The sequence below is a fragment of the Oncorhynchus mykiss genome, chromosome 18, assembly GCF_057628025.1.
Source record: "Oncorhynchus mykiss isolate SJ-2025 chromosome 18, ASM5762802v1, whole genome shotgun sequence".
NCBI classification, from domain to species: domain Eukaryota; kingdom Metazoa; phylum Chordata; class Actinopteri; order Salmoniformes; family Salmonidae; genus Oncorhynchus; species Oncorhynchus mykiss.
Window position 1 is genome coordinate 58,758,615 of NC_143039.1, and position 135,000 is coordinate 58,893,614.

Sequence of the window (135,000 nt, forward strand, 5' to 3'; positions counted from 1 at the left end):
TTTAGCAAGACAACAGGTCTTACTTTTTCACATTTACATTTTTTTTCACTTTTCACATGCAACTTATTTTGCATTTTTTCATATGCAGGTAACGTACTTGTCTTTCTGTGAGGTCGAGGTTGACTGCTATCTCATATCGCCTAAGTCTCGTCAGGTAGTTGTGGTGCGCAAACTCTGACTCCAGTTCCCGGATCTGTTCCTTGGTGAACGCTGTCCTCTCCTTCCTGGGCTTGCTGTTCACGTCAGACTTATAGCTCCCGTCCTGGGAATCTAAAATGAAAAACAGAACTTTTTCCAGACACAGTTGAGTCGCCAAAAAAGAAAGGAGAATAAAAGGGGTGGGAGAAAAGAAGGGATTGCGTGATAAACTGCTGAAACACAAACCAAGAGCTAAACAATTATCAGTGCCAATCACCTTTTATTATGGGGATATTGGTCATGCACACTATAGTGTCTTCTTGGGGGAGGGGCTGCATGAGAAGAGCCATGCAGGGAGTACTGTCCCAGAGCCCAGCTCACTCAGGCAACCTCCAAATATGCTCTTTCTCCGAAACAGACTCACTCATCTTCGCTCGCTCCTTAGAGCATAGAAACAAACGGACTGATATCTCTCAAATACCATTAAGTTGTAACACATTCTTACTGTATGTGAACATTTCACAGATCAATTTGCCAAAGCCTCATTTCTTTGAAACCTAGGCGACACAGAGAATATGTCCTATAACAATCATTTGTTTAACTGGAAAGCTGGTGAAATTGTCTCAGCCTCTCTCCAGTACTTTATCACTTTTTTGAAATATAAGTTTTATCCAAAGGGAGAGGTAATGTTTGATGCTAGCCAACTCAAGACTGTAGCTCTATTGTTGAAAGACAAAAGTGATTCCAAGAGCTCATCTCTGGTGGATCTGAGGGTAGATGAAGCTGAGGTCCATCAGGGGTGGGGTAATGTGAAGCGGTAATGTACACTACCGTTCAAAAGTTTGGGGTCACTTATACATTTCCTTGTTTTTGAAAGAAAAGCCCATTTTTTGCTTATTAAAATAACATCAAATTGATCAGAAATACAGTGTAGACATTGTTAATGTTGTAAATTACTATTGTTGCTGGAAACGGCACATTTTTTATGGAATATCTACATAGGAGTACAGAGGCCCATTATTAGAAACCATCACTCCTGTGTTCCAATGGCACGTTGTGTTAGCTAATCCAAGTTTATCATTTTAAAAGGCTAATTGATCCTTAGAAAACCCTTTTGCAATTACGTTAGCACAGCTGAAAAATGTTGTGCTGATTGAATAAGCAATAACACTTATTTAGAAGAGTTGAGTATCTGGAGCATCAGCATTTATGGGTTCAATTACAGGCTCAAAATGGTCAGAAATGAAGAACTTTCTTCTGAAACTCGTGTCTATTCTTGTTCTGAGAAATTAAGGCTATTCCATGCGAGAAATTGCCAATGAACTGACCCCATAAAAATTAGGTTCATGCTGCCTCTGCTATGTGGGGTGTGTAGTAGCGTGATAATGTGGTGTGGTAATGTGGGACAGTAGGGTGTGGACCTCCCAGCTATCACCTAGTAGGCTGAACAATAGACCAATAGATACACAGATCATCTGAGCACCAACCATGGGCCTAGACATAAAATGGAAGCATGGTCTGAAAACTTACACCAGCCCACTCTACATGGCTAAAGCAATTCAGACGATGACAGGGAAGAGAGTGTTGTGTGTGTGATTCGTTGTATATTTGATTGAAGTTAAGTAGACTTGAGAAAGACTTTCCAGATTGTAATTCCTTTTGATCCAATTGCCTGTATTTAATCCAGATTGTAATTCCTTTTGATCCAATTGCCTGTATTTAATCCAGATTGTAATTCCTTTTGATCCAATTGCCTGTATTTAATCCAGATTGTAATTCCTTTTGATCCAATTGCCTGTATTTAATCCAGATTGTAATTCCTTTTGATCCAATTGCCTGTATTTAATCCAGATTGTAATTCCTTTTGATCCAATTGCCTGTATTTAATCCAGATTGTAATTCCTTTTGATCCAATTGCCTGTATTTAATCCAGATTGCTCAATTGGGTTCTGAAAAGGGTCCATTAATGAAATCCTTTCAAATATATTTTCCCTTATAGATGTGGCTTAAAATTGGACAAACATCAATGGATTTCTCTACACATCACACTTCAGGGCGTCAAATGCATGGAGTTGTAATTTACGCGCTGTTCTTTAGTCCGCGCCACACAAAACCAGCTGACATTTTCTTAGTTCAACTGTAAATGTTGGATGTGTTGGATATGTTGACAATCCAAATAGTGTCAGGAAAGAGTCTGTGTCTGCCACATCACACAGTCAAAGCACAGCTTGTACCCTCTATTCATGGCACCTCCATTTGTAAAAACAGAATATGGGACAAAGAAGTTTAAACTTTGTTTTGCATTCTTTGTTATTTACCAAGGTGAATTTCACCTATTATTTCACTATTGCCACATCATTGTTATACCATTGCCTCATCAGAAATAGAAACTTAAAAAAAGACCAGGTTGCCTTTTGTAATGTGCCAGGGAAAATAAGGAAATGTGATTTGTGTTAGAGGTGTTCCAAATGTCCATGGCAGCTCCTGGGTTATGCTTCAGACTTCTACTACCTGTCAATCAGAATTGCACCCTGGTGTAAAACTGACCTGAGAGATGGGAAGTGAAGGAGGAAAGTTAACTACTGGACACAATTGCACGTGTGCTTGCTGGGAGAATAACACAGATACATGCAAATCAAATGTGCCCATCCTATCAGTGCCCCAATAAAATGTGTTGTTGCACGACGCCACTGAAAGCAGGTGTCAGTGAAATGGCTTCTGGATACGGAGAGCAGTCCTCTTGTCGTGACCCTACGCTGATATAGAATCATCCCTTGTGTTTGCATACATGTAGCCGCCAGGAAGTACAGCCACTGTGCTAGTACCTTATTAAGGACCTGATGTGTCTAGTCTCTAAATGGATGGGGCTTGCATTATTATGGTGTCTGTCGATAATAATGACGGCTACAGCCATATACAGCCATATTAGGTCTAGTGCTGTGCCCTGAATGACGAGTCCAACGCATTTAGCCATCGGCCATTTTGAGACTCCACCCGGAGTCCAGATCAGTTTGTCCCTTACACCCTCAGCGTTCTCAAAGGCAACACAGTCGTTCAGTGGCCAGGGTGTAAAATTATATCACCGACTTATGTACACACTCACACGTGCCACTGACTGTGCTCATCTCAAAATAGCTGTTTCACAAATGTGGAAATGGGACCTAACATAAACCTTTTTTTATTATGTAACTCTTCACTGCACAAAAATGAGAATGTCTGTCTCTAATGGGCAATAAAGTTATATTCCATTCCGTTCCGTTCCGTTCCGTTGCATTCCATTCCGTTCCATTCCATTCTATCATCCATATTGCAGTGGTATCCAAAAGTAGTATGGATGAATTCTCCACTACCATTATAAGCCTGCTTTTGCGCACAGCTGTTGCGGCTAATGCTATAGGTACATACATTCTACAGCCATAAATACTATGTAGGTTTAAACCTATCAAAAAGCCCAGGTGTGGCCGTTCTAACAGTCACAGAAATAACACCGGTAGGACATTAATACTCTGGAGGAAAATGTCCCTGTTGATTATCCCTGGGAGCCTGAAGAGAGAGACAAAGAAAAACTTGGCTGTCCCGGGCTATAACCTATAACATTGGTTTGAGGGCTGTTGAGATTGAAGAACGTTAAAGGAGAAACAGTTTAATAGTCTAATTAGAATGGTAGATTGAGGTAAAAGTGAGTCAATCCATCTATGTAAACATTGCAAACGACAGAGGTAAATCATCACCCTGATTACAGTACCGCTGAGAGAGTATCTTAATATCTGCTGTTGAGACAAATGGAAAGGCAATGGATCTAATGCTTCACATAACAGAAGATGACTGCAAATCAGTAATGTATCTCACTAGCTCATGTCTTTATATAAGATTGTCAATGGAATAGTATGACTATTGACCTTAGCATTAATAAAGATAATTTAAGCTTTTTTTAGTCCAATGGTTTAATTGAATTTTGATAATTTTGCTTCCCAAAAATATTTCCTTAATAGATTAATTAATTTAATATATGTTGTTCTACTGAAAAGGGAACAAAATGATGGTATGAGAATAATTGTATTAATTGCGCTTGGGTGAAATGAAGTACAAGATCATATTTGATGTTTACGGCCTTGCTGCCTAGGGTTTCACATAATAAGATGTTGTTTCTAAGAAGCGCTTGCCTGCATTTATTTTAAATATGAATTAGCAAATAAAGTTAGCCTACTTCTACCTCGTTAATTTGTAAACACTCATTCCGGAGATAAATTAATGTCAATACAGTATGGAAAACAGTTGAGATAAGCTAATATAAGACAATCAATGTATCAAGATAATAGAAGATACATAAAGAAGCTATAACATAAGGTCTTATAGTGAAATGTCTTCCCGGTATGTTAGTACAGTTAAGTGTTAAATTACAGATAACCTTTGTGCAGTAGCCGGTAATTGAAATGAACAAATTACACTTGCAATTAGACAATTAAGAAAACAAAATGATATTTAACATTAAACTATGAGCATCAAGCAGTCGGTAATCGAATAAGACATCAGTTGTAATCATCAGAACTAAGAACTTTAAGAACTAAAAGGTATGCGCTGGACTCTTCTCCTGAGGTTCTCCAATGTAGGATTACTGACACATACAACTGCAGGGCGTTCAGTGATCATGGAAACATGAGCCAATTAACAAAAAAATGCAACAAATAGGTGTTTTGTTACTGTATCACACACTGTTCTCTGCTGTTTCGACATCTGTGGAACTGTCTGCTGACACAGAGATATGAGAATAGACAAACCAAACACTTCAAATCATTATACTCCCTCGCTAGGTGATGAAAACTCCTCAGTGAGTTTTGAAAGAAACTACCTAAACCTTGAGTCTGAATGTCGCGGTCGTCATAAAGAGGAGACCAAGGTGCTGCGTGGTAAGCGAACAGAACTCTTTAATAAAAGAGAGAACACTGATCAGAACTGAACAAAACAACAAAACCAACCGTGACGCAATATGGCTAGTGCAGAACAGGCAACTAAACATAGAATATAACCCACAAAACCAAAATGGTAAATGGCAACCTAAATAGGATCCCCAATCAGAGACAACGATAAACAGCTGCCTCTGATTGGGAACCAATTCAGGCCACCATAGACCTACATTACCTAGACATACAAAATACAAAAAAAACCATAGATATACAAAAACCATAGACAGGACAAAAACACACATACCCACCCTCGTCACACCCTGACCTGACCAAAATAATACATAAAACATAGATAACTAAGGTCAGGGCGTGACACTGAAGTCAAAGCTAAGAGAAGAGAAGAGGAGAGAATAATGTCCTCATTGTCCTCATCTTACCTGAGCTGTGCAAGTCATCTTTTCCTTTACTGTTCCGTCTCTGTTCCGTCTCGTCCGGGGACATCGTCTGTCGTCCAACGTCCCCAGGAACACACGACACACCTGTAGGGTCACTACTACCTCCTAGACCGGGGTTAGTCTGGAATCCACACAGATTCACGGTCCCTCCACCACACAGTTCTGAGACTTGCCTGTCCGGAGGAGGCAGGCAGAGGCCATGCCTGGTGTTGGGTGAGGGAATCTGGGGGACATGCCAGGGGGTCTGGTGGGCCTGGTGCTGTGAGTGGTGGGGATGCTGCTGATGCTGATGGAGGTGTCCTCCACGATGGTGGTGTTGCTGCCCTCCGTACGCCTCCTCCCCCCCAGGTCCAGGGTACCCCCCACAGGGGGACGAGGAGTCGGGCAGGTTGGAGTAGGAGATGTGGTCGGAGCGTCCGTGCAGCACCAGCGGGGACTGGGTAAAGGCAGGGTGGGGGTGCAGGCCCTGGGCCGGGGCGTGGGGGCTACGGAGGCACCCAAACAGGGAGTGATCCATCACGGTGCTCCACGAGATCCACCCGTGAGACGAACTCCCCTAAGTCCACCACACACACAACCACCAAAACCTCCAGGAACAACCAGACACTAATCGAGACCACAAGACAGAGAGAGAGTAGAGAGGACTGAAGCCAGTTGAGGGAGGTGTGCGGACACGGCGCCTCAAATCAGGGCTCTCCTCCACGGCTCTCTCACCTCGCACCTCCGTGTGCCCCGCGTTAGTTCCCAAGGAGAGAGATCGAAGCAGGAAGGCAGAGCTCACAGTGTTGAAAGGTAAGGCCTCCTGTAATCCTGAGCATGCAGCTTGTTGCCAGGCGCAGCGCTGGTAAACACTGACTATGCTGAGATGGTAGACGGAGAGGAGAGACGGAGGAGAGGAGAGACGGAGGAGAAGAGAGACGGCTGAGGCCAGAGTGGTTCCAGGGAGAAGGTGGTTCCAGGGAAGTTGGGAGAGAGAGAGAGAGAGAGAGAGAGAGGAAGGGAGGGAGGGAGGGTGGGTGGGTGGGAGGAGGCCGAGGAGGGGCGATGTTATATATAGGACGTAACGTGAGAGGGAGGCCGGGTCACTGGCTCACTGCTAGGCTACTGACCACATGTATACGATCTTCCTCCAAAACGCAATGCACAATCAATCTGAACCATTCCAATGGCCTGGCCTCAGGAAAAAATGGGCAATTCATTTTGAAACCACCCGACCCCCGTCTATACACTTTCTTAGACGTGCAGTGTTGCGTCATACTTCAGGGGGTTGGATATGGGGGTTCGGGGGTTCAACACCCCAACATTATCTGCTGTTTGTGTGTTTACTGCAATAGGGGCTGATGCATTAATATTTAGGTGTGTAGGTGGTTTGAAAATACGTTTTCTGTATGTGGCCCTGTACTTGAGTGATAAATATCAACTTTTTTATCAGAATCAACAAATCTGTACCACCTATATATCAGTTCGATTCATGTGATTCTTAGAAATGTTATATATTTCAGTGCCAAGTTATCAGTATTATGCGATTCATAATTTCAAGCAGATTTGTATTTCCTTCTTACCATTTCATCAAATGAATTTCTACATCATGAATACTATAACATAACTAGCACTTTGGATACCATGCGTTGTTAGAGTAGAGTTTTCTCAGCGCTGTATACAAAGATTCTTAGGCTGCACCAGCACATCCGGTGGTCCTGGAGCTAGGGGTCCTGGAGCTAGGGGTCCTGGAGCTAGGGGTCCTGGAGCTAGGGGTCCTGTAGCTAGGGGTCCTGGAGCTAGGGGTCCTGGAGCTAGGGGTCCTGTAGCTAGGGGTCCTGGAGCTAGGGGTCCTGGAGCTAGGGGCCCTGTAGAAAAACACTGTGTTTACAAATTAGGCCAATTAGTAACTGTGTAAAGTGATTTGTGGGTTTAAGCCCTCGTAGAGTATTTATGATTATATGGTTTCGTTTTGATCTGGTGTATGGAGGCCGGCTGTACAGTAGAATGAAGGTAGGTGCCCCCAGGGGTAGATGTTGCTCCCCAGCTCAGCCTGGAACTCCTTTGCAGACCCTCTCACACCACAAAGGAGACCCCTAGCCCTCCGTAACTAACACCCGGTTGGATTTTCAACAGGTGACTCCTTTCACTTTTTTCACACTGCGGGCCGTGGCAGGTGTGTGTCAATGTGTGTGTGAGGGGTTGAGGCGGTGTGTGTATCTGTGTGTGTTTATATAGCCTCTATAGTGAATATGATAGACATTTAACTGCTGCTGTTGGTTCACCCTGCAACCTGGCTTTGTCAATCAGTCTGGGTTGACAGTGTGAGAAGGATAGCCTGTGCATTACCTACAGAGCTCGCATCCCGCTAGCAGACGATGCATTAGAAACAGTAGTCCCTCACTAACCTCAATAGCTCCGTTTGTTGAGATGTAACAGTTACAATTCAAATATACATATGGATCAAAATTGTGCTTGTAATTTGTTGAATCATCTTCAGATTTTAGTCTTAAAATGTTTCATGTTAAAATAAATTGAAATAAACATCAATAATGTGTATAGGCTGCAGTTCCGTTAAATCAGAATGTGTTGACTTAGTTAAATTAATAAATAAATAAATACAGTTTACTTGCGGCCTGTTAGGTTTCTGTCTTTTGTACTGGGATTTCTCTGAACTTCAACTTCAATGCAGTCTGAAGTTTTAAACGGCTACATATTAATTTGATGAGTTTTAAAAGTCAACTTTCCAAAGGAAGAACAGTAATGAAGCCTAACTTTGGTTCTGTTGCTTTATTGTGGTGCTTTTATTGTTGGGCCTCAAAGAAAGTTTCCCTGGATCCTTCCTCACTGAAATACAAACTAACTCTGTTGCTTTGTGATATCAGAAATGGAGTAGGAGTGTGTGTGTGTGTATGTGTTAATGTGTGTGTGTGTGCGTAGGCTTGTGTGTGTGTGTGTGTGTGTGTGTGTGTGTGTGTGTGTGTGTGTGTGTGTGTGTGCGTGTGCGTGTGCGTGTACGTGTGCGTGTGTGTGTGTGTGTGTGTGTGTGTGTGTGCGTGTGCGTGTGTGTGACTGACTGTAAATCCCTCCGTCAGCCACTGTATCAGATAGACTCAACAGCCGTGGCATCTTTCTTCTGTAGATGCCAGCTACTGTTTCACGGAGATAAAACTATTTCAAAGCATGTAAAGACGTTTCAGACTCTTTCTACAACAACGTCATGTTTCATAGTTGTCATGGTGTATTCAATGAATCATAACACAGGGATAATGTTATTTCAACAAATGTAAAAGCAATTCAGACTTTTTAAATATATGACATACAGTATAATTTACAGTGCATTCAGAAAGTATTCAGACTTTTTAAATATATGACATACAGTATAATTTACAGTGCATTCAGAAAGTATTCAGACTTTTTAAATATATGACATACAGTATAATTTACAGGGCATTCAGAAAGTATTCAGACTTTTTAAATATATGACATACAGTATAATTTACAGGGCATTCAGAAAGTATTCAGACTTTTTAAATATATGACATACAGTATAATTTACAGGGCATTCAGAAAGTATTCAGACTTTTTAAATATATGACATACAGTATAATTTACAGGGCATTCAGAAAGTATTCAGACTTTTTAAATATATGACATACAGTATAATTTACAGGGCATTCAGAAAGTATTCAGACTTTTTAAATATATGACATACAGTATAATTTACAGGGCATTCAGAAAGTATTCAGACTTTTTAAATATATGACATACAGTATAATTTACAGGGCATTCAGAAAGTATTCAGACTTTTTAAATATATGACATACAGTATAATTTACAGGGCATTCAGAAAGTATTCAGACTTTTTAAATATATGACATACAGTATAATTTACAGTGCATTCAGAAAGTATTCAGACCCCTTGACTTTTTGCACATTTTGTTACATTACAGCCTTATTCTTAAATTGATTAAATAGTTTTTCCTCGTCAATCTACACACAATAACCCATAATTACAAAGCAAAAACAGGTTTAGAAATGTGTGCAAATTTATTACAAATAAAAAACTGAAATATCACATTTACATAAGTATTCAGACACTTTACTCAGTACTTTGTTGAAGCACCTCTGGCAGCGGTTACAGCCTCGAGTCTTCTTGGGTATGACGCTACAAGCTTGGCACACCTGTGTTTGGGGAGGTTGTCCCATTCTTCTCTGCAGATCCTCTCTAGCTCTGTCAGGTTGGATTGGGAGCGTCGCAACACAGCTATTTTCAGGTCTCTCCAGAGATGCTCAATCGGGTTCAAGTCCGTAATACAGTATGAATCCAGCAGATATTTGACACTGTGCAGAGTGTGTATCTATGTGAGACCATCTGACACAAGTCTGTGACTCAAACTCTCTTCACCACTATCAGGAATAAAGTATTCCATGCTGTATACTCCACACTGTCAAACCTTCTTAAACTGATTGGTTTCTAACAAACACAAAATCCACTGACAGCCAGTCAGCCATGTTGATAAATGAGTTAGTATTTTTGTTTTCTTTGTATGATCTATTATTGTAAATCTTCTTGTCTTTCCAACTTCTCACTCTCTCACTCTTTCTCTCTGCTTCTGACTCTCCCTGTCTCTCTTTCTCCCTCTCTCTCTCTTCTTCAGTCCCAATCTCTCTCTCTCTCTCTCTCTTTCACTCCACTTCCTCTCTCTCCCTTCCCCTCTCTCTCCCCTCTCTCTCACTCTCCTTCCCCCCACCTCTCTCTCTCCTTCCCTCCCTACCTCTCTCATTCTCGTTCTCTCCCCTCCCTCTCACTCTACTTCCCTCCCTGCCTCTCTCATTGTCGTTCTCTCCCCCTCCCTCTCACTCTCCTTTCCTCTCCCTCTCTCTCTCCTTCCTCCCCTCCCTACCTATATCATTCTCATTCTCTCCCCCTCTCTCTCTCCCCTCCCACTCTCTCTCCTTCCCTCCCAAACTCTCTCTCCTTCCCTCCCTACCCCTCTCTCTCTCTCTCTCTCTCTCTCTCTCTCTCCCCTTCCTCTCTCTCTCCCCTCCCTCTCCTTCCCCCCACCTCTCTCTCTCCTGCCCTCCCTACCTCTCTATCTCTCGTTCTCTCCCCCTCTCTCTCTCCCCACCTCTCTCTCTCCTTCCCTCCCTACCTCTCTCATTCTCGTTCTCTCCCCCTCCCTCTCACTCTCCTTCCCCCTCCCTCTCCCTCTCCTTCCCCCTCCCTCTCTCTCTCCTTCCCTCCCCACCGCTCTCATTCTCGTTCTCTCCCCCTTCTCTCTATCCCCTCCCTCTCGCTCTCCTTCCCTCCCTACCTCTCTCTTCTTCCCTCCCTACCTCTCTCTCTCTCTCTCTCTCTCCAATTCCTCTCTCTCTCTCCCCTCCCTCTCCTACCCCCCACCTCTCTCTCTCTCGATCTCTCCCTACCTCTATCATTCTCGTTCTCTCCCCCTCCCTCTCACTCTCCTTCCCCCTCCCTCTCCCTCTCCTACCCCCTCCCTCTCTCTCTCCTTCCCTCCCTACCTCTCTCATTCTCGATCTCTCCCCCCCCTCACTCTCTTCCCTCTCTCTCCTTCCCTCCCTAACTCTCTCTCTCTCCTTCCCTCCCTACCTCTTTCTCTCTCTCTCCCCTCCCTCTCCTTCCCCCCAACCCTCTCTCTCGTTCTCTCCCCCCTCTCTCTCTCCCCCACCTCTCTCTCTCCCTCCTTCCCTACCTCTCTCATTCTCGTTCTCTCCCCCTCCCTCTCACTCTCCTTCCCCCTCCCTCTCTCCCTCCTTCCCCCTCCCTCTATCTCTCCTTCCCTTCCCCCCACCTCTCACTCTTCTTCCCCCTCCCTCTCTCTCTCCTTCCTTCCCTCCCTACCTCTCTCATTCTCATTCTCTCCCCCTCTCTCTCCCCTCCCGCTCTCGCTCCTTCCCTCCCTAACTCTCTCTTCTTCCCTCCATCCCTACCTCTCTCTCTCTCTTCACTTCCCCTCTCTCTCCCCTCCCTCACCTTCCCCCCACTTCTCTCTCCTTCCCTCCCTCTCTCTCTCCCTCGCTCCCTCTCTCTTTCCCCACCTCTCTCTCTCCTTCCCTCCCTCTCTCTCTCTCTCCTTCCCCCTCCCTCTCACTCTCTCCTTCTCCTCCCCCCACCTCTCTCTCCTTCCCTCCTTCTCTCTCTCCTTCCCCCTCCCTCTCTCTCTCCTTCCCTTCCCCCATCTCTCTCTCCTTCCCTCCCTCCCTCTCACTCTCCTTCCCTCTACCCCTCTCTTTCCTTCCCCCTACCTCTCTCTCTCCTTCCCTCCCTCCCTACCTCTCTCTTTCCCCCTCCTTCTCTCTCTCCTTCCATCCCTCCCTCCCTCTCTCATTCTCGTTCTCTCCCCTCCCCCACCTCCCTCCCTCCCTCGCTCCCTCCCTCTCTCATTCTCTCCCCTCCCTCTCTCTCTCATTCCCTCCCTCCCTCTCTCTCTCATTCCCTCCCTCCCTCCCTCTCTCTCTGCTTCCTTCCCCACCTCTTTCTCTCCTTCCCTCCCTCCCTCCCTACCTCACTCCTTTTCGTTCTCTCCCCTCCCTCTAAAGCTGACATGCCATATGGTTGAATGGTTTCCTCTACTTCTCTTCTTAAGGTCTTCAGGCTCTCTGGCCAACTTCCTAACTGCTATTTCATTCTGCAAATGGCTTTGTACTAAGCAACTGCTATTACCCGCATAGATCTAAGTGTATGACTAATGATTTTCAAATGCATGATTTATTCATCTAGCGGTTTTCTTGCCGCCACAGAATATAACAAATGTATTTCTCCTAAATGTGTTGCACGCATTCCCTGCATTTCTGATCATGTCCAATGATTAATATGTTCCAATATATGAACTGTGGTTCAACGTGGGCTGGTGACTATTCAATGCCTATACAGAACATACCAGACCATGTACTCTGAGACTGGATCCCAATTTACTGCAGCGGAGGTGTCATGCCCATAGGAACTGAATGGGCCACATTCAATTTTATCCTTAAAGTGTATTTGATGGCCCGAGGTTTGCATCATCCAGGCTGTGTCACATCCGGCCGTGATTGGGAGTCCCGTAGCGCGGCACACAATTGGCCCAGCATCGTCCAGGTTTGGCCGGGTTAGGCCGTCATTATAAATAAGAATTTGTTCTAAACTGACTTGACTAGTTAAATAAAGGTTAAATATATATTTGTTTAAATAAAACATAAACATAGTCGGCTACTGTATGAACACACTGCCCTCTACTGGTCTGGTGTGATACTACACACTAAGGTCCAGATAATACAGGTATAGGATCGTATTTCGATCACCCTGTTCCAGGAGAACTGTCCTGCAAAGAAGGAAATGTAAAACTTGTAATGTTTTTGAGGTTTAAAAAGGCTTCTGAAGCTGGTCATTTCCACTTTGACATTTCAGACTTGATTCAATTAACCCCTACAAAAATGTCCATGAACTATAATCCACATTTCCTTTGATTTTCCTGCTGTAGCAAACGGTCTCAAATTAAGAACCTATATCTGTACAGTAACATCAGCTGGAGAGTATAAGGTCTGCCTCTGAACTCCATCCAAGGTCCTATAGGCTGCTCCTTATATCAGGGGTGACCAACTGGGCCAACTGTGTATGCAGGCTTTTGCTCCAGTCCTGCTCTAACACAGCTGATTCACCTACCCAGGATCCTGAGACGCAGCTGGTCAAGAACAAAAGCATTGCTTGGTTCACCCCCAAAACCAGCACAGAGCTTTCTCACAGATTGGACACAAAACCTAGAATCCCTTATGTTTATACATGAGGTTTTTCAATCAGCCTGTTTTAAACAAGACACCAGTTGAGGCTAAGTGTTTAATTCTGCCCGTAAATCACCAGCCCACATGTTCACACACACACACACACACACACACACACACACACACACACACACACACACACACACACACACACACACACACACACACACACACACACACACACACACACACACACACAGAGAGAGTCCTAGTTGTTCTCTAATCAGGGGCACAGTTTCAAAAAAATGACCCTAGAACGCCGATCAGAGAGAGAGCGTACACACACAGCATCATGTCTGCCATGTTCGCGTTGTGGTGTGGTCGTAAATACAGCACGTACAGCTCTTAAAAGCCACAATCAAAAAGGCCAGAATGCAGCATTTTCTTAACTAATGGGCCATGTCGCAGTGCTGAGCCATGTTTACATGGAGCCAGATTGACCTCTTTACAGAACTGATTCATCCAAAACACTGTAGGCCCAATTAAGGGAAAACCTTCGATGTTAGATAGCTACCCTCTCTCTACTTCCCTCTGTGTACATAGGTAATACAGACTTGGACACACGCACACACACACACACACACACACACACACACACACACACGGGTATTTATCTGAAAGTTTGATTTAAGAGGAGATCATCCTCTTTATCGTGATGATGGTGATGGTGAAGGGTAAATAGTTGGTAAATCTGTTTCTGTGATCACACTGCCAGTCATAAACACTGTGATAAACAGACGTGTTTAAACCACCACTTGTGGGAGTCTGACAGAGTGCAGAGCCTGTCTCTGTTCTCTCAATTCTGTCTGGAGGACAACACAATACTTTTTATGTTTGATTTTTGAAATGTATTTTCATTTTAAAACAGTCTGCTGGGTGGGATTAGAGGAAACATGACTTTCACCTGCCCCATAGTCTCTGACCTTGGTACAGGACTCCATATAAGGCAGAGTATAAGAATATACAGAGTATATGAAAATAAAATATAAAATGCTGTTACTCACAGTCCAAACCCTCAATCTAGCCTGTATAGGGCCAAACACCGGAAACCCACTTCGCCTGTCTGCCTGTCTGTCTCTTTCTCTCTTTGTTTCCTTCTGTCTTTCTCTCTCACTCACACTATACTGTAAGAACCACTATTGTAAAACAATATTGTAAAACAATATCATAATAATCAGGATCCTAAGGAAAGCTGAAGACATATGGATCTAGAGGTTGACCACGGCTGAATCCTCCACATGTCATCTCTAGTTGAAGACAAGACTAACGTGTCATGAAGGATGAAAGACACAGCTCCTCCCCCTCTCTGGGCGGGAAGTTCAGTACACAGGTAGTTCTCCTCCAGCAAGAAAGTGGTGTTATTTATAGCCAGATGAGGCCCTGTGGACGACCAACCTAAAGATGTCACGTGAGCATACACACACACACACACACACACACCACTGGTAATCCACAGGGCCTCAGATGACTGACTGACCAATGTGCCTATTATCACCTGGAACAGGCTCAGCACGACACACTATAATACAGCCAATGCTAACACAGGTTTGCAATTCGCTACGGTGGCTCATGCCTCCTACCTCATGATTGGCTGTTCAGGAACCCAACCCCAACCCAGTGCTGATGTGTCTGGGCCGGGCCCCAGAATGTCAGTACCGCCGGGCCAACTGGGCTGATCGCAGACTCCTGGTTGCGTGAGCCACACGGTAAATCTAGAGTCCCCACATTAGTTCATGCCTACATCACACAAGTCATTTTGTCAGCATACTGTTTGGGTGACGCTAGCCGCATGCCATCTAAATCACCAAGATGATGTAATTTCCTGTGGGATTCTGGAGAGGGACAGAAGGGGGGCTAGTTCAGGGTGCAGGGTGGAGAGTGGTGGAGGGTGGAGAGGAGGGTTGAAGTTGGTGGAGTGGAGTTAGTCCCAAAACTTTCTCATTAAAGATGTTAGGAAAGAAAAGAGGCCCCTGGAAGGGCATGGTGCCTCCATCTTCCATCTAGGGGCCTACCAACATGAGACAAGAGCTTCTCCAACATGACTCACCACCATCATTTTACCACAAACTGAGAGGCAGCAATGTCTGAGCATGCTAAGTATGGGCGGAGGGGGAAGAGCAGTGGTGTAAAGTACTCAAGTAAAAATACTTCAAAAGTACTACTTAAGTACTTTTTTTGTGGTATCTGTACTTTACTATTCATATTTTTGACAACTTTTACTTCATTACATTCCTAAATAGAATAATGTACTTTTTACTCCATACATTTTCCCTGACACCCAAAAGTCCTCGTTACATGTTGAGTGCTTAGCAGCACATGAAAATGGTCCAATTCACGCTCTTATCAAGAGCACACATGGTCATCCCTACTGCCTCTGATCTGGCAGACTCACTAAACACAAATGTAAATGATGTCTGAGTGTTGGAGTGTACCCCTGGCTATCTGTACATTAACAAAATAAAAAATATGGTGCCATCCACTTTGCTTAATATAAGGAATTTGAAATGATTTAGACTTTAACTTTTGGTACTTAAGCATATTTTGAACTAAATACATTGACTTTTACTCAAGTAGTATTTTACTGGGTGACTTTCACTTTTTACTTGAGTAACTTTCTATTAAGGTTTCTATATTTTTACTCAAGTATGACAATTGGGTACTTTTTCCAGAGAAGGAGAGAAAGAAAGAGAGAGAGACGTAATAAAATATATGAGAGGTATGAGGGGATATGATTCACAGTTTAGTCTATAACCATGGTGAGTAAGCTGCTCTACACCTTGCACTCTACTCTTCTCTCTGTGTTGATCTGTTTATGGTCCTATGGTCTGTGGGAGGGGGGGGGGGGGGGGGAGTCATATAGGAGTATGTGGATTTAAGACATAGGCCTACAGATGTAGGATCTTAACTTGAGCCAGTTTGCTACAGGAAATGTGAAGTATTATGTGGATTGATACATTGATACAGGGAAAAATCTAGTTTGCAATGTCAAAGTCGAATTTACAAACTTCAGAAGCCGTTCTTAACCTCAAATACACTGGACAGTTAACCTGCAAGATCCTACAGCTGTACATGTTATTTCAAACCTTGGGATACTCCATGTCTGATGACTAGATCCTACAGCTGTACATGTTATTTCAAACCTTGGGATACTCCGTGTCTGATGACTAGAGAGTGTAGGTCATTCAGCACAACGCTTTGCTACAGTATAGTTACAGCCAGATGTACACACTGCAAATCCATTTCACAGATATCGTGCTGACAGGGTTTCGACGATGAGTCTCTGGCACTGTGTTTTCCATCTCAAAGAAAACTATTTTTGTCACGGATAGCAAGGAAATTAGGAAACATTTTATCCCTATTTTTTTCCACTTGTGTTTGTGTTGACAAAGGCTGCAGCAGAATCACCACAACGATTGCTCAGTGTATTTTCTGCTCTCTTGTGACCTGTCAGCATAGAAACATTATTATAATACATTCTAGAGCTGTGTAGGTTTATGACATCTGCCACTCTAGTATTATATATCTATGCCTGGCTGCCAATATAGTTTCTTTGTTCAGCCAAGGACCCATCTCACAGTGTGGTAACCTAAACTTGTCACCACATTGGAGGTTTCCATCCTGGGTTGTCTCAATCATATAACTCAGACAACCTGTACCTACTGGAAGTGGAAATGTCTTATATTGCCATGGCTTTAGTTAGGTATAAAGGGTGATGATAATCTGCTGAGGTGTGTAGAGCAGTACATTGAGGTGTGTAGAGCAGTACATTGAGGTGTGTAGAGCAGTACATTGAGGTGTGTAGAGCAGTACATTGAGGTGTGTAGAACAGTACATTGAGGTGTGTAGAGCAGTACATTGAGGTGTGTAGAGCAGTACATTGAGGTGTGTAGAGCAGTACATTGAGGTGTGTAGAGCAGTACATTGAGGAAAACAAGGTCATTCTCCTTCGAGATGAAGGAAAGGACAGCAAAACCAATGTTCAACAAGCCAAATGATGCTGCATAGAGTTATCAATATTCTCCTCCAGAAACATTCACCCCTTCATTCCCACTCGAAATATCAGTTCACATCAATAACTAACAATACAGAGAGTGAACACGCTGCATTTCCATTGGCTGCCAGGAGTGCGGTAAATTGCCGTGGTAATGAGTGATTTCTTGGTCCATTTCACTTTATTTGTCTTGGGTTTGTATATTTTCAGAAAGCAAATAACAGAACTGGCACTGGCATAATGTTTCCTTCAACAGTCAGTCGGTTCCCTTCTCCCTTGTGGCTAAAGGCCTACGTGTGTTTCTCTTCTAACCAGAAAGACCAAAACCACCGGAGTGTTGTGGTGTGGAAGGGCAAGTTTGATGTTTATTCTGTCTTAGACTATGTCTGTCCACAGCTCTGTGGTCTTACTGTAGACACCCAGCCCTGAGATGTGTGACACCCTTTCCTGATCTCTCACCCCTAACCACAAAATAGGCTCTTGTTCAAACAAAAAAACAAGCCTTTCTTATTGGACAAGTTCAGGTATAACCTTAATGCCCAATGAACACCACCCATGTGACTCCCCACTTAATTAAAGCCCTCCTCTCTGCCCTCATCATCTCAATGGAAAAGTATCTCAAGCAGTTTCCATACGGTTAGAATTACTGCCTCACACCACCAGGTGGCACTGTCCTCTCATAATTCAGATTGCGTATTTAAGTATTTTAACTTTTACTTTACTTTTTTTTTTACAATCGCTCTCACACCAAAAGTGGTACTTGAGGCACACTCAGTGAAACCATTAACTCATGTACCTAATCTTCAGACCAAGTCTGCGAAACTGCAAGCACGTTATCTGCTTTACACTCAGTTTGCAATTGTAAAACACACTTTTGGCACAGTTCTCTACATTAGACACGTCATTCAAAATGAACAGGTCTTGTGTTTGGTTTGGAAAACACTGCCATTCAAAATGAACAGGTCTTGTGTTTGGTTTGGAAAACACTGCCATTCAAAATGCCACACTCATTTACAGATTACCTACAGCCAGCGCTCACGTGTGAAAACACTTATAGCTCATTTCTTAACTTAGAAATCAGAGGTTGGGCACGATAAATTTGATTCAGGTTTGCTTTCTTTGTTTGGACAACAATGGAGGACAAATTTGGAGAGCGAGTTAGAGGAAGAGGAGAGAAAGAGGGGGACGAGGACGTGGACAAGGAGGCCTGTGGTGACAGACGAGGGGGCATGTCAGAGCTGGATACTCCACTCCAGACGCTGTTGAGCCAGAGAGAACATGGCTTGTGATGTCGATGAGGTGCTGTGGCCAGACCCAAATAGGAGACAGGATGCACCCTAATTGTTTTTTTCTTTATTGTAACAAGCCTATTTCTTTTGTCTGTTAATGTTCATCCCGAAATCTGGATGAAAATACAATGTTTCGAGAAAGAAATACATTTTATTTTCCCCCCCTTGTATTTCTGTTTATATTGCAAATATGTACTGAATATGCATACATACTGTATATATCTGTGCACATACATGTACGCGTGAGTGCTATGACAAACATGTACGCGTGAGTGCTATGACAAACATGTACGTGTGAGTGCTATGACAAACATGTACGCGTGAGTGCTATGACAAACATGTACGCGTGAGTGCTATAACAAACATGCAAAAGACACAAGATTGTAGTGTTTTACATTTGTTACATCCGTGTGTAGTTGGCGTAGATAAGAGCTAATCATTTTATGGTTTGTATGTTTTGACCCAAAAACACCATTTTGAGAAGAGTTCAAATAGTTTTGAATTAAGTGTTTGGTTTTGCAAGAGATGTGTGACATTTTGCATGTTGTGTGTGTGTGTGTGTTTGTGTGTTTTGGGGTTTTGTGTGTAGAGTCTAGAGAAAAGGGAGCCATAGTTTCAGAAATCATGTGGAAGCAATTGTCAAAAACGGTATAAGGCTCCCCATTAGCTGTTGCCAAGGCAGTATCTACTTCTCCTGGGGTCCAAACATTAGCTGTTGCCAAGGCAGTATCTACTTCTCCTGGGGTCCAAACATTAGCTGTTGCCAAGGCAGTATCTACTTCTCCTGGGGTCCAAACATTAGCTGTTGCCAAGGCAGTATCTACTTCTCCTGGGGTCCAAACATTAGCTGTTGCCAAGGCAGTATCTACTTCTCCTGGGGTCCAAACATTAGCTGTTGCCAAGGCAGTATCTACTTCTCCTGGGGTCCAAACATTAGCTGTTGCCAAGGCAGTATCTACTTCTCCTGGGGTCCAAACATTAGCTGTTGCCAAGGCAGTATCTACTTCTCCTGGGGTCCAAACATTAGCTGTTGCCAAGGCAGTATCTACTTCTCCTGGGGTCCAAACATTAGCTGTTGCCAAGGCAGTATCTACTTCTCCTGGGGTCCAAACATTAGCTGTTGCCAAGGCAGTATCTACTTCTCCTGGGGTCCAAACATTAGCTGTTGCCAAGGCAGTATCTACTTCTCCTGGGGTCCAAACATTAGCTGTTGCCAAGGCAGTATCTACTTCTCCTGGGGTCCAAACATTAGCTGTTGCCAAGGCAGTATCTACTTCTCCTGGGGTCCAAACATTAGCTGTTGCCAAGGCAGTATCTACTTCTCCTGGGGTCCAAACATTAGCTGTTGCCAAGGCAGTATCTACTTCTCCTGGGGTCCAAACATTAGCTGTTGCCAAGGCAGTATCTACTTTTCCTGGGGTCCAAACATTAGCTGTTGCCAAGGCAGTATCTACTTCTCCTGGGGTCCAAACATTAGCTGTTGCCAAGGCAGTATCTACTTCTCCTGGGGTCCAAACATTAGCTGTTGCCAAGGCAGTATCTACTTCTCCTGGGGTCCAAACATTAGCTGTTGCCAAGGCAGTATCTACTTCTCCTGGGGTCCAAACATTAGCTGTTGCCAAGGCAGTATCTACTTCTCCTGGGGTCCAAACATTAGCTGTTGCCAAGGCAGTATCTACTTCTCCTGGGGTCCAAACATAGATACAACATTACATCAAACAAAACATTGTGCATTATACAAATTTACATTGCTCCATTATTACAGTACAATATTACAGTACTACATGACAATACTAGGAATAATGTGTGTGTGTGTGTGCGTGCGTGTGCTTGTGTCTCTTCACAGTCATCATTGTGCCGTGAGGTGTTTAATAAATCAGATTTTACTGCTTGTTTGAGTTACCTGAGGTACTAAGAGAGTTCCATGTAGTCGTGGCTTTATATAGTACTGTGACTTTCCTCACCTTTGTTCTGGACCTGGGGGCTGTGAAGAGACCTCTGGTGGCATGTCTTGTGAGGTATGTATGAGTGTCTGAGCTGTGTGTAAGCTGATTGAACAGACAACCCAGTACTTTTAACATGTCAACACCTCTCACGAAGACCAGTAGTGATGCAGTCAATCTCTCCTCTAGTCTGAGCCAGGAGAGATTCATACTCATGTTGTCGATAGTAGTCCTCTGTGTACACGGACAGCCTTCTCATTATGGTGAAGCGATCTGAGAAAATAGACATCTGTCCAATAAAAACAGAACATAAAACACAGTCTGTCAGGTCATCGTTACAGCGAACGGCCTCCTTTAGACTAGACGTTGTGAAAGTAAAATGAAACAAGGTTTTCATGAGTAAAATGTAGGTTTTCATGAGCCTGACAGAAGCAGTCAAATATAATGAGTGCGTTTCAAACATTTTCCAAAAATTCCCAAAAGCTGGTGAAACGATTTGTAACCAGTCTTAGTCCATTCCTGATGCATTTCATACCTCTCACAGCAAAACCCTTAGTGCTGCTTCACTAGGCCTACTACACAATAGCGTACCCTACAGTAAGACAATACAAACACTGGTGCAGCGGCTGGTCTACCTGCTGTGATAGGACACCTCACGCAATGAAGCTGAAACAAATGTTAAGTTGCTAAGAGACACTATGAATTACATAGCAACCCATTGTATGTCAACAGCTCCCTTTGATACTGTCTAATGTCGCTATGGCTGAATGAACTTGAGTCAAGTAAAATGGTGATCATAGTAATTCTCTCTCATAGTTTTCAAGATAAATGTGTCCAATTTGTCAATAGCGCCAGTAAGATGTGAAGTGGTGGTCCTCCTGCTAGAGGCGTCTCATAGTTATGGAGCTTGGCAACTGAACAGATCACGTCCCCATGGGACAGGAACACCAGTCAGCAGACCATGAGAACACCTAGACCTAACCCTAACACTAACCCTAACCCTAACCCTAACCCTAACCCTTCATAACACAATCTCTTAATCGTGTACAGTATCTCAAGATACACTGATTGTACCAAACATGAGAAACACCTTTCTAATATTGAGTTGCATGTAAATCCTTTGGCGTTTGGGCGGGAAAGCATGCGGGGGCAGAACTTCAGAACCACACATTGAGTCTATAAATGGACAAATCCTTGACAAATGATCCAAAGCGTGTGATTTTTCACTGCTGTAGGTCCTCTCTAGTCTAGAAGGCCTTTTAGCTCCAGTAACACATCTACTCTGGTGTATCCACTTAAAACAAGACATCAGACAACCTTATAACACATTCGTCTTCAGCAGAATCTTACATCCAAAAATCAGACAAAGGACTTGACTTTAGAAAGTAATCCACTATGTCTGTATTTTGCACAGACCTTGTTATTGTTTTATTTTGAACGCTTCGGCCGTGCTTGAGCTTGCCTGGTACAATGGAACCAATGGAATAGTCCCAAAGTGCAAGCCCCTGCACTTATGGCACTCCAAGGCAGGCTCAAACTATTTGAAAGAAAGAAATACTATTAGAACCCAGGTATGTATTCTGCATGGTCCTAATTGGAATCTGATGCTCACCATAAGAGGCCAACTCCGTCAGTGGGGCTCACAATGCTATTCGGCAAAGTAGTAGCACTTCCTCTGTAACTCCAAACAGATTTTTAGGATTCGAAAGCTGCACTTCTAATTTGTCATAGAGAAGTGTTCTTTTCCCAGAATATAACTATTATTCACCATTACAACATATTCCCTTTTTCATTACCCTCCTCTAAACCATCCACACTCCCCACTAAACTATTTTATACACACAGCCTTGGTCTGTGGAGCTTTGTCAATCACCCACAGAGATAATGGGTTGCCATTTGTATGTTTGGTAAACGTTTTACCTTCTATTTGCCCCTGAGGACTTTAGTGTCTGTTCACATCAATAGCATTGGACTAGATCCCAAAACTCAGAAACACAGTGACAAGGACAGATTCCACAGAAGGAAGAAACCTTGAGAGGAGCCCATCTCTCAAGAGGTGAGGCCGTTCTTCCTTCGCTGTACCAGGTTAGCGTACTCTACATTAGAGTGTACATGAGTGCTAACACTCCTTTTCTCTGTCATTTCTGAGCATGGTGCATGGTGCATGGTGCATGGTGCATGGTGCATGGTGCATGGCGTATTCAGTTTGTAAGAGGCAAATATCCATGAAGTCACCCATAGAGGAGCAGTATAATCCGCTGGTTTTTGTGTATTCATCTCCAGTCACACAATACTCAGTTATATGTCTGCAGATGTCCTCCTGGTTTGGGTCAGTCTCAGTTATATGTCTGCAGATGTCCTCCTGGTTTGGGTCAGTCTCAGTTATATGTCTGCAGATATCCTCCTGGTTTGGGTCAGTCTCAGTTATATGTCTGCAGATGTCCTCCTGGTTTGGGTCAGTCTCAGTTATATGTCTGCAGATGTCCTCCTGGTTTGGGTCAGTCTCAGTTATATGTCTGCAGATATCCTCCTGGTTTGGGTCAGTCTCAGTTATATGTCTGCAGATGTCCTCCTGGTTTGGGTCAGTCTCAGTTATATGTCTGCAGATGTCCTCCTGGTTTGGGTCAGTCTCAGTTATATGTCTGCAGATATCCTCCTGGTTTGGGTCAGTCTCAGTTATATGTCTGCAGATGTCCTCCTGGTTTGGGTCAGTCTCAGTTATATGTCTGCAGATGTCCTCCTGGTTTGGGTCAGTCTCAGTTATATGTCTGCAGATGTCCTCCTGGTTTGGGTCAGTCTCAGTTATATGTCTGCAGATATCCTCCTGGTTTGGGTCAGTCTCAGTTATATGTCTGCAGATGTCCTCCTGGTTTGGGTCAGTCTCAGTTATATGTCTGCAGATGTCCTTCTGGTTTGGGTCAGTCTCAGTTATATGTCTGCAGATATCCTCCTGGTTTGGGTCAGTCTCAGTTATATGTCTGCAGATGTCCTCCTGGTTTGGGTCAGTCTCAGTTATATGTCTGCAGATATCCTCCTGGTTTGGGTCAGTCTCAGTTATATGTCTGCAGATATCCTCCTGGTTTGGGTCAGTCTCAGTTATATGTCTGCAGATATCCTCCTGGTTTGGGTCAGTCTCAGTTATATGTCTGCAGATATCCTCCTGGTTTGGGTCAGTCTCAGTTATATGTCTGCAGATATCCTCCTGGTTTGGGTCAGTCTCAGTTATATGTCTGCAGATATCCTCCTGGTTTGGGTCAGTCTCAGTTATATGTCTGCAGATATCCTCCTGGTTTGGGTCAGTCTCAGTTATATGTCTGCAGATATCCTCCTGGTTTAGGTCAGTCTCAGTTATATGTCTGCAGATATCCTCCTGGTTTGGGTCAGTCTCAGTTATATGTCTGCAGGTGTCCTTCTGGTTTGGGTCAGTCTCAGTTATATGTCTGCAGATGTCCTCCTGGTTTGGGTCAGTCTCAGTTATATGTCTGCAGATGTCCTCCTGGTTTGGGTCAGTCTCAGTTATATGTCTGCAGATGTCCTTCTGGTTTGGGTCAGTCTCAGTTATATGTCTGCAGGTGTCCTTCTGGTTTGGGTCAGTCTCAGTTATATGTCTGCAGATGTCCTCCTGGTTTGGGTCAGTCTCAGTTATATGTCTGCAGATGTCCTCCTGGTTTGGGTCAGTCTCAGTTATATGTCTGCAGATGTCCTCCTGGTTTGGGTCAGTCTCAGTTATATGTCTGCAGATGTCCTCCTGGTTTGGGTCAGTCTCAGTTATATGTCTGCAGATGTCCTCCTGGTTTGGGTCAGTCTCAGTTATATGTCTGCAGATGTCCTCCTGGTTTGGGTCAGTCTCAGTTATATGTCTGCAGATATCCTCCTGGTTTGGGTCAGTCTCAGTTATATGTCTGCAGATATCCTCCTGGTTTGGGTCAGTCTCAGTTATATGTCTGCAGATGTCCTCCTGGTGTGGGTCAGTCTCAGTTATATGTCTGCAGATATCCTCCTGGTTTGGGTCAGTCTCAGTTATATGTCTGCAGATGTCCTCCTGGTTTGGGTCAGTCTCAGTTATATGTCTGCAGATGTCCTCCTGGTTTGGGTCAGTCTCAGTTATATGTCTGCAGATGTCCTCCTGGTTTGGGTCAGTCTCAGTTATATGTCTGCAGATGTCCTCCTGGTTTGGGTCAGTCTCAGTTATATGTCTGCAGATGTCCTCCTGGTTTGGGTCAGTCTCAGTTATATGTCTGCAGATATCCTCCTGGTTTGGGTCAGTCTCAGTTATATGTCTGCAGATATCCTCCTGGTTTGGGTCAGTCTCAGTTATATGTCTGCAGATGTCCTCCTGGTTTGGGTCAGTCTCAGTTATATGTCTGCAGGTGTCCTCCTGGTTTGGGTCAGTCTCAGTTATATGTCTGCAGGTGTCCTCCTGGTGTGGGTCAGTCTCAGTTATATGTCTGCAGATGTCCTCCTGGTTTGGGTCAGTCTCAGTTATATGTCTGCAGATGTCCTCCTGGTTTGGGTCAGTCTCAGTTATATGTCTGCAGATGTCCTCCTGGACTAGCTCATTCTCAGTTATGTGACTGCAGATGTCCTCCTGGACTAGCTCATTCTCAGTTATATGACTGCAGATATCCTCCTGGACTAGCTCATTCTCAGTTATGTGACTGCAGATGTCCTCCTGGACTAGCTCATTCTCAGTTATGTGACTGCAGATGTCCTCCTGGACTAGCTCATTCTCAGTTATGTGACTGCAGATGTCCTCCTGGACTAGCTCATTCTCAGTTATGTGACTGCAGATGTCCTCCTGGACTAGCTCATTCTCAGTTGTCTGACTGCAGATGTCCGGAGTATACTCCCCAGCCAGCCCACCCAAGTAGAACCCAGTGATCTCCCCTGGCGATGAGCACTCACCAGGAGGAAGAAATGCTTATCATCGTCATCATCCTGGCAACAAAGCTTGGTGACACAGACAAACTCTTTGCCTTCTACAGTTGATGACATGACAGGCTTAATTTTTATGGCACACCTAGGACAACACAGACCTGGGAAGAGAGAGAGAGATAGAGAGAGAGAGAGAGAGAGAGAGAGAGAGAGAGAGAGAGAGAGAGAGAGAGAGAGAGAGAGAGAGAGAGAGAGAGAGAGAGATAGAGAGAGAGAGAGAGAGAGAGAGAGGCCTTGAAACCTTCCATAACAAATCTATTACCTACAGAGAAATGAACCTGGAGAAGAGCCCCCTAAGCAAGCTGGTCATGGTGTACACACTGCCCGCAAAATGAGGTGGAAACTGAGCAACACTTCCTAACCTTCTGCCAAATGTATGACCATTTAGGCACACATTTCCCTCAGATTACACAGACCCACAAAGAATTAGAAAACAAGCCCATATCCCATATCTACAGGGTGAAATACCACAGTGTGCCATCACAGCAGCAAGATGTGTGACCTGTTGCCACAAGAAAAGGGCAACCAGTGAAGAACAAACACCACTGTAAATACAACCCATATTTATTTATTTTCCCTTTTGTACTTTAACTATTTGCACATCGTTACAGCACTGTATATATGCCATTTGAAATGTCTTTATTCTTTTGGAACCTGTGTGAATGTAATATTTACTGCTCACTTTTTGTTTATTTCACTTTTGTTTCACAAGCCTTGGCAATGTAAACATATGTTTCCAATGCCAATAAATTGATAGAGAGAGAGAGAGAATGAGAGAGAGAGAGAGAGAGAGAGATGGGACCACAGGCTGAGTAAAATGCTGAATCGCTCCTCCAAGTGGGATTTCAACATCATAAATGTATACTACACAAGACACAGTACACAGCACAGCTACCCTACCTCATATAACAAGGTGGCGATGTCTGACAGTGGACTGTTGACTCACATTAATCAACACCAACACTACAGAATGGCAGGATAAACAACATCACATAACATGTCTGTCTGTCTGACTGTCAGGATCTCTTAACAGCATTTTCACCACAATAATCATTATGAATATTGTGTTCACATTTAGGAACTTTATTTATTTACCCATCTGGTGTCTATGTCATGGTGAGGGGCTGAACTATCACTGAACTAGAAATATGACAGAACGTTGACTTGACTGGGAATGTCCATTATAGTAGTCATCCTATTTCTATGGTTACCTATCAACCATCCACTGGGATCATGAGAATGTTACTGTACTCTTTAGCCTTAAATCAGTCTGCCATGCGACCCGATCAGGTGTCTTTTATTCATCCTGTCAGCTCTGACTTGTCAGAGTGTAAGAGCATACTCAGGCTAGAACTACTCAGACCCACTCTCACTTTTGATATGTCTATGTAGACGTCCTGAAGCACTCCCCAAGCTCTCAAGGGGCAGAGATCTCACTCTCTCTGTCAGGTAAGAGGAACAAGCTGAAGATATGGATATGAGTACCCATGAAGGGCCTCTGTGGAAAGTACCCCCTCACGCAGGCACACACACACACAGTGGTGTAAAGTACACATGTAAAACGACTTTACTTTTTGGGGTATTTTACTTTTACTTCATTACATTCCGAAAGAAAATTATATACTTTTTACTCCATACATTTTCCCTGACACCCAAAAGTACTTGTTACATTTTAAATGTTTAGCAGGAAAAAATTATCAAATTCACACACTTATCAAGAGAACATCCTTGGTAATCCCTACTGCCTCTGATCTGATGACTAACTAAACACAGACTTCGTTTGTAAATGATGTCTGAGTGTTGGAGCGTGCCGCTGGCTATTCGTAAATTAAAATAAACAAGAAAATTATGGGAATTTGAAAGGATTTATACTTTTACTTTTACCTTTGGTACTTAAGTATATTTTAGTAATTACGTTTACTTTTGATACTTAAGTATATTTCAATCCAAAAACCTTTAGACTTTTACTCAAGTAGTATTTTACTGGGTGACTTTCTCTTTTGCTTTAGTCATTTTCTATTAAGGTATCTTTTACTTTTACTCAAGGATGCAGGGTTGGGTAGGTTACTTTCTAAATGTAATCCGTTACAGTTACTAGTTACCTGTCCAAAAATGTAATCAGTAACGTAACTTTTGGATGACCTAAACTCAGTAACGTAATCTGATTACATTCCATTACTTTTAGATTACTTTCCCCTTATGAGGCATTAAAAGAAGACAAAAATGTATGTATGTTACCAATTTAACTAAATCTGTTGCAGGATAAATCAATGTTAAAGTTCACATAGCTGGCCATATGTGGATGTTACATTTTACTTTATGGATTGGTTATGTAGGCTTCTTCTAACCCATCGCTTTCTACTACATATAATAATATGATTAAATTAAATCTTTACATTAAAAACCGAGTCTATCAGAATTCCAGTGATTCCAGTAAATGTTATACCCCTTGATCTTCAAGAATAGGACCTGGAAATATGGAAGTGTAGATTAGCCAAATTGTTCTACCTGAGCATGACCCCAAAACTAAGGACTTATTAGCCAGCCCTACTCTGTTGTTTATGATTTTGTTGTCATGGAGGACTGATTGGGCTCATTAATAAATGCTGCGCTCATAGAATGGCATGCTTTGAGCACCACTGAAAAGTGCTATTTACATGTGAGAATTAATAACATATGCTGCATTTTCTATAGGCCTATTGCTTAGCTTTTTGATATGATATCTAAAGTATTGTTTTACCCATGTTAAGAGGCTATACAGTGTTTGTTTACATTTACAATGTTTACAAACGTTTGAGAAAAATATGCTTATATTTTGAGTTCTCCTGGAGTGTGACAGCACATTTATAAGGTATATTCTTCAAGAACCAATGCACACATACATACATACATACATACATACATACATACATATATATATATATATATATATATATATATATATATATATATATATATATATACAGTATACACATACATAACGAATATGTCCAAAAATGGATGTAGCAACTACAGATTGCCCCTTTAAGTCTATCAAAAGTGGACAAGTTTTTATCAGCATGTATTAGATTGAGCAATAAAAGCCCCACTTTTATTCCATAGGCTCTTACCTCCAAGCGTTTATTCAAGTTGGATCATTTTTGGATGCCGAGAGCAGTTGCACCATTGGAAGGCATAGCTTGGACTGTAGCCTACAAAAACCGTTTCCTGCTCTTTTCCCGCCATCCATCAAACACATTTGGTGTGTCATCATAGTGTCTCTGACTTGTGGTCAGACACGCTCAGGTGGAAGAAACTTAAATTTGCACTTTTTTTCAATGTTGATTTGAATGTCATTGAGAAACTAGAGAAGTGTCAAATATTATTTTGCGCAAACATCCTTTCAGAATTTAAAAGTAATCCATGAAGTAATCATCTTCTTTTTTCAAAATTATCTGTAAACTGATTACATAATTTGGGCTGGTAATGTAACAGATTACAGTTACAGTTTTTTAAAAGTAATCCCTTACATGTAATCCGTTACTCCCCAACCTTGCAAGTATGACAATTGAGTACTTTGTCCACCGCTGTACACACATACACACACACTTTCACTCTCATTCAACAATTATAATCGAGCCAAAATAACTCTTGTGACATTTATTTCTCTCAGTATTGCTGCCAGTTACTGTGCCATGTGATTACCAAACTAAAATGGCTGTCTCTTCAGATGAAGTGACAAAACCGACACTTCTCACTAATGAGGGAAAATCCTACAGGTGCCAATGAGGAGAAAAGGAAAAAGGCTAGAAATGAACATCTGTCTAGTGACGTTGTGAGGATAATGATGAAAAATCTTCTTTGTAAGAGAACACTGTTTAATATTTTATAGATTTTGGGTTGAGGATTGAATTTATGAAAATCCCCTGGCCAACTCTGCCAGGTCCTAAATCCAGTCCACAAATAGAGGACATCAATTCATTTTAAGTTGGCCTATATCAATCAACCTCCGACATCTGACTCAATTGCATTTTCCTCATATTTGGCGCCAACCGCCGTTTGCTAATCTTTGCTAAATGTTTAGCTATCATAGTAGCGTTTTCAAGTACGTTCCTACTGCTAATCATGTTCTACAGTTGTTATTCAAAATATCACACTTGAGTAGAAATGTTAACATTGTAGAGGAGTTTCAGGTTACATTGTATCGTCGACCTGAAGGTCCTATGCTAATTGTTCATTGTACATTTCTATTATTTATTTATTGCATTTTTAATTTAACCTTTATTTAACTAGGCAAGTCAGTTAAGAACAAATTCTTATTTACAATAACAGCCTACCAAAGGCCTCATGTAGGGATGGTGGCTGGGATTAAATAAATAAATCAAATATATATATATATATATATATATATATATATATATATATATATAAATATAGGACAAAACACACATCACGACAAGAGAGACAACACACTACATAAAGAGAGACCTAAGACAACAACACAGCATGGTAGCAACACAACATGGTAGCAGCACAAAACATGATACAAACATTATTGGGCACAGACAAATCAAATCAAATCAAATTTTATTTGTCACATACACATGGTCAGCAGATGTTAATGCGAGTGTAGCGAAATGCTTGTGCTTCTAGTTCCGACAATGCAGTAATAACCAACAAGTAATCTAGCTAACAATTCCAAAACTACTACCTTATAGACACAAGTGTAAGGGGATAAAGAATATGTACATAAAGATATATGAATGAGTGATGGTACAGAGCGGCATAGGCAAGATACAGTAGATGGTATTGAGTGCAGTATATACATATGAGATGAGTATGTAAACAAAGTGGCATAGTTAAAGTGGCTAGTGATACATGTATTACATAAAGATGCAGTAGATGATATAGAGTACAGTATATACTTATACATATGAGATGAATAATGTAGGGTATGTAAACATTATATTAGGTAGCATTGTTTAAAGTGGCTAGTGATATATTTTACATCATTTCCCATCAATTCCCATTATTAAAGTGGCTGGAGTTGAGTCAGTGTGTTGGCAGCAGCCACTCAATGTTAGTGGTGGCTGTTTAGCAGTCTGATGGCCTTGAGATAGAAGCTGTTTTTCAGTCTCTCGGTCCCAGCTTTGATGCACCTGTACTGACCTCGCTTTCTGGATGATGGCAGGGTGAACTTGATGATCTTTATGGCCTTCCTGTGACATCGGGTGGTGTAGGTGTCCTGGAGGGCAGGTAGTTTGCCCCCGGTGATGCGTTGTGCAGACCTCACTACCCTCTGGAGAGCCTTACGGTTGTGGGCGGAGCAGTTGCCGTACCAGGTGGTGATACAGCCCGACAGTGGTGATACAGCCCGACAGGATGCTCTCGATTGTGCATCTGTAGAAGTTTGTGAGTGCTTTTGGTGACAAGCCGAATTTCTTCAGCCTCCTGAGGTTGAAGAGGCGCTGCTGCGCCTACTTCACGATGCTGTCTGTGTGGGTGGACCAATTCAGTATAAGGGCAAGAAGGTAGAGACAATAATACATCACACAAAGCAGCCATTGTCAGTAAGTGTCCATGATTGAGTCTTTGATAAAACTGTTCTTAATTAACTGACTTGCCTAGTTAAATTAAATAAAAACACCACAGATTCTTTGTGGACTGATTTTGAGCAGTGAGAAAGAGGCGACGTGAGAGGTTTTACTCCCCCTAAATCAGTCCACGAAAATAAGCCCACGAAGTGAGGAATTTTTGTAAGGAGAACAACGAGAGGGTCGAATTTGGTCAACAAAACATTTAAATGCTAATTTTCTACGTGGGGGTTATTTCATCAAATTAAAGTTTCGTAATGGTTAGGTTGTTACGAATGTACTGATATAAGTGGATGCACATGGCATTTCGGCAACCTTCTTTATGTCGGAGTTGTGCCTGTTTTCATAGATATAGATAGAGGACTCATCATGGATAAAACCTATTTTAGAATGGACATTGCCATTGAGGGCTTCTGCCATTTTAAACGAGTCAACTGGGTGGGAATTCCTATTAGTTGGGAGTAATCAGCCAATGAAGAAGAAAATATACTACTTTAAAATGGAGATAGCATGGGCAGTGAGGCCATTGAGGCTGTCGCAGACGGTATGATGGCACAGACACATATATGAGTCCTCAATCTATCTCTATGGCCTGTTCTGCTAAATTCTAAATTCTGGAAAATGGTCAAATCCCTGAAGGGTTCTACTTCCTCCTCTCTACCACAACAAATTAATTCAGATACTGGCCTCATTACAGAAAAAATGCCATCATTGATGCATTTAATCACCATTTTTATTTCAGCGGGGTATCTCTTTGAAATAACTTCTAAGTCTATTCACAATGATACTGAGCTGGATGCTGATATGGGAAACTCGCTGAGTGATCAGAGAAACGATAGTCAAAGCTTTTCTTTTAGGCTATTTACAGAAAAAAAAAGTCCAGGATGCTTTGCTAGCAATAGACAAGAAATCCACAGGGGCCAACCAATTGGATCCTGGTCTGCTTAAGTGTGCAGCGTCCATCATTATAGGCTCAGTTAACCCACGTTTTTTATTTAACATTATTATCAGGAAATATTCCAAAAGTATAGAAATAAATCAGGTCTTGTGCTGCCACTCCATAACAGTGGGGATCGTAGAGATCTTAATAATTATTGTCCCATTTCAAGGCTTCTTTGTCTAGCTAAGATTTTCAAAAGCCTTGGTAAATGTACCACATTGTTCTTTTTCATCTGAAAAAAAATATTTTGAATGTAAATCAATCAGGGTTTAGGCCGGCGCATAGCTATTTTACAGTAACCACTTTAGTTGATCTTATCAATGCTTTTGACACTAAAATAAAATGTGCTTTGTTTGTGGACCTGTCAAAAGCTTTTGATACTGTTGTTCATACTATTAAATTTAATTAGTTGTCCTCTATAGGCCTGAGCTCCGACGCCTGTTCTTGGTTTCATGATTCTTTTAGAGACAGAAATCAGGCGATTGTGAAATCAGGCCACAGAGGTGTACCACAGGGGTCGATATTGGGACCTGTTCTTTTCACTCTTTATGTAAACACCATTGGTCAATCTGTAGAAAACGGTCAACTTCATCTATATGCAGATGATAGTATTATGTATGCTATTGCCCTGACTGTTGATCTGTCTGTGTCAAAACTACAGTCAAATTTTATAGCTATGCAGAAATCCCTTGCTGATTTAAAACTTGTGCTTAATACGGGCAAAACAAAATATACGTTGTTTTTAAACTCTCTGAAGAATGTTTCAGATAAAATACATGTTCACGCATGTAAATACTTAGGCATTTGGATTTATAAGGACTTCACGTTTAAAAAACATAGATTAGCTGGTTAAGAAGATAAGATTTAAAGTTGGCTTTTTCCACAGAAACAGATTGTGTCTTTCTCTAAGCAGTAGGAAGCAGATTATTCAGTCTTTTTATCTTTTCTTGATTATGGTGATATTATTCATCAAAGTGCAGCTGCAACTACCCTTAAACCTTTGGATGCCATCGACCATAATGCCCTTTGTTTTGTTACTGGTGACAGTTTTGATACTCATCACTGTATCCTGTATCAAAATATTGGCGGGACTTCGCTAAAGACCCGTAGATCTCTACATTACTCAGTTTTTTACAAGGCCCTACTTCATGAAAATTCTGTCTTATCTAACTTTGCTGTTGAAGTATAGACAGCTGAGTTTTCTAACCCCGTTCGCAGGACTGATTAACTCTTGAGGTTTCTAGGGTCTCCACCGAGCTATGTAAATCTGCTTTCAGTTTTAATGCACCGTATTGCTAGAACAAAACTCTAAATACATTTCATCTTGATGCTCTGGTGCCGTTCAGGCAATTTAAAGTATTGATTGGGGATTTATTTGTGGATGAATGTAACTGTTTCTCTGGGTGAGTTGTGATGTTTTTGTATTCTAATGTGTGTGTAGCAATGGAGGCTGCAGAGGGGAGGACAGCTCATATAAATGTCTGGAACAGGGGGAATGGAATGGCATCAAACACATGGCTTCTATGTTTGATACCATTCCACTCATTTCACTCCAGCCATTACCACGAGCCCATCCTCCCCAATTAAGGCACCACCAACCTCCTGTGGTGTGTATATATATTTGTGTTTAAAGTGTATTTTATATTGTATTATACAGGGCACATTTGGAAAAGAGACCTAGATCTCAATATGTCTTCCCTGTCAAAGTCAAATTAAATCTTCACACGCCTTCTGCCCTCTCATTGGCTAGTATAGTTCCACCTGATCTCGCCTCCTCCTACCTGCCTTCCATCTTTGAGGACATGTAGTTCCATTACTAGAGCGGTCACATGACTATCTTGTCAATAAATAGACTATCTTTGTTTGGAGGGCGTGCGCCTGTCATGTGCGTATTAGATATCAAGCAGGTGCTAGCGCTCACCGCTCATTCATTTGTATGTTTTATGTTGATCTGTATTTTCCTAGCATATGTTAATGTTATCTTTTTTCCTGAGATATTCAAATGTGTTATGTACTGACCATTGATTAGCATTGATTATAGAGTGAGATGTCACTTGATGAAATATCTGTTTCGGTGTACTTTGGATAATCCCCGTGTTAGGGGTTGGACTTAAACTCAGATGCTCAAAGGGTTACATTGTATAAGTTGTCCATGTGATCAGGCCAAAGGCAAGAATGAAAGACAGCTGACAGAAAAGATGTCTTTCATAATCCATATGAAACCTGAGAGATAGAGGGAGAAGAGGAGAAAGAGAGGGGGGAGGTATGGAAGTGGAGAGCATGGGATAAAACCAGATATCAGAGCATAGATAAACCACTTATCAGTCAATCAATCAAATGTATTTATAAAGCCCTTTTTACATCAGCCAATGTCACAAAGTGCTATACAGAAACCCAGTCTAAAACCCCAAACAGCAAGCAATGCAGATGTAGAATGGTGGCTAGGAAAAACTCCCAAGAAAGGCAGGAACCTAGGAAGAAACCTAGGAAGAAACCTATAGAGGAACCATGCTCTGAGGGGTGGTCAGTCCTCTTCTGGCTGTGCCAGATGGAGATTATAACAGGACATGGCCAAAATGTTCAAGCGTTCATAGATGACCAGCAGGGTCAAATAATAATAATCACAGTGGTTGTAGAAGGTGCAACAGGTCAGCGCCACAGGAGTAAATGTCAGTTGGCTTTTCATAGCCGAACATTCAGAGTTAGAGACAGCAGCTGCGGTAGAGAGATAGTCGAAAAACAGCAGGTCCGGGACAAGGTAGCACGTCCAGAGAACAGGTCAGGGTTCCATAGCCACAGGCAGAACAGTTGAAACTGGAGCAGCAGCACAACCACGTGGACTGGGGACAGCAAGGAGTCATCAGGCCAGGTAGTCCTAAGGCATGGTCCTAGGGCTCAGGTCCTCCGCGAGGGGAGCGAGAGGGAGAAAGAGAGAATTAGAGGGAGCATACTTGAATTCACACAGGACACCGGATAAGACAGGAGAAATACTCCAGATATAACAGACTGACCCTAGCCCCCCAACACATAAACTACTGCAGCATAAATACTGGAGGCTGAGACAGGAGGGGTCGGGAGACAGTGTGGTCCCGTCCGACGATACCCCCGGACAGGGCCAAACAGGCAGGATATAACCCCACCCAATTTGCCAAAGCACAGCCCCCACACCACTAGAGGGATATCTTCAAACCACCAATTTACTACCCTGAGACAAGGCTGAGTATAGCTCACATGGATCTCCCAACACGGACAGAAGATCGTCAGTGATCTCAAGTGGCGCACCCCTCCTAGGGACCGCATGGAAGAGCACCAGTACGCCAGTGACTCAGCCCGCGTAATAGGGTTAGAAGCAGAGAATCCCAGTAGAGAGAGGGGAACCGGCCAGGCAGAGAAAGCAAGGGCAGTTAGTCGCTCCAGTGTCTTTCCGTTCACCTTCACACCCCTGGGCCAGACTACACTCAATCATAGGACCTACTGACGAGATGAGTCTTCAATAATGACTTAAAGGTCGAGACCGAGCCTGCGTCTCTCATATGGATAGGCAGACCATTCCATAAAAATGGTGCTCTATAGGAGAAAGCCCTTCCTTCAGATGTTTGCTTAGAAATTCAAGGGACAGTAAGGACGCCTGCGTCTTGTGACCGTAGCGTACGTGTAGGTATGTACGGCAGGACCAAATCGTGGGGGATAGGTAGGAGCAAGCCAATGTAATGCTTTGCTGGGTAGCAGTAAAATCGTTAAATCAGCCCCAGCCTTAACAGGAAGCCAGTGTAGAGAGGCTAGCCTTGGAACAATAATGATCACATTTTTTTGCTTCTAGTCAAGATTCTAGCAGCCGTATTTAGCACTAACTGAAGTTTATTTTGTGCTTTATCCGGGTAGCCGGAAAGTAGAGCATTGCAGTTGTCTAATCTAGAATTGACAAAAGCCTGGATTAACTTTTCCGCATAATTTTTGGACAGAAGTGATTTTTGCAATGTTACGTAGATGGAAAAAAGCTGTCCTTGAAATAGTCTTGATATGTTCGTCAAAAGAGAGATCAGGGTCCAGAGTAACGCCGAGGTCCTTCACAGTTTTATTTGAGACGACTGTACAACCATCAAGATTAATTGTCAGATCCTACAGAAGATCGCTTTGTTTCTTGGGACCTAGAACTAGCATCTCTGTTTTGTCCGGGTTTAAAAGGTAAACATTTGCTGCAATCCACTTCCTTATGTCTGAAACACAGGCTTCCAGGGAGGGCAATTTTGGGGCTTCACCATGTTTCACTGAAATGTACAGCTGTGTATCGTCCGCATAGCAATGAAACTTTCATATAATGTAAAACATAGAATCAAATTAATAAAAGCAGCATTTGCACTTCTAAGCTCTGGCTTCAAGTCGATATGGACACTGGCTTTTCTCCTCAATTTACATATGAGCTCAACTGCCACTGTATATTCCACCAATGTCCTCTCCAGCAGAAACAAATGTATAATTGAATCAATTAGAAAAGGAAATCCTGGGACCTCCACTGGGCCTGTCGTAGTCTACCAAGCACAGACTGTCTTTGTCTTGCTTGACAAATTCTGTAAGGTCTGGATGTAACATCCTGCAGGAATGAGAACCAGGTGTGTGTGTGTGTGTGTGTGTGTGTGTGTGTGTGTGTGTGTGTGTGTGTGTGTGTGTGTGTGTGTGTGTGTGTGTGTGTGTGTGTGTGTGTGTGTGTGCATCTTAGAGATTAAACTCCTCTCTCTGAGAATTAGGCAGCCGTCTCCTGACACCCTGGTTATTGGTTCAGAATCAGAACACACACGGAGACCGCCCGGCTCGCCGTCCATCTACAAGGCTCTGGCCAAATGTTACACACTAGCCACTATAAACAGGGGTGCTATTCTGGAAGCAGACAAAAAGTTGAAGTCGGAAGTTTACATACACTTAGGTTGGAGTCATTAAAACTTTATTTTCAATCACTGCACAAATTTCTTGTTAACAAACTATAGTTTTGGCAAGTCAGTTAGGACATTTACTTTCTGCATGACACAAGTCATTTTTCCAACAATTGTTTACAGACAGATTATTTCACTTATAATTAACTGTATCACAATTCCAGTGGGTCAGAAGTGTACATACACTAAGTTGACTGTGCCAAAAAACAGCATGGAACATTCCAGAAAATTATGTCATGGCTTTAGAAGCTTCTGATTGGCTAATTGACATCATTTGAGTCAATTGGAGGTGTACCTGTGGATGTATTTCAAGGCCTACCTTCAAACTCAGTACTTCTTTGCTTGACATGATGGGAAAATCAAAAGAAATCAGCCAGGTCCTCAGAAAAACATTGTAGACCTCCACAAGTCTGGTTCATCCTTGGGAGCAATTTCCAAACGCCTGAAGATACCACGTTCATCTGTACAAACAATAGTATGCAAGTGTAAACACCATGGGACCACGCAGCCGTCATACCGCTCAGGAAGAAGACGCGTTCTGTCTCCTAGAGATGAAAGTACTTTGGTGCGAAAAGTGCAAATCAATCCCAGAACAACAGCAAAGGACCTTGTGAAGATGCTGGAGGAAACAGGTACAAAAGTATCTATATCCACAGGAAAACAAGTCCTATATCGACATAATCTGAAAGTGTGTATTGAGTGTATGTAACTTCTGACCCACTGGAAATGTGATGAAAGAAATTAAATTAAAAGAAATTGTTCTATTGGTAATGGGGAGGATTAGCCCTGTAGTTGCACTGGCTCTGAGAGAGACTCTGGTTTGGCATCCAGCCTGGTAATAGCAGAAAATTTTCTCATGAATTGGGCCTTATTATATTGGATCGATACCAGATGGACCAAGATGGACCTAGCTCAGTTCAGTTCCGACGCCCACCTGCCCAGCACCCCGGCTGGGGTGAGAAGGTCACCACCTACCCCCTCACATCATATCAACCCCCTGGTTGAGTTCAGTAGGGCACACCGTAGAAAAATAATATATATATATGTTTTGAAATGTTTTGAAATGGAAAAAGTCCAAGTAGTCCCTCCCTGATTTAGTCCCTGTTATTTCCGGTACCTAATGAAAATGACCCTGGTTCGTCAGGCATAGGTTCTGCAGGTGGACTGGAGAAAGGTGAGTCACATTTCCTGGGAAAGCATTTAATGCAGTTCAGTGTGAGACATCAGGCTACGACAGGATGTGGAATTCTGTCCAAGTCAACTATTACAAGATTACAAGGCTGAGCCTGAAAAGTGCTTCCATGAGCATGTAATTATGAGATTGTGGGATAATTCATGGTCCTAAAGAGAGCAATGGTTAAACAGAGAGAGAGAGGAGGTGGGGCCAGCAGTGCGGAGATTGAAACACTGGTAGGCTAGGATGTGATGACAGGGTATAAGTAACTAATTGCATGCTTCAAGATGAGAGAAAGACAGGGAGAGAGAAAGACAGGGAGAGAGAAAGACAGGGAGAGAGAAAGACAGGGAGAGAGAAAGACAGGGAGAGAGAAAGACAGGGAGAGAGAAAGACAGGGAGAGAGAGAGACAGGGAGAGAGAAAGACAGGGAGAGAGAAAGACAGGGAGAGAGAAAGACAGGGAGAGAGAGAGACAGGGAGAGAGAAAGACAGGGAGAGAGAAAGACAGGGAGAGAGAAAGACAGGGAGAGCGAAAGAGAAAGAGAGAGAGAGAGATAGGTTTACTGTCTGTCCACTAGGGTACAGGGAGATGGTGGTCCCATCCACCAAATTGAGAAGAGTTACCCAGGGGAGGGATTCAGGGGGAATGCTGATTTGGTTCAGAACACAGCTAACACATAGAACTAATCAAAACAGGAGTCCTTAGGGTGGTGGACCATTCCTGATATGCACAGGAAACTGTTGAGTGTGAAAAACCCAGCAGCATTGCAGTTCTTGACACAAACCAGTGTGCCTTGCACCTGCTGCCATACCCCGTTCAAAGGCATTCAATCTTTTGTCTTTCCCATTCACTCTCTGAATGGCACACATACGTGATCAATGTCTAAACTGTTTCAAGGCTTAACAATCCTTCCTTAACATGTCTCCTCTCCTTCAACTACAATGATTGAAGTGATCTAACAAATAAGGGATCATAGCTTTCACCTGGATTTACCTGGTCAGTCTGTCATGGAAAGAGCATGTGTTCTTAATGTTTTGTATACTCAGTGTATATCCTCACATCAGAATTGACTAACTACAAGGATGAGAGCTTATCCATTCTAGAAGTGGAGATCAATGATTTCCGGGCCCAGGGAAATGTTTTGATCTGTGTTGATCTTAATGCTAGGACTGGAGAAGAACCAGATACCTTTAGCACACAGGGAGACAAACACATAACTACAAACCTCAGCATTCCTCTGGCCTCATATCCCCCCAGGAAGAACTTTGATCAAAACTACCACAGAAACGGGAACCAACTACTGCAGCTCTATCGAACGCTGGGTCTGTATGTAGTCAATGGAAGGCTACAAGGAGACTCTTTTAGGAGGTATGCATACATACAACTCACCTCTTGGCAGTAGTACTGTAGATGATGTCATCACAGACTTAGGTCCAGTACTCACAGTCAGCCCACTAACACCACTATCAGACCATAGACAAATTACAGCATATCTAAACAGGGAGAAGAGCACAGTAAATTACACAAGACCAATCAGTCCTATAGATAGACTAAGAATAGTATGGAAAAGTACCAGAAAGCAATTGGCAATCAAAAAATGTAATCCCTCCTAGACAACTTTATGGCCCACACATATCATTAAAATAATGGCAGTGTAAATTTGGCTGTACAAAACACAAACTTTTATTTTTTTTAATTTTTTTTACAACTTGGCATCCTTATCTAATTAAAAAAGACAAAATGGTTTGATTATGATGGCAAATCTATAACAAGAAAACGTAGGAATCTATCCAACCAAAAACATAGAAAACCAGACAACCAGGATATTAGGCAGTATTAGGCAACCCTAAAATAATCCAAACAGACTCTAGGAACAAAAAATGGACACCACAAGAGACACCATTTTAATGACATTGAGGAATCCATTGATTCAAACAACTTCTGGGAAAATTGGAACTCCCTAAACAAACCCCACAAAGAAGAATGAATTGGCAATCCTAAAGTGACCTATATAACACTCACTTTGAAGAACTGGTGTATATAGAAATATTAAGATGAATTTGGAACAAAAAGAAATATCTGAAAAACTGCAAATTCTTGAATTAGCCAATAAAGACAATGTCCTGAGCAAAATTCAAATTGGATTCCTACCAAATGATCAAACATCAGACCACATTTATACCCTACACACCCTAATTTATAAAACCTTTTTTAATCAAAACTAAAACAAAATCCTGTTTTTTGGATTTCCAAAATGCCTTTGATTCAATTTGACATGAAGGCATTTTTCTCAAATGTGTTGAAAGTGGTGGGGATGGAAAACCATATGATGTCATCAAATGAATGTATACAAATACAAATGTGCAGTCAAAATTGGAAATAAACATACACATTTATTTTCCCAAGGCCGTGGAGTGAAACAGGGGAACAATGTGAGCTCAAGTCTATTTAATATATACATGAATGGATTTTCAAAAACACTAAAACAATCAACATCTACCGGGCTCACTATTAACAACACAGAAATACAATGCCTCCTGTATGCAGACGACCTGGTACTGCTGTCCCACAAAAAAAGAGGGGCTACAGCAACAATGACATCATCTGCAACAGTTCTGTTAGACCTGGGCCCTGCCAATCAATCAAATGAAAAACTAACTTTATTCCAGAAACGATCTCTATGTCAGTGAAACCGAGATACATTTTTACTGGGCTCCACTGACAGAGAACAAACACTTACACATATTTGGGACAAAAAAATCAGCTCCACAGGGAACTCCAACCTGGCTGTGAAGGAACTGAAAGACAAAGCAAGGAGGGCTTTCTAGGCCATTAAAATATCTATCAAATTAGATATACATGATTAATATCCAAAAAAGAGCCACTAAGTTTTATAATAATTTAAAACCACTCTTACCATTACAAAGCCCTCTACTGCCAAGAGGTAACCATAGAGAAGATTCCCCTCAGACAGCTGGTCCTGAGGCTCAATTCACTAACCACTACAAACCCAACAAAGCCTCAGGACAACACTCAGAAAATATGGCCCAACCAAATTTTCACAAAGCAAAAATAAAAATATATCACCTATTGGAAAGACACAACAAAAAATTGAAGTAAACTTGCCAAATGCTATTTGGCTCTTAACAAGGTGACAGGCTATCTGACTACTTTGACTGATACTGACTACTGTATGTATAGACTCATTCTGCCCTCAGGAAGAGTTATAGACAGAGCTGCATTTTCTGTCAAGTTGTGACAGATAGTCTGACATAAGAAATACATTCTTCCCTAAATTATAAAACAATACAAAGAATTTGAAAGCCTAAATTATAAAGATACATTTAAATACATACTTGGTGAAAAAACTAAATGCTGTGTTTTGGCAGCCACATTTGCGGCCTCCTGACAAGACCTGAGGGACAGCTAGAGACAAATACAGTGTGATTATTCAGATTAGCCTATTATTACTAACAGTCTAGTATAGTCCTGTCTTTGACCATGGTTGTTATATGTTTACTTTGACAATGTACGTGTTTTACTTTCCATGTCAAGAAAGTATATGAGAGAGAGACAGATGGGGAGAGAGAGAGAGAGAGAGAGAGAGAGAGAGAGAGAGAGAGAGAGAGAGAGAGAGAGAGAGAGAGAGAGAGAGAGAGAGAGAGAGAGAGAGAGAGAGAGAGAGAGAGAGAGGGAGAGAGAGGGAGAGAGATGGGGAGAGATGGGGAGAGAGAGAGAGAGAGAGAGAGAGAGAGAGAGAGAGAGAGAGAGGGAGAGAGATGGGGAGAGAAAGAGAGAGAGAGAGAGAGAGAGAGAGAGAGAGAGAGAGAGAGAGAGAGATGGGGAGAGAGAGACAGATGGGGAGAGAGAGAGAGAGAGACAGATGGGGAGAGAGAGAGACAGATGGGGAGAGAGAGAGAGAGAGAGAGACAGATGGGGAGAGAGAGAGAGAGAGAGATGGGGAGAGAGAGACAGATGGGGAGAGAGAGAGAGAGAGACAGATGGGGGGAGAGAGAGAGAGAGAGAGAGAGAGAGAGAGAGAGAGAGAGAGAGAGAGAGAGAGAGAGAGAGAGAGAGAGATGGGGAGAGAGAGAGAGAGAGAGAGAGAGAGAGAGAGAGAGAGAGAGAGAGAGAGAGAGAGAGAGAGAGAGGGAGAGAGATGGGGAGAGATGGGAGAGAGAGAGAGAGAGAGAGAGAGAGAGAGAGAGAGAGAGAGAGAGGGAGAGAGATGGGGAGAGATGGGGAGAGAGAGAGAGAGAGAGAGAGAGAGAGAGAGAGAGAGAGAGAGAGAGGGAGAGAGATGGGGAGAGATGGGGAGAGAGAGAGAGAGAGAGAGAGAGAGAGAGAGAGAGAGAGAGAGAGAGAGAGAGAGAGAGGGAGAGATGGGGAGAGATGGGGAGAGAGAGAGAGAGAGAGAGAGAGAGAGAGAGAGAGAGAGAGAAAGAGATGTGATTGCAGATTGCAGATTGACTATGCAAATACGAGTTGAAACGTGGCCCATGACCTGTGGATCACTTTCTGTTTCTTGTAAGGGTGTTTCTTACAGCGTGTTTGTGGTAGTTACGGTAATAAATAAAGCTAGGTGGTCTTACAGCATCACTGCTACTCAGGAGGAGAATATGTAATCAGGGATAATTACAGAGAGGAAGTTTTACAAGCCTTGTATTATTGTGTCAATGACGCAAGCTCCGTTCTGAGATTCACAGACATGATTTCCCTATGCTTCTCCCTCATGGAACGCACCACTCTGTACTACTCTGGTACTGTCAGGTTTAGAACCACTCTGTCCTAATACCAAAATGAGCTGTCATCCCCAAACTACAAATATCAAGCGTTCCCAATGCTCTTTGAGGAAAGCATAACTTCCCCATGGTACTTGCACCACAATTTTAATGACAGCTCATTTTGGTATTAACATGTAGCCGCTGACTGGAACAGACCCAATAGCCTGGAGGAGAGGGGATTCCGGCAGAGAGTAGAGCTTGTATTAGACTCAATATAACATTTTATTACTGGCTAATACATCTGTTGTTACTGACTTCCTGTTTCCTGTGAAGTTATAGCTCCTCTGTCTGTGGCCTTGTGCTCAAAGCATTTAATTACTAATGATTAAAGCACAATTTATTGACAAGTCAAAAACATATTATACTAATTATTAAAGAAAAGTCATTCTTTATATTCAATCAGTGATCTAATCATAGTAGACATGATTTATTTCATTATCCAAGGCAAATAATTTGAGACACAATTTGTCCTGAAAGTGATTACATAGAATCTAGCAAATATATAAAAACATGAACTTATGTATATTTAGTTCAGCTATCCACATACAAAAATATATTACATTGTCATAGTCATCTTTGACATACATTAAAAAGTAACCCAGAGTATAGAATCACTATTTATATACATACTCTGGCTTTTTCTGTTAATCTAAACATTATGATGTGGACAACATATTCATCTGTTGAGAGAACTCCTCATCTTAGCTGTCAAATGCGGTTCTTGTGCGATTTGAACTAGTCTCATTCTATCATACAAAAATGCATACATACACAAACACATCCACAGTGGTCAATATTTGGCAAACCAGTTGCACTGTCTGAGGAATCATTCCATAGCCTTCTCAATATAGCTGCATTAAATACAGCAAACACATTGTTGCCTTCTAAACAAAACTAGTGTCTGTTGGTGTTGTTTCTGAAGTGGAGGCACAGAGACCTTCCAACCCCTCAGAGGTGTACAGAGCCCCCTCCTGACCAGGGGGCTCAGTTCAGTATTTTTTAGGCTGTTCTTCTGCCCAGTCCTCCTGCCCAGAACGTCCATTCTTCCCTTCCTTTCCCTTCCTCCTCTTGGGCCCCTGGAGTGTGGAGCCCTGGCCCTGGGCCTGCCTGACCTCCAGCTCTGACTTCCCATTCCCTGAGTCATTTTTCTGCCTGGAGTAGCGTTTACACTTGCAGGAAGTAACCACAGTGATCTTATAGGTCCTGGACCTTCCGTCCTGACACTGCAGGCTGATACGCTGGGTCCGGGTCCGGTCGATGACGCAGCGCCACTCCTGGGCCTCCCTGCGGCTCCAGAACTTTCCGGTGTAGCCGGGACCGGAGCCGATCCAGTTGGGCAGTAGGTGGGAGGGAAGACACTCCCCGGCACACACCAGCTCCTTGACCGGGTTCAAGCTGGTGCACTGACCATCTGAGATGTACTTGGTGGAACGCAGCTCTCTGCAGCCCACCTGGCTCTGTGCCTGACCCTGCTCTGTGATTGAGAGGGGAGGAGAGAGTGTTACATTCTGTCAGATACATATTGCATGGCATTATCTATATGACATTGCAAATACTTGAATTTGATTTAGTTTGCAGTTTGCGCTTTTGGATTATTCCATTTGCTGCTCATAAAGATTTGTTTTGACAGGAACTTCGGCATGATCAGGGGCATCAAAGCTGGGACCTAGAGACTGAAAAACAGCTTCTATCTCAAGGCCATCAGACTGTTAAACAGCCACCACTAACATTGAGTGGCTGCTGCCAACACACTGACTCAACTCCAGCCACTTTAATAATGGGAATTGATGGGAAATGATGTAAAATATATCACTAGCCACTTTAAACAATGCTACCTAATATAATGTTTACATACCCTATATTATTCATCTCATATGTATACTTATATACTGTACTCTATATCATCTACTGCATCTTTATGTAATACATGTATCACTAGCCACTTTAACTATGCCACTTTGTTTACATACTCATCTCATATGTATATACTGCACTCAATAGCATCTACTGTATCTTGCCTATGCCGCTCTGTACCATCACTCATTCATATATCTTTATGTACATATTCTTTATCCCCTTACACTTGTGTCTATAAGGTAGTAGTTTTGGAATTGTTAGCTAGATTACTTGTTGGTTATTACTGCATTGTCGGAACTAGAAGCACAAGCATTTCGCTACACTCGCATTAACATCTGCTAACCATGTGTATGTGACAAATAAAATTGGATTTGATTTGATTTGAAAGACAGCATGAGTTGACAAGAGGTCCACCACAATTCCAAATTCTTGATTCTTTCTCCCATTCAAACACAAGTCTATGATTTATATTTCATTTTCATTTAGTCCCATTCATGTCTATGGAAAATGTGCCTATATAAGGAATGGAGTAATTTCAAATGTCAGGATCAATGAATCTATATGAATCGTCGAATCAATACATTTGATATGCGCATAAAAATGCAATTCACCTTTCCGCGCAGCGCTGGTCAAACGCCTTCCTCCGTTGCGTGCTTGATTCATTGATACATTACTACTCGGTGTATCCTGGACGGTACTGATCAACTGAGCGTTTAACTTTTCCGTGTCGCTGTTCTTGGCAGCTTGACAGTTACTTATAAGAAGGCAGAAGAGCGCGAGCTGGAACACACTCGTGGTAAGAAGCATCCCTGCAACTCTCCGTAGGCACTCCGCAGTACAGATAGACACAGGTCGGTAGGTAGGTAGTTGTGTCGTTATGATGTTACTTGTCGTTCAGTCGCTTATATACCCGCCCCTTGTCTTGGCACGACACAGCGCGCATGTAGTGCGTACATTTTATGAATCAACTAGGCGTTTTCACGCATAGCTACGCCCACTGAAGCAAAGGGTAATGCGTTTTTTTGTGTGTACTCCTCCAATGTAGAGCCTACCTACCAGTCAGTCAACACAGACAAGTAATATATATTTCTGCCAATATAGTTTGATGAATGTTGCTTTCCCTTATGGATAGGACACTGTCACTGGATAAAACACGATCGAGACCTTTATAACGGCTTGTCATAGACAGTTCATTTTGGTTTGTTGACCAGTTAACTGTGTAAATAATTGATTCATGATTACACTATTGTAAATTATAAGTAGACAATAAAAGAGTTTGCCAAAAAGGTTGTATGCCAGAGGCATATCCTTTGATAGTCTATTTCATGATGATTTGTAAGTTCAAGTTCATATTTTATTCCATGTCTGAACGGATTGATTTGGTTTAGCAAGGGAGGTCAGCTGGAGACTGCATTCACGCCAGCTGAGTGCTTAGCTCTGGTCCAGGGCGATAGTGAGTGATCCCAGAGTGAACTCGCTAATGCCCTGGACCAGAGCTATTGAACACTGTAGATCTCATGTTGTGTTCTCGGATCCAGTGATCTCTGCAGGACAGGTGCTTCAGGTGATCTCACCAACACGATGTATGATGCATTACCCAAATTAGAGAACAATAGAAAGGTTCCAATCTCCTCCTTCATCCCTCCATCTATCCCTTCATCCCTCCATCTATCCCTTCATCCCTCCATCTATCCCTTCATCTATCCCTTCATCCCTCCATCTATCCCTTCATCTATCCCTTCATCTATCCCTTCATCCCTCCATCTATCCCTTCATCTATCCCTTCATCCCTCCATCTATCCATCTATCCCTTCATCTATCCCTTCATCTATCCCTTCATCCCTCCATCGATCCCTTCATCTATCCCTTCATCCCTCCATCTATCCCTTCATCTATCCCTTCATCTATCCCTTCATCCCTCCATCTATCACTTCATCTATCCCTTCATCTATCCCTTCATCCCTCCATCTATCCCTTCATCTATCCCTTCATCTATCCCTTCATCCCTCCATCTATCCCTTCTATCCCTTCATCCCTCTCTATTCCTTCATCTATCCATCTATCCCTTCACCTATCCCTTCATCTATCCCTCCATCCCTCCATCTATCCCTTCATCTATCCCTTCATCTATCCCTTCATCCCTCCATCTATCCCTTCATCTATCCCTTCATCCCTCCATCTATCCCTTCATCCTTCCATCTATCCCTTCATCCCTCCATCTATCCCTTCATCCCTCCATCTACCCCTTCATCCCTCCATCCCTCCATCTATCCCTTCATCCTGCCAACTCTGTGCCCCTAAGAACCAGGGTTCTCTTTCACTCCTTTCACAGGGATCCTTGACAATGAATTCCCACAATGTCTCCTCAGCTATGTTCCCTCCTTTGATAGCAGTGAAAATAAATCCACTGTAAAATTGTCCAGGCTCATTCCATATTGTTAATTAAGCAGGTAGATTTTCTTTGTTGGGATGGTGTGGATGGGGAAACGGTGTATTGGGTGGATGGGGAAACAGGATGATTGGGGTGGATGGATAAACAGAGGGATGGGGTGGATGCAGAAACAGGGGAGATGGGGAAACATATTATGGGGTAGATGGGGAAACAGATTATGGGGTGGATGTGGAAACAGAGTGATGGGGTGGATGCAGAAACAGGAGAGATGGGGTGGATGGGGAAACAGAGGGATGGGGTGGATGCAGAAACAGGGGAGATGGGTGGATGGGGAAACAGAGGGATGGGGTGGATGGGGAAACAGAGAGTTGGGGTGGATGCAGAAACAGGGGAGATGGGGTGGATGGACAAACAGGGAGATGGGGTGGATGCAGAAACAGGGGAGATGGGGTGGATGCCGAAACAGGGGAGATGGGGTGGATGGACAAACAGGGGAGATGGGGTGGATGGGGAAACAGAGGGATGGGGTGGATGGGGAAACAGAGGGATGGGGTGGATGCAGAAACAGAGGGATGGGGTGGATGGACAAACAGGGGAGATGGGGTGGATGCAGAAACAGGGGAGATGGGGAAACGGGAGATGGGGTGGATGGGGAAACAGGGTGGATGGGGTGGATGGGGAAACAGAGGGATGGGGTGGATGCAGAAACAGGGGAGATGGGGTGGATGGGGAAACAGGGTGGATGGGAGCGATGGAGAAACAGAGATATGGGATGGATGCAGAAACAGAGGGATGGGGTGGATGGACAAACAGGGGAGATGGGGTGGATGGGGAAACAGACGGATGGGGTGGATGGGGAAACAGAGGGATGGGGTGGATGGGGAAACAGAGGGATGGGGTGGATGGGGAAACAGAGGGATGGGGTGGATGGACAAACAGGGGAGATGGGGTGGATGGGGAAACAGAGGGATGGGGTGGATGGGGAAACAGATATATGGGGTGGATGGGGAAACAGAGCGATGGGGTGGATGGACAAACAGGGGAGATGGGGTGGATGGGGAAACAGAAGGATGGGGTGGATGGGGAAACAGAAGGATGGGGTGGATGGGGAAACAGAGGGATGGGGTGGATGGGGAAACAGGGTGGATGGGGTGGATGGGGAAACAGAGGGATGGGGTGGATGCAGAAACAGGGGAGATGGCGTGGATGGGGAAACAGAGGGATGGGGTGGATGGGGAAACAGAGGGATGGGAGCGATGGAGAAACAGAGATATGGGATGGATGCAGAAACAGAGGGATGGGGTGGATGGACAAACAGGGGAGATGGGGTGGATGGGGAAACAGACGGATGGGGTGGATGGGGAAACAGAGGGATGGGGTGGATGGGGAAACAGAGGAATGGGGTGGATGGACAAACAGGGGAGATGGGGTGGATGGGGAAACAGATATGGGGTGGATGGGGAAACAGAGGGATGGGGTGGATGGACAAACAGGGGAGATGGGGTGGATGGGGAAACAGAGGGATGGGGTGGATGGGGAAACAGGGAGATTGGGGTGGATGGGGAAACAGAGGGATGGGGTGGATGGACAAACAGGGGAGATGGGGTGGATGGGGAAACAGAGGGATGGGGTGGATGGGGAAACAGAGGGATGGGGTGGATGGACAAACAGGGGGGATGGGGTGGATGGGGAAACAGAAGGATGGGGTGGATGGGGAAACAGAAGGATGGGGTGGTTGGGGAAACAGAGGGATGGGGGGGGATGTGGAAACAGTGTTATTACATAGGTGGTGCTAAAGACAGTCTGGAAGATGTGCATAGCAACGAAGAGGAGGCCGCCAACAAAAAAGGTAAACAATGGAGTAATTGAGAGATGTAGCCGTATTTGTTTATCAAGGACTTTTGTCTTCATGACTGGCTGATACATGAATAAGAATTGAAGGTCACTGCATACACTGTGAGAATTTGTCATTAGAATGAGCTCTGTTTCATGCTCACTCTCTGTAGAGAAAAAGTCTGACTGCATATTGTATAGAACTATCGCTGTAGCAAAAAGACCATCATGCTTCAGTACCCTTTGAACATTGCCAACAGAGTGCAGTAGCTATATTACCAGTCATCATCAATGCATGGTAGTAAAGGGGAAAGCTGCCATCTAGTGTCCAAACAAATATGGGCATATCCCCATAACAACAATGGACAATGAAGGAGAATTTTTAAGGCACTCTTTATTGACGTAATTGAAAATGTAAAACTGTCAACCAACACAAAAGCCACTTAGGTGTAAAGGGTTTGCCAGAGTTAAAGTCAGATCATTATTGGATCATCATTCTACTCTGTGACATGGAATGGTATTGATACATCACTGGTAAGACATCTGTGTCAACAAAGGGAACATAGAAATAATGATAATATGTTCAAATTATAGCAGGAATACACAACTTAACAATAACGCATAAAGAAGCCCTTAATATTGTGTTTTCTACCCATGGCCATACCTAAATAACATGAGATGTATTGTTCAATAAGGTGGTCCCATTTCAACATGAGCGCATTTTTAAAATGACTACAGTGAGGGATGAAATTGTTATTTCAAGACATTAAAGAATATTCAAGGCTTACATTTTAAATAAGAGAAGGAATTGCTCAAACGACATACAAAGAACAAAAAAAAGAAAACACCACAGCTAATCCAAATACAACTCAATGGCTGCATTTACACAGGCAGCCCAATAGTGATCATTTGCACAATTATTGGCCAAAGATCTGATCTGACTTGTTAAAAGACCCGTTATTGGCAAAATATCAGAATTGGTCTGCCTGTATAAACACAGCCAATAGACTGTACATCATATGCACACCCTGTATACTTCAGCCTCCCCTAGACAAATAGACCTCATTGGGTCCATAGTAACAATCCTTCCTTAGACTCCAGTCCAGCTGCCTGTTGGGTAAAGCATTCATCCCCACTAACCCCTTTCTCTCTAATCTGGACATCATGGCCAATCAGTAGTACTGCTGATTTAAAAAAAAATCATTCTCCTTTAACCAGGGACTGATTCAGACCTCAGACATCAGGTGAATGTAATCAATTCAGTTTAATATTCAATAAAACTTTATTATTAATATCACTGAACTCTGGCCAATCAGTAACATTCATCAATGAATCAATACTACCCAGTAGAAAAGAACACCAGCAGTCCATCTCATTCCTGGTTGCAGGATGGTGGTCCCTCTGAGGATGTGGAGGGACAGTTCAGCTGGTCTGGCGCTGAGGGACCGGGACACCCTGATGACACCATGCGCTCCTCTGCCTTCAAACACAGCTCTGCCAGGAAGCTGGCTGTCTCCTTCACCATGTCACTCTCCTCATCTGGGCCCAGGATAAAGAGGAGAGGGGTAAAACAGTCTAAAGTTGACCTTAGAGGGCGAAACAAAGCCACAAGTACGTAACAAGCTACAGTAGTAAAGTAGACTATAGAGGCCGGTATACCGAATCCAGATTAAGCCAATTCCTTGGTTAAAAAGCATGTCTGAAGCACTATAGTACACTGTAGTATAGCTGCAGTATGTACAGTGGGGAGAACAAGTATTTGATACACTGCCGATTTTGCAGATTTTCCTACTTACAAAGCATGTAGGGGTCTGTAATTTTAAACATAGGTACACTTCAACTGTGAGAGATGGAATCTAAAACAAAAATCCAGAAAATCACATTGTATGTTTTTTAAGTAATTATTTTTCATTTTATTGCATGACATAAGTATTTGATACATCAGAAAAGCAAAATGTAATATTTGGTACAGAAAACTTTGTTTGCAATTACAGAGATCATACGTTTCCTGTAGTTCTTGACCAGGTTTGCACACACTGCAGCAGGGATTTTGGCCCACTCCTCCATACAGACCTTCTCCAGATCCTTCAGGTTTCGGGGCTGTCGCTGGGCAATACGGACTTTCAGCTCCCTCCAAAGATATTCTATTGGGTTCAGGTCTGGCTGGCTAGGCCACACCAGGACCTTGAGATGCTTCTTACGGAGCCACTCCTTAGTTGCCCTGGCTGTGTGTTTCGGGTCGTAGTGATGCTGGAAGACCCAGCCACGGCCCATATTCAATGCTCTTACTGAGGGAAGGAGGTTGTTGGCCAAGATCTCGTGATACATGGCCCCATCCATCCTCCCCTCAATACGGTGCAGTTGTCCTGTCCCCTTTGCAGAAAAGCTTCCCCAAAGAATGATGTTTCCACCTCCATGCTTCACAGTTGGGATGATGTTCTTGGGGTTGTACTCATCCTTCTTCTTCCTCCAAACACAGCGAGTGGAGTTTAAACCAAAAGCTCTATTTTTGTCTCATCAGACCACATGACCTTCTCCCATTCCTCCTCTGGATCATCCAGATGGTCATTGGCAAACTTCAGACGGGCCTGGACATGCGCTGGCTTGAGCAGGGGGACCTTACGTGTGCTGCAGGATTTTAATCCATGACGGCGTAGTGTGTTACTAATGGTTTTCTTTGAGACTGGTCTCTTCAGGTCATTGACCAGGTCCTGCCGTGTAGTTCTGGGCTGATCCCTCACCTTCCTCATGATCATTGATGCCCCACGAGGTGAGATCTTGCATGGAGCCCCAGACCGAGGGTGATTGACCGTCATCTTGAAACTTCTTCCATTTTCTAATAATTGCGCCAAGAGTTGTTGCCTTCTCACCAAGCTGCTTGCCTATTGTCCTGTAGCCCATCCCAGCCTTGTGCAGGTCTACAATTTTAGCCCGGATGTCCTTACACAGCTCTCTGGTCTTGGCCATTGTGGACAGGTTGGAGTCTGTTTGATTGAGTGTGTGGACAGGTGTCTTTTATACAGGTAACGAGTTCAAACAGGTGCAGTTAATATAGGTAATGAGTCGAGAACAGGAGGGCTTCTTAAAGAAAAACTAACAGGTCTGTGAGAGCCGGAATTCTTACTGGTTGGTAGGTGATCAAATACTTATGTCATGCAATAAAATGCAAATTAATTACTTAAAAATCATACAATGTGATTTTCTGGATTTTTGTTTTAGATTCCGTCTCTCACAGTTGAAGTGTACCTATGATAAAAATGACAGACCTCTACATGCTTGTAAGTAGGAAAACCTGCAAAATCGGCAGTGTATCCAATACTTGTTCTCCCCACTGTATATTGTATGTGTTTTCAACAGTGTGTAGTTTACCATTGAGCTCCCTCAGCCTCGGGGCATCCTTCTCCTGCAGTCCTTTACAGATCTTCTTATGGGTGAACCAGTGGAGTCGCTGACACATCAGGCCACAGTACGTCACCTGTAGTAGTAGTAGTAATAGGAAGCATTTATTAATCATTTTATAGGCATTCATAATGGTGTATTCATGAGCGTTATCATTAAGTAATAAAGAGGGAAATGATTGAGAGAAGCACTGTGCTTGTGGTCGGAGGTGGTTTTCGTACCATTTTGCAGAGGGAGCATCGCTTCTCGGCCCCCCTCTCTCCACACGTAGCACAGAACTCAGCGTCTATGAAGGCCATCTTACCCGTGAGAGCCTGGGTTAGCACCGAGAATGCTGTCGGGTCGTTACCCTGGAGACAAGAGAAGCAGTGGAACATTGAACAGTAAACATTCCCTTACGAACATCAATTGTCAAAAAAGTCTGAATTCATTGAACATGATCATGAACTCCTTAAAAAGGTACAATGCAGCCATTTTTATCTCAATACCAAATCATTTCTGGGTAACAATTACAACCTTACTGTGATTGTTTTAAATTAAAAATCAAAAAGAAACAAAAATAGTTTCTTATCAAAAATCGATTTCTCAAGCGATAATTTTGCTAGGATTGTTTAGGAGTTTTTTGCAATAACTTTTGTTATTGACCAAATACTTATTTTCCACCATAATTTGCAAATAAATTCATTAAAAATCCTACATTTTTTTTTCTTTTTTTTTCCTGTCATAGTTGTAGTGTACCTATGATGAAAATTACAGGCCTCTCTCATCTTTTTAAGTGGGAGAACTTGCACAATTGGTGGCTGACTAAATACTTTTTTGCTCCAGTGTACATAAGTATTCAGACCCTTTGCTATGAGACTCAAATTGAGCTCAGGTGCATCCTGTTTCCATTGATCATCCTTGAGATGTTTCTACAACTTGATTGGAGTCCCCCTGTGGTAAATTCAATTGATTGGACATGATTTGGAAAGGCAAACACCTGTCTATATAAGGTCCCACAGTTGACAGTGGATGTCAGAGCAAAAACCAAGCCATGAGGTCGAAGGAACTGTCCGTAGAGCTCCGAGGCAGGATTGTGTCGAGGCACAGATCTGGGGAAGGGTACCAAAACATTTCTGCAGCATTGAAGGTCCCCAAGAACACATTTGCTTCCATCATTCTTAAATGGAAGAAGTTTGGAACCACCAATGTTTGGAACCGCCAGGCCAAACTGAGCAATCGGGAGAGAAGGGCCATGGTCATGGAGGTGACCAAGAACCTGATGGTCACTCTGATAGAGCTCTAAAGTTCCTCTGTGGAGATGGGAGAACCTTCCAGAAGGACAACCAACTTTGCAGCATTCCACCAATCAGGCATTTATGGTAGAGTGGCCAGACGGCAGCCACTCCTTAGTAAAAATCAAATGACAGCCTGCTTGGAGTTTGCCTAAAGGCACCTAAAGACTCTCAGACCATGAAAAACATGATTCTCTGGTCTGATGAAACCAAGATTGAACTCCTTGGCCTGAATTCCAAGTGTCACGTCTGGAGGAAACCTGGCACCATCCATACGGTGAAGCATGGTGGTGGCAGCATCATGCTGTGGGGATGTTTTTCAGCTCATGGACTGGGAGACTAGTCAGGATCGAGGCAAAGATGAATGGAGCAAAGTACAGAGAGATCCTTGATGAAAACCTGCTCTATAGGTCCCAGCACCTCAGACTGTGACAAAGGTTGACCTTACAACAGGACAACAATCCTAAGCACACAGCCAAGACAACGCAGGAGTGGCTTCGGGACACATCTCTTTAAGGTCCTTGAGTGGCACAACCAGAGCCCGGACTTAAACCTGATCGAACATCTCTGGATAGACCTGAAAATAGGTGTGCAGCAACACTCCCTATACAACCTGACAGAGCTTGACTGGAAGAAACTCCCCAAGTACAGGTGTGCCAAGCTTGTAGCGTCATACCCATGAAGACTCGAGGCTGTAATTGCTGCCAAAGGTGCTTCAACAAAGTACTGAGTAAAGGGTCTGAATACTTATGTAAATGTAATGTTGCAGTTTATTATTTTTAATAAATTAGCAAAAATTGTGTGTGGATTGATGAGGGGAAAAAACTATTTAATCAATTTTAGAATAAGGCTATAACCTAACAAAATGTGGAAAAAGTCTAGGGGTCTGAATACTTTCCGAAGGCACTGTATGTAACCTTCAAACTAGCTGTTATTGGCAGAGATGTTTGAAACTTTATTTGTTGTTGGTCTATTGAAGTAACTGTCCAGTGTTTCCAGATTTCTATGAAATATGACCTATAATTAATTTCAATATAGAGTGAAATAGTTTTCCTTACAAAAAATGATAATTAAGTATGTTAAAAATAAACTTTTCTGTGTTGGAATGGTGTGGGCAGACCCGAACTACAGAATGGTGTGGCCGTATACCGGTCATTAAAAATATTAATGCGAGTAGACCACTGATTGGTCAGCTCATTGATATATTCTCAATCAATTTTGAAACGGTCTGTTTGAGATACAAGTTTGAGGTGGATTTTTTTAAGTGTTTAAAAAAAAGTCCTATTCATGTTTTGGCCACAAATACGAGTAGAGGATTAGTCAACAACATCATTTGTGTATAAATTAACAGAATCTGAACTTTTAAAAAAGTGAGATTTTCACTGGACAGTTACTTTACCTTGGCGTTTTAATGTAAGCTTGCGGGATCAGGTGGCTTTGCAAGGCTAACTTTAACTTATGCCACCTGGTGATGTCACCAGGCAGGCCAAAACTCCACCCATGCAAAACGTGCTGAACTTTCAGGCGGTCTTTTCAAACAGCTCTTACACTAACAGGGTATTATCGTAATTTTCAAAAATTCCAAGTATTATTCCAACCTCATAGTGTGGAAATGTACAGTATATAAAACACAGGAAATCACATTTTGGACTGCACTGCCCCTTTAATATATAAATGTATAATTTAAAAAATGTTGCGCAACCCAATCAATCTTCAATTGGTTAATTTCCCGAGAGGACTAATTAAGTGAGTCCATAAGTGAGTCCATAGGAGGAGCCTTACATTGGATAAGACCTAAGTCAAAGGAAAGTTTGAATCAATGAATGACAGGAAGCTCACTCACAATCTCCACTGGTGCGATGCTCCTGACCAGCTGCTGTAGTAGTGCGGCTTCACAGTAGGGAAACTTCCTGATGCAGTCTCTAATGAACTTCTCCTGGTACTGAGGAAAACCATCTCCATCCCTCCCCTTCAACAGGCTGAGAGAAGAGACACAAATTAAATCAATGTAAAGAACTGTCTATGCAGTTTACATACAATATTCATGCAATATACAGCACTAAAAATAAACTATGAAACACAATTCGTACCCAATGGTTAGTCTCAGAATTTTGTGCAATAACAGAAAAATGTATTGGATAGTTACCGGTTAGAATGCCAGCAATGCAATCAATCAATCAAATCAACCACTGTCAAGAAAAACAAGATGATGTACTGAGAGTGACACACACACAACACACACACACACACACACACCTCTTGATGAGCACATCTAGCTTGTCATCACGGTCCAGAAGGAAGGCCATGCATTTCTGCAGCACATAGCTAATGTAGTGCATCTTCATGGCCAGGACTTCATTCATATCCTGCTGCTTCACACACTGCTCACACAGCAGATCCATGACATGGTAACACTTCTCTAATGCTCCCACGTCCACCAGCAGAGGGTTCTCCCTGACCAGCATCACCAGCTAAGAAAGGGGGGAGGTGTGGAGGAGGTGTGAAGTGTTATAGAGAATATTAGAAAGAGAGACAAAGAAAGAGTTAGAAAGAGAGATTTAGAAAGAGAGAGAGAGAGAGAGAGGGAGAGAGAGAAAGAAAGATTTAGAAAGAGAGAGATAGAGAGTTAGAAAGATAAATTTAGAAAGAGAGAGAGAGGAAGAAGAAGATGTTACGTTCCCCAGTTTATGTGTTGTAGTTTGTGTATTTGCATGTGTTTTATTTCAGGAAATGGCTTCCTGAAATCCCTCAAGCAGCTGATTGGTCGACTCCAGGGCTAATTGGAGAGCTGACCCCGCCCCCTCGTCAAGACACAGCTGTCTCCAGTTACATTCATTCTGAAGCTATATAAAAGCCAGTGTTCTGTTCAGGAGAGAGAGATTTTGGAGGTAGGGATTACTGAGAGAGATTTGCTGGGAGGTCATTGCAAAGCGATTGTTTGTGATAGAGATTTTGCTGAGGTCATTGCAGAGCGATTGTTTGTGATAGAGAGTTTTTGCTAGAGGTTGATCTTGCTGGGAGTTCATTGCTGGGAGTTCGTTGTTGGTATGTTCTGTGAGTTTGTTGCTCAGGTAGAGCTTATTTGATGACCTTAGTTTGTTTGTGAAATTGTTTAATATTTTGTTTCATTTGTTCCCAGGGGGGAAGGGGAAGGCACCTTGGGAGTGTTTAGGCAAGAGGCCCGCGGGCATACATATACCCGTAGTATATTCACTGTCTAGGCACACTAGGTAAGACCTGGGCGGACCACCCCCTGTATTTTGGTTAGGGCACCAGGTGGTGCTAAATTAGGTAAGTAGTGGGTAGGCAGGTAAGATAGGAGAGGGGGGGGGGCTTTGAGATTTACTTTCTTTGCTTTGGTTCCGTCCAGCCCCTTTTCCCCATATTACCGTGTAAAGGAATAAAGTCCTTGTAAACGGTACCACATTCTGTCTGTTGTCATTCTTACTCGCACCTACAGTCATACCTTTTTCGCTTCACGGAGAGTTTAGTTGTAGCAGGGTGTTGCGTTCTCTCTTCATAGAGGCGTGCGTAACAGAGTACAACGCTAATATCTAATGACCCCACAATTTGAAAAGAAGGAAGAGAAAGAAAGAGGCCTGGTTGCTCCTCACCACACGCGCCATTCCATCATATCCCAGTATTCCTAGTTTGCTGTTTATTCTATACTCTAAGACTATAACACTATGTATCCTGCTGAACTCCCATAGCGAAGGCTACTCTGTGAGACCGGGGCCATAGGGCTAGGGGATATGAATGTCTCAGTTCATGTTCTAGAGAAGAGATTCCACACATCAAACAAAAAGACACTTTCCAATGCCATGTTTCAACAAACTGAAGTCTTATGATGTAAAGAATCAGTATCCATCACAGTGACACAGTGGCAGAAACTATAGATTACGTACTGACTGGTCACTTTGCAATGCTACTGAATAAACACACGCTCCTATGACTTCATAACTGTCTCGGAAAAATACTTAGCAATAACTAAGTTGCAATCTAACCGACGTATGACAGCCACAAGGTGTGTGCAGTTGGTTAGACAGCCAAAACAGTTCAGACTTTTCTTGTACATTGGTGCACTGCCCCGACCGCAACATGACTTTAAGTAAGCATTTCGTTAGACGGTGTATTCCATGTATATCCTGTACATACGACTAATAAAGCTTCAAACTTTAACCATGACTTTAGTCAGCAGGCTGATATAGCAGAGGTCTGAGAGTGTTAGTGGCAACCCTCTCTGTGTCCTGAGTTCACATCCAGATTTAGACAGATCTAAAGCGGGCAGCGGCACCACGGGAGTGTGACTGCAGCCTGCAGCGGGTGAGGGTTGATCATGCAGAGAATGGAATTCAAAAGGACACTAGGCTATCCAAGCCATAGTTGAATTACAAAATAATAGGGGGACTTGGGGGGAAGGTGGTGGCAGCTGGGTATTCCATAACAAATCAGCCTTCCATCCTACCCCCCAACAAAATGATAATATCAAGTGTGCACCCATCCCCACTTTCATTATTGCCAAAGATATCAATGTGCACTAAATGGGGGATATGGTGCCATTTCAGGGAAGCAGCCTTAGACTACTGGAGAAACTGAGTAAACCAAAGCCTATTGGGTTCCTGGAAACTATCCTGGCCATCTGAAGTGTCTTAACAACACGATCAAGCCACTCCACTTCCCCAGAGTCAGGTGATCTAATATATACATACCATTTGTATGTCTCTGGGGCAGTTTGAAGGAAGTTGATGGTCGTTTCTACTAGCTGCTCCTGTAGACCTCAAGTCATTGCGCTAACTCTAGTTAGAAATAGCTTCAGAAACTATCTTCAACTTCTTTCCAACTGCACGCAGAGACATACAAATATTATCCATGAGTTCATATGACTCTGGTCTCTTTAATGCATTTTAATTCTCTATTTTACATAAACACTTGCACTAAAAGCAATCTCATAGAGTGTGCAATGCACAGAGGTTTAAGGAGAGGATTGTTTTTAAAAAGTTAGATAGGAACCATTTAGAATTCAATTTAGAATATAACATCTCCACCTTGACAGGGTTGAGGTTGGAGGTCATGATGATCTTGTGAAGAGGTCCAGCCAGTTTGGGAGGCAGTTTGGCTTCTCGCTCCAGCCCCTGGGGTCTAGTGTAGTACTCGAGCCGCGCTCGAGAGAAGAAGTTGTTGATCACTGTCACACAGTCATGCTGGCCTGAGAGGTGAGACAATCGTCATCATCAAAATTATCATCACCATCATCATCATCATCTTAATTTCCATAATCATCATAATAAACCCAAAAGTTTGGGACAATGGGACTGATATCAGGGCTGTGGTTAATTTGGTTTTCAATTCAGCCTATTCAGAAAAAGTCACAAAAAAGCTGGGTATTTGCAGGAAAAGACTGTGTGAAAGAAGTTTAAGGCGATCACTTCTTTACCCACGAAAGCAGCCATCTGAGCAGCCGTGCGACCTACTGAATTGACCAGGTCTGTCTCTGCACCCGCATCCAGCATCATGGAGGTTATGTCTGTCTTTCCTGGGATAGGGCAAGTTATGGCAGAGTCCAATTTATTTTATTAAAATATTAAGTTTATTAAGTTTATTAAATTATTATATGGTGCTTATAAATGAGTTATTTATGGATTATGAATGTGTTATGAAGTCCTTTTGTAGGTACCCTTCAAATAAATATGACCAATATCAAAATATTGTCTAAATTACAGTATATGCTGTATGAAAAAGGATGCCTGCCCTGGACTAACCTGAGAGTCCAGCAAACATGAGGGCTGTGTATCCATAATCATGTTCATTACAATTGACGTCTGCCCCGTGCTGGAGCAGCAGACTGCACATGTCTGCCTGGCCCTTGTATGCTGCGTGCATTAGGGGAGTCATTCCATACTGAGGGGAGACAGAAAGGATCATACTATCATTTAGGGTGCTGATTCTACTGGCATTCACCTGGTAGCCAACTTGTAACAGCTTCTTTTAATGAATACTAAAGAAACAAACACGTAAATCATTGGTTATGACCGTTTAATTACCATAGTAAATACCTGGTACTTTTTGCACTGTAAAATAAAGTGCTATGGAAGTAAGGCAGGAAGAGACAGTTACTGTTACATGTTTATCCACATAATACTCAAACGTGACAATTATGTCAGCGCTATACTGTATAGAGTTATAAGGCCAGGCTGAGACTGAGTGCGCATATAGAGATCAAGATCTGCTGCTCCATCTGATTTTGACAGACTGAACACACTTGTGCCACTTTTTTTTTTTTTTTTTTTACATCCGGCTCCCACACACACACACACACACCCACACACATAACACACATACATACACATACACACATATACACACAGACGTGGTCTGAAGTAGTCTGTGGGTTACATCTAGTGGCTGGAGTACTTACATCCTGCACTCAAGAGTCTCAGCCATATGTCTACATAACAATGGAAAACATATGCTGCAGGCCTTCACCCACAGAATGTTATATATGTCTCCATGGCTACACCATCCCAATAACATCACTATTTACTTTGTGTCATTAACGCCCTATAGGTTTGTCAGACTATGTCAAAACTATTAGTGGTCATGCGTAAAGGATTTTTGTGAAATAGACTTTTAAGTGACATTTATGTGTTTTACTGTTCTAAATCTCAGGGATATCGTGGCTAGTGTATGAATTGCTGTAAGCTAACTTGTACACTGATATATTGGGCAAGAGAATGACAAATCTCATCTTAGCATTAACTAATGACACAAACAACACAGGTAACTTTGTCAGAGTTTTCAACGACAAGACTCAATAGCCCCCATCCATACAGTACCTCATCCAGACAGTACCTCATCCATACAGTCCCTCATCCAAACAGTACCTCATCCATACAGTACCTCATCCAGACAGTTGACTCTGACGTCCTTGGACCCCAGCAGCCGTGCAACCTCCTGCACATCACCTGGTTCACACAGAATAGAGATTTTAGATATAAAATGAAACATGCAATACCTCTCATTAACAATATATCATGCAATTTGTATAAATGATCTGTGCAATTTCACTTTATCTCCCCATAGGTACAATGAGGTTTTTGCAAGACACTGTGAATGTGAAAAACAGGTGCCCTCCAGCAGTTTGGTATAAAATGTTTTAAATCAAATCAAATCAAATGTATTTGTCACATACACATGGTTAGCAGATGTTAATGCGAGTGTAGCGAAATGTCATAATGTGTGTTGGTGATGTATGGGAAGTATTGGAATTATTACTATAACATTATTACATCAAAAATGTAGCCTACTGATAATGCATTAATGCCTGAAGAATTTGTTTGATCATATTTTCAGATTCAGAGTGTTTAATAGTCACATGTATAGGGTTACAGGTGTGATTACAGGGTACAATAAAAGTCTTAGGCTTCGAGCTCCAACATGCAGGACTAAGTGAAACAATATAATGAAAATGAAAACAACACTGTAAATAGAAATAGCATTATATACATAAAAACAACTGTGGCAGTGATGACCACACAAATGTTGAGGGAGTGAAGTGGAATGACCATAACGGGAGCATGACCATTGAGTGAAATAAAAACTATAACAATTGTATTTTCTAAAAGTAATATAAAAAAGTAATACAACAAGTAATATTTGTGTGACAAATTAAGACATTACTGTAACAGCATTGAACAAAGGAAAATAACAGAAAAGTGTTTACAAAGTCAGCCAAAAAAAAAACTTACCTGCAGCAATAACCTGTAATATTTCTCGCTCAGCTGCTGAAAGATCTCCTTTCTTGGGAGCAGCCATTCTCTCTGTTGTTAAAATTGTATTTATATTTTCTCAATTCACAAGTGTTGACGAACAATATCTTGCTGTGGATGTGTGTTTATCCCAAAATCGTTACACCACTTGGCAGGCACAGGCGTGACGAGAGTAAAAGGTGATGGCCTTGACCAAATGTATAATAAATATGTAATTGAAGGGAAGTTAAACCATCATTGGACCACACCACTAAGTGAAGAAAAGAGGTGACAGATTGTCCACTCACTAACTTAAAATGCATAAATGTGTTCTTATTCCTCTTTACAATTTTAATAGCTTGTAATAAATGTATTTGGAGGGGAAATATCCTATATGTTAATGTTATAGTTTGGTATATTTAATTCTGTCTGGATTCCCCCTATACGGACGTCTTTGGTTTAATCCGGCTGTATTTCAAGTGTCTGGCCACTCTAAGCGGTTTTGATAAGTGACTGTTCTTGCTTGTCGTCGTTCATCTCAACTTGTTGTAGAGTCATCCACTGCAAGGTAAGTCCCTCAAATATTTCACATTATGAAATGTAATATTTAAGCCTAAATGTTCAACTTTATGAGCTTGGCTAGGTTTGGTGACAAGTTTAGACCTAGTTCTCTTAAAATGTTTGTTGTTTGGCGTAAGAAATAATTTACATAAGTACATTTTTGACAAATATATATTAACATTGGCTATAGAAACAACGTGGATAGCTGTAATTGCCATTGCCAAGCTGGTTCTGCCCACGGTGCGGTGGGTTACAGGTGCGCCGTGCTCGCATGGCCGGTTTTGGAGATGCCAACCGCCATGGGCTACTGTACAATGTAGCCACTAGCTATGTATCATTTAAACAAGCTTTATAAACATTATTTGTGACATGATAGTGTCCACAGTCCTCCAAAGACATAATAGCCAACTGGAGAACGAGACTGGCATATTTGGGTATATTTGGAATTCGATAGTCTGTAATAACACGCAGTTCTGTCAGCACGTGCACAGATGATCAGTGATCCAAGAATAACGATCGAGGTGACCGCTCAGCACCCGCTGCCGCTGAACTCTTTGGAGGGCATTAAAGCGGCTATAGGAGAGGATCTTAATTTCAGCCAGTTTGCTACAGCAGGAAAAGAATCCTGCAGCAACGGGAAATGTGAATTATTATGTCGATTATGATTCATGAACATTTGTGTAGTTGATACCCATAATATTTTTGCGGATAGAAATGTAAATGTAAAATTACTTTTTTTTCTTATGGCTAACTTCCAGGAAATTTGAAAAGACAGTTAATGAGTTCGCCTTGACTAAGGCTTTTCAAAAAGCTTTATGTCAAGAAACTTAAATGCAGTGTTGCAGTAAAATCATCTAAAGCAAATTTGGTGATAGACAAAGAAAGTGAGGCATTAATGATGTCAACATTTTTTTATATTTATACATCTCTTGTGATGCGGTTCTGAGCAGCACTGATGGATGTGTTGACATGACAACAGCATCAGAGTTTTGAGTGACCCTTCCCCACCTTTTGTTCCATGCTGCCTGAAGACCTAGCTAGCCAGTAACTTGTTAATACCAGATGCAGATAAAAGTGGAGACATAAGTACAGTATCTTTGTCATAAATGAATAGTGTAAACTTTCTTTATAATTGCTGACACCCTACAGTCAAATTTGGCACCAGTAGAGTTGCGATCTAGTTAAATAAATCACACCCCTCTGCAAACACGCATTCTCCATTATTGGTTACAAGGCTGTACATATTTAAATTAGGTAAGAGAATATCATGTTTCCATTGGTGTATTAAAATGAGAGTTGGGGTGATGTCACCTTATCCCTTAATAATTCCGCCTCCTGAATACAAGTGTTTGACATGGGGTAGGGGACCAGTAACTTTATGATCAAACTTTATCAATGTGAAAGCAATAGTAATTTCTCATACTTTGGTCATCATACTTTGATCTGGTTTCATCCAAATATCATAAAATCATGTTTTCCATGAAATGTGAACTGTTCATGGCCTTTAAATTTCAATGTGAAAAGTATACGTTTTACACTGCAAGTTTTACATTTCCTGTGTTGCAGGAAATTCTCCTGCAACAAGGTGATCAAATTAAGATCCTACACCTGTATTGTTGTCCACTATAATGAGAGCTGATGGCCAGATAGGGCGCAGGCATTCATTCATTCATGGAAGTGAAGTCTCTTTCGCTCACACAAAAAGAGGTGCATTCTTTTATACTGTAGTCTTGAAACGTGAAACTAGTCGCGTTTTGTTGTCACCCTCTCGTACGAGCACACACTTTCTGTAATTCCTATCAGCCAGACTGAACTCCACCGAGGCTGTTGAGTCTCCCCTTAACCATTCTCTGGCCACTGTTGCCTGCTTCCAGGAATTGTATTTATTTTGGGCATTGAATGTCAGTTGGACAGACCTACAAAGCCTGTGTTTGTGCATCTGTGCGTGTTGGTGACAGGCAGCCTGCTGTATGTGTGTTTGTGTGTGTTGGTGGCTGGGGAAGGGGTCTGTGTAACATGGCACTGGTATGTGACAATGCACATGGCTTGACATGTGAAATCATGAGGGGAGTTGTTGTTGAGAATACTGGTTGTGATTGACCATATAAAGCTGTGGTTATGAACCTGGTCAGAGATGTTACACAAGTGCAGCCTTCCACATCAAACTGGTTCTCTGTCATGGAGTCTATGGAGTTCAGAAGAAGTCCACTAACAGAGGAAGAGTCTCCCATGACCGACCATTATGCTGAGATTTGGCTCTAGGTGCCTAAATGAACAGAGGAGTAATATTGTGAAAAGGGGGTTGATTTTCCCCCTTTTCTTGTGATCAGACAGTGTAATAGGCCTTTTCACAGACAATCTGGTTGTGAAAAGGAACATTATTCAGATTGATTGTCTCATCACAGAAATGGCAGATTTTCTTCTCCTTTTCACAATTTTACCTCAGAGGTGACGCATAACTCTATCTCCTCCTTAGCAGAGGTCTGTGTGGAGGTTAACATCAGGTGAGTCCTGTTTACAACATCTTCTACACTGATAATTGCTGTGGGATCACTACCATCATCCCCCAGGGCAGACTACCGGTGCCTAGCCCAGCTCACTGTGCTCTCCCTGGGGGCAAAAATACTAAATCTGTGGGTATTGTCAGGTGCTTTTTAGAGGTCTTAGAGGTACAGAGTACACAGTGTGCACAGAGCTATAGGGAGACAAGAGGCTCACTCTAACCTAACTAACCCTAACCACCAAATATGATTTGTTGGTAACACTTGCACCTGCAGCTAAAATAATGCTTTATAGATTATAATAAGCATGTATGAGCCTTTATAATGTCTTAACACTTAAACTGCCGGGCCTTGCTTCCGCCCTTATTACGCCAATGAGAAGCCATTTTGACTGCAACATTCTACGTCTAATAAATACATTTCATATGCTGTCAGAAAAATAGTAAGTGTTTTGGAAACCTCATAATTGTCTCTTTATGATACAATATAGAAATCCTAGTGGTTAGAGCATTGGGCCAGTAACCGAAAGGTTGCTAAATTGAATCCCCGAGCTGACAAGGTAAAAATCTGTCTTTCTGCCCCTGAACAAGGCAGTTAACCCACTGTTCCCCGGTAGGCCGTCATTGTAAATTACTTTGTAAAAGGATTTGAAAGTCACTTTTTTTGCACTCCAGGGAAAAAGTCATCTTAAACTGCTTAATACACAAATTATGTTCATATCAAAATTCTAACAACATACTTGTGTTAAATTGATGTAGAAAAAGTCAAGGACGGAGGGTGGCATGACTTGTCAAATGTGACCGACCACCTTGATTCTAGAGGTTGACCAATTAATCGGAATGGCCAATTAATTAGGGCCGATTTCAAGTTTTCATAACAATCGGTAATTTTGGACGCCGATTTAAAAATATATTTATATATATACATTTTTTTACACCTTTATTTAATCTTTATTTAACTAGGCAAGTCAGTTATTTTCAATGACGGCCTAGGAACAGTGTGTTAACTGCCTTGTTCAGGGGCAGAACGACAGATTTTTACCTTGTCAGCTCAGGGATTCAATCTTGCAACCTTACGTTTAACTAGTCCAACGCTCTAACCACCTGCGTCACGAGGAGCCCGCCAGTTACGCGAATGCAGTAAGAAGCCAAGGTAAGTTGCTAGCTAGCATTAAACTTAATCAATCATTATCACTAGTTATAACTACACATGGTTGATGATATTACTAGTTTATCTAGCGTGTCCTGCGTTGCATATAATCGATGCGGTGCACCTTCACCAAAAAGGACTGTCGTTGCTCCAACTTGTACCTAACCATAAACATCAATGCCTTTCTTAAAATCAATACACAGAAGTATATATTTTTAACCCTGCATATTTAGCTAAAAGAAATCCAGGTTAGCAGGCAATATTAACCAGGTGAAATTGTGTCATTTCTCTTACGTTCATTGCACACAGAGTCAGGGTATATGCAGCAGTTTGGGCAGCCTGGCTCATTGCGAACTAATTTTCCAGAATTTCACGTAATTATGACATAACATTGAAGGTTGTGCAATGTAACAAGAATATTTTGACTTAGGGATTTCACCCGTTAGATAAAATACCGAACGGTTCCGTATTTCACTGAAATAATAAATGTTTTGTTTTCTAAATAATAGTTTCTGGATTCGACCATATAAATGACCAAAGGCTCGTATTTCTGTGTGTTATTATGTTATAATTAAGTCTATGATTTGATAGAGCAGTTTGGCTGAGCGATGGTAGGCAGCAGCAGGCTCGTAAGCATTCATTCAAACAGCACTTTCGTGCGTTTTGCCAGCAGCTCTTTGCAAGCACAGCGCTGTTTATGACTTCAAGCCTATCAGCCTAATGGCTGGTGTAACCGATGTGAAATGGCTAGCTAGTTTTCTGGGTGTGCGCTAATAGTGTTTCAAACGTCACTCGCTCTGAGACTTGGAGTAGTTATTCCCTTTGCCCTGCAAGGGCCGCGGCTTTTGTGGAGCGATGGGTAATGCTGCTTCAAGTGTGGCTGTTGTCGATGTGTTCCTGGTTCGAGCCCATGTAGGAGCGAGGAGAGGGACGGAAGCTATACTGTTACACTGGCAATACTATAGTGCCTATAAGAACATCCAATAGTCAAAGGTATATGAAATACAAATGGTATAGAGGGAAATAGTCCTATAAATACTATATTAACTACAACCTAAAACCTCTTACCTTGGAATACTGACATCTCATGTTAAAAGGAACCACCAACTTTCATATGTTCTCATGTTCTGTGCAAGGAACTCAAACGTTAGCTTTTTTACATGGCACATATTGCACTTTTACTTCTCCAACACTTTGTTTTTGCATTATTTAAACCAAATTGAACGTTTCATGATTTATTTTGATGTATTATATTAAGTTAAAATAAGTGTTCATTCAGTATTATTGTAATTGTCATTATTACAAATCAATGTAAAAAAAAAAAGGCAGATTAATCGGTATCGGCTTTTTTGGTCCTCCAATAATCGGTATCGGTATCGGCGTTGAAAAAACATAATCGGTCGACCTCTAATCACGACTTAACACATGTGTGCCGTACAGAATCCGTCTGCCAGGGGTAGCGCTTCTCTCTCAGATGAATCTGCAGGTAGCTAACCATCCAGGTTAGCTATGTAACATTAGGCTATAACTAGCAAAGTAAATGGCTCTGAGATACGAATAATAAGATCATACACGTAACGTTAGCTAGCGAGTTATTCAACTGTTACTATGCACCTGCAACAAAGAGAGCTCAGATGTGAGTGCCTTTAGAATTTGGAATCAGGATATTTTCTACCTGTGGCCTGCAGTGTTTATATTTGTTGGCTTTATGTAGGCTACTTTTACATATTGGTAATGGTAATAGAAGTTACTAGATTTGTATCATTTTAATTTAGATTTAGATTTTGATTAACCACATGACATTTCATTTATAATAGTCTTCATATCTCAAAAGTAATGAAACTGTTCCACGAAAATGTGCATATGAGTATCATAACTTGCACGCAGATCAGTAGAAATGGTACGATAACTTGGCACTACAAATGAAAAAGGTTGCCGACCGCTGGTGTAGCCTATACCGGCAACTTCAGGAGCTTAATGGCAGAATCTGTGAAGGCCAGCAGCAGCGGGAGGAGGAGGGTTGGAACAGGTTCTTTCTTCTGGTTAGGCTGTATTGATATCTGGCTCCCTCTTTAGTAATTTGTCTTCATTTTTAATTGCAGTAGCCTACATATAGCTGATTTTATTCAAACATATGGTGTGTTAAAATACAAGTTTAAACATTTTGACTAATCGATTGGTCGAAAGAACAGACAACTCGATCGACCAACCAAGATTTTTTTTATTTTTAAGTAGGGGACATCCCTAATGGCATGTCAACCATAGTCAGAAGTTGTCTAAAGAACATCTGGATCTAGGACCAGACAACATGTTTTGGTGTGGTACAGTAGATTGTAAGATTCTTTAATCCCTTTGACCCTCTAGTACTGGTCTGTCTCACTGTCTGTCCCAAGGAGGACTGTGCACTCAAAGACCCTTCGGTGTCCAATTGTTAGTCTCTCTCATTGGATCAGATGCAGTTAGCTTGTACCAACCGTGCATGTGTATCCCTGTGGTCATTCATGTCCTTTTTGTAATAAGAGAGAGGGAGACTTGTGCTGTGTGGACGATGACAAGTGTGAGTGTGCATACAACCTGTCAAGTTTTAGAACACCTACTCATTCAAGGGTTTTTCTTTATTTTTACTATTTTCTACATTGTAGAATAATAGTGAAGACATCAAAATAATGAAATAACATATGGAATCATGTAGTAACCCAAAAAATAAAATTAGCCGTCATTTGCCTTGATGACAGCTCTTGGCATTCTCTCAACCAGATTCATGAGGAATGCTTTTCCAACGGTCTTGACGGAGTTCCCACATATGCTGAGCACTTGTTGGCTGTTTTTCCTTCACACTGTGGTCCAACTAATCCCAAACCATCTCAATTGGGTTGACGTCGGGTGATTGTGGAGGCCAGGTCATCTGATGCAGCACACCATTACTCTCCTTCTTGGTCAAATAGCCCTTACACAGCCTGGAGGTGTGTTTTTGGTCATTGTCCTGTTGAAAAATAAGTGATATTTCATAGTTTTTATGTCTTCACTATTATTCTAAAATGTAGAAAAGAGTAAAAATAAAAACCTTTGAATGAGGTGTGTCCAAACCTTTGACAGGTGTATAGTACAGGGCACAAGGTTGACAGACTGGACAAGTCTCAGACAGTCACAGAGCATTAAGTGAATTCTTTCTCTAACTCACTGTCACTGCTAAGAGGGAATCACAGCTGGTAAGCATAGAGCTTTCAACTGACATCTGAAGATTTGCTGAAGGTTTGAGATTTTATGAAGTGCTTAACTATTATTGAATTTGTTTGTCAACTATTAGTAAACTGTCACAGTACATTTTTGGGCATATTAACACATGTATAAATAACTTTACCATAGTAAATGTACGACATATTTATTAAGATATAGCCTAGAAATTATGTTGCGGACCGTTAAATATGACAGAAACGAAGACATTCTGTCATTAAATGGAATGGTAGTGTTGTGTGTTGACCATGTTGTATATGGTCTGCTCATTTCCCATTTCTGTATTTGTTTTCCTCAGGACTTTTATGAATACCGGTAAGCAGCAGAAGCCAGTGCTAACAGGCCAGCGGTTCAAGACCAGGAAAAGGGGTGAGTTGCGTTACGACCACAGACGGCTGTCTACGTGCGAAATCAATGCCTATTGTTTACCACGTACAATGTGTTAGCAAGACAACATGCATGGTGTTAAATTGCAGTACCAATATGTTGTCAAGACAACAAACCGTGTTAAGTTGCAATAAGTTGAGATAATTGAACCAGTCTTTGAGACTATAAAATGTCTTGATTATTTTTTAAGTCTCACCGACAACCAAATTGTCAATGCACACTTGTAGCTCATATCTCTTCTATTAAGATCTGCTTCTTGGTAAGGGACCAGCAAAGGGATAGCAGGGTTCTCCTCTATGTTCCTCCTCTTCTCCTGTCTTCTCTCCTCTTCTGTCCTCTTCTCTCTCCTCTCCACACATAAACACAGACTATAAACACTCTTCGCTTCTAGGGTTCTGTTTCATCTCTTTGTTGTGGCTTGACATTCCCTTTTACACAACACCTACTGCAATGACTGGCTCCCAGTCATTAAGATGTTGAAGTTTCTAGAATGTCACAGCATCGGTGTGTGACCAAGTCACACCTAGTCTCAGCGTGAGTGGAGCATGTCACTGTTGCTGACAGCAGTGGCAGGACACAAGGCAGAGCTGAACTAGCCTTGTCCCAGATCTGTTTGTGGTGTCTTGGCAACTTCCAGACATGACATCACAAACAGATCTAGGGCCAGGCTATAGCTGAACTTCCTCCCAGTACAGTGGGTGTCGTTATGAACATTACTCACAGAGCAGAAGGACATGTAGTGTTGTAGGAACATTTCGTTCATACTCCGTGAGGCCCCTTGTTGATTCTCTTGATCCGTGTGTTGATACCCAGAGAGCTATTAATGAAGAGGACATCGTTTGGACAATGTGTTCTTTGTGAAAAACACAGAGGATTAATCAGGGAGGCTAACCCTCCACCAGGCCAAGTAGCAGCTAGTGTCCCATCACGGCAGTGTCCCTTGTCTTCATCACACATTGACTGGGGAACTGAACAGCTGTCTGTGACACTTCCAAATGTACCGCTGTAGCTATACCATATGTATTGACTTTTACCCCTAGAGATCATTCACTAACGTACATATGGCAGCGCTTCCCAACTGGCGGCCTGCGGGACATTTTATTTGGACCCCAAGCTGTCTGAGCAAAAATAAATGAAGCAAGTATTTTTTATTGTTGGACATAAAAGACTGTAAAAACACCAGCAAATCTGCTCCAAGTTATTAACATTTTGGAAATTTGTTCATAATAGAGAGATTTTATACAAATGTAAACTAGATTTGACATGATTTAGTCAAATATTATATCTGTTTGGGCTTCTTACGGTCAATTTGACATCTACAAATGATTTTAGAATTATGTTCCGGTCCCCTGATCATCAGCTCTAGTTGAGGGTCCCTGACATACGGTATATATTATGCATGGTTCACCATACCTTCTTTTCTGATGTTGTCTGTGTTAGGGTTTGATAGACATTAGTGTACCTACAGTACAACACTGTCCTCCTCTGCCTTGTCCCTCCCCACCCAGATGAAAAGGAGAAGTTTGAGCCCACAGTTTTCAGAGACACAATTGTTCTGGGCCTCAACGAAGCAGGAGGAGACCTCGATGCTGTAGCTAAGTTCTTGGACGTTACCGGTTCCCGACTCGACTACCGTCGCTATGCCGACACCCTCTTCGACATCCTCATCGCGGGGAGCATGCTCGGTGAGTGGAGGAGTGTAGTGAATTTAGCAGGCAGCACAACCGGGACTCAAACCCAGGTCCCAGGACTGTCAGTCCACCTTCTTAGCCATTAAGAGGTCTGCACCGCTTGATGATGTCGCTAGGTGTTATATTAAGGTAGCTACAGTGTTATGGTTATCTGCACGGTGTCAGCTCAGTGGTGGAACATCGTGGTCCTTTGTATCAGTACTGTGCACAGTGTTACTGTCCCCCAGTGTCCATCCATGAACCAGCTGATCGCAGTAACCGGGCTGTCCATTCAGGCAAGGACAAATTTACAAACAGATCACAGCTGGCTTTGTCAGATTATCAGGGTCATTTCCCATTATCAAAGACATCCGGGAGAGACTGTTCTTCAGTAGACTGCAGGCACCAGCATGAACCCTAGTGGGTACCATATCGCTGGATCAGAAAGCAGAACTTTGTTAGAACATAAGGAAAGGAAAATTGTACACTCTCTGTACTAGGCTTTAGAAACGTAATTCATGTCCAAATACACACTATCTTTCTTGCACACACACATTCACACACGCTCATTCACATCCTGACATGTTTAATCTGTGTAGATTTAGTTGCTGTCTGTCTCTATCCAGCTCATACACACGTGCACACACGCATGCAAACACACGCAGGACCCTCTGCCAGGCCTGTGTCAGTCTCTGCATGTCAATCCCCATTAGAGATAACAGGTTTACCCTGGTCCTATAGTCCTATAATAAGACCCTGGCAGGGAGAGACCGAGCAGCACAGAGGGAGACCAGGGATACAGATGTAGGCTCTTAATTTGATTTATTTCTTAACAGCTAAATAATCCTGCAGAAACAGGATTTTACCGTTTTTTGCTTGATCGGTAATGTTGCTTGATCGGTTCTAAGGCTATTAGCTGGCCAAAAGAGGCTACAAGAAAAGTGGAACACTTAATATAACTGTGTTAGTGTGGGTTTTCAATAAATTAATCACAAAGCTCATCTGCATTTCCTGCGATGAAGAAAAATTCTCAGCAAAAGGAGTGATCAGATTAAGATCCTACCTGGTAATCCACCAAAATAAACCATCCTCTCAGGGAACCAGATTAGCCTTAAATTTAGCGTGGAGGATTAGCTCCTGGTTCACACTTCACACACATGCACTCGTGAAGGCAACAAATGCAGGAAATTCAGACGCACACAAAACAGTTTAGTTTGATTGTATTGTTTATCCACAACAGTCCTTAAAAATGGATTCAAAGTCAACAACGATTGTTAAAGCATTAGATACAGGTTGCAGTTTGGACTAGAGGTCGACCGATTATGATTTTTCAACGCCGATACCGATTATTGGAGGACCCCCCCCCCCCCCCCCCAAAAAAACGATACCGATTATTCGGCCGATTTTTATTTTATTTCTTATTTTATTTATTTGTAATAATGACAATTACAACAATACTGAATGACCACTTATTTTAACTTTTAATATAATACATCAATAAAAATCAATTCAGCCTCAAATAAATCATGAAACATGTTCAATTTGGTTTAAATAATGCAAAAACAAAGTTTTGGAGAAGAAAGTAAAAGTGCAATATGTGCTATTTAAAAAAGCTAACGTTTAAGTTCCTTGCTCAGAACATGAGAACATATGAAAGTTGGTGGTTCCTTTTAACATGAGACTTTAGGTTGTAGTTAATATAGTATTTATATGACTATTTCTCTCTCTACCATTTGTATTCCATATACCTTTGACTATTGGATGTTCTTATATGTTCTTATAGGCACTTTAGTATTGCCAGTGTAACAATATAGCTTCCGTCCCTCTCCTCGCTCCTACCTGGGCTCGAACCAGGAACACGACAACAGCCACCCTCGAAGCAGCGTTACCATTGCAGATCAAGTCTCAAAGCGAGTGACATTTTAAACACTATTAGCGCACACCCCATCAGTTACACCAGCCTCATCTCGGGAGTTGATAGGCTGGAAGTCATAAACAGCGCAATGCTTGAAGCAGAGGGAAGAGCTGCTGGCAAAACACACAGTGCTGTTTGAATGAATGCTTACGAGCCTGCTGCTGCCTACCACCGCTCAGTCAGACTGCTCTATCAAATCATAGACTTAATTATAATATAATAACACACAGAAATACGAGCCTTTGGTCATTAATATGGTCGAATCCGGAAACTATCATTTCGAAAACAAAACGTTTATTATTATCGCATATACCCTGACTCTGCGTGCAATAAACACAAGAGAAGTGACACAATTTCACCTGGTTAATATTGTCTGCTAACCTGGATTAAAAAATTTAAAAATATATACTTCTGTGTATTGATTTTAAGAAAGGCATTGATGTTTATGGTTAGGTACAAGTTGGAGCAACGACAGTCCTTTTTCCGCAAATGCCACCGCATCGATTATATGCAACGCAGGACATGCTACATAAACTAGTAATATCATCAACCATGTGTAGTTAACTAGTGATTATGATTGATTGATTGTTTTTTATAAGATACGTTTAATGCTAGCTAGCAACTTACCTTGGCTTCTTTCTGCATTCGCGTAACAGGTAGGCTCCTCGTGGAGTGCAATGTGAAGCAGGTGGTTAGAGCGTTGGACTAGCGTTAGTTAACTGTAATGTTGCAAGATTGAATCCCGGAGCTGACAAGGTAAACATCTGTCGTTCTGCCCCTGAACAAGGCAAGACACTGTTCCTAGGCCGTCATTGAAAATAAGAATGTGTTCTTAACTGACTTGCCTAGTTAAATAAACAATATTTAAATCGGCCAAATCAGTGTTCAAAAATACTGATTTCGATTGTTATGAAAACTTGAAATCGGCCCTAATTAATCGGCCATTCCGATTAATCGGTCGACCTCTAGTTTGGACTCTAAGCCATCATATACTGTATCCTCAAACAAGAACGGATTAAAACATTGGATCAGGCTGCATCAAGAGCCATCCATTTACAACTAGATGACAGACATGTTATACATGCATGATGTTTTAGTCAGATTTAGCAGCCGGTCTTATCCAGAGCGACGTACAATCAGTGTATTCCACTAAACTAGGTAAAAAACACCTTACACAATCATTACAAGTAAAAGCTAGCCGTTAAGACCAGAGATGGGGAAAGGCCCATGTAAACAGGATTTAACCTTTAACCCTGGTGGCTTTCCCCTTTTGTCTCTCAGCTCCCGGTGGTACGCGTATTGATGAGGGGGACAAGGCCAAGGTGACGGAACATTGTGTGTTTACCACCGAGGAGAACCATGCTAACCTCCGCCGCTATGCTCAGGTTGGTACACACGCACGCACGCACACACACACACACACACACACACACACACACACACACACACACACACACACACACACACACACAGACGGACACACATGAATGAATGAATGAATGCACACACGCACGCACACACTCTCTGTCTCACCATTGACTTTGTCACATCCTCAAACGTTAGCCAACATTTCCTACCAAGGCCTTGAGGTGGAGAGGATTTTGGGCTTGAGACACCTGCAGTAAAGTGGTATTAGACCTGCTAATACCCACCAAACCCCTGGGAGTATCCAGTTTGTCAACACTCCACCATGACATCCTTTTAATATAATCCTCCTCCATTAAACTCACTCACTCCTGCTTGTCTGTCTTTCTTTTGCTCGCTCGGCGTCTCTTTCTGGCCGTTTCTCTCTGGCCGACTCTCTCTGGCCGTCTCTCTGGCCGTCTCTCTCTCTCTGGCCGTCTCTCTCTGGCCGTCTCTCTCTGGCCGTCTCTCTCTCTCTCGCCGTCTCTCTCTCTCTCTGGCCGTCTCTCTCTCTCTCGCCGTCTCTCTCTCTGGCCGTCTCTCTCTGGCCGTCTCTCTCTCTCTCGCCGTCTCTCTCTCTCTCTGGCCGTCTCTCTCTCTCTCGCCGTCTCTCTCTCTCTGGCTGTCTCTCTCTCTTGCCATCTCTCTCTCTGGCCGTCTCTCTCTCTGGCCGTCTCTCTCTCTGGCCGTCTCTCTCTCTCTCGCCGTCTCTCTCTCTCTCTGGCCGTCTCTCTCTCTCTCGCCGTCTCTCTCTGGCCGTCTCTCTCTGGCCGTCTCTCTCTCTCTCGCCGTCTCTCTCTCTCTGGCCGTCTCGCTCTCTTGCCGTCTCTCTCTCTGGCCGTCTCTCTCTCTGGCCGTCTCTCTCTCTGGCCGTCTCTCTCGCTCTGGCCGTCTCTCTCTCTCTGGCCGTCTCTCTCTCTCTGGCCGTCTCTCTCTCTGGCCGTCTCTCTCTCTCTCGCCGTCTCTCTATCTGGCCGTCTCTCTCTGGCCGTCTCTCTGGCCGTCTCTCTCTCTGGCCGTCTCTCTGGCCGTCTCTCTGGCCGTCTCTCTCTCTCTCTAGCCGTCTCTCTCTCTGGCCGTCTCTCTCTCTCTGGCCGTCTCTCTCTCTCTCTGGCCGTCTCTCTCTCTCTGGCCGTCTCTCTCTCTCTGGCCGTCTCTCTCTGGCCGTCTCTCTGGCCGTCTCTCTCTCTGGCCGTCTCTCTGGCCGTCTCTCTCTCTCTGGCCGTCTCTCTCTCTGGCCGTCTCTCTCTCTGGCCGTCTCTCTCTCTGGCCGTCTCTCTCTCTGGCCGTCTCTCTGGCCGTCTCTCTGACCGTCTCTCTCTCTCTGACCGTCTCTCTCTCTGGCCGTCTCTCTCTCTGGCCGTCTCTCTGGCCGTCTCTCTCTCTCTGGCCGTCTCTCTCTCTGGCCGTCTCTCTCTCTGGCCGTCTCTCTCGATGGCCGTCTCTCTCTCTGGCCGTCTCTCTCTCTGGCCGTCTCTCTCTCTGGCCGTCTCTCTCTCTGGCCGTCTCTCTGGCCGTCTCTCTGGCCGTCTCTCTCTCTCTGGCCGTCTCTCTCTCTGGCCGTCTCTCTCTCGCCGTCTCTCTTTCTCTTTCTTTTCAAGGGCTTTATTAGCATGAGAAACATGTTAACATTACCAAAGCAAGTGAAGTAGATAAACAAAGGTGAAATGAATAATAATGTACAGTAAACATTATGCTCACAGAAGTTCCAAAAGAATAAAGACATCTCAAATGTCATATTATGACTATATGCAGTATTGTAAGAATGTGCAAATAGTTAAAGTACAAAAGTGAATAAATAAACATAAATATGGGTTGTATATACAGTGGTGTTTGTTCTTCACTGGTTGCCCTTTTCTTGTGGCAACAGGTCGCAAATCTTGTTGCTGTGATGGCACACTGTGGTATTTCACCTTTTCGAAATGGAAATTTATCAACATTGGGCTTGTTTTCTAATTCTTTGTGGATCTGTGTAATCTGAGTGAAATGTGTCTCTATGGTCATACATTTGGCAGGACGTTAGGAAGTGCAGCTCAGTTTCCACCTCATTTTGTAGGCAGTGTGCACAGCCTGTCTTTTCTTGAGAGCCATGTCTGCCTACGGTGGCCTTTCTCAATAGCAAGGCAATGCTCACAGAGTCTGTACATTGTCAACGTTTTCCTTAAGTTTGGGTCAGTCACAGTGGTCAGGTATTCTGCCACTGTGTACTCTCTGTTTAGGGCCAAATATCATTCTAGTTTGCTCTGTCTTTTTGTTAATTCTTTCCAATGTGTCAAGTAATTATCTTTTTGTTTTCTCATGATTTGGTTGGGTCTAGTTGTGTTGCTGTCCTCTCGCTGTCTCGCTCTCTCTCGCTGTCTCCCTCCTAGCCCTCTGTCTGTGACTGAATCTCATGTCCCTCTGTGCGTCTTTGTGTTTCTCTAGGTTTTTAACAAGCTTATCAGGAGATACAAGTACCTGCAGAATGCCTTTGAGGAGGAAATCAAAAAGGTAAAGTATTCACAGGAAACACTCTCATGTGAAGTCCCTAACTGATCTACTTCAGTTTTTCATTCTCCTAAGTACTTCTGGTGATGTCATATCTTAAGGTGTTTAGGCATTTTGTATCTATTGTCTTTAGTTTACATAATTGTCTTGATTGATTAATTGATTTTATCGTGTGTAGCTTTTGCTGTTCCTGAAGGCATTCAGTGAATCAGAGCAAACCAAACTGGCTATGTTGACTGGTATCCTATTGGCTAATGGCACTCTGCCCCCGCCCATTCTCACCAGCCTCTTCAGCGACAATGTTGTCAAGGAAGGTGAGTGTGTGTAGGGGGGGGGTTTGATTTCTTGAGGCATATATTTATAGCTTCTTCCAAGTTGTTCTCTTATTCTTGGTATATTGCAGGTATCTCTGCGTCCTTTGCGGTGAAACTGTTCAAGGCATGGATATCTGAGAAAGATGCCAATGCAGTCACCTCAGCCCTGAGGAAGGCTAACCTGGATAAGAAACTCCTGGTAAGAAACCCTTTAGGCAGTTAGCCTAGAGCAGTCATTTCCAACCTGATGTTAAAAAAAGACTTGGTGGTCCTCAAGAGCGTTTGAGAGTGATTTGGTAGTCCCCGAAGTGGAAAAGATTGGGAACCACTTGCCTAGAGGTTAGAGAGCCTCTTTTATTGTGCTCCTATTCTATTTCAGCCACAAGAGGGAGCTGTTGTGTCAATTTTTAGGGTTGAAGATCAATGGAAGTTGTTTGAGCCTCGACTTGTTGTTTCTCTAGGAGCTGTTTCCTGCCAGCAAGCAGAACGTGGAGCATTTCTCCAAGTACTTCAATGAGGCGGGGCTAAAGGAACTTTCAGACTTCATGCGTGTGCAGCAGTCTCAGGGAACACGCAAGGAGCTGCAGAAAGAACTGCAGGAGCGCCTCTCTCAGGACTGCCCCATACGAGAGGTACAGTACCAGATGCCATGTCCTGCCGTTGTACTCTTGAACAAGCACCAATATAGCTGCATTGTGCCCCACCCTGTGTTTCCAACCCCTCATTGGAGTGTGTTTATCTCTGGGTTGGGTTATATAAGCAAAAATAATACATTCCATTCTCCACAAGATAATGGACAGTGAAGAGTTATTATTCTGTGGTTCTAGATGGTGGTGTATGTGAAGGAGGAGATGAAGAGGAGTGCTCTCCAGGAGCAAGCTGTGATTGGTCTGCTGTGGAACATTCTCATGAATGCTGTGGAGTGGAACAAGAAGGAGGAGTTGGTCACCGAGCAAGCCCTCAAACACCTTAAAGTATGTTATCATAACATTAACCATTAATAACATAAATCACTCCTAACCTAACCACTCTATAACAACATGAGAGCTGGTCACTGGAGGCTCTCAAACACCTCGAACACTGACATCAACCAGGAATTAATGACTTTGTTTATGGGGTGTGTATCCTCTCCCCTCCAGCATTATGCCCCCCTGCTAGCAGCGTTCAGCACCCAGGGCCAGTCAGAGCTGGTGCTGCTACTGAGGATCCAGGAGTACTGCTATGACAACATCCACTTCATGAAGTCCTTCTCCAAGATAGTGGTGCTCTTCTACAAAGGTCAGTATTATCTTATACAGAACACTGTTTCACACAATTTCTCTGTAGAAAAAGAAAGGGTCTCTCTTTCATTTGTCTTAGTAGTCAGGTTGCAGTCAATTGCATTTCAATTTAGGAAGTAAACTGAAATTTCAATATCAGAGTGCATTCGGATTTTGTTACGTTACACTCTTATTCTAAAATGGATTAAATTGATTTTGTTCATCAATCTACACACAATACCCCATAATGACAAAGTGAAAACAGGTTTTTAGACATTTTTGCAAATGTAGAAAACATTTGTTTAAATGTATTTACATAATTATTCAGACCCTTTGCTATGAGACTTGAAATTGAGTTCAGGGGTATCCTGTTTCCATTAATCATCCTTGAGATGTTTCTACTACTTGATTGGAGTCCACTTGTGGTAAATTCAATTGATTGGATTCAATTGATTCGACATGATTTGGAAAGGCACACGCCTGTCTATATAAGGTCCCACAGTTAACATGTCAGAGCAAAAACCAAGCCATGAAGTCGAAGGAATTGTTCGTAGAGCTTCGACAGGAGTGTCGGCACAATTCTGGGGGTGGGTACCAAAACATTTCTGCGGCTTTGAAGGTCCCCAAGAACACAGTGGCCTCCATTCTTTAATGGAAGAAGTTTGGAACCACCAAGAATCTTCCTAGAGCTGGCCGCCTGGCCAAACTGAGCAATTGGGGGAGAAGGGCCTTGGTCAGGGAGGTGACTAAGAACCCAATGGTCACTCTGGCAGAACTCTAGAGTTCCTCTGTGGAGATGATTGTCCTTCTGGAAGATTCTCCCATCTCTGCGGCACTCCACCAATCAGTCCTTTATGATTAAGTGGCCAGGCGGAAGCAACCCTCCGTAAAAGGCAAGCCCGCTTGGAGTTTGAAACAAGATTCTCTGGTCTGATGAAACCAACATTCAATTCTTTGGCCTGAAAGCCAAGTGTCTGGAGGAAACCTGGAACCATCCCTACGGTAAAGCATGGTGGTGGAGGCATCCTGCTGTGGGAATGTTTTCAGCGGCAGGGACTGGGAGACTAGTCAAGATCGGCAAAGTACAGAGATCCTTGATGAAAACCTGCTTCAGAGCGCTCAGGACCTCAGGCTGGGGGCGAAGGTTCACCTTCCAACAGGACATCGACCCTAAGCACACAGCCAAGTCTCTGAATGTCCTTGTGTCCCAGCCAGAGTCCGGTCTTGAACCCAATCTAACATCTCTGGAGAGACCTGAAAATAGCTGTGCAGCAACGCTCCCCATCCAACCTGACAGAGCTTGAGAGGATCTGCAGAGAAGAATAGGAGAAACTCCCAATATAGGTTGCCAAGATTGTAGCATCATACCGAAGACTCGAGGCTGTAATAGCTGCCAAAGGTGCTTCAACAAAGTACTGAGTAAAGGGTCTGAATACTTATGTAAATATGATATTTCCATTTATTTATTTTTATACACTGTAACTTCTTCTTGTGGTGCTATGCTAATTGTGCCTGTTCTCTCTCCTCTCTCCACCCAGCTGACGTTTTGAGTGAGGAGGCCATTCTGAGGTGGTACAAAGACACTCACACCACCAAAGGGAAAGGTGTCTTTGTCGAGCAGATGAAGAAGTTTGTTGAGTGGCTGCAAAATGCAGAAGAAGGTAACGTTTACATTTAAATACAGGTTAAAGGTTAGTTACAGGTAACCTAATCAATAACTGAATAGAAAACCATTGCATTTTCCGAAAATTATTGTTGAATCAATGAAACTGGACTATTAACATTCAATAGACTTCCTGTTGGGCTGTAACGTCCTCTAAACTGTAATTGCTGTTTTCACCACTAAGAGGAGCTGTTTAGTAGTTATCCTTGTTTATTTTCCCCTGTAGAGTCTGAGTCTGAGGGAGAGGAGGACTAGAAGACCGACCCAGCAAGGAGTTTGTCTGTAACTCTGAAGTCTGCTGCATCCTGTGGCCTGTATGTCAGTCAGTCCCCATGTTGCATAGTACATGTTTCAGGTTGTCTTTAAAGCATTCATGCTACCTATTTTTCGAAGATTTGCTAGGCTTTATCATATTAGTGGGGTTCCTGAGACATTCAATATAAGGCATTGTGAGAAGTATGAGAACGTGTGCAACATTACTGCAATAAAGACTACCTGGAACGCACCTATTCATAATGTTCGACCAACCAGGGGTCAGACTCCTCAACCTCCTGCTCCAGGCAATCAAAGCACAACCCCCAGCAATAAACCCCTGGACCTCCCGACTCAACCTACATGAGGACAGGAGACTAGATTGCCAATCTCTGATATTTTGAATTAAAGCTTGGGCCTTTAATACAGACTCCCTTCACTAATGTTGTTCAGGCATAGAGAGGAAGTCCAGACCTCAATCTGCAGTAGATTGTCATACTTGTTTTATGGATACTCAACTTTGTATGTAACTTGGCAATGCTTTTATCTTTTTATTAATAAAGTGTTTTTATATGTATTTGCTTGTTTTGTTTCTGTATTGTGATCTTAAATCAGTAGGTTAATAAATAAGGGTTATGTTTATGTGTCTGGTTGATAGAGGCCAAGGAAGTTGGTTTTAACAAACTGATTAGTTAGGTAGTCAGAGCTGAATGAGAAAGTGGGTGACTGAATGCTATTATTGGGAGGAGATGAGAGGTGAAGTTCACTCAGTCATTGTGTAACTTAACCTTCATGCACCTGCTTCTGCACCTGAACAGATCAGGTAAAGGAATGCCATTGACACTTGTGACCTCTGTCCATTCCCTATTTAGTGTACTACTTTTGACCAGGGCCCATGGGGTAGAGGTTGCCATTTTAGACTCCAAATCTAGGGAGTTAATGAGCAACAGGGAGCTCCACTGTAGCTAGAGAATTACATCAGTGCAATACTGCTGCATCTACTGTCGGTCAATGTTTCTCAGAGCAGTATGTTGCCTCTAATATTCACTAGAGCCATAACCTGATTTCAGAATGTTTTTCCTTTACAATCCAGGGACTGAGAGTCCACACTCTGGGGTTGTCAGTTAATTGGTGCATTTAGGTCAAATGAATGCCTGAACAGCTTTCACTGACATAGATATTGTGTGTTTGCGTTCCTGCCTGTGCGTTTTTCATTTGAGGATCTCTGGGTCTCCCCCTACCTCAACCTGTCTGTCGTTTTCCTGTCTGTTTAGGTGAGCAAGGAAATCCCAGCCATGCAGGGCTTCACTGACCCACAGAGGACGCTTAATTATTCATGAACTAGGCCTGCTTATGTCTGTAATGTGATGCTGGTCTTACATGCACATTTAATGGTAACCTCAACTAATTAGCCAGCTCCAGTTGTCATAAGGATATTTGGATATAGTGTATCATGTGTCCTCATCAATATTGATACAATGATCTTGTAATTTTTGTGTAGGCTATTTCTCTGGAACGGTCAGGACGGTCTGAAACGCTCACCCGCTCCAACGCCGCTCCGCAATTATTTGCATATCAATGACAAACGTTCTCCTTTAACCAATCAGCTTCCAGTGGAAGCTCCATCTCAACCTCCATTCTAGGCATGTCATCTCGCGACCAGACTTTGTAGTGGTGAAATTCGTAACCGTCTTGTTTAGGGTATTTTAATTTTGTTTTTACAAGGAATTACTTTATCTTATTATTCGTTTAGACTATTACAAAAAAATCGCCAGGATGGGCTGCGCCGGATTCACCTGCTCCAAGCACTCCCTCTGTGCGCTCAATATCCTCTATGTTGTGAGTATACGTTTCAAGAATTTACCATATGGACCATTATTATTCCACTGTAACAGGTTTTGGTTGTTGGTCGGGTAGACTGACTATATGCTGCTTTTTATCCCGTCTGTACGGGTGTGTAAGAAACATTTTTGCCGTGCAGCCTATTGAAAACAATACATTGGGTCAGACCAGGCTCCCATGCTATTAATTATTCAAACTGAGCCGTTGTCTGGAATAAGATCTGCGTCTCCAGTTTGCCAAAGGCAACCTCGGCACGTCAAAATATTATAATTTATATTCACTATTTAGGTTAATGAATATTTAGAATAGCCTATATTATTTCCTGTTCATTTCCTATCTCTCCTGAGTCCTGACACTTTCCAATGTAAGTGTTCATCCTGTCTTTGCTCAGCTCAAACCATTCCTGATATATCTTATCGAGTGATAGTTACTGAAAACAACATATGGGCCATAGTGTGTGTGTCTGTAGACTCCATAGCATTCCTGTCCAAATCCTCAACATAGGGCCTCCAATGTTTTGCAGTCTGAGAAATACAGGAGTGATGTGGCATCAAAACAGACCACAGTGGTGACCTAGATTTAAGATGAATATATGTTTGCAGGCAAATAAATGCTGTCATGGTGGAAAATTATGTTCCGCTTTTGACTGTCGCTTCTTCTGCCTCTAAAAGCATGTAGTCTGAGGTGTAGCCTGTGTCTGCTTCAATGTCCTCCTGACCATTTGTACCATTGCAATTACATCACTCACTTTGTTTTATTACATAAGCCTATCTGATTTGTGGTCAACATCCACTCTCTCTCTCTCTCTCTCTCTCTCTCTCTCTCTCTCTCTCTCTCTCTCTCTCTCTCTCTCTCTCTCTCTCTTTCTCTCTCTCTCTCTCTCACACACACACAGACCATGTTTGACTGTGGAGAGTTCATACTTCATATACTGACCCATAGAGATCTATCACTTAGGGTCTTGGCTCTCTGTCCGTCCGTCCCTCCATTTCTAGATGGTGAGTCTGCTGATGATCGGCATCGCTGCATGGGGGAAGTGGTTCGGCCTGGTGTCAAGCTTCCAGGTGGTGGGTGGAATCATCGGAGTGGGGGTGTTCCTGTTCTTGGTGGCGTTGGTCGGCCTCATCGGGGCCGTGAAGCACCACCAGGTCCTACTCTTCTTCGTATCCCAACCTTCCACCAAGGCAGACTTGACCTGACCCTAGACCCAAGTATATTTGGGGTCTAGAATTTGAATTATGGCTTGAGTATAGGTTTGGGGTTGGTTTTCAAGTCTGTTCGATTGAGGCCTTGGGAAGGCTACGTGTTAAATTCAAGAGAACTGAAGTTTCAATGAAGCTTTTCAAATAGCTTCCGCAGATTGTCTGAATGAGACAATCCTCTACACGTCGTGCTTTAGCCTCACCCATAGTGCTTTATTTCAATAGGACTCATAGCCCCTTGTTGTTTATCCATGACTTGTTCTCCAGGTTGTGCTGTTCTCTTCCCCCCTGCCCTTCTGTATGTTGTGGGGAAATTCCTGCTCATCTTCCATTCATGCATGGCATGCACACGCAATGATATCTATGAGACCAGGTCCGGCATGGTATTACACATTGTAGTCAGCCTGCATAGATACTCCTGACCCCTGACCCCTGCTGCTGTCTTTGTCATTATTACAGTATTATTATTATATTATTACATTACGTTATTACAGTATTACACAGTCATTAATAGTGTATTTCACTCTCAAAATAATGAACCTCCGCCTTCGGAAGTGTTACGAACTGGGTTCAAAACTACAAACGCTCTGTGTTGAGTGTGTGTATTGGAGTGTTGTTCCTTGACAGTGGAGCCCAGTATATGATCATCCTCTTCATGGTGTTCATCGTCCAGTTCTCTGTCTCCAGCGCCTGTCTGGCCATCAACAAGGACCAGCAGGTAGGAACACAAACTGCTGTCAATCACAACAACCTTCTGCTAGGTGCTAGAGGAACAAAACCAACTTTTCAGACAAAACCCAGAAACCTTGTGATGAAATAGTAGATGGATACAAGACAACCTGTACTCCCGAACCATGATACAGTGTGTCTATAAGGATGTGAGCTGCATTTTGTGGCGAAATCTTAGAGCTAAAGGACGTGTCTCTTCTCAGGCTTTTTAGTGTTCTGCACTGTGGTGTGTTCCGGTTCCATGCCGTATGGATTATATTTTTAGAAGTAGATTACTATTTTATTCAGACTGACCTCCATCCGGTTCTAGAACAGCTGACTACCTTAGAGATGGTCCTGTGCATACAGGCATTGTAATACACTCATACACACAGATATAACTGCATCTATGGTGGTCAGTGCCTGCGGTTGTACCCCTGTTTTAGGAACACCTGTTGGAGGTGGGATGGAACAACTCTCACACCACCCAGAGAGACGTAGAGAAGAGTCTCAACTGCTGTGGCTTCTACTACGTAGACAACAACGGAACCTGCGATGCTGTGAGCATGACCGAGTGAACCCTCTGTTGCACTGAATCTACCGTCTGTTGTCGTTGACCGCTCCTTCACATGTCCCGAGCTCTGTTTGTGCATGCCAGGATGTATAATTACAATGAAAGAACACGTTTTTACGCATACAGTTTCTGATGATATTAGTTGCTGGATATTCAGTATTGTGGCTGTGGAGCAGTTTTCCTGACTAGTTGGTCTGTGTGGTGTTTCTGTGTCCCTCTACAGGCCTGTTTCCCCAACCACTCCTGTTCACCGTGTGCTGAGCAGATCCAGGAGCATGCAGGAGAGGTGCTGCGCTTCGTGGGCGGGATAGGCCTCTTCTTCAGCTTCACTGAGGTGAGATTGCCCTTTATATACAGTCAGGGGAGTGTTCTGCTGTATCAATCAATCCAGCAATCAATCAATTTAACTTATAAAATATTTTAAAATAGTGCTTTTGTCTTTACAGTAAACTAGCCTATTTTGAGGTGCAGTTCATGAAATCTAATAGGTAATGAAAATGTAGCTATATACAGTATGTAATCTATTTGTAGGTCAGCAGCATAAAACTGGGCCCAGTAATTCTTGTTACTTTGACCTCTGAATGTTTTATTCGTCCTTTTTCAGATCCTGGGGGTGTGGCTAACGTACCGGTACAGGAACCAGAAGGACCCTCGAGCGAATCCCAGTGCCTTCCTGTAACCGTTGGCAACTGCTGGCTTTGTACCCCGCTCTTGGAGTGGCCAACGTTCCTCCTGGAGAGCTACTGGTTGCGCAGGCTTTTGCTTCAGCCCTACTCTAACTGTGACACTAAAACAACTGATTCTTAACAAATTAGCTGCTCATCGGAGCCTTGTTCAGCTGAATCAGTTGTGTTAGTTAAAGCAGGGCCGGAGTAAAAGCCTGCACACCAAGTAGCTCTCCAGGTGGAGGAGGGCTAGCCGCCTGTTTTAGAGGGCTGTGTTTGTAAATAAGCGAGTGACTTGTGTGTGTTTTAACCAGCTGAGCAAAGCGGTAGCCCTTTGTGTGGTGTTACATGAAGTGATTGTTTTTCCAGAATGTGGTGTGTGTCTGGAAAATAACTAGGTCATGTTCATTAGGCACCAAACGGAAGACAAGAGGAACTAGCTTCACTTGTCGAATAGGAAACGCTCCTTTACACTTTCCGTTGCTAAATGTTTTCCGTGGTGTGCCCTAATGAACACGACCCTGCTGTATATTAAAGATGCTGCATGAGCCTATTACCCTAATAGGACACCTTAAACCACTCCCGATCAGAACCATATCCTGTATACACTGAGTGTACAAAACATTAAGAACACCTTCCTAATATTGAGTTGCACCCCCTCCTTTTGCCCTCAGAACAGCCTCAATTCATCAGGGCATGGACTCTACAAGGTGTCGAAAGCATTCCACAGGGATGCTGGCCCACTTTGACTCCAATGCTTCCCACAGTTGTGTCAAGTTGGCTGGATGTCCTTTGGGTGGTGGACCATTCTTGATCCACACGGGAAACTGTTGAACATGAAAAACCCAGCAGTGTTGCTTGCAGTTCTTGACACAAATCAGTGCGCCTGGCACCTGCTACCATACCTGTTCAAAGGAAGGCACATCAATCTTTTGTCTTGCAAATTCACCCTCAATGTCTCAATTGTTTCAAGGCTTAACCCCCCCCCCCCACACACACACACACACACACCCTTCATCTACACTGATTGAAGTGGATTTAACAAGTGACATCAATAACAGATCATAGCTTTCACCTGGATTCACCTGGTCAGTCTTTGTCATGGAAAGAGCAGGTGTCCTTAATGTTTTGTGCACTCCTTGTTTATCCTCTCATATACAGATGCTCAGGCTTTGCTTCTGGTGACAAATCTCGAGAAATTAACATTTTCAGATACCACATTTGATATTTGACACACCCTTGATGGGCAAGCGTTCAGTATGCTCAGACCTGTATTAAAGCATGTGAACTGTGATGTTGTGACTACTGAATGACTCCTGTATTACAGATGATAGCTGACATGATGAAGAACAGTTAGCATTATTTTGTGCGCATTACAACTGAAGATGTCATTGAATATTTGTACATTTGATTTGAATCACTCAGTAACTGAAGGACTGTAGGATGCCGTTGATAATTGTATGCTGTAACTTCATAACTACAACTATTTAAGCAGCTTGTTGTTGCCTTTACTTTAAGTCATTATGTTACACAGCATTTGCATTTTTTTGTGTTCTGAATGTTTATTTCAGACACAAATAACCTGATAATTCCTAATGATTTGAAATCAGAAAAAACAAGGGGATACTTCAAGGGATTTTGGCAATGATGCCTGTTATCTACTTCCCCAGACTCAAATGAAAACGTGGATACCATTTTTATGTCTCTGTGTCCGTTATGAAGGAAGTTAGAGGTTGTTTTGTGAGCCATTGCTAACTAGCATTAGCGCAACGACTAGAAGTCTTTGGGTATCTACTAGCATGCTAGCAGACACCCATAGACTTCCAGTCATTGAGCTAGCGCTAGTTAGCAACTTCCTTCCAACTGCACGCAGACACATAAAAAGGGTATCCATGAATTCATCTGATTCTGGGGAAGTGGATAAAAGGCCTCATTGCCAAACTCCTAAAGTATCCCTTTAAGAGTCAATTGCTCATGCTGTCTGAATATCATCGGTATGAAATGCTTGGGAAGACTGACATGTGAAAGAAGAGATGAGCTTTGTTCTGCTGATAGTGTTACAAAGCCTGGCAGTCGATTGTGTGTGTGTGCGTGTACACAAGTGCGTGTGGGTCTGTGCAAGTGTGCGTGTATGTCTGTTGTGTGCTGTTGTATCAGTTACCTTGGCTTGTGCCTTTTGCATGTCTCCTATACTAGTGTATACTGCTGCTTCCACCTCCCTGGTGGTTCTGTGAACTACAACATACCTGAGCCTTTGTACAAGAAATCTCAATTAAATAGAAAGGTCAAAAAATATATATTTCATACACTGTTTCTGTTCTTTGGTTTTCCTTTCAACAATGAGTAACTCCATTCCCACCAATGCCCAGTCAAGTTGACCTATTAGAAAAAAAAATTCCTGAAAGTTCACTGGGTTTGTTGGGCTCAGTTTCCACAGAAACCAGTGGCATTCAATGACGTTGCAAAATGTAGAGCTCAGCTCACAGCAGTAGCCTAACCCTTTCCAAGAAACTCTAAAATCTCTACAGAAGTGGAATGACAAAATAATGCTTTTATTTGCTAAATGACATATTAGATTCGCATGAACTTATTGCATTGCAATATTATAGTACTACATGACATTACTAAGAATCATGTGTGGGTGTGTCATTCCCTCACTGGCCCCGCCCATTCAGGATGTGACCAGGATGTCAGCACTCACTCCCTAACTACACAAACACAAACTCACGGATTCATGCACACCCACTGTGTGTTTTTTTTCCAATAGCCCTTTTAACCTGAGTCATTGTCATGAAGGGTGAAAGGACTGAAATACATTTTCCAATGAGACACAAATCATTTCATAATTGCACTATATTTAATAAAAAGACATCTCAGATGTACAGCAATACATTACAAAGACAGAGAAGTTCAGGAAAAATAACAGAATTTAAAAAAATGGAATTGCGTTTTGTGAAAGTGAAGACTAGTTCTTTCCAGTGCTTAGGTTTACATGGTGACAGTATGCCACTGGCTGACTCCTAGGCTCCAGAGAACGTTCAGACAATGTTCGGAGAACCTCTGAAGTCGCAGGCCAAAGGTCATGAGGTTGGTTACATGATGAGTCAGTGCTTACAACTCAGTCTTCAGCAGCTTCTTGGCCTTCTGCATGTTGCTCAGTACTACAGGGAGAAGGGAAAATGAAGAGTAGGTCACTCAGGAGCAGGTTGTTTCTCACAAATGCAACATTTTCTCATCTCTGAATTAATTCTAAAACAATCTGAATACATTTAGTAATACCTTACATTAATAAAAACATAGACATGTGTATAAATACTTAAACATTTACAATCTATGAAATACAGATTTATTAAAAGTATGTAAACCGTTAGTATGCAATGAAACAGTCAAAAGGGAGATAAGATCAAGTTGTACTCACAGAGTTTGATGTCAGAAGGCTCATAGGCGTACATACGGTTGGAGTAGCGCCCTGTGATGTCAGCTCTCACTGTCATAGAGGGATCTGAGGAGAGAGCGATTAAGAGAGAGAGAGAGAGGGAGGGAGGGAGAGATAACTATTGGTTAAAATCTGTTGCTTTTGTTTGATGCCATCATAACCTGAATAATGACATTCCTTCTCATGTAATGCTGCTGGGAAAATGTGACATTTTTACTCACCGACAAAGATGATTCTAGGGACATACTGGCCATCAGGGGAAAGGTGCTTGTCTGTGGTTTCATACTGACAACACAGGGAAAGAAACATATCAATGATTTGCTTCTTAATACTAAAAGTCAGGTCAACAAAAAATAAATAACAGTGCCCTAAAATACTAATATAAATCAAACCATAGAATCATCAAATCTAATAGATCAAAAGGGAAGTCATCTAGGTATTGATTCTGACAATGTTTTCCAAAGACTTCATTTACAACTCACCACCAGATTGAGGACGATGAGGTCTTCATCAGCCACCTTCTGGATGTCCTTGTCTTCAGCGAAGACCTTCTTCATGGCTGGATTCATGGAAGACATCATGAACGACGTTATAAAAAGTGTTACATTGACTTAAGAGATGTCCATACATGGCAGCAGGATGTAAGAGGTGTATACCACCTTGGCAAACAGAGCCATGTTTGTTCTACTGCGAGTTTGATAATGGCTGTTTAAACAAGTCCTGGTTTCTAATACAACCGAATGATGCATCGCGATTTGGGAGAATACCAGGATGCAAATAATACTCATAAAAGCCAAGGGAGGGACATTGACCTGTGGTCTGTTCAGGAAGGTGCAACAGAGTGGCAGCTTATTTGCTATAGGTCAGGGGTTAGAGGTTAAAGGTCAGGGTCTTACATGCACTGTGAGGACAGTCCTCCAGGTGGAAGATGACCATCAGAGGCTTGTTCCTATGGAGACAAATTAGTTCTGGTTACAGAATAAAATAGAATATAAATCCTTGAAATGTATTTGTTTTGTTAAGTGTATTTATCAGTCATCTAGATCTGTTACATCAATGTGAAATAACACCTTGTTCCCTATTTTCAACTTCATAAAAAGTAGGGTGCCGTTTGGTATGTAGCCATAAACGTTTGTTCACTCACTGTGCCCTGGCCCAGTACAGAGCCTCCTCATAGGTCTGAGCCCAGATTAGTTGATCACCCCAGCCTATAGGAGACAGTCAGGAAGAACAGTGTCAGTGCAACAGTTTCAGTACAACATTAAAGAACATTCAGGTAGAGATATATTGTTTAGAACAGACATGCCTCTACTGACATGTAGAACAAGGAAGCGCATGTCAGCTCTTTTCATTAGATATCTCCGACCACACTGATCTTACAGAGCTTTGAGAATGAGGAAAATGAGAATGTGTGCTCATTAATTCATTCCTTAACAGCACTATACACTGTGATAGGCTTTGGAAATAGTAAGGGGAGAGTGTTACCTCTGGAGAGAGTCTGAGGGATCCTCTTCCCCCTCTTGGCGATGTTCTTCTCAGGCTTAGCCAGAGATGAAGACACGGCTATGGCCACCAGGACCAACAGCACCGACAGCAGACCTCGGATCATGATTACTACCTTTCTGGAAGGAAACAGAGTTCAATAAGCATCTCAGAGTAGGTAGGAGGTAGGATCAGGTCCCCACTGCCCATATCATTTTAATCATTATAATCTACAAGTCAAAAGTGATCCTATGTCAGCACTCCTATTCTGAATCATTGTGAATATGGGCCCAGATAACACATGCCTGCCACAAAACTGCACAGAGAGTCTACTTCTATTTCTACTTCTATAACAGTATAGCTGAGGGAAAACAATATGGAGATCCATGCAGAATTACAAATAATTGCACATCTATTCCGATTTGTTCAAGTTGTTGAAGACTGAAAGACAGAAAAAGTTCACAGCATTTCAAGGCACATTTACCAGACAAAGGATCAGATGGATGGATTAGGGATGGTGAAGAGAGATGTGTGGTTAGAGAATAAGGCTTCCATTGTGGTGGAGGGAGAGATCCATTTCCTACCTGTTCTCTGTGGCACCTTTGTGTGTCTCCTGTGTTCTGCAGCTCCTCGTTCTGCTGTGTCCCTTCTCTCTCACCTGGACCTGCTCTTATACACGGGCCCTAAGCTCTCATGCTGACCCCTCCCACCAACCCTCACCTCTCCCTCTCTCCTCCCACAGCTCTGATTGAATGTGTGTCTACTGTGTAGGTAAGCAGCTCTGATTGAATGTGTGTGGACTGTGGAGGTAGGCAGCGTAATAGATTCTAGAACTTTCACTTTCTCTCCCTTCCATCGCTATCGGACACAGGCTTTTAAAGACATATTAAGCCTGGTTAAAATGTTTGCCCTGAGTTGGATATGATAGTGTTGTCATGTACGTTTTCATGGAGTTTTACGCGAAGAATGTGTAACGGAACTGTTGAATCATAATAGTTGGCTCAGATCCAAGGACAAGTCAGCATTAAATTGAGGAATCTGATATCGGGGCTACTAGTCAGTTCATGATTGGTTCAGGTCAGATCCGTGAGATTGACATCATTCTCAATAAATTAACTTTCCTAAAGTAAACAAAAACTTTTAATAGGTTTGAAGGGGGAAGTTCATCCATTTTTACGTGGCCTTATTTTCACTCTTTCTGTGCTTGTAGTTGATCCCCCAAACCATTTTGTTTTGTTAGAGAAAATTGTCTGTCACATTTTGTTATAACTATAATGCAGTAGGAAAATATGAAAATGTGTCTAAAGCATATTAGAAAACGTTCTAAAACACTCCACACCAACTCGTATTACATCACAATCCCAGTCTGAATGATGTCTCTGCACAATTTTATTTTTCAAAGATGTTCTACTGTCCCATAAATCCATATTTGCATCTCGTTGTAAACACAATCATGCAAACATGGATTTAGGGCACAGTGGAAACTCTTATTGTGCAGAGACATCATTCAGAATGGGATTATGATGTAATATGAGTTGGTGTGGAGTGTTTTAGAATGTGTTTTAGACACATTCTCTAAACTAATTGTAGTCAATGTCAAGTGATGACAGTTTAGGGCATCAGAAGCACAGAAAGATTGAATGTGTGAACCTCCCCTTTGGTGTTTGTACTTTTAGTGTAACTGTTTGTAGTGATGTAAAGGGTCATTGTGCACCAACATTTAAAAGTCTTCCTTTTTAGGGAAGACCCAGATGCAGACAGTGTTGAAGTAATGAAAGTGTATTACTAGAACAGGGGGCAGGCAAAACGACAGGTCAAGGGCAGGGAGAGGTCAGTAATCCAGCTCAGAGTCAAAGGGTACAGAACAGTCTCAGGGTCAGGGCACGCAGAGGTCAGTAATCCAGATCAGAGTCAAAAGGTACAGAACAGTCTCAGGGTCAGGGCAGGCAGAGGTCAGTAATCCAGATCAGAATCAAAAGGTACAGAACAGTCTCAGGGTCAGGGCAGGCAGAGGTCAATAATCCAGATCAGAGTCAAAAGGTACAGAACAGTCTCAGGGTCAGGGCAGGGAGAGGTCAGTAATCCAGATCAGAGTCAAAAGGTACAGAACAGTCTCAGGGTCAGGGCAGGCAGAGGTCAATAATCCAGATCAGAGTCAAAAGGTACAGAACAGTCTCAGGGTCAGGGCAGGGAGAGGTCAGTAATCCAGATCAGAGTCAAAAGGTACAGAACAGTCTCAGGGTCAGGGCAGGGAGAGGTCAGTAATCCAGATCAGAGTCAAAAGGTACAGAACAGTCTCAGGGTCAGGGCAGGCAGAGGTCAATAATCCAGATCAGAGTCAAAAGGTACAGAACAGTCTCAGGGTCAGGGCAGGCAGAGGTCAATAATCCAGGGCGTTGTTTTATTTTATTTATTTCACCATAATTTAACCAGGTAGGCCAGTTGAGAACAAGTTCTCATTTACAACTGCGACCTGGCCAAGATAAAGCAAAGCAGTTTGACACATACAACAACACAGAGTTACACATGGAATAAACAAACATACAGTCAATAATACAGTAGAAAAATCTATATACAGCATGTGCAAATAAGGTAAGATAAGAGAGGTAAGGCAATAAATAGGCCATGGTGGCGAAGTCATTACAATATAGCAATTAACACCGGAGTGATAAGATGTGCAGATTAACCTTTTGAGGATCTGAGGACCCATGCCAAATCTTTTCAGTCTCCTGAGGGGGAATAGGCTTTGTTGTGCCCTCTTCACGACTGTCTTGGTGTGCTTGGACCATGTTAGTTTGTTGTTGATGTGGACACCAAGGAACTTGAAGCTCTCAACCTGCTCCACTACAGCCCCGTCGTTGAGAATGGGGGTGTGCTCGGTCCTCCTTTTCCTGCAGTCCACAATCATCTCCTTTGTCTTGATCACGTTGAACTGTAACTCAGTAAAATATTTGAAATTGTTGTGTGATGCATTTATAGTTTTGTTCAGTATTCATTATAGCAAGACTTCGTAACATAATATTCTGGAGTCAGTTTTGCTTTCTTAAACTAAATATATCCTATATTCTGTCTTTACGGTGCCATACACATGTAGAAATCAGCATTGTGCTGTGAAATGTGCATTGTACTGCCTCTACCCAGAGGCCTGTTTACTTTTATTTTGGGGGGGGGGGGGATTCATGCCTCTACACCATAAGAACTACAGCTTGATTACCCCTTACAGCTTTCACTCTCTCCTGCTAAGTTACTAAATAACTCTCCAGCTGTATTGCCTAACACCCTGAACACACAGATTAAAGTGGGTGAAGAAACAGACTGCCACATTGATTCTCTCTGTTGGTCTCATTAACCTTTTACTGCAGTGGGCTAAATCAAGGTCATACAGAATCTATTTTGAAACAAAAGTATACACCTCACACACATGGTTATGGGCTTAGAAAAATAAGACACTTGTACCATGTCAGGTATAGAGTTGAAATCTATTCAATGTTGAGTTTGCATCCCAATATTACACCACATATGTGTTACAGAAGACTGCAACATAACAAAACTGTTTAACATAGAAACTGTTTGACATAACATGACACTCATGAAGCCACTAGGTCATTTTGACTACCTAAAAGGGTTACTTAAGTAACGGTTGGGTTTGTTTAAGGAACCAGGAAGTGCCTAGACAATGATGCCTATGAATTGAGAGTGGTTATACTGGTGCCCTTACTGAGCCCTCTCTCTCACAGGGCTTCTGACGGCACAACCCCCCCTCCATCCGACCCCATGCACAGACCAAGGGTAATGTGATCAGACCAACAGCAAGCACCAGGATCAATGGTGGCTTTGTTCAAGTCTCCATCCAGACAGACTGGCCTCTTCAACTACTACTACACCTCCGATTGATTTATCCACTCAGTCTTTTTAACATGGATATGATTGGTTTACTTACACACTGAATGTACAAATATTAAAGATACTTTCAGAATATTGAGTTGCACCCCCTTTTGCCCTCAGAACAGCCTCAATTCATCGGGGCAAGGACTCTACAAGGAGACAAAAGTGTTCCACAGGGATGCTGGTTCATGTTAACTCCAATTCTTCCCACAGTTGTGTCAAGTTGACTGGATGCCCTTTGGGTCGTGGACCATTCTTGATAAACAAGGGAAACTGTTGAGCATGAAAAACCCAGCAGCGTTGCAGTTCTTGACACAAATCAGTGTACCTGTTGTTAAAACAGTTGCTACTTTGAGGGTTTTACTTGCAGCTATAGATCTGGATAAGAGCATGTGAAATGCAGAAGGATAGGTCTATGTCGTTTATCGCAGCAGACAAACTCAGGCCGACAAGAATTCCAGTGTGGACGTTGGAACAGCGGAGTGCTGAGGTGTCCTTAACCCTCTCTCCCTTACTTCCCTCTCAGAATGCTGAGGTGTCCTTAACCCTCTCTCCCTTACTTCCCTCTCAGAATGCTGAGGTGTCCTTAACCCTCTCTCCCTTACTTCCCTCTCAGAATGCTGAGGTGTCCTTAACCCTCTCTCCCTTACTTCCCTCTCAGAATGCTGAGGTGTCCTTAACCCTCTCTCCCTTACTTCCCTCTCAGAATGCTGAGGTGTCCTTAACCCTCTCTCCCTTACTTCCCTCTCAGAATGCTGAGGTGTCCTTAACCCTCTCTCCCTTACTTCCCTCTCAGAATGCTGAGGTGTCCTTAACCCTCTCTCCCTTACTTCCCTCTCAGAATGCTGAGGTGTCCTTAACCCTCTCTCCCTTACTTCCCTCTCAGAATGCTGAGGTGTCCTTAACCCTCTCTCCCTTACTTCCCTCTCAGAATGCTGAGGTGTCCTTAACCCTCTCTCCCTTACTTCCCTCTCAGAATGCTGAGGTGTCCTTAACCCTCTCTCCCTTACTTCCCTCTCAGAATGCTGAGGTGTCCTTAACCCTCTCTCCCTTACTTCCCTCTCAGAATGCTGAGGTGTCCTTAATCCTCTCTCCCTTACTTCCCTCTCAGAATGCTGAGGTGTCCTTAACCCTCTCTCCCTTACTTCCCTCTCAGAATGCTGAGCTGTCCTTAACCCTCTCTCCCTTACTTCCCTCTCAGAATGCTGAGCTGTCCTTAATCCTCTCTCCCTTACTTCCCTCTCAGAATGCTGAGCTGTCCTTAATCCTCTCTCCCTTACTTCCCTCTCAGAATGCTGAGGTGTCCTTAACTCTCTCTCCCTTACTTCCCTCTCAGAATGCTGAGGTGTCCTTAGCTCCTGAGGCACTGTCTATCCTTCTCGCCGTTCCTTCGTGTGTTTTCCCCAAGTCAATATTTGCAGTGGAGGGCACGGTTAAAGCCACTCCTGATCACACATTGAGTTGTCAGCCACCTGAGCCACCTGTCACTAGCCTCGCCCTGGGAACACGGATCTTCCGTACACTGCCATCGTCATAGGATGTAGGAGCTTGGATCAGGATGTGTAATGTGTTTAATGACGCTTAAGAATGTTTCAAGTTCCCCTGAAACTTGTATATGTTCCTTTATAGGTCTTCTGACTATCTGGAACCTTCATTGATATCCAAATATTAAAACATTTCAATAATGGCAGTCATCTTCAAAAGAAACTGAGATAAGAATTCCATTCAATACTGAAACACTTGTTAGATAAGAACTTGAAACAAAACCGTTAATGAACGACATATTCACGCCTCAAAATAACACAGAGCAACCCAGATATTCATTTTAGGACATTTATTAAGACATGTACAAAATACTCATATGTACGTGTGTATGAATGCGTGTATGCATTCACAGACACATGGATACATATATTTCTAACAAAACAAAACAGACCTCATTTTGGAGAGATCCAACTCAATCATATCAAAATAAACACAATAAATCCAACCAAAAACATGACATAATTCTAGTCCCACAAGAGACATGAAGGCCACTGTTTTCACAGAAAACACTTTGAATTAGTTGACCCAGAGAATGATTCCATAGTTTTACCCCGTTGTACATAGAACACAGTCTGAACACGCGTCACCCAACTGAAGCCAACACAGTTGTGTGTGTGGAGTAACACTAATATAGGACTGTGTTTGTCACGTGGCATACAGGGGGACATTTGACCATCATGATGTCACATGAAAGACAAGACACGCTCAGTGGTACATGTTATAAAGCTGATGAAATATAATCAGAGGCTTCCTGAACTGAACCTCAGAAAGGAAAACCCTCATTCACTGTTATGTACCCTTCTTGGTGAAAAGGCTCAGTCAAATCAAGCAACACTTGGCCCCGTCGTTCCTTTTCCTGTGATATGCAGACCACTAACGCCCACCAGTAGAAAACAACATGTAGCCTGCAGGCAGCGTTGGTTCAGTGCGTAGGCCAATCATCTAGGGGCGGTTCTGTTAAATGTTCTCTTCTCAATACTGTTTCATCCATTTGTTGTGGAGGGGAAATGTTGGGAGTCAGGTCTTTTTTAGAGCTAGATAGAAGTAGAACATAGCACAAGCCGTGTGGTGGGGATGGAGGGACATTACACATTACAGATAGGTCCTTCTTTTTAAAGTACTTCCTCACTGATAACTCTTGCCTATGGGGAACTTTGCAAATATCAACAAACAATATTCTTATTATTTGGTCACCTTTACATTCATTGTCTTGTTTTCTGTTGAAATCCTACGGTAGAAAAAGTGGCATGTTTTTCTTTAAGCGCACTTGGCCATAAATAGCTTTTAAAATGGTGTACTGAGCATTGTCATTTGGCCACGTCTGACTACAGTTTGAAAACTCCAGGGACCACAGTTGAACACAGTGCAACATTCATTCAGGAGAGAGGGCGGGGCTTAGACTCATTCGGGAGCTGAAGGTTGGCCACAGATCCTGTCTGTCTGAGGAACGTGGGCCAATAGGGACACCCAGGGCAGGGATGGCACTACACAACTACAGAGCAGAATGATGGAAGGATCATTTAGCTTAAAGAAGTCTGACTCAAGACTTAAAGTCTGACTTAATACTGGGGAGATGCTGGAGATGTTTCTATTGATTTTCTACCTTGATCATTGCTCACCTCTTAGCTCAGTGCTGATAAATCACTATCAGATAAATATATAGGAGATTAGTGCATAAGTCAGGGATAGCTGATAGGCTATATGGGACAGTGACAGACAGCAACCAGAGTAGTCATAGTGTGTGGTTACTGTACATCATCAACCTGAACCAACAGTGTTAAAAATGATCACAATAAAACATCTACATCATATGAATGATCATCTCAGAGCTATAGCAGTACCTATACTTTCCAAAGCCGGGGCATGAGTGTGTGTGTGTGTGTGTGTGTATTCTTGCATACAAGCAATGTCCTCTATCCCTGATTGAGGGAGTTTGAGCGAGCAGGGCAAACAAAGGGATGTAGGAAGTTGAGCATTTCTTGGTGGACATCTTAGGTTGGTGTGTGGAGAAGAAAAGGAAGTAGTAGAGACATGTCTGATTCTGCCCTGTACATTCAGTATCTTCCTCTGCTACTGGGGAGTCCTCATATCAAAGTCCCAGTCACACAGAAGGAGAACAGTAGCAGAACTGCTTCTTCAACAGACCTGCAGAAGCATCACATTGATATCAGCAGACCCGTGCAGAGCAATTGTTAAGGCAGCAGGACTGCCTTGTCTGTCTATCTATTGGCTTGTCTTTCACCATGTCTTTCTAGCCTGGTGGGCAATCTGTCTCTCTGCACCTTTGTCCCAGTGGTGAAACCAAACCAGCAGAGTTTAATTCAGAGTTCTGCCACCTAGTGGTGATAAAATGGTATTGTCACGTATTTGTGTCAGTGGTGTGTTGGGTGGTCTAGTGCCCGTGCTGTGGCCCATGGTCGTTGTACTGGTTGTGGGCGGGGTGGTTGGGGGGCAGGGGAGGACCGTTGACGCCGGGGTGGTAGAAAGCGCAGTTGCTCTCGTAACGGCAGTTTCCTTTCATCATGAAATGGCGACACACTGGCCTTTTGGACATGTCTAGAAAAAAAAGAACAGAGTTGGCACACAACTAGCCAGCCAACCAAACGTCTGTACTGACTGCATCAAGGCTACAAGATGGCAAACAGAAATCAACTTGGTCTTTACTTCAATTGCACTACTGTGGGGCGTGGCCCTACATGGACAATACAGGGCACCATTTGAGACTGGCCCTATAGGTATCTAACATAGAAACAGAATTACTAGAAGGAACATTCCCTTTCAATTCAACTCACCTCCCATGTTGTTGTGTCCTCCTCTAGGTCCTCCACGTCCTCTCCCTCTGAAGCCCACCTGTTCCCCTCCTCTACCTCGGCCCCCGCGGTGGAAGTGTCCCCCCCGGTGTGGCCCCCCCCTCATCGAGTCGTCCCCCCAGTAGTTGCCGTTGTCTCCTCCGTGGCCCTGGGGCGGCGGGGGCCCCATCATGCGGGGGTTAGCGTTGAAGCCAGGGGGTCCGTGGTTGTGTGGGGGCGGGGGGTGGTTGTAGTGGGGTCCTCCGGGGCCCGGGGGCTTGCCTGCAGGAGGGAAACCCACTCCGTTCATGGGCATGCCCATGTTGAGGTTGTTCATGTTGGGCAGGTTGTTCATGCCTGGACCGTGGCCCAACAGGCCATGGTTCACTGTGGAGGAAAGACGGATACTAAGTTAACAATCATTCTACCACACATATCGTCATATACAGTTAAGTGCAGCAAGAAATTGAAGAATACTTGGTTTGTTGGCTTGAATAAGTGTGAGAGAACTGAAGGTGTTGTGTGTTGTAAAGGTGTGTGTGTACCTCCAGGCGGGGGGCCAGTGGGGGGGCCCTGGTTCTGCTGTAGAGAGCCCAGCAGCTGTTTGATCTTCTCAGAGAAATCTGGCTGCTTGATCAGGTCCTCAGTAGACTGGCCACCGCTAGCTCCCTACAGGAGAGAGAGGGAGGAAGACAGAATAAAATAAACATCACAGATCCACTGGTTACAGGGCTTCTCCAGGGCTTCCAGAAGTTGTTTAAAACAGTTGCAGTACTCAATGCATTAATCCGATCATAATGTCAAAACAGGATTAGTTCATGTTTTGACATTTAAAAAAAAATCTCTCTCTCCTACCATGATGGAGGTGAGTAGCTCCTGTACGTTTACGGAGGGGGCAGCGGGGGCACCAGGCGTGCCCTGGGCGAGGTTGCCTAGGTTACCCAGGTTGCCCAACAGGTTGTTGGCCCCAAGGTTCCCCATGAGGTTGGCGAGGACGGGTGGCAGCTTGGAGGCCTCAACCCCCCCGGGGCCCACGCCAGAGCCAGGCTGGGACGACGTGTCCATGGGCTCCATCATGGTGGAGTCCTGGACAGGAGAAAGTTAGAGCACTGGACACAGAGGATGTTTGGAACATTGTGTGTGTTCTATATACTATAGGTTCTTTTTCCATCACTTTGCCGCTTTTTTCAGATGCAAAACTCTTGGAAACAAAAGCCAAAACTGATAACACTTGTAATGCTTCTTATTTTATGTCCAAAACCCTCTGGTTGGGCATTCATTGGAGCTGAACACATTTTTAGAACTGCACCAAAGTGATTGACAGAAAAGGGTACATCTCACCTCGTCCAAAGGTATGAGGCGTGGAGGCATGGGTTCATAGGCCTCAGGCTCTGGTTCATGGGGGCTGTCAGGAACACTGAGGAGGAGAGAGGAGGTGAGTTTCCCCAATACAATGCGAGGCACTTTGAGCACCTGGTAACCCACTAGGCTATAGAAATCCATATCATTTTAAGCCATACTGCTCTCTCACACACACACTCAGTGAATACGTACCTCTCCTTGGTGAGGAAAATCTCCTGCAGGATGCCAGTCTCACGGTCCCTCTGTGTGAGTCTCTCTGTGCTGTTGGCCCCGGCGTTGACCAGGGGGCCGGTGAGGGCCAGGGGCCTCGGGAGGCTCCAAGGTACCCGCTCCTCCATGGAGTCGTGGGACAGGCGTCTCGCCATCTCAAACGTGTGGCGGTCCATCATCATCTCTCGCTTTGCCGCCTCGCCAAAGTCCTTAACCTTGTTGACGTTGACTGGAGAGGGGGATAGAGGGAACAGGAGGAAGGAGAGAGGTGGAGGAGGAGGAGAGAGGTGGAGAAGGAGAAGAGAGTTAGCCATGGCACCCAACATGGATGTGATCAGGAGAAGGGGATGCATTTTATTTATATACTTATTTATTTATTTCATCTTGGAGGATAAATTACATTTGTTTTTATTTTTTATAATCACATCCCTGTCCAAAGACTCTTAACAGAACTTAGTGAAGAGTAGATGTCTTCACTGTACAGTTAGCTAGCTACTGTATTGACAACTACCTAGTTTGACTATACAACCACAGTTTGACGTGCAATTACAAACAACACCGACCAAAAAAATTGAATTGAAGTTACCGTTAGTTTTTGTTCTCTCACCTCTCTCGGTCTCGTCCAGGTCGAAGTAGAAGTACTCTTTGAGCTGCTCCTCCTCGGCCCAGCGCACGCTCTTCTTCTTCTTGCCCTTCTTGGTCAGCTGACTGTCCTCTTCACCGCGGGGCTCCGCCAGGGCGTTGGGCTTCTCGCTGCCCGTGTCCATGGCCTCGGGATCGTCAGCAGGGACCGGCGTCCCAGGCTGCTCCAGGTCTACAGGGACCTCGTGGGGAGGGGTGGTGGAGGCCATCTGGGTCTCTGGGGACAAGGGTTTGGCACCGCCCTGAGGCGACAGGTAGGGGAGTTTACCCTCGAATTGACACGGCTGAAAGGAGGAGGAGAGAGGTAGAGAGAAAGAGATGGGTGAATACTCAATTCCATTTGCACAGCCTTCCATAGATTCAGGTGGCTGAGAGAGGAGTTGTCTGTCTGTCTACCTTGTTTGATGTGGGAGAGACAGCTTTGGGGTCTCTACCTTCCTTCCCTTTCTTCTTCTTAATCTTGATGCCAGGCACGGGGGCGGAGTTTAGGGCATCCAGGAAGCCTGTACCCTCAAGGGCTGTAGAGAGAAAGGAGGGTCTCTTAGTGACATCAATAACAGTCAACATAATACTGTGGTAGTTGAGGGGGAGATTGGTTTAAAAGTGTGTTCGATGCACAGCACACTTTTTTTCTGAGGAGTAGGGCACAAAACACATGGCATGTGAAAGAAACAGAAATGTTTGTTTATGCTCTGAAACGGTAAGCTCCCTTGTAGTTTACTGCAAGGTTTCAAGTTTGAAGAAGGCCTTCCAGTTGAAACGTTGCAATATAATAAATATAGTGTAGACGAACATATACAACAGTGTGTGGGTATCTACCAGGGTTGAGGTCAATTCCTTTTCAAGTCAGTAAGAAAACTGACATTTAAATTCAAACATTTTCTCATAGAGAAGTACTGAGGACACCTGGAATGGGACTGAAGAACTCACTGAAGTGAAGAGGAATTGACCTCAACCCTGATATCTACTTGTTGAGGGGTCAGATGTAGCCTAATCTACTTGTTGAGGGGTCAGATGTAGCCTAATCTACTTGCTGAGGGGTCAGATGTAGCCTAATCTACTTGCTGAGGGGTCAGGTGTAGCCTAATCTACTTGTTGAGGGGTCAGATGTAGCCTAATCTACTTGTTGAGGGGTCAGATGTAGCCTAATCTACTTGTTGAGGGGTCAGATGTAGCCTAATCTACTTGCTGAGGGGTCAGATGTAGCCTAATCTACTTGCTGAGGGGTCAGGTGTAGCCTAATCTACTTGTTGAGGGGTCAGATGTAGCCTAATCTACTTGTTGAGGGGTCAGATGTAGCCTAATCTACTTGCTGAGGGGTCAGGTGTAGCCTAATCTACTTGTTGAGGGGTCAGATGTAGCCTAGTAAATGCAGTGAACGGGTCAAAAAGATGGGTACATACTTGTTTCTGTTGAGGACTTACGTTGTGCTGGGATGATCTTCACTTTGATCTCCTTGGTCTGGTTAGGTGTGGTGTTGAGTGGTTTGTACTTCTTCTCCACAGGGGGAGCGTCCAGAGGACCAAAACTGGTGGAGAGACAAGAGAATCACGGGTTAGGTTTCCCTCCTTAGGACCCAGACAGGTAGAGGGAGATAAGAAAATGTTGTGTTTTTATTATGGCAGTTTGAATGAGTAATAATTCCAATATATTCATTACAAATGGCAAATACATCTGCCAAAGACAGGTTTGATCAGTACTCGAGATTAACCCACAATGAGACAGCACTGAGCAGTGGTGTTATTCTGTGGTTGTGCAATTTCTATCCTGTTATTGGCTGGTAAGCCGTAGGACGGTACACCTATACATAATGTGGACATGGATGTTATTGTGTAGTATACCTGGGTCTCTTGAGGACTTGGGCTGGTTTGATGTTGTACTTGTCCCCCAGCTGGAGGGCCACGGGGGGCTTCTTGACCAGGATAGGGGTGGGAGCATCCATCTCCAGGCCTGGAAGACAACACACAGGACAGGGTCAGGTCATTACATCTAGCACTTCAGCCCTAGCAGGAGCTTCATCTCCACAGTCAGAAACAGAACTTTTTCAGATTTGCATATTACTGTGGCCTGTTTTCTACTGAAGGACAATAAGCGTATACACAAAATCATCTTTTGTAAATGAAAAACTTTTTGGTGATAAATTGCGAGGACAGTGAGTGTCGTGTACCTATGGAGCGGATCTTAGCATGGCTGGGAGCGTGAGCTTTGGGCTTCTCCCTCTTCCTCTCCTCCTCCGCTGCCTTCCCTCCATCAGCTGCCTTCACCTCTCGGACTGGCACTTTCCCCTCCTCCTTCTTACGCTTCTTATCTGAGAGAAAGAGAGAGGCGGGGGAGTTACGTAAACATAAAGAGATGACAGTGAAGAGGAGAGATAGAGACATGTTGACATTTCAATCATTTATCAGACTTATCCAGAGCGACCTACAGTAAGTGAGTGCATACATTTTTGTATTTTTTCATACTGGTCCCGCGAGGGAATCGAACCCACAATCTTGGTATTGCAGGCGCCATGCACTATCAACTGAGCCACACAGGACTAGGGTCCGAAGTTGAACGTGAATGTGAGAGAAAGAGGGGAAAAGAAGGAACAATGGAGAGCATGAAGGGAAGGAGGAGAGTTACCTGCAGGAGAGGTGGTGGAGACACTCTGGGAGCGGATGGTAGCCATCCAGCCATCCACCAGCCCTGCGGACAGCTTCCTCAGCTCTGAGAGACAGACACACACCATTAGATACACATCAACCTCGGACACTATCACTCAACAATTGACATTACTGCACAGATACCACCACTATGGAACTCTATTGTCTTGGCCTTGGGTTTGTGAGAAAGCGAGTTACAAATAAAATGCTTAATCATTTCCCCACAGAGGTCAATTAGTCAGCTCAGTGTATTAGAGAGGGTGGAAACACCAGGGCAAAGAAAGTTGTATAAAAACATACCCTCAGTCTCTCCAGTCTTGCTGAGCTGCTTGACCAGTTTGGCAGTGTTGTTCTGTTTCAGGTGGTCTACAGTGAGGGGCAGTTTCTGCAGCGTTAGCAGGATGAGCTGTAACAGGGGGGTGTTTGTGCTAGTCTTGGAGTAGGTCAGCCACGCGTTCAGCAGCTTGTAGCCTCCCACTCGGATAAACCTGGACAAAGAGAAGGGACAGTCAATCAAATTCTGTTTAAATTGCCAGTTTTTACAACGGATTTATCAAAGTGCTTTACAGTAACCCGGCATAGACACCCAACCCACCAAAGAACAAGACGCAGCACAGTGGCAGAGAAAGCTCCCTAGTGAAGTAACTAAACAAGCCAGCCAGACCATAAGCCAATAAGGTTGATCAATTAAGAACAAAAGATGGGAGTAGATCTTACCGGTTGAGAATGTCGTGGGACTTGGTTTGTAGTAGGATATTCAGGTACATACACCTGCTCACCATCTTGTGAGAGGCCTTCATGAGACTGTGGAGAAAAAGACCATGAAGGAAGCTGACAATCAGAACAAAAGATAGGAGATGGACACCGCTGCCATTACAGTCCACACTCGCAACTCAAAATTATGTAAAAATTATGAAAAACACTAAACAGTAAAAAATAAATCAGACCAAAAGCACACCATCAATTATTTTAAAAATGGCAGTGTGTTAATTACCTGAAGACTTTGGTGACTCCCTCCAGGCTGCGGAGCTCTCCATCTTTCCCCAGAAGGTTCTCTACTCCCTTCAGGACCTCTCTGGGGTCCACTGGGCCCACCGCCATCTCTGCTCTGAGCGAGGAACAGATATACACACTTAATATACAGATCACCTTACAACTCTGGCGCTTACTAAACAGTCATCGTTATCTCTTTCAATATGCAGCGAAAGTGATGTTTGCACGGCATGGTTCTTCCAGGCATGTCAGATTACACTTTGTTTTGGGGAGAGCTCCTTGGAACAGACACCATCTGTTCTCTAGATCCTGCACAAAGCAAAAGCCGGCTTACAGACTATTCAACATAGGTACTAAACCACAAGACCTTTCCAAACTCCTCTCTACCACACGACTGAAAACAGGCCGCAGTTTCCTGCTATCCACAAAGCCAAGAACAACACCACAGGGGCCCATGTCAAATCACCCACATTGCTAGATCTTTAGTCACACTGAAATCTGTCAAAACGGGGGGGGGGGGGGGGGGGTAGTGACATTCCCAGCTAACCCCTCCAAATGTACTGTTCAGCCTCAGCGCTGCTTTCGCATTCCAAATTCCATACTGCAGTGAACACCATGACTCACTGACTGATCTACTGCCTCATACTTCAAATATTTGCATTTATTTCTCTCTTGATGGCTGGATCTGTCAGTTGTGTGGATTATCCTCAAAGCGGAGGGAGAAGGGAGGACAGACGGGGCCTACTGTCTCTGTTCTCAGGAGCTGCTGTAAGGCTTCCTCTAAGACAGCTGGGTATAGCCTAATACAAAGATTGCTTATAGGTCATGCTGCTAGTTCATTTTCTGTGTCAGTAATTCAATAGAACACAGAAAGCGAGCGGGAGGAAATAGGCAAGGAGTCAGTTCAACACAACACATTAGAAAATGACAGGTTAGGCTGCAGTTTAGAACAGGTTCATGAGGACTTCCCCCAATGGCAGCAATATATTCAAGTAACTGCTTTATTCAACAGATTGTTAAAACATTACAAACAAGTTTCAACAACACCTTACATTCACGACTGCCTTAACAATATGTACAATCTAAACAAGTTCATGGTAAGTGCAAATAAAAACAGATGAGTGATTAGGCTTGAATATGACAACCAGTAGGCCTACAAACTACAGTGGAGGGGAAGGTAGTTGTAAACTTGTAAAACACATAATTGCACTGTACTGTTCCATTCTCTGAAAAATACTCCCATTAAGGAATCTATTGAATTCCCTACATTATTTTCTAGAAACATCAAAGGCGATGAGAGCTATGGAAGCTAGAATACTTTACTGATGCTGTCCTGGTAACGGAAGAGGATGTTACAACCTACGTGTTTGTTAAGTGTGGGTGAATAATACTTTGGGTAGCTTCCCCCTCTACTAATAACAGAAACATACTGGTAGCTAAACACTTGAGGCGCACACACACACAGGCAGAGAAGGCCCTCAAACTGAAAGCCTACCAGTATTCAGTTTCAGGCAGACGGTGCACTAAACTGGCGGTTGGAATGACTGACCAGCTCCTTCACTGACAGAAGGGTGCAGTCACTTTACCAGTAGTATCAGGCGGCACAGGAACCCAAGGAGTAGAGTTGGTTGAATAGAACAAAGAAAACACCTATTCTATGACAAAGGCACTGTACTATTAATTTCAGTTCGCTAAAAGGAACATATTTAACTTATATTAAAGTTACTTGTATTGGTATTGTAAGTATAAATAATTATTTTAAAGTAATATTAAAGTTACTTGTATTGGTATTGTAAGTATTTGAAGTGATTGATCTCACACATTCATCCCTTAAAGTTTACAGGACTAGCGTGGAACCAGTATGTTAATTGCCCATGATTAACATTAGAATAAAGGGAGTATTTGATCTGAAGCATTATCAGTGCCCCCACACTACATGTCTATACTGTGGACAAAAGAAATTCACACATTTAAAAAAAAAAAAACCTCACTAGTCATTTAAGTCAGCTATTAATATACCTGCTGCGGTGGCAGGTAGCCTAGTGGTTAGAGCGTTGGGCCAACTGAAAGGTTGCTAGATCAAATCCCAGAGCTGACCAGGTAAAAATATGTTGTTCTGCCCCTGAACAAGGCAGTTAGCCCACTGTTCCTAGGTCGTTATTGTAAATAAGAATTTGTTCTTAACTGACTTGCCTAGTTAAAATAACAAGAATGAACCTGTGCTACTGACATCATTACCTTACAGTTCCATATAGGAACACTAGTAAACTGAGATTAGTTGGGGATCCAGTGGATCCTCTACGTAAAAAATGCAAAATAATATCAACACTAAAATATCAAACCATTGCTGCAAAATATTACTTAAATGTTTGCTTAGCCTTGTTCAAATTATCAATCTATGCGTAAATCATAACATTTTAGAGTAGGGGCAGGACTGAGGCTATCAACATGCTTTCCCCCCCCCGTTGTTCAATGCATAACTGAATGCTTATGTTAATATTTTAAAGCTCATTATAATATGGTTGGACTATGTTCATTATCATATACTTTGAATTACTGTATCCAAGTATTACATGGATAATATCCAAGTATTTCATTTTGAAATGTCATGTGAGGAAATCAGTTGTCTTACCCGTTTAACTGTTGTAGTAGAAGTTTTATATAGTCTCAGAACTCCACAACACGGGACATAACACACAACTCCTGAAAATGTCACAACTGTTACACACTCACAAAGTCAATAAAAATAAGTTATTGGGGAGACATGAGCTTAGTAAAGAACAATTCAACGGGGGAATAGATGTCAAGTAAATTAATGTTCATACACACATAAAATGGCTTTGGTGTATTTGCTGAAATATATAGCAATGCAGTTGAAAACAGTAACACCTGTTATCATTTAGCTAGAATGTAACAAATACGTCTGTCACAATAGCTCAAAGCCCTGCCCATACCAGTGATTTTTTCTGTTTACATAACAATGTTCTTATCCATGGTTGACAATCACCATTAAATAAAATACATATTTTTGTCCTATGGAGTAAAATATAAAATAAATTGGGAAAGAACAAAGATCAACTTAATGAATTTGAATATGCCTTTCATTCACCCACACAATGTTCATGATGGTTATATAAGAATATCATGCAGCAGGCAGCCCTTTTAAGACAAGCTCTGCATCAGTCGTTGTATTGCACGCCCTACCCTAGCACTAGAATAAAGATCCTGTTCAATGACTAGTTCTGGTTAGGGGGAGCTAACCCGTGATCCATCGAAACTACATCTAGGCCCTGCCCTCTTTTGTTAACTGCTTCGTGGCTGCCAGTCTCGAGAACATAAAGAATCATGTATGCCAGCTACATCGCCACAACAGTTAGCCTACTATCACATTAGCAGCGCCGGAGGATCATTTACTACCTATAAAAAATGACTAACCGTGGCGAACCACAACGGCTACATCGTGACGAAACTCGTTCCGCTATTCAGGGAAGTCAACTCCTGTCGCTCCAGAAAAACATACATTACTGCCTCGAGTGTTCTGAAAAGACACAACTACCTCGCCATTTTGATGTAATTCCAACGAAACCAGTCTGCCTTGTACAATATTTCGAATGAACATTTCCATCCTGCAATCTTTATCCTCAGATTGCCGTATAAATATCGGACACCTGGGGAAATTTACTGCTCTAACGATATCGACGATACAATGGCATGCGTAAAAAACAATAACCACAAATGACCAATTTTTCCAGTGAAATCCGTAATCCTCAATCTAAGCAATCTTTATGTATAGATTGCGGTAGGTGTAAATTCCAAGGATCTCTTATCAATTTAGCAGAGGGAGAAAAATATCCCCTTAACCCACGGCAATCTTTATGAATAGATTGCTTATGCTTAAATTAAACATTTGTTATACAGTTTATGTTGATCCGTCTCACACACAAAGAAACGGAGCGTTTCCACTCCGCACTTTCCTGTGTGAGCTCATAAACTAACGCGTTAGCTTCGCTAATGGAAACAGCAGCCCCGCACCGAGACCAGCCAGCGGACCTAGACTACATTAGTTGCGACTAAACGATTTCTCATTTAATGAATTTAACGTTAGATTCAGATTGGTTTGAAAATCAACACTTACTATAAATACCTCTCCTCAGCGTCTCGGGTAACTTATATTATATTGTGCTTTACAGCAACAGATATCTTGTTACATCAGTTTTAAATCGTTAACCGTCATGTTTTAACGTTAACAATCTTATGGCTGGAAAAACTGGTTTTATGGGCAGGGTTGTGGTAGCTAAAAACTAGCTTTTCCTTCTGGAACAAACTGGAGGCAAAAATAGTAATCAAATGTCCATTACTTGAAGAAAAAAATAGATTATTGAATTAGGATGTTCAAAGTCCTCGACGGTCACTCTTCAGAGACAAAAGACCTGAAAAAGAGCACACAAAACGAAAAACACATTTAAGATATATTCACTTATTTTCTGTGTTCATACAAACCTGAATCTTGGAAGAGGTTTCTTATGATGGATTATGGTCAAAATGAATAATTGCGCAGTAGTTTTTTTTGTTCAAAATAGCACTGTTTCTTTAGACGTTACTCACCTCAGAACAAATCCAGGAATGAACTAGAAAGGGAGGGACTTGGTATTTATACCCTGTGACGTTTTTGACGTCATACACGTGTCGAGCATGCGCTTTCTGGGGTTTTCATGGTAACAAAATGGAGTTTTTGGTCACGCGCTGTTGTAGAACGACCTTCATTGTCCATCAAGGACAGAAAGAGGGCCTTGCACACGTTTTGTACATTCTCATTTCAATTTCTTTCACGCCTCAAGTCTATTGTTGCTTATCATAACAAATTTGAATAACTATCAGTGATAACTCGCAAAATATGTTACTTGTACTTAGTTATAATATCACATTTGGGTATAATTTCGATTGTAATATTTCTACAAAATGGCTGCGACGCACTCGAGCACGTTGCCTGCCACACCCGCGGACACTATCAAAACCTTGCCCTTAAATTTCAAATTACGAAATTAATAATGTAAAAATCACAAAATAGATTCATTGAAGTCCAAAATGAGTTTCTTTGGTCATGCACACATAAATAATGTGCTACTTCACATTTCACCTGTAAACTTTCAACCCTCAGCTGTGAACGTCAAAATGGCAGCATCCATACGAGGCGTTGGAAGAATTTTATGCCGTGTGACCCCTTTGCTTTTACAGAATATTCGGCAGAATAAGGTACTTCACAAGTATTTTCTATAGTGTGTCAGGTAAGCAAAAGCTAGGACTTTTGCTGCACACCTTCAAATACGTTAGTCAGATCACGAAACAGTGACCGAACTACTGTCGGTAGTTCAATAGCCAGCTAACGTTACAGCTAGTTGGAAACATACCTGTGCATCATCCAATACAACCCCAGTCATATGTTTCACAGAACCAGTCTATGCAAAATTATTAGCAGTATTGTCTTGTGTACAGTACACTGTATTTGCGAGTTTCATACTTGACTGACAGTATTTGTTTGGTTTCTATCTTCCAAAGAGTTTACCTGTCAGGCTTTGGCCCCGGGCTGTGTTTCCAGGTGTGCAGTCCAGCCTCGCTCTCTGCACTGCAGCCTCACCCGAGATCCCCAGTGATGGCGGGGAGGCGCTTGCCCGCTACAAGGACAGACCATGGGACTACCTGGAGAGCGAAGGTATGGAGATAGGAATTTGAATGTCTACTCTACACACTTTTTAAAGGGATGGTTCTGCATACCCAGACTAAGTATGCTCAATGGAGAATCTCCATGCAAGTAGTCCAGGATTAGTGTAATTCATTTGTTAATCTATCCATGTGTGTCCATCCACCTCTCCTATTTCTAGAGTACATAGCGCTCTATGGAACCAGTCCAGTGTGGTCTGACTACAGGAGGAACCACAAAGGAGGTATTCCTCCTCAGAAGACGCGCAAGACTTGCATTGTACGTGTAACAGAGCTGGTTCTGTAACCTTGACTGATACTTGTGACAGTTCGCCAAGCTATTGCCCAGGCTTTGGGGTGTGCACAGATGATCAGAGGATGTATTCCATGATGCTGTCTGCTCTATAACTCCATATTATATTCTCCACTAAACAGATGTGACTGCAACCTCAACACTTTGTTTCATTTTCAGAGAGGAGACAAGATATGTGGGAACCCCTGTCCAATCTGTCGAGACTCCAATGTCATCATTAACTATCAGGTCTGGTCTCTCACTCATGTAACACACACGCATTTTGAGCGATTGAAGATTAATTACAGTTGATTGGTTTGTTTGTTAATCAATGGCCCATTGTCTTCCAGTAGAACGTGAAGCTACTGCAACAGTTCATCAGTCCAAATACAGGCATTGTCTATGACTCCACACGGACAGGTAAGATATGTTCAATTTACCTAATATGTATACAATTCTATTTATCATCCATGCTGAATTCAGCAGGTGTTATCTAAATAAGTTATTTGATTGACTAACACAGTTGACACGTGAAACTGATACTGCAAATAGGTGTTTCAGTGATAAACATTTCTCCATAAAGTAAACAACCTTTTGCAAGGTTTCAGGTAACCCAAGTGCCACATTTTATATTATCTCCATCTCCATTTTTATCCAGGAGTGTGTCAGAAACAGCAAAAGCAGCTCAATCAGGCGATTGGCACTGCAAGAGACCATGGTAAGTTCAGCCTCTGTGACTAAGGAGCAGAATGCTAGAGCTCTACAGTAATAATGGAGATTCGCATTTTTGTGACCAGCCCAGTGCTTCAACAAGGCCACCAAAACAGAAATGTAGTTCTCTACAGTACATTGTCCATATTTTTTCCAGGGCTTCTACCCTTCCAGGTTCCTCATGTGGACTTCTCAGGAGAGGACTACTCCAACTGCCATGACGCAGTGGGCTCAACCCCTCCTCCCCCCACCATTACCTCTGGTGATCCTTGGTACCGGTGGTACCACACCATACAGCCAGACGAGACTGAAGTGGCTAAAGTCAAGAAGACCTATAAGGCATATTTGAAATAGACAAGAAAGACCTACCTGAAATTGATGAGGGTGTATCAGAGGAATTATGGTGAAAGTTTGAGGATTTAATTAGGTGTTTCTGGACAGAGAACATTTTGTTCATAAAACACATTAGTGTCAAAGTATTCAGATTGTTAGTGTTTTGTTTTTGGACCTTAAGCTAAATTGCCTTTCATATTTCTAGTCTTACGCAAACGATATGCTAAAACACATCAGACTAATTCCAGACCCTTCTCCTTCCAGGCTACAATTTATCAGCTCAGTTACTGTACATGCTATATGGACCATCCACGAGTAATCTGTCTAATCTCATATCCATGGTTTTGTATTTAAAGAGAAAGTGGTACAATAAAAACATGTAAGATGCAAAATCATTTATTTCATTGCCTTTTTGTCTGTAGGAAATACTTAATACAGGTATGTTTATTCCAAGTTAAGAGCTCTACATGTATGGAGCCAGTGGTAATCTATTGCAAGTACTTCAGCATATTGCTTTCTTCCTGTCCCATTGTTACATGGGTGAGACATGCCTATTTGTTCAGTCAAATTCTGAATTCCAAATCACCCCCTTGCCCAAGACATTTCTGGATCCTATCAGATCTACAGGTGTGGGGCAAGGGGGCAATTTGTAGTTCTGAAAATGTATCTCATAGGCCGAGAGGATACTGCAGTACACCAAGGGGTGTGTCTTAATAATCCAACGCGGCTTCCTTGACTTCAGCCATGATGTTGCCTAAACATATCCTAAGTTTTCAAATGATCAAGGAAAGGAAGCCACTTTAGACTATGAAGATGCACCCCAGCACTGAGCTAATTACATAGCCAGCATCAGCAGTGGGTTATATTACATTTCTATTTCCTCCTGGGGTCTGTTCAAAATGGCACCCTATTCCCTACATAGTGCAGTACCATCTGACCAGGGCCCATAGTGCTCTGGTCAAAAGTAATGCACTATATTAGGGAATAGAGCCCTGGTTCTGCTGTAGGTAGGTCACTCCTTGACCTTGTGGACCAGGGTCTCCCCCAGTGATTCCAGGACCTCCCGTTTGTAGTCCTCAAAGTCTCCGTCTATCTGGTTGACGGACCGGTCCTCCACCACCCACAGCTGACAGGCTGTCTCAGTGATGAGCCGGGCATCGTGACTCACAATGATCACCGCTACGATGGGACAACAGCAGGAAAGAGGATATAACCATAAGAGTCTATCTACCGAAGGGCACCATCAGTAGCATGCAAATTATGTTTGTTGACCGCCACTTTATTTATGCCATCACTACACCAATTTCAGAGGCTACTTTCTGATCCTACATTTTAACAAAAATAAACATTAACAGCCTCATACTGTGTTCATACCTCCTTTGTACTCGTTGATAGCTTCTGATAAGGCATCGATCGACTCAATGTCCAGGTTGTTAGTAGGCTCATCCAGGATGAGAACGTCAGGTTGCCGACAGGCCAGCTCAGCGAACACCACTCTGGCTTTCTGACCACCTGGATGGAGAGGAACAGAGAAGACATTTAGAAAACAGATCGACACACACACTGGATGACGGTGTGTGTGAGCGCGAATGTTTCTATTCCTAACCTGATAGTTTGGAGATCTGGATGGTGTGTGCGTGGCTCTCCAGTCCGAAGCGGCCCAGACACTTCCTGCTGTCCTGGTAGGGCAGGTTGAAGTTCCTCTGGAGGTACTCTGTAGCTGCCTCCTCCATGTTCAGCTGGTCAGCATACTGCTGGTTGAAGAAGCCCACCTTCAGCCGATGGTTCTTTCTCATCTCCCCCTTAGACTGAAAGGCAAATCAACACACATTTAGCTTGACAGTTACACCCATCAGTGCACAAACACTTCTGCTGTATTTGTTTGTCTGTGTATATATAGATCATATGTGTTTTTGTTTGAAGGGAAACTTACTGGATTTAACCTGCCCGTGAGAAGTAGTAGTAGGGTACTCTTCCCGACTCCATTGGGTCCAACTATACAAACTGAACAAGGAAAAAAAGAGTTAAGGTATAGTATGGAGGCTAATGACCAGAAAGTCCAACGTGTCGCAGGTATGCAAACAGAAAAGATTTCTACTTACTTCTAGTCTCCATGTCGATACCAAAGTCCACATTCTTGAAGAGGGGTTTGTGTCCCTCAAAGGCAAAGTCTACACCTGAGACAGAGCAGAGGGTTAAACAGGGATATACAAAAAGTGAGAGAGGAAGAGGGGAAAAAAAGAGGGAGAACTCACTGTGCAATCCGAGGATGGGAGGAGAGAGAGAAGGGGGGTTGGGGAAGGTGAATTTGACAGTGTACTCTTTGGGTCGTTTGAGCAACTCCGTAGCTTCCTGACTCTCCTCCTCCACTCCTCCCTTTTTCTTTCCCTTTGCTTGCTTCCTGGTCAAGGCTTCCTTAGTCTGCTTCTCCTTGAGAGAGACAGAAAACAGTGGATGATGGGAGAAGTACAGAGAGAGAGACAGAACCATGTCTAAACAGAGGTAGCTGTCCTGTACTCACGGCCTGTTTGGTGGACTTCCCTCCAGCCTTGAGATCTTTGAGCTTCTTCTCCTGTTTGTCGTACTGTTTCTGAAGCTCCTTCTGCTTCTGAACATACATCTTCTTAAATGTCACTGAGAAACAGAGAGAGAGAAGCTTCAATCTATAGAACATGGATCTAACTGCAAGTGGCTCTGGATAAGAGCTCCTGCTAAATGTAAATTTGTATAGAACTAGTCATACATTAGTTTTTTATGTGTTGTTTGTGGGGTAAGAGAAATAATGTACATCGCTAATAAACTCACAGTAGTTCCCTCTGTAGTAGTAAAGTTTCTGGTTGTCCAGGTGAACTATGTCAGTACACACATCGTCCAGGAAACTCTGGTCGTGAGACACGATGAGGAGAGTCTTCTTCCAGCCCTGAAGGTAGCTAGGAGGAGAGATTAACATATTAGGCATTGCAGTGGTATCATTACAGATCCAGGGCAGAAAGGAGACCCATTGAGTAAGCAGCTGCATGAAGTGTGGCCCTGTGAAATAAGTTATATTAAAGTAAAAGGCTGCGTGTGGTGTGCCCTTACTTGTTGAGCCAGATGACAGCGTTGAGGTCAAGATGGTTGGTGGGCTCATCCAGCATCAGCAGTGTGGGCTCCATGAACAGAGCTCTGGTAGGAGAGAGCCACTGGAAGCTTAGAATTCATTTTCACTGCGGTTTTTATTTCTGCGTTATACTTTCGTTCATTTTAATTCTCTGTAAAAGTGACATTGTAACAATGCACTTTGAATTACGTTTGACTTGACCAGAAGTAGCTGAAGAAATTCCCATATTGCTAAAACCTCTATAATCAAATCATTTCAGATGTATAGAATTGCCTTGGGAGGGCTAAGGGGTCAACAGATATGAGCTTAATTTGACCTATATTTTAACAGAAACATCCAAGATGGCAGCATGTCAAGTCGTTGTCTGTGACTAGTAGTTTTTAACCTACTAATAATCTATGAATTAATGATGGAACAAATCTACAATTTCCTTGTTGTGTATCGCAAACTATTTCGTTTTGCTGGTGTAAAGATCGCGGGTCTCCCTCAACCTCGGATAACTTTTTCCCGCTATTTGCACTTCTTCACTTGAAGTTTACCAAAGTAACCCTCTCTCTGGCTGGCCTGGGTTCTATCCTCAGCTTTCCCTCTGCAGATTGTCTCGTCCAAGCTGCTCCTCTTCGCTCTCCGCCTGGCTGTCAGAGGCAGCTCAACAATCCCCAAGCCCTTCTCTCAATCGACCCCCACACTCACATGCATACACACAGGCCCCTCTCTCACCTTACCTTTCCTTGTCTCTATTTCTTACAGCTTACAGTCGCTGGGTGAGTACATCTGACAATGTGCTCTCCCGTCCATTAGACATTTTGTCTGCGGGAACTCGCTCTTTCACTCTGCCCACTCGTCCAAGTGCCGATGCATTTGGGGCATGATGTGAACACTGTTTTGTACTGTCTGGAAACTCACTTGTAGAATTAGCTTGCAGTAGGTCTCATGCAAGTAGAAGCCATGCAAGGTTATTAAACAGAGGTTCCTAGTTATTCTTATTTTGTTGATATCAGGTAACGTGCAACCTAACCATGGCACTGATATGCAATGTCTCCAAACCCCCTCTGATTTTAAATCTAGATCTGGTCTAGTTATTTTTAATTTAAATGTACACAGCCCGTTGTCAAAAATTGATGGGGTTAGGATTTGGGCTAAATCAACTGATGTAATTGTATTTTCTGAAACCTGGCTCAGCAAGTGTGTTGTTAAGGATATTTGGTGGTTAGGTTATTAGCTGGCCAAAGGTAGGTTACATGAAAAGCGCAATACTATTAATATAACCGTGTGTTAATGTGGGTTTTCAATGAATTTTTTTTGAATCATGAAACTCATCTGCATTTCCTGTAAATTCTCAGCAACAAAAGAGTGATCGAATTTAGATCCTACACCTGCACTTGGAATTCAGAAAAAACTGCACCTGGCTAGTGAGACTCTCATCCTCCAGCCTCCAGAGAACTTCTTAGTAGCTCTGTTCTGCATCTCTGGGGTGAAGGACAGACCAGCCAAGATACGACGGGCTTTAGCCTCCGCTGCTGCTGCCCCGATGATCCTCAACTCCTCATAGACCTGGTTGAGACAGACACACAATATGTACACATGCAGTGGTTAAGTCGATTGACAGATATTACATTACTATCTGAATGCAGGCTAAGAGACCATGACTCTCTTTTTCCAGTTACCAGTCTGAATGAAAACCTGACCCCAGCCCTGTATTCAATAGATTATCATAGCAATTAGGAAGTGGCTATTTTGCCTGGCAGATCTAAGATTGTTTTAGGGTTCAATTTTGATGTTTCCCCATACCTTGTCCAGTCTCTCAGCCACGCTGTCTTCTCCTTTCTCCAGGAGAGCCTGCAACTGTCTCTCCTCCTCTAGGAGCTTCAGACGCCTGGTGTCTGCCTTCAACACAGCCTGGACCGCTGGGGTGTCATCCGCCATCACCTCTATGAAGATATGGAGAGCACGACAGTGTGTTAAAGGGAGACAACATAGTGCAGGTGTAGTGAGACGGGTAGAGAGAAAGGAAGGGAGAAGAGGGGTGAGAGAGAGGATAAGGGAAGGAGACAGAGAGAAAGGTATGGTGGGGGGGGGGGGGGGGGGGTTCTTCAGAGGACAGGTGACATACCTTGCTCACAGAGCAGCACATCAATGTTAGGAGGGATACTGAGAACTCTGTTGGCGATATGTTTCAGAAGCGTGGTCTTCCCCTTCCCGTTAGGTCCAACCAGACCGTAGCGTCTTCCTGCCACCACCAGGAGATCTGCATTGACAAACAGCTCTTTCCCGTGAGCTGATATACTGAACCTCTCCAGCTGGAGGAAACAAAGAGCAGCACATTAAAACACTGAAACCACGATAGGTGAACTCTGATACTCCGAACTTTAGGGCTTCCCACTTGACATTCAGTAAGGCATGGTTGAAGGGACTAACCACCTCATACTCACACTGTGTGCTTACAAAGAAACATTTAATACATAAAGTGCAATGTTTCAGTAACATAGACATTCATCAGCCATTTGATGAATCCCAACAACCATCCTCGTCCGTTCAACCATTCTTCTTGTGTGTGATAAGATGTTAAACTACATGACCAAAAGTATGTGGACACCTGCTCGTCAAACATCTTACTCCAAAATCATGGGCATTAAGTTGGTCCCCTCCTTGCTGCTATAACAGCCTCCACTCTTCCAAGAAGGCTTTCCACTAGATGTTGGACCATTGCTGCAGGGACTTACATCCATTCAGCCACAAGAGCATTACGGAGGTCAGGCACTGATGTTGGGTGATTAGGCCTGGCTCCCAAAGGTGTTCGATGGAGTTGAGCTCAGGGCTCTGCGCAATCCAGTCCTTCCACATCGATCGACAAACTATTTCTGTATGGACCTCGCTTGTGCACAGGGGCATTGTCATGCTGAAACAGGAAGTTCCCCAAACTGTTGCCACAAAGTTAAAAGCACAGAATCGTCCATTAAGATTTCCCATCACTGGAACTAAGGGGCCTAGCCTGAACCATGAAAAATAGCCCCAGACCATTATTCCGCCTCCACCAAACTTTACAGTTGGCACTATGCATTGGGGCAGGTAGCTTTCTCCAAATCCAGCTTACTCTGTTGGACTGCCAGATGATGAAGAGTGATTCATCTCTCCAGGGAACGCATTTCCACTGCTCCAGAGTCCAATGGCGGCGAGCTTTACACCACTCCAGCCGACACTTGTTATTGCGCATGGCGATATTTGGCTTGTGTGCAGCTGTTCGGCCATGGAAATCCATTTCATGAAGCTCGCAAGACACAGTTCTTGTGCTGACGTTGGTTCCAGATGATTTTTACGCACTGCGTCCTTCAGCACCCGGCGGTCCCTTTCTGTGAGCTTGTGTGGACTACCACTTCGCGGCTGAGCCATTGTTGGGGCTAAACGTTTCCAATTCACAATAACAGCACTTACAGTTGACCATGACAGCTCGAGAAGGGCAGAAATTTGACGAACTAACTTGTTGGAAAGGTGGCATCCTATGAGGGTGCCACGTAGAAATTCACTGAACTCTTCAGTACGGGCCATTCTACTGCCAATGTTTGTCTATGGAGATTGCATGGCTATGTGCTCGATTTAATACACCTGTCAGCAACGGGTGTGGTTGAAATAGCCGAATCCACTAATTTGAAAGGGGTGTCTACATACTTTTGTTTGTGCCTGTGTAATATAATAGAGAGATGTGTCGATTGAGTTGATTTTTAGTCCTATTGAATTTTTCTTCAGTAAAATAAATAGGTTCTATGTAGTTCTCTCAATTCTTCAGAATAAAGAAACACTAGAAAAGTTGAGAGGGTCAGGTCACCTTGATATCTGATGCGTTCTCCAGCATGGCCTGCCTGGAAGACAACTCAGCCTGGGACACGGAGAAGTCTCCCTCAATGGCGTTGGCAGCACGCACACTGGCTACCTGCTTCTCATACTCAATCTAGAAACAAAGGCACAGACACACACTTCCAATTCATAAAATGCTTCTGTCTCTGGTTTGGCCCAAAGGCTCTCAAAAAGGTCAGTATTTGTAGAGTATATACAGTACCAGTCAAAAGTTTGGACACACCTACTCATTTGAAGATTTGTCTTTATTTAGACTATTTTCTACATTGTAGAATAATAGTGAAGACATCAAAACTATCAAATAACACATATGGAATCATGTAGTAACCAAAAAAGTATTAAACAAATATAAGATATATTTTAGATTATTCAAAGTAACCACCCTTTGCCTTGATGACAGCTTTGCACACTCTTGGCATTCTCTCAATGAGGTAGAACCCGGAATGCTTTTTCAGCACTCTCGAAGGAGTTCACACACATGTTGAGCACTTGTTGGCTGTTTTTCCTTCACTCTGCGGTCCAACTCATCACAATTGGGTTGAGGTCGGGTGATTGTGGAGGCCAGGTCATCTGATGCAGCACTCCATCACTCTCCTTCTTGGTCAAATATCCCTTCCACAGCCTGGAGGTGTGTTTGGGTCATTGTCCTGTTGAAAAACAAATTATGGTCCCACTAAGCCCAAACCAGATGGGATGGGGTATCGCTGCAGAATGCTGTGGTAGCCATGCTGGTTAAGTAGGCCTTGAATTCTAAATAAATCACAAATAATGTCACCAGCAAAGGACCCCCACACCATCACACTTCCTCCATGCTTCAAGGTGGGAACCACACATGTGGAGATAATCCGTTCACCTACTCGGTGTCTCAAAAAGACACGGTGGTTGGAACCAAAAATATCAAATTTGGACTCAGACCAAAGGACAGATTTCCATCGGTCTAATGTCCATTACTTGTGTTTCTTGGCCCAAGCAAGTCTCTTCCTATTGGTGTCTTTTAGTAGTGGTTTCTTTGCAGAAATTTGACCATGAAGGCCTCATACACGTAGTCTCCTCTGAACAGTTGGTGTGTCTGTTACTTGAACTCTGAAGCATTTATTGGTGCTGCAATTCGAGGTGCAGTTTTGTGCCGATTTCTGAGACTGGTAACTAATGAACTTATCCTTTGCAGCAGCGGTAATGCTCGGTCTGTGGCGGTCCTCATGAGAGCCAGTTTCATCATAGCGCTTGATGGTTTTTGTGACTGCACTTTTAAAGTACTTGACATTTTCTGGATTGACTGACCTTCGTGTCTTAAAGTAACGATGGATTGTCGTTTCTCTTTGCTTATTTGAGCTATTCTTCCTGGTAATGTGAACTTGGTCTATCAAATAGGGCTATCTTCTGTATACCACCCCTACCTTGTCACAACACGACTGATTGGCTCAAACGCATTAAGGAAAGAAATTCCACTATTTAACTTTTAACTAGGCACACCTGTTAATTTCAATGAATTCCAGGTGACTACCTCATGAAGCTGGTTGAGAGAATGCCAAGTGTGTGCAAAGCTGTCATCAATGCAAAGGATGGCTACTTTGAAGAATCTAAAATAGATTTAGATTGGTTTAACACTTTTTTGGTTACTACATGATTCCATGTGTGTCATTTCATAGTTTAGATGTCTTCACTATTATTCTACAATGTATAAAATAGTAAAAAGAAAAACCCTGGAATGAGTAGGTGTTCTAAAACTTTGATTGGTACTGTTACCATTTTCTTTTTCTTCTTCTTCTCCTTCTTGCTCATGTTGGCAAAGGGGTCGTCACCTTTCTCCTGCTCCTGCTCTGCTATCACGTCTTCAGCACACTGACAGGAGAGGGATGCAGACAGAGGGAGAGTCAGTGATTTAGATGTTCTAAGGTGGCTCTACATGCCATGTATGACCTTTCCATACAGCAGACGATAAACACACACCTTCATTGTGTCATCTTCGTCGTCTTCAGCCTCTTCATCTTCGCTGCGCGGAGGGCGAGCAGGTTTGTTCATCCTCTGAATGGGACAAGTAACACAGCATTATGGTAATACAGAAACTACGCTGCAAGTGATAAAGTGCTACTGTGACCCATATACCGTGGTCATGCATTATATTGGCCTAGGTAGTTTACAGGTGTGGATATTCAGACTCAGTCACACAGTGCAGTGCATTCAGAAAGTATTCACATCCCTTGGCTTTTTCAAAATGTTGTGTAACATCCTGAATTTAAAATTGATTAAGTTGGGTTGGTCACTGGCCTACACATAATACCAATGTCAAATTAATTAAAAAAAATATAAAGCTGAAATGTCATGAGTATTTAACCCCTTTTGTTACGGCAAGCCTAAATAAGTTCATGAGTAAAAGTTTGCTTAACAAGTCACATGATAAGTTGATAAATTCCTCGCAAAAGGCACCTATTGGTAGATGGGTAAATAAAAAATAAAAAAGCAGACATTGAATATCCCTTTGAGCATGGTAAAGATATTAATTACGCGTTGGATGATGCATCAAAACTCCCAGTCATTACAAAGATACAGGCTTCCTTCCTAACCAAATTGCCAGAGAGGAAGGAAACCACTCAGGGATTTCACCATGAGGCCAATGGTGACTTTAAAACAGTTACAGAGTTTAATGGCTGTAACAGGAGAAAACTGAGGATGGATCAACAACATTGTAGTTACTCCACAATACTAACCTAATTGACAGAGGTTACTCCACAATACTAACCTAATTGACAGAGTGAAAAGAAGGAAGCCTGTACAGAATAAAACATTTCCAAAACATGCATCCTGCAACAAGGCACTAAAGTAATACTGCAGAAAATGTGGCAAAGCATTCACTTTTTATCCATCGTGAATACAAAGTGTTATGTTTGGGCAAATCCAATACATTACTGAATATCTCTCCATATTTTCAAGCATACTGGTGGCTGCATCATGTTATGGGTATGCTTGTAATCAGCAAGAACTGGGGAGTTTTTCAGGATAGAAAAAGAAATGGAATGGAGCCAAGTACAGCTAAAATCCTAGAGGAAAACCTGGTTCAGTCTGCTTTCCACCAGACACTGGGAGACAAATTCACATTTCGGCAGGATAATCACCTAAAACACAAGGCCAAATCCACACTGGAGTTGCTTACCAAGTTACAGTTTCAACTTAAATCTACTTGAAAATCTATGGCAAGACCTGAAAATGGTTGTCTATCATTGATCAAGAACCAACTTGACAGAGCTTGAAGAATAATGGGCAAATTGTTGCAAAATCCAGGTGTGGAACGCTCTTGGAGACTTACCCAGAAAGACTCACAGCTGTAATCACTGTAAAAGGTGCTTCAACAAACTATTGACTCAGGGGTGTGAATAATTATTTAAGTGAGATATCTATATTTCATTTTCAATAAATTAGCTAAAATGTTTAAAAACATGTTTCACCTTGTCATTAAAGGGTAGTGTGTGTAGATGTGTGAGATTAAACAGAAATTCACACCATAATAAGAAAACATGGAATAAGTCAAGGGGTATGAATCATTTATGTAGACACTGTATGTTGCTAACCCATTAGATTTCCTATAGAATGCCATCCCTACATTCCAGAAGGAAAACCGTTTACACAAAGTCTGTGTCGTTAGCACTAGAGCGCTTCACTCACCTTGGGCTGTTCCTTCTTGCCTTTCTTTGGCTGAGGCTTCTCGTCCTCCGCTTCATCCTCCTCAGTTGCCTACAATAAAAAATGTAAAAAATAATACAGTTGAAGTCGGAAATTTACATACACCGTAGCCAAATACATTTAAACTCAGTTATTCACAATTTCTGACATTTAATCCTCATAAAATTCCCTGTCTTAGGTCAGTTAGGATCACCACATTATTAAGAATGTGAAATATCAGAATAACAGAGAGAATGATTTATTTCAGCTTTTAATTCTTCCATCACATTCCCAGTGGGTCAGACGTTTACATAGACTCAATTAGTATGTGGGTGCATTGTCTTTAAATTGTGCAACTTGGGTCAAACGTTGGGGGTAGCCTTCCACAAGCTTCCCACAATAAGTTGGGTGAATTTTGGCCTATTCCTCCAGACAGGGCTCGAGTAACTGAGTCAGGTTTGTAGGCCAAGCTACATTTGTGACCAAGCTTTAACTTCCTGACTGATGTCTTGAGATGTTGCTTTAATATATCCACAATTTTCCTCCCTCATCACGGCATCTATTTTGTGAAGTACACCAGTCCCTCCTGCAACAAAGCACCCCCACAACATGATGCTGCCACCCTCGTGCTTCACAGTTGGAATGGTGTTCTTCGGCTTGCAAGCATCCCCCTTTTTTCCTCCAAACATAACGATGGTCATTATGGCTACACAGTTCTATTTCTGTTTCATCAGATCGGAGGACAATTCTCTAAAACGTACGATCTTTGTCCCCATCTGCAGTTGCAAAACATAGTCTGGCTTTTTTATGGCGGTTTTGGAGCAGTGGCTTCTTCCTTGCTGAGTGGCCTTTCAGGTTATGTCGATATAGGACTCATTTTACTTGTGGATATAGATACTTTTGTACACGTTTCCTCCAGCATCTTCACAAGGTCTTTTGCTGTTGTTCTGGGATTGATTTGCACTTGTCGCAGCAAAGTACGTTCATCTCTAGGACACAGAACGAGTCTCCTTCCTAAGTGGTATGATGGCTGCGTGGTCCCATGGTGTTTATACTTGCGTACTATTGTTTGTACAGATGAACATGGTACCTTCACGCATTTGGAAATTGCTGCCAAGGATGAACCAGACTTGTGAAGGTCTACAATGTTTTGGCTAATGTCTTTTGATTTTCCCATGATGTCAAGCTAAGAGGCACTGAATTTGAAGGTAGGCCTTGAAATACATCCACAGCTACACCTCCAATTGACTGTTTAAAGGCACAATCAACTTAGTGTATGTAAACTTCTGACCCACTGAAAGTGTGATATCGTCAATTGTAAGTTATATAATCCGTCTGTAAACAATTGTTGAAAATTACTTGTGTCATGCACAAAGTAGATGTCCTGACCGACTTGCCAAAACTATAGTTTGTTAACAAGACATTTGTGGAGTGGTTGAAAAATGAGTTTTAACCAAAGACTCTGGGTTCGAGCCCAGGCTCTGTCGCAACCGGCAGTGACCGGGAGGTCCATGGGGCGATGCACAATTGGCCTCGCGTCGTCCAGGTTAGGGAGGGTTTGGGAATATCCTTGTCTCATCGCGCACTAGCTACTCTTGTGGCGGGCCGGGCGCAGTGCACGCTGACCAGGTCGCTAGGTGTACGGTGTTTCCTCCAACACATTGGTGCGGCTGGGTTCCGGGTTGGATGCGCGCTGTGTTAAGAAGCAGTGCAGCTTGGTTGGGTTGTGTTTTGGAGGACGCATGGTTCTCGACCTTCGTCTCTCCCGATCCCGTACGGGAGTTGTAGCGATGAGACAAGACAGTAACTACTAACAATTGGATACCAAGAATTTGTGGAGAAAAAGGGGGTATAAAAAAATAATACAAGTTAAAGACTTGTATGTAAACTTCCAGCTTCAACTGTGTGTGTGCGTGTGCGCGCACATACACACACACACACACACACACATATACACATATATATATATATATATACACATATATATATATATATATATATATATACACACATATACACACATATATATATATATACACACACACACACTGCTCAAAAATTATTATTAAATACTTTTTTCTTTACACAGTTGAATGTGCGGACAACAAAATCACACAAAAATGATCAATGGAAATAAAATGTATCAACCCATGGAGGTCTGGAGGCAGGCTACAGGCTGATCCAACTTTGATGTAATGTCCTTAAAACAAGTCAAAATGAGGCTCAGTAGTGTGTGTGGCCTCCACGTGCCTGTATGACCTCCCTACAACGCCTGGGCATGCTCCTGATGAGGTGACGGATGGTCTCCTGAGGGATCTCCTCCCAGACCTGGACTAAAGCATCCGCCAACTCCTGGACAGTCTGGACAGTCTGTGGACAGTCTGTGGTGGATGGAGCGAGACATGATGTCCCAGATGTGCTCAATTGGATTCAGGTCTGGGGAACGGGCGGGCCAGTCCATAGCATCAATGCCTTCCTCTTGCAGGAACTGCTGACACCCTCCAGCCACATGAGGTCAAGCATTGTCTTGCATTAGGAGGAACCCAGGGCCAACCGCACCAGCATATGGTCTCACAAGGGGTCTGAGGATGTCATCTCGGTACCTAATGGCAGTAAGGCTACCTCTGGCGAGCACATGGAGGTGTGACTGTGCGGCCCCCCAAAGAAATGCCACCCCACACCATGACTGACCCACCGCCAAACCGGTCATGCTGGAGGATGTTGCAGGCAGCAGTGACGTTCTCCACGGCGTCTCCAGACTCTGTCACGTCTGTCACATGTGCTCAGTGTGAACCTGCTTTCATCTGTGAAGAGCACAGGGCGCCAGTGGCGAATTTGCCAATCTTGGTGTTCTCTGGCAAATGCCAAACGTCCTGCACGGTGTTGGGCTGTAAGCACAACCCCCACTTGTGGACGTCGGGCCCTCATACCACCCTCATGGAGTCTGTTTCTGACCGTTTGAGCAGACACATGCACATTTGTGGCCTGCTGGAGGTCATTTTGCAGGGCTCTGGCAGTGCTCCTCCTGCTCCTCATTGCACAAAGGCGGAGGTAGCGGTCCTGCTGCTGGGTTGTTGCCCTCCTACGGCCTCCTCCACATCTCCTGATGTACTGGCCTGTCTCCTGGTAGCGGCTCCATGCTCTGGACACTACGCTAACAGACACAGCAAACCTTCTTGCCACAGCTCGCATTGATGTCCCATCCTGGATGAGCTGCACTACCTGAGCCACTTGTGTGGGTTGTAGACTCCGTCTCATGCTACCACTAGAGTGAAAGCACCGCCAGCATTCAAAAGTGACCAAAACATCAGCCAGGAAGCATAGGAACTGAGAAGTGGTCTGTGGTCACCACCTGCAGAACCACTCCTTTATTGGGGGTGTCTTGCTAAATGCCTTTAAATTTCCACCTGTTGTCTATTCCATTTGCAAAACAGCATGTGAAATTTATTGTCAATCAGTGTTGCTTCCTAAGTGGACAGTTTGATTTCACAGAAGTGTGATTGACTTGGAGTTACATTGTGTTGTTTAAGTGTTCCCTTTATTTTTTTGAGCAGTGTATATATATAAAATAAAAAAAGTGAGTCTCTCATTTAGTTCAACATAAAGCGCTAGGATATACTCTGAACTCCCTAGATACTCCAGCAGATCTGAAATGACTAGATAGGCTAAGCAATATAGTGAAAATTCCACAATGCCTATCAAAAGTCTGACCTTGGGTGCTGGTTTAGCCTCTGGCTTCATGTTCTTTTTCACAGCTGTCTTTTCATCCCCGTCTTTCTTTTCTTCCTCATCATCGGAGGGAGCCTGGTTTTATGTAGGGAAAAGGAGAGTGAGGCTCCATGTCTGGGAACAAGTGAGATCAGACAGTTTTATTGTGTTGAGTATTTCAGTGGGTTAGATCTGCAGATATGAGGTCTATGAGAAAGAGAAAAGTCGTTAAATAAAGTGTTGTGAAATAAAAAGGGAATAGATTGAGAGGGGAATGTGTTAGTGAACAATTTAAAATGTGCTGCTTTCCGTTATCAACCCTGTTGGATGGGGGAGGGGGTGGTGGGGGGGGGGGGGGGGAGAGTGTGTAGTAGGAGAATAAATCCATTCCATCACCCACCTTGGCTTTCGGTTTTGGCTTATCTTTTTTCTTGCCCTTATGCACCTTCTCAACCTCCTGTGTTAAAGTATTAAAGACGCAAAGACAAACACACAGATACACCAGTTCCTTAATATTAGAGATGCCCTTACACCAAAGCACAAAGTCGTTATGAAGAAAAATGACATGCTTGATTCAAAATCATTCGATTCTAAGTGCCTTGCAAGCCCCAACACTTCTGGCCAATGCTAATTTGTACAACACATGTAGATGAAATGCAATGAAAGGAAATGATGTAGGAATAGGGCTGTTATGGTGACCGTATTACCGCCACACCGGCAGTCAGGACCGCAGTCAAATTCCACGTGACCGTTTAGGCACCGTAACTAGGCTTCTCCAAAACTACGCTCTGATGCTGCTAATGGTCATTAGTACGCTACTGAACTTCCTAACTGCCAGTCGCTAATGGCTTTGCACTGATGTATTGCCCCCCACACTGACATCAACGCAAATGAGATTTCTGAGATTTCCATCCCCAACTACAACATTTCCAATCAAGATAGAACTGCCAAAAGGGGGAGGAGTTGCAATCTACTGCAGAGATTGACAGAACTTTGCAGGCTAACTTCCCAGGTCTATGCCCAAACAGTTCGAGCTTCTAATTTTAAAAATAAATCTCTCCAGAAATAAATCTCTCACTGTTGCCGCCTGTTATAGGCCCCCCTCAGCTCCCAGTTGTGCCCTGGACCCCATATGTGAATTGATTGACCCCCCCCCCCCCATCTATCTTCAGAGTTCGTTAATATAATATAACTCACTCACTGCTAGCAAAAAAAGACGGTTCAATGCATGGCTGAGCGCATCTTCAGAGTCTGTTAGGTGACCTAAACTGGGATATGCTTAACACCCCGGCAGTCCTACAATCTAAGCTAGATGCCCTCAATCACACACAAATTATCAATGAACAACACAAAATGCGTAAACATGGGCACCCTCATAGATATTATCTTGACCAACATGCCCTCCAAATACACCTCAGCTGTTTTCAATCAGGATCTCAGCGATCACTGCCTGCATCCGCTTTGGGTCTGAGGTCAAACGACCACCCCTCATCACTGTCAAACACTCCCTAAAATACTTCTGCGAGCAGGCCTTTCTAATCGACCTGGCCCGGGTGTCCTGGAAGGATATTGACCTCATCCCGTCAGTCAAGGATGCCTGGTCGTTCTTTAAATGTAATTTCCTCAACATCTTAAATAAGCATGCCCCTTTAAAAAAAATGTAGATCTAAGAACAGATATAGCCCTTGGTTCACTCCAGACCTGACTGCCCTTGACCAGCACAAAAACATCCTGTGGCGGACTGCACTAGCATCGAATAGTCCCCACGATATGCAACTTTTCAGGGAAGTCAGGAACCAATACACACAGTCAGAAAGGAATGCAAAGGCTAGCTTTTTCAAACAGAAATTTGCATCCAGCAGCTCTAACTCCAAAAGGTTTTGGGTACACTGTAAAGTCCATGGAGAATAAGAGCACCTCCTCCCAACTGCCCGCTGCACTGAGGCTAGATAACACTGTCATCACCGATAAATCCACGATAATCAAGAGTTTCAACAAGCATTTCTCTACCGCTGGCCACGCTTTTCTCCTGGCTACCCCAACCCCGGCCAACAGCTCTGCACCCCCTGCAGCTACTTGCCCAAGCCTCCCCAGCTTCTCCTTCACCCAAATCCAGATAGCAGATGTTCTTAAAGAGCTGCAAAACCTGGATCCCTACAAATCAGCTGGTCTAGACAACCTGGACCCTCTCTTTCTAGAATTATCCACTGCCATTGTTGCAACCGCTATTACCAGTCTGTTCAACCTCTCTTTTGTATCGTCCGAGATCCCCAAAGATTGGAAAGCTGCCCCGGTCATCCACCTCTTCAAAGGGGGTGACACTCTAGACCCAAACTGTTATAGACCTATATCCATCCTGCCCTGCCTTTCTAAAATCTTCGAAAGCCAAGTTAATAAACAGATCACAGATCATTTCAAATCCCACCGTACCTTCTCCGCTGTGCAATCCGGTTTCCGATTTGATCAGCCACGCTCAAGGTACTAAACGATATCATAACCGCCATCGATAAAAGACAGTACTGCGCAGCCGTCTTCATAGACCTGGCCAAGGCTTTTGACTCTGTCAATCACCATATTCTTATCGGCAGACTCAACAGCCTTGGTTTCTCTAATGACTGCCTCGCCTGGTTCACTAACTACTTCTCTGATAGAGTTCAGTGTGTCAAATCGGAGGGCCTGTTGTCCGGACCTCTGCCAGTCTATGGGGGTACCACAGGGTTCAATTCTCGGGCCGACTCTTCCCTGTATACATCAATGATGTCGCTCTTGCTGCGGGTGATTCCCTGATCCACCTCTACGCAGACGACACCATTCTGTATACATCTGGCCCTTCTTTGGACACTTAACAATCCTCCAAACGAGCTTCAATGCCATACAACACTCCTTCCGTGGCCTCCAACTGCTCTTAAATGCTAGTAAAACTAAATGCATGCTTTTCAACCTTTCGCTGCCCGCACCCGCCCGCCCGACTAGCATCACTCCTCTGGACAGATAGGACTTAGAATATGTGGACAACTACACATACCTAGGTGTCTGGCTAGACTGTAAACTCTCCTTTCAGACACATATTAAACATCTCCAATCCAAAATAAAATCGTCTTCCTATTTCGCAACAAATCCTCCTTTACTCATGCCTCCAAACATAGTCAGTTTTACGAGGGTATCCTACTGATCCTTGACTTCGGCGATGTCATTTACAAAATATCCTCCAACACTACTCAGCAAACTGGATGCAGTCTATCACAGTGCGATCCGTTTTGTCACCAAAGCCCCATATACCACTGCGACCTGTATGATCTCATTGGCTGGCCCTCGCTACCTATTCCTCTCCAGACCCACTGGCTCCAGGTCATCTATAAGTCTATGCTAGGTAAAGCTCTGCCTTATCTCAGCTCACTGGTCACAATAACACCACCCAGCACGTGCTCCAGCAGGTATATATCACTGGTCATCCCCACAGCCAACACCTCCTTTGGCCGCCTTTCCTTCCAGTTCTCTGCTGCCAGTGACTGGAACGAATTGCAAAAATCGCTGAAGCTGGAGATTTCCCTCACTAACTTTAAACATCAGCTACAGTGGGGCAAAAAAGTATTTAGCCAGCCACCAATTGTGAAAGTTCTCCCACTTAAAAAGATGAGAGGCCTGTAATTTTCATCATAGGTACACTTCAACTATGATAGACAAAATTAGAAAAAAAAAATCCAGAAAATCACATTGTAGGATTTTAAATTAATTTATTTGCAAATTATGGTGGAAAATAAGAATATGGTCACCTGCAAACAAGCAAGATTTCTGGCTCTCACAGACCTGTAACTTCTTTAAGATGCTCCTCTGTCCTCCACTCGTTACCTGTATTAATTAAAGACACCTGTCCACAACCTCAAACAGTCACACTCCAAACTCCACTATGGCCAAGACCAAAGAGCTGTCAAAGGACACCAGAAACAAAATTATAGACCTGCACCAGGCTGGGAAGACTGAATCTGCAATAGGTAAGCAGCTTGGTTTGAAGAAATCAACTGTGGGAGCAATTATTAGGAAATGGAAGACATACAAGACCACTGATAATCTCCCTCGATCTGGGGCTCCACGCAAGATCTCACCCCGTGGGGTCAAAATGATCACAAGAACGGTGAGCAAAAATCCCAGAACCACACGGGGGGACCTAGTGAATGACCTGCAGAGAGCTGGGACCAAAGTAACAAAGCCTACCATCAGTAACACACTACGCCGCAAGGGACTCAAATCCTGCAGTGCCAGACGTGTCCTCCTGCTTAAGCCAGTACATGTCCAGGCCCGTCTGAAGTTTGCTAGAGAGCATTTGGATGATCCAGAAGAAGATTGGGATAATGTCATATGGTCAGATGAAACCAAAATATAACTTTTTGGTAAAAACTCAACTCGTCGTGTTTGGAGGACAAAGAATGCTGAGTTGCATCCAAAGAACACCATACCTACTGTGAAGCATGGGGGTGGAAACATCATGCTTTGGGGCTGTTTTTCTGCAAAGGGACCAGGACGACTGATCCGTATAAAGGAAAGAATGAATGGGGCCATGTATCGTGAGATTTTGAGTGAAAACCTCCTTCCATCAGCAAGGGCATTGAAGATGAAACATGGCTGGATCTTTCAGCATGACAATGATCCCAAACACACCGCCCGAGCAACGAAGGAGTGGCTTCGTAAGAAGCATTTCAAGGTCCTGGAGTGGCCTAGTCAGTCTCCAGATCTCAACCCCATAGAAAATCTTTGGAGGGAGTTGAAAATCCATGTTGCCCAGCAACAGCCCCAAAACATCACTGCTCTAGAGGAGATCTGCATGGAGGAATGGGCCAAAATACCAGCAAGTGTGTGAAAAACTTGTGAAGACTTACAGAAAATGTTCGACCTCTGTCATTGCCAACAAAGGGTATATAAAAGTATTGAGATAAACTTCTGTTATTGACCAAATTCTTATTTTCCACCATAATTTGCAAATAAATTCATAAAAAATCCTACAATGTGATTTTCTGGATTTTTTCTCATTTTGTCTGTCATAGTTGAAGTGTACCTATGATGAAAATTACAGGCCTCTCATCTTTTTAAGTGGGAGAACTTGCACAATTGGTGGCTGACTAAATTATTTTTTGCCCCACTGTCATTGAGCATCTAACCGATCGCTGCAGCTGTACATAGCCCATCTGTAAATAGCCCATCCAATCTACCTACCTCATCCCCATAGTTTTTATTTACCTTTCCGCTCTTTTGCACACCAGTATTTCTACTTGCCCATCATCTGCACATTTACCACTCGTGTTAATTTGCTAAATGGTAATTACTTTGCTACTATGGCCTATTTATTGCCTTTACCTCACGCCATCTGCACACACTGTATATGACTTCATTTTTTTCTATTGTGTTATTGACTATATGCTTGTTTATTCCATGTGTAACTCTGTGTTGTTGTTTGTGTCGCACTGCTCTGCTTCATCTGAGAACTTGTTCTCAACTAGCCTACCTGGTTAAATAAAGGTGAAAAAAATCTAATGAAAAATCAAATCTAACACTTCATGAGGGCCCATGAGCTCATGTTGCGCAACATTTCCATGGGCTATGCAATTGCGTAAGAAAACAGTTGATGGCCTCTATTAAATAGGATCAGCTTCCGATAGGTTAGGCCTAATATATATATTTTTTTCTCCCTGCCCCTGTTCCAACAGGTGCATAATAATGGTCCATTCTATATCAAAACTAATTTCACACATTTTTTAGTATATCTGAAGACAAGATTAAATAAAGAATAGTCTGATGGATGACATTACCACTTGTCAATGATGCATTACCACTGCCCAGCATGGTCAGTAAAGCAAGAAACGGCACACCTTTTTTGTGTGACTTTTTCTAAATCATAGTCTCACACATCATGTAGCCTAGCCCATAGCCCTATATGTTTTGATAAGGTTTGTATCACAACTAAAGCGGCCAAATAACTCTAAAACGTAGCCTTGAACATGGTTAGAGAGCACATAGCCTACAGAACCGAGTGAAACGTGTTCTTGTAAGCCCTGCCATTACAAAATCGCATGTGAAAAGAAGATCCCAGCTTTCTCCTGCGGCTATATTTCTTAAACTTAAGCATATTAAATCAACTTTACAACCTGGAGTTAAGTTCGGGGAAGACAATTTCCAACATAAATTTTTTTTTATTTTTTAAATCACCTTTATAATATTGCATTCCATGAATCATCGCATTTGCCAACTTATGTAAGATAGCCTACTACTCATAATGTGCATGGCTGAGCGCATAGAGTAGACCTGGGCTATATCACATACGTTTCTTCTTTCTTTGCATGGGAAAAATGTAGCCTTTTATGAACACATTTCATGCAATTCTACTACACTTCATATAACTGGAGACATTAGCAGAATCTTTTTTTATGCAAATGACAGGGTAGCCTACTCTGCTGACACTGACAAACAGATCAATAAAAACAATGTTGTCAATATAATAGGCCTATGAGAAGGGGAGACACAAACACAATATGACGTCCACCTAAACTGGAGAAGGAAACCGCCCCCCCCCCCCAAAATCCCCCCAAAAGTAACACTGACCCAACAATGATAAATGGTGAATATGCGCAATCACCAGGGATGTTGCCAATGCTCTCCGCTGGTGCCAATAAGATAAGCTATATTGTTGTTCGCTCAATTAAGTTGAGAATTTTGATAACTAAAAAAGACATGAGTATTTTCCTTGTCTTCTCTTTACAGCAATAACAATATGCTTCCAAAAACTATATTTTCCTGCGAGAGTATTTTGAAATATTGCGATATGCCTGGCCCCTCTACATTTCACAGACAGTCACAACTCAACAATCTGCCCAAATTGTGTGCGTTGCCTTTCCTTCAAACTGAAGGCAATGCGATTTAAAACAATACACTTTTTTTTTAAAGAAACTAATGATCCACTGTGGCCAAATCATGCTTTAGTAGCCTATTTAGATTTATTTCTGTAGATACATGAGTAGGCTAATTAGGCTATATAATTTTGGAAATTTAATTCAATTTACTTTGGGAATAACTTACCCTAGCCTTATGGATGCGCTTGCCTATGCTTACATATTAAAAACTTAAACACCGTTTTTTTGTGGGGCATTCTAAATCAAAAATTATTCCACCCATAGGCTACACGAAAAGACCAGATTCAATTAAGAATAGTCTGATGGGTGAGTATATTATCAAATGCTTGTCAAATTCTGAATGGGAGACTGATGAAGTGTGTGCAGCCTGCGAAAGAAACAGTGCAGAGCTCATGCCTTTCATGTAACTTTTTCAAATCATCATTAGAGTCGCACCATGCAGCCTGTATTAAAAAATCAAAACATGTAGCCCAATGTTTGCATCGCAACAAAAGTTGCATAAATAACTCTAAATTAAGCATATAGGAGGACCTGTTTATTTTAAGAAAAACACAGAAAAGTTGCATGTGCGCACTCCCTCGAAAATCGTTAGCTGAAAAAAATAGAAAGGATATTTTCTCCTACGTACAATTGTATTCTTCATACTATAAAATAATGCCACAGAATTCTAAGCAAATCTTGCCTGATAAATGAACAAGTGTAGCCGACAGCAATATGGCATGGCTAGATCAGGGACTAACATAAGGACAACTCAAGAGTATGCTATTCTGTTCTTCTGAAATAGGCTACATTTTCTTCATATCATGTTTCTTTAGACCTGTCTAAAATAAACAAATGGATTTATTGTGATGGTGTAGGCTATATTAAATAGATGTATTTTTTTAAATGGAACATCTACAACGGTCGGCATCAGTAGCTTGCAAGCTGTGTGTGGAAGCTAATTAACAGTCAATTACCGTGAGACTGGCAGTTATTTGCATGACAATCACCAGCTGACCAAATTTCATGACCGCAACAGCCCTATGTAGGAATAACGAAAAATATGGATGTGAAAGCCTATTCCCCCTCAGAAACTAGAAAGATTTGGCATGGGTCCTGAGATCCTCAAAAGGTTCTACAGCTGCAACATCGAGAGCATCCTGACCGGTTGCATCACTGCCTGGTACGGCAATTGATCAGCCTCCGACCGCAAGGCACAACAGAGGGTAGTGCGTACGGCCCAGTACATCACTGGGGCTAAGCTGCCTGCCATCCAGGACCTCTACACCAGGCGGTCAGAGGAAGTCCCTAAAAATTGTCAAAGACCCCAACCACCCCAGTCATAGACTGTTCTCTCTGGTAACGCTTGCCATGCGGTAGTAGGCGTGTCAAGTCTAGGACAAAAAGGATTCTCAATAGTTTTTACCCCCAAGCCATTAGACTCCAAATGGCAACCCGGAGTATTTGCATTGTGTGTCCCCCCCCCAACCTTTCTTTTACGGTGCTGCTACTCTCTGTTTATCATATATGCATAGTTACTTTAACTGTTGTGGCCAAAAGTTGAGAATGACACAAATATTCATTTCCACAAAGTTTGCTGCTTCAGTGTCTTTAGATAGTTTTGTCAGATGTTACTATGGAATACTGAAGTATAATTATAAGCATTTCATAAGTGTCAAAGGCTTTTATTAACAATTACATGAAGTTGATGCAAAGAGTCAATATTTGCAGTGCTGACCCTTCTTTTTCAAGACCTCTGCAATCCACCCTGGCATGCTGTCAATTAACTTCTGGGCCACATCCTGACTGATGGCAGCCCATTCTTGCATAATCAATGCTTGGAGTTTGTCAGAATTTGTGGGTTTTTGTTTGTCCACCTGCCTCTTGAGGATTGACCACTAGTTCTCAATGGGATTAAGGTCTGGAGAGTTTCCTTGCCATGGACCCAAAATATCGATGTTTTGCTCCCCAAGCCACTTGTGGCAAGGTGCTCCATCATGCTGGAAAAGGCATTGCTCATTCCTAAACTGTTCCTGGATGGTTGGGAGAAGTTGCTCTCGGAGGATGTGTTGGTACCATTCTTTATTCATGGCTGTGTTCTTAGGCAAGACTGTGAGTGAGCCCACTCCCTTGGCTGAGAAATAACCCCACACATGAATGGTCTCAGGATGCTTTACTGTTGGCATGACACAGGACTGATGGTAGTGCTCACCTTGTCTTCTCCAGACAAGCTTTTTTTCAGATGCCCCAAACAATCGGAAAGGGGATTCATCTGAGAAAATGACTTTACCCCAGTCTTCAGCAGTCCAATCCCTGTACCTTTTGCAGAATATCAGTCTGTCCCTGATGTTTTTCCTGGAGAGAAGTGGCTTCTTTGCTGCCCTTCGTGACACCAGGCCATCCTCCAAAAGTCTTCGCCTCACTGTGGGTGCAGATGCACTCACACCTGCCTGCTGCCATTCCTGAGCAAGCTCTGTACTGGTGGTGCCCCGATCCCACAGCTGAATCAACTTTAGGAGACGGTCCTGGCGCTTGCTGGACTTTCTTTGGCACCCTGAAGCCTTCTTTCACAACATTTGACCGCTCTCCTTGAAGTTCTTGATGATCCAATAAATGGTTGATTTAGGTGCAATCTTACTTGCAGCAATATCCTTGCCTGTGAAGACCTTTTTGTGCAAAGC

The 135,000-nt window shown here is 43.0% G+C and overlaps 9 protein-coding genes across 25 annotated transcripts in view; 3 read left to right on the forward strand and 6 right to left on the reverse strand.

The window, feature by feature from the left end:
• Nucleotides 1-6,460, reverse strand: part of LOC110496448 (homeobox protein MOX-2) — a 13,518-nt gene extending 7,058 nt beyond the window's left edge. Inside the window, exons 1-2 of one of the 2 annotated variants that reach the window (XM_021572364.3) lie at nt 5,480-6,460; nt 98-270 (exon numbers count right to left, since the gene is read on the reverse strand). In XM_021572364.3, the coding sequence (XP_021428039.1) occupies nt 98-270; nt 5,480-6,014 (708 nt within the window). In that variant the 5' untranslated portion in view covers nt 6,015-6,460. The remainder of the gene's footprint in view (nt 1-97; nt 271-5,479) is intronic. The other variant, XM_021572365.3, reaches the window with a different exon arrangement.
• A 36,746-nt stretch (nt 6,461-43,206) lies between these two features.
• Nucleotides 43,207-45,633, reverse strand: LOC110496450 (sclerostin domain-containing protein 1). Its single transcript, XM_021572367.3, has 2 exons — nt 45,287-45,633; nt 43,207-44,292 (listed from the first exon to the last, which is right to left on the reverse strand). The coding sequence occupies exons 1-2, from the start codon at nt 45,480-45,482 to the stop codon at nt 43,808-43,810; spliced, it is 681 nt and encodes a 226-aa protein (XP_021428042.3). The 5' UTR covers nt 45,483-45,633; the 3' UTR covers nt 43,207-43,807.
• Nucleotides 45,634-50,172: 4,539 nt separating this feature from the next.
• On the reverse strand, nt 50,173-61,472 carry LOC110496449 (ankyrin repeat and MYND domain-containing protein 2). Its single transcript, XM_021572366.3, has 10 exons — nt 61,319-61,472; nt 60,471-60,535; nt 59,333-59,471; nt 59,008-59,106; nt 58,619-58,779; nt 55,830-56,044; nt 55,417-55,552; nt 52,521-52,649; nt 52,270-52,375; nt 50,173-50,439 (listed from the first exon to the last, which is right to left on the reverse strand). Exons 1-10 carry the CDS (start codon nt 61,383-61,385, stop codon nt 50,273-50,275), a joined length of 1,284 nt encoding a protein of 427 aa, XP_021428041.1. The 5' UTR covers nt 61,386-61,472; the 3' UTR covers nt 50,173-50,272.
• A 315-nt stretch (nt 61,473-61,787) lies between these two features.
• LOC110496451 (eIF5-mimic protein 1) lies at nt 61,788-80,691 on the forward strand. 2 transcript variants are annotated; one of them, XM_021572368.3, is made up of 12 exons: nt 61,788-61,886; nt 69,062-69,132; nt 70,659-70,835; nt 74,017-74,120; nt 76,564-76,629; nt 76,805-76,940; nt 77,030-77,139; nt 77,402-77,572; nt 77,768-77,914; nt 78,080-78,218; nt 79,738-79,860; nt 80,089-80,691. In XM_021572368.3, the coding sequence occupies exons 2-12, from the start codon at nt 69,069-69,071 to the stop codon at nt 80,115-80,117; spliced, it is 1,266 nt and encodes a 421-aa protein (XP_021428043.1). In that variant the 5' UTR covers nt 61,788-61,886; nt 69,062-69,068; the 3' UTR covers nt 80,118-80,691. The 2 variants fall into 2 exon arrangements, with proteins under 2 accessions (XP_021428043.1, XP_021428044.1); XM_021572369.3 differs by lacking the exon at nt 61,788-61,886 and adding an exon at nt 64,824-65,532.
• Nucleotides 80,692-81,691: 1,000 nt separating this feature from the next.
• On the forward strand, nt 81,692-86,399 carry tspan13b (tetraspanin 13b). The gene is made up of 6 exons (XM_021572370.3): nt 81,692-81,953; nt 82,952-83,119; nt 83,796-83,876; nt 84,313-84,426; nt 84,664-84,774; nt 85,045-86,399. The coding sequence occupies exons 1-6, from the start codon at nt 81,891-81,893 to the stop codon at nt 85,117-85,119; spliced, it is 612 nt and encodes a 203-aa protein (XP_021428045.2). The 5' UTR covers nt 81,692-81,890; the 3' UTR covers nt 85,120-86,399.
• A 1,538-nt stretch (nt 86,400-87,937) lies between these two features.
• agr2 (anterior gradient 2) lies at nt 87,938-90,670 on the reverse strand. 2 transcript variants are annotated; one of them, XM_021572372.3, is made up of 8 exons: nt 90,608-90,670; nt 90,027-90,159; nt 89,686-89,749; nt 89,438-89,490; nt 89,024-89,100; nt 88,763-88,826; nt 88,524-88,607; nt 87,938-88,266 (listed from the first exon to the last, which is right to left on the reverse strand). In XM_021572372.3, the coding sequence occupies exons 2-8, from the start codon at nt 90,148-90,150 to the stop codon at nt 88,217-88,219; spliced, it is 516 nt and encodes a 171-aa protein (XP_021428047.1). In that variant the 5' UTR covers nt 90,151-90,159; nt 90,608-90,670; the 3' UTR covers nt 87,938-88,216. The 2 variants fall into 2 exon arrangements, with proteins under 2 accessions (XP_021428047.1, XP_021428046.1); XM_021572371.3 differs by having other exon boundaries at nt 90,027-90,163.
• A 5,057-nt stretch (nt 90,671-95,727) lies between these two features.
• Nucleotides 95,728-108,716, reverse strand: LOC110496457 (serine/threonine-protein phosphatase 1 regulatory subunit 10). 8 transcript variants are annotated; one of them, XM_090208887.1, is made up of 18 exons: nt 108,697-108,716; nt 108,227-108,521; nt 106,724-106,794; nt 104,093-104,206; nt 103,816-103,902; nt 103,399-103,586; nt 103,079-103,162; nt 102,624-102,764; nt 102,298-102,406; nt 101,881-101,984; nt 100,853-100,974; nt 100,422-100,740; nt 99,797-100,043; nt 99,584-99,659; nt 99,098-99,328; nt 98,788-98,911; nt 98,246-98,629; nt 95,728-98,009 (listed from the first exon to the last, which is right to left on the reverse strand). In XM_090208887.1, the coding sequence occupies exons 4-18, from the start codon at nt 104,197-104,199 to the stop codon at nt 97,846-97,848; spliced, it is 2,487 nt and encodes an 828-aa protein (XP_090065013.1). In that variant the 5' UTR covers nt 104,200-104,206; nt 106,724-106,794; nt 108,227-108,521; nt 108,697-108,716; the 3' UTR covers nt 95,728-97,845. The 8 variants fall into 8 exon arrangements, with proteins under 8 accessions (XP_090065013.1, XP_090065011.1, XP_090065009.1 ...); XM_090208885.1 differs by having other exon boundaries at nt 101,860-101,984; XM_090208883.1 differs by having other exon boundaries at nt 100,401-100,740; nt 101,860-101,984.
• On the forward strand, nt 108,517-111,516 carry mrps18b (mitochondrial ribosomal protein S18B). The gene is made up of 7 exons (XM_021572385.3): nt 108,517-109,344; nt 109,648-109,801; nt 109,971-110,068; nt 110,261-110,329; nt 110,434-110,500; nt 110,739-110,798; nt 110,949-111,516. The coding sequence occupies exons 1-7, from the start codon at nt 109,177-109,179 to the stop codon at nt 111,143-111,145; spliced, it is 813 nt and encodes a 270-aa protein (XP_021428060.2). The 5' UTR covers nt 108,517-109,176; the 3' UTR covers nt 111,146-111,516.
• The window catches only part of abcf1 (ATP binding cassette subfamily F member 1), a 33,108-nt gene continuing 9,612 nt past the window's right edge, over nt 111,505-135,000 (reverse strand). For 4 of the 7 annotated variants that reach the window (XM_090208880.1, XM_090208881.1, XM_036953041.2 and 1 more), the window contains exons 7-23: nt 125,445-125,537; nt 121,737-121,805; nt 120,027-120,101; nt 119,823-119,918; nt 118,048-118,170; nt 116,338-116,524; nt 116,016-116,155; nt 115,630-115,778; nt 114,206-114,289; nt 113,930-114,054; nt 113,646-113,758; nt 113,380-113,554; nt 113,227-113,301; nt 113,058-113,128; nt 112,731-112,932; nt 112,499-112,636; nt 111,505-112,303 (exon numbers count right to left, since the gene is read on the reverse strand). In XM_090208880.1, the coding sequence (XP_090065006.1) occupies nt 112,137-112,303; nt 112,499-112,636; nt 112,731-112,932; nt 113,058-113,128; nt 113,227-113,301; nt 113,380-113,554; nt 113,646-113,758; nt 113,930-114,054; nt 114,206-114,289; nt 115,630-115,778; nt 116,016-116,155; nt 116,338-116,524; nt 118,048-118,170; nt 119,823-119,918; nt 120,027-120,101; nt 121,737-121,805; nt 125,445-125,537 (2,082 nt within the window). In that variant the 3' untranslated portion in view covers nt 111,505-112,136. Of the gene's footprint in view, nt 112,304-112,498; nt 112,637-112,730; nt 112,933-113,057; nt 113,129-113,226; nt 113,302-113,379; nt 113,555-113,645; nt 113,759-113,929; nt 114,055-114,205; nt 114,290-115,629; nt 115,779-116,015; nt 116,156-116,337; nt 116,525-118,047; nt 118,171-119,822; nt 119,919-120,026; nt 120,102-121,736; nt 121,806-125,444; nt 125,538-125,841; nt 125,899-135,000 lie in introns of all 7 variants that reach the window. The other 3 variants (XM_090208879.1, XM_036953039.2, XM_036953040.2) reach the window with 1 other exon arrangement.

Bases quoted from the DNA above. Each gene is read 5' to 3' on its own strand.
- LOC110496450 (XM_021572367.3), bottom strand. From the start codon at position 45,482: ATGCTTCTTACCACGAGTGTGTTCCAGCTCGCGCTCTTCTGCCTTCTT. The intron at 44,293-45,286 runs GTGAATTGCATT...TCTCAATCACAG, and splicing joins GACCAGCGCTGCGCGGAAAG to AGCAGGGTCAGGCACAGAGC.
- LOC110496449 (XM_021572366.3), bottom strand. From the start codon at position 61,385: ATGGCTGCTCCCAAGAAAGGAGATCTTTCAGCAGCTGAGCGAGAAATA. The intron at 59,107-59,332 runs GTTAGTCCAGGG...GCCCTATCCCAG, and splicing joins CATGTTTGCTGGACTCTCAG to GAAAGACAGACATAACCTCC. The intron at 55,553-55,829 runs GTGTGTGTGTGT...CTCTTCTCTCAG, and splicing joins CTAGATGTGCTCATCAAGAG to CCTGTTGAAGGGGAGGGATG.
- LOC110496451 (XM_021572368.3), top strand. From the start codon at position 69,069: ATGAATACCGGTAAGCAGCAGAAGCCAGTGCTAACAGGCCAGCGGTTC. The intron at 70,836-74,016 runs GTGAGTGGAGGA...TTTGTCTCTCAG, and splicing joins CATCGCGGGGAGCATGCTCG to CTCCCGGTGGTACGCGTATT. The intron at 77,140-77,401 runs GTAAGAAACCCT...TTGTTTCTCTAG, and splicing joins ACCTGGATAAGAAACTCCTG to GAGCTGTTTCCTGCCAGCAA.
- tspan13b (XM_021572370.3), top strand. From the start codon at position 81,891: ATGGGCTGCGCCGGATTCACCTGCTCCAAGCACTCCCTCTGTGCGCTC. The intron at 84,427-84,663 runs GTGAGCATGACC...GTCCCTCTACAG, and splicing joins ACAACGGAACCTGCGATGCT to GCCTGTTTCCCCAACCACTC. The intron at 84,775-85,044 runs GTGAGATTGCCC...GTCCTTTTTCAG, and splicing joins TCTTCTTCAGCTTCACTGAG to ATCCTGGGGGTGTGGCTAAC.
- agr2 (XM_021572372.3), bottom strand. From the start codon at position 90,150: ATGATCCGAGGTCTGCTGTCGGTGCTGTTGGTCCTGGTGGCCATAGCC. The intron at 89,491-89,685 runs GTGAGTGAACAA...TTGTCTCCATAG, and splicing joins CTGTACTGGGCCAGGGCACA to GAACAAGCCTCTGATGGTCA. The intron at 88,827-89,023 runs GTGAGTTGTAAA...CTGTGTTGTCAG, and splicing joins TCATCGTCCTCAATCTGGTG to TATGAAACCACAGACAAGCA.
- LOC110496457 (XM_090208883.1), bottom strand. From the start codon at position 104,199: ATGGCGGTGGGCCCAGTGGACCCCAGAGAGGTCCTGAAGGGAGTAGAG. The intron at 103,587-103,815 runs GTAAGATCTACT...CTCTTTGTCCAG, and splicing joins TCCCACGACATTCTCAACCG to GTTTATCCGAGTGGGAGGCT. The intron at 98,630-98,787 runs GTACACACACAC...TTTCCTCCACAG, and splicing joins CACTGGCCCCCCGCCTGGAG to TGAACCATGGCCTGTTGGGC.
- mrps18b (XM_021572385.3), top strand. From the start codon at position 109,177: ATGAGTTTCTTTGGTCATGCACACATAAATAATGTGCTACTTCACATT. The intron at 109,802-109,970 runs GTATGGAGATAG...TCCTATTTCTAG, and splicing joins GGACTACCTGGAGAGCGAAG to AGTACATAGCGCTCTATGGA. The intron at 110,069-110,260 runs GTACGTGTAACA...TTTCATTTTCAG, and splicing joins AGACGCGCAAGACTTGCATT to AGAGGAGACAAGATATGTGG.